The sequence below is a fragment of the Strix uralensis genome, chromosome 3 (assembly GCF_047716275.1).
Source record: "Strix uralensis isolate ZFMK-TIS-50842 chromosome 3, bStrUra1, whole genome shotgun sequence".
NCBI classification, from domain to species: domain Eukaryota; kingdom Metazoa; phylum Chordata; class Aves; order Strigiformes; family Strigidae; genus Strix; species Strix uralensis.
This window is the reverse complement of record NC_133974.1, coordinates 50700186-50844364: the sequence shown is the minus strand read 5'-3', so window position 1 is coordinate 50844364 and position 144179 is coordinate 50700186. Positions and strand designations below refer to the sequence as shown.

General features: G+C 40.3%; 3 protein-coding genes across 7 annotated transcripts; 1 reads left to right on the top strand and 2 right to left on the bottom strand.

Annotated features, from left to right (window-relative positions):
• Positions 1-51633: 51633 nt before the first annotated feature.
• Positions 51634-66945, bottom strand: QRSL1 (glutaminyl-tRNA amidotransferase subunit QRSL1). The gene is made up of 11 exons (XM_074862216.1): positions 66768-66945; positions 66310-66469; positions 65038-65136; positions 63536-63632; positions 60196-60372; positions 57764-57939; positions 57531-57643; positions 55822-56014; positions 55311-55428; positions 53031-53236; positions 51634-52550 (listed from the first exon to the last, which is right to left on the bottom strand). The coding sequence occupies exons 1-11, from the start codon at positions 66789-66791 to the stop codon at positions 52339-52341; spliced, it is 1575 nt and encodes a 524-aa protein (XP_074718317.1). The 5' UTR covers positions 66792-66945; the 3' UTR covers positions 51634-52338.
• On the top strand, positions 52004-92587 carry RTN4IP1 (reticulon 4 interacting protein 1). Of its 5 annotated transcripts, XR_012628103.1 has the most exons (10): positions 67073-67343; positions 68974-69125; positions 69925-69993; positions 70238-70362; positions 76501-76549; positions 78076-78212; positions 80381-80564; positions 81913-82005; positions 91368-91524; positions 92448-92587. XR_012628103.1 is itself a non-coding variant. In XM_074862223.1 (9 exons), exons 2-9 carry the CDS (start codon positions 69000-69002, stop codon positions 92562-92564), a joined length of 900 nt encoding a protein of 299 aa, XP_074718324.1. In that variant the 5' UTR covers positions 52004-52021; positions 68974-68999; the 3' UTR covers positions 92565-92587. The 5 variants fall into 5 exon arrangements, 4 of the variants coding, with proteins under 4 accessions (XP_074718324.1, XP_074718322.1, XP_074718321.1 ...); XM_074862223.1 differs by lacking the exons at positions 67073-67343; positions 91368-91524 and adding an exon at positions 52004-52021; XM_074862224.1 differs by lacking the exon at positions 91368-91524 and having other exon boundaries at positions 67103-67343.
• Positions 92588-93663: 1076 nt separating this feature from the next.
• On the bottom strand, positions 93664-137373 carry CRYBG1 (crystallin beta-gamma domain containing 1). Its single transcript, XM_074862215.1, has 22 exons — positions 136238-137373; positions 130476-130526; positions 128593-130054; positions 128332-128508; positions 125779-125826; positions 125552-125670; positions 124022-124184; positions 122917-123056; positions 119237-119363; positions 118902-118937; positions 118369-118511; positions 117984-118110; positions 117751-117896; positions 111342-111468; positions 111136-111168; positions 109277-109386; positions 108878-109007; positions 105053-105192; positions 102623-102746; positions 101274-101432; positions 98247-98409; positions 93664-95383 (listed from the first exon to the last, which is right to left on the bottom strand). Exons 1-22 carry the CDS (start codon positions 136987-136989, stop codon positions 95295-95297), a joined length of 4566 nt encoding a protein of 1521 aa, XP_074718316.1. The 5' UTR covers positions 136990-137373; the 3' UTR covers positions 93664-95294.
• Between the last annotated feature and the right edge of the window lie 6806 nt (positions 137374-144179).

The following is a 144179-nucleotide window of genomic DNA, read 5'->3' as shown; positions in this document are numbered from 1 at the left end:
TGACAGTCTCTCTCCCCATCTGACAGTGACTCATCAATAACCCCTGAGCTAAAAGCAGGTTTTCAACTCCTTGTGCCCATACCTAAGGCTGGTTACAACTAGGCTGTGTTGCTAAAGCTTGTTTATGAGGATGTTGTGTGAGGTGATTGTAAATCATGTACATAGCTTCCCCCTTAGTCCACAAAATTGGTTACCTTGTCAGAAAAGGACACCAGATTCATCTGGCATAAGTTTTTGACAAAACCAAACTATCCGGGCTGTTGACTTAATCCCTTTGTCATCTTTTGGGTACATGTGGATTGATTGTTCCCTGGTTTACCTGGGGCCCTGGTCAGTCTGTTCTGTAATTCTCACATCCTTCTTCATATCAAATTTGCCTTCTGCAGACCTCTCCCCTCTTCCACATAGTATAGAAAATAATTGGTAGTGATTTGAAGTTTTTGTTGGCATGGTATGTTATAATGAAATACACTCATGCACACCCACACACCTGGGGAAGGGCTGGGTGATGTCTCAGGCAGAGTCTCATGAGAGTTTCAACAATTGCCAGGTCTTCCCCAGCTCTGGGAGGGTCAGTGACTGCTTAGAGCAAATGCAGTTGTAGATGAGAAATAACCTCAGGCAGATGGATGTGAGAAATGGGCAGGGGACAATTAGGCCTCTTAATGACAGCAGTGCTTTTGACGAGCTGACTGTAGCACAGTATATAGGAAAATTGTTTAAGAAACCTGCTGTTGTGAGAAGGTGCATCTTTCTGATGGTCTTCCTTTTTGCTAACTGCTGTTTGCAGGCACAAAATGAGAAGCATGACTTAAACCTTCTTATCCAGAGAGTTTTCATTTCGGAGGATCCTGAATCTCTCTGTTCTTCATGGGGTTATTTTCTCAGTCCTGGTTACAGATAATGTCCAGAAATTCATCAAAGTCAGGGAAATTGATGGCATTTCTGTTCCCTCTGGGCCTCTGATTCCTCCCAGACCTAGGGATTCAGCTCAGGGCAGACAGGACTGCAAGAGTATTAGGAGGGAAGATTGTAATATACTTAAAATATTTAAAGAGACTGAAGTAATAAGCAAGTTTGACGGTAGCTAGCTCTCCTATGCTTCTGAAGATCTTTTCTTAATCCAAAGTGCTCTAATATATATATCCTATGTATTTTCAGAAAAAGCAGAAAATAGATGTCACCTAATATGTGTATCTGAACATCACCTTGAAAAGTCTAAGCTAGTCACCCTAAGCTTTATTTACAGCAGTGGAGAGAAGAAGGCCCCTCTAGAAGGTAATTCATCACACCCACTTTATTTACATCTCTTTATGAGTCATTCTCTTGAGGTACCTGTAGCTCTGTATTGAGTGTAAGTGGAGCCCAGGATGACATGGATAACTTCAAGATGTCCATGTTAGATGATAAAACAACTGTTACTCAAGTATGTCTGAACTTGTTTTAAGAAATTCTAAGAGGTTTGGGGTTATTTTAGTCTTCGAATTAGGAAAAAACAGTACCAGCACTAACAGAAGAACCATAGAAAGCAAGTTAATACGCTTTAGCTGGAGGCTGTTGAGCCCAGGAGGATTCAGGAATATTCAAATTTCATTCTTCTGAAAGGCAAGCTAATTACCATTGTCAATTTTAATGTTACAAAGCTTCAAGCAAATGCAAAAGCATTCAAAGATCAGCCATTTATGCTTTGCATTCAGTACAGAAGTAGCTGAACATTTGTTTTCCTAATCTTTTATGCCTACTTTATTGTCATATGTTGTTTGACATTCAGGAAGTAACACAATGTTTTAATCAACAGTGTAAGATTGCATTAAAACTTGATGGCCCATGGCTTAATGGCAAAACTGAGTAATTAAAGCTGTGGCGTAAGTAATGGTTGGAGGCAAGTTCTGGTAAGATTTCTTCTGCAAACAAGGGAACTTCCAGGACTTACCCACCCACGTCCAGGGACACAGAGGTAGAGGAGAAGCCACTTGTATTGCTTTCCTCTGTCTTGGGCTGTGTAGTGAGCCCACCAGTAACTAGACCTCCAAATAGTCATGCATAATGTAGTACAGCACTCTTTCTGAGGTGCAGCCCACGGCGATGATGGTAGTGAGACCATTGCCTAGCTTGCCAGACACACTACCCGTTGGGCTGGTAGTCCTGTAATTGGAATAAACAACAGAGAGAATACCGTTATTGCTAAATATCAAAGCTGCTTCTGGTGCAAGCAGAGGAGGAAAACTCTGCTCTGACCACCCCCACACAGATATCATGTGTCTCTGACAAGTTAATGGGAGGATTTTCATTACAACTGAGAAGAAAATCCATACTGAAACAGACTGGTATGTGATAGGTTTCCTATTGTGTCCTGGAGCCCTCTTCCTCCTCTCTCACTGTCACAGGTCACCTAATACGTCAGGTGTGAAAGATGCCTTAATCTTCAGCTTTGCTGTCATGTCAATATAAAGCATGTTTTAAAACTCATGTCTAGGGTGTCTCATTTGTAACATCTTCCAGCTGTATGTAATAAAGTAAAAACCAGTTCTGGCACCTTAGAAGAACATTGCCTTCCCAGAAATGTTTTTCATCCACACGCTTGCACTGTGCGGGTCTCTCGGGTTTGCCTATGGTACGTAGCAGTTAGAAAAGAGAGTGTTGTGGGAAGGAAGAGTCACACCATTTTCTCTCTGCCGTCTCTGCTTTTTATAACACTATCATCTCATAGGTATGGAAGCATTTGAAAATGAAAGCTTTGAAACAAATGCCCATGTGGCCTTCGAAGGAGTCAGGGAGTGAAATGACATAAACATGGCTCTCTGAGGACAGTGTGTCACAGAGCCCTGGAATCTGGCCAGATCTTAAGAAGAACTGGGAGAAGTGAGGCTACACCGGTGGTGAGCTGAACAATGCCTCACACATTGCTGGGGCTGCCTTTCCACCAGCAAACTGAACAGAGCGCTTAGAGTAATATGTAATCATATTACTTAACAGAAAAGCTCTCTCTGTAACATTCTTAATCCCCCTACAGAATTCAATGTACATTCATTCTGCTTCTGAAAAACAGCTTTTTAAAATCTTGAAGGTAAGACAGGCTTATGGTTTGTAGCACAGTGTCTGTAGCATCCTGTAGGTTCTGTCCCTCTTCCATAGGGCATTTCCTCAGTATTTTCTGAAGGAGTTCACTCATTTTAGTTAATTTTCAAAGTGATTTGGACTTGGGTATGGATCTTAGGGATCATTAAGGAAAAAAATAAAATCCTGAGCAAAGCGCGCTCTTGTTCATACAGTCCTTACTTCCAGTTGTACCTCCTCATATAGACTGAATTAAGTTTTTGGTTTTCCAAAAGGAATAAAGTGATTGCAGTAGTGGTACTATGGCACGCAAAAGGAAACGTGCAATCCATATCCCTTTTGTTGTTCACTGTAGAATGATTAGGAGCAGAGGAGCAGATATTTACCACTGCACCCAAACCTGACCCTATGGTACTTGCTTTGGGAATTAGAAAAACTTTCTTAAAGTCTTCTTTAAGATATTCTTCTTGGTCCTACATGGTACTTCTCAGCTGTCTTTTAAAAATAGTATTTTTCTGTTATAGCATAGTAACTATTCTAAGTAGTAAAAATAATGTAGTCCCTCTTCTTACCACTTCTTTTTTTCTTTGTGGGATGTAGCTTTGCCCTCTGCCTGTCTGGCTATTTTAGCTGGTTAATAAATAGGGAAGGAAGAATCACACCTCTGATCTTTGAGGTTTTTCTCTTAGAGGCTCAGCCCTGAATGTGGGGTCCTAGTATCCCTTAGAAAAGGAGCTTAATTGTTGCTCTCTTTGCATAGGCACTAGAGATACTCCACAGTACATCTTCAATTTCTGTATTTCATATGAGATGGACAGAAGAGATAAAGTAATTATGCACTGAAATTTAAAGCACAGTTTAAACCTCATCAGTCTGTGGCAGCAGAGATGAGCCCACACTTACCTGAATAAAAGGTTGCCCTTGCTGTGATAGCATTCATTTGTTCATTCTTGTTGCTCCTTCTACAGAAGATTATCCAGGAAAGAAAAAACTGATTTAGAAGATAAAAATAAATACATTTACCTAGCAACTAACTGGATTTATTCCAGTACATGCTGAACCCCCTGTGGAGCAATTCTTATTGATTTGTAATGGAACCTATCAAAAGACCTTTTTCAACTGTAGATGTGCTGTCTGTGAGACTGAAACTGGTGAACCATATCATGTTCTGTTCCTGGAAACCGTTCTGCTCCTGAGATCAAAAGAAAATTTAAAGAGTTTTATTATTTTCCTGTCCTTTTCATATGCTGGTATGTCTTAGCTCAAATAATTTAGATGCTTCTCAAGTGAAGTTGGCAAAGGCTTCAGAGTGGAAGAAATAATTTACTTGTGTGTGCAGGTTTGCTACCAGGCGGTATTCCAAAAAAATAACTATGCTAATTATGGGCTGAGATAAGGTCTGCATAGTCTGGTTTAAGTTAATCGTAAACTGAGTTCTAATGGGTTGATTTCTGCCTTTCACAATACCATTAAAAAAACTGAAACAAACAGCAAAAAATCCCATTCTCTTTTGTAATTCAGACCAAAGTTTTAACAGGAAAGAATTAAAGGTCCTCATACTGCGAATGGCTGTACCAATGACTACTTCTGTGCATGCAGAGCTGTGGTCAGGTTTTGCCTAATGATGTCAGAGGGCTGTCTTGTAATGGCCTGATAGCATCAATTTTTGCTCTGAGACCATTTAGATGTCCATACTGATAAGTAAGCAGGTTCCAGGAAAGGCAACCCCTCCTCCCCCACCACAGTAGTATTTGGAGAGTTATTCCACCAAGAATGGGAAAAACACACTGAGAGCATTGCTAGAAGAATACTGAATGATCTAATTGAGAGAGAGAGAGTGAGCGGTAAAGCTGATGTAACAGAAATGATGGGAATAGACATGGCTGAAAATACTTGAAATTTATGGTGTTCTCACATTTTTTTTTTTATACTCTAGAGTATCACAATTTACATTCAAACAGCCTGGTAGGTTTAAATTTTAAATGAAGCTGGCTTAGAATTATGAATAAGGCCATTAAGTATTGCCTTAATAACCTTTTATTGCATGGAACAACTTCCATAATTGCAGAGGGGAAAAGAACTTCAAGCATTTGCATTTGAGTAATTGACGGGCAATTTACGATGTTTGTTTTCTATTTTCTGTGGAGAAGTTAAAGGGCCCTAATACTGTTGTTGACATTTGTTTTTCTCTAATGGGATTTTCAGAATCCAGGCACATTGATGTGGAGTAGTGTGCAGAGTTTATAAAAGTAGCTAGCCAGTTTGAATCTTGGAAGATGGAGATCACAGAATTTCATGGCGTAAGAAGTGTGGCTCTAATTTGGGCAAAGTAGTTTGTGTACACTTATTGCTGCTCTGTAGGATTGTCAGCTCCACCAGCCTTACTAGAGTTGCATCTTTCACTTGATTCTAAGGTTGCAACAATGCAGCCACAAACCCTGAATACCAAATATTCCCCGGATATTAGGAAATGAGAAATAGGACTGAGAAAGAGTTCTTTAGAAAACCATGCTGCACTATCTGTCCTTTACATGGGGAAATACACAGTCCCACTGGTAAGTATGACTGCTGAACCAGAGGAAGTACTACACAGAATAGGAAGGTCAGATTGATTGGCATCATCCTGGCATTGCAAAGTGGCATTCAAACGCAGCAACAAAGATTAAAAGATTGCAGTGAATCAGAACCTTTGTTGACCTGAGCTATGCTAGAAATTTGACTTGAACCTTATAATGCTGGCTTTAAAAATCTCTTGATGGATGTCCCATTCCACTCCAGGTTCCTTCAGGTCAAGGCAAAGTTGTGTTTTACTGGTGCTGCCCATGCAGTCTTTGTTTGTGGATAAATATTATGAGTGTTCTTAGCCTGGCAGTTTTCACAAGCACTGAATAGTTCTTAATGTTTTAACTGATTTTAACCAACAAACAAGGAAAGTGGAAAAGAAACTAGAAGCATGAAACAGTGCAAGACAGAAGTACCAGTATTCAGATTCCCCTAATTCAGATTAATTTCTTAGAAAAAATACTCTGGTCAAATAAGAGCTAGAAATAATCCAATGTGGAAGTGGGAGAAGGTGAAGAGCACCTAATGAAAGGTACAGTGATAGAAATGATATTTGGTAAGGCACAAAAAAGAAATGTCAAATTGCTACAAAATGTCCAAGTGTCAGAATCTTGAGAGCTTACTTTTAGTAATAACATATTGTGTTTTCTAAAGGAACTCAGAAATGAATTAACTGTGATGCATGACCTCTTTTTATATATTTAAAGAACTGCAGGTTTTAACTATGACACCTTTTTGAAGGTGTTGCAGAGAAGATCTGGGAAACTATGGATAAATACATCACCTGTGTCTGTACCAGGCAAATCACTAGGAACTGCGCTAAAGAAAGCAGTTGGTTTACACATGGGTAAATATGAGATATAGGCGAAAAGCAAACACCGCAAAAGCTTATTCCTCAGAAACGTATCAGAGTTTTGGTTTTTTTCTGAAGAGGTCAACAGGGACATTGATATAGGAGATACAGCTGCTTAGACTACTAAAAGGCATGCAACAAGTCTTTAAACCAGGCTTCTGTGGACATTCATCTTTGCAGAAATATAACTAGCTAAATGAAGAGGGAAGAGAAGTTAGGAGTCTTCAATAGTTTTCACACTGAATGCCAACCAGTGGAGGTTTATATAGCTTTATGTTGGGGTGGAGTGGGGTTCAAGGTCAGTGAAGAGTCTGAACAGGCAAAGTGACCAAACTAGCAGTAAGATATTCAGGATAGTAAAGGTAAGGGCTAAATGTGAAGGATCTCTCAACTGTGTGATAAAACGGCAAGTGAAATTTGACGTGGATAAATATAAAGGGAGGGCAAAAGCCACGTCTAATTTTATAGTGTTGGAATCTGATCTGCCCTTTTTCATGCAGAAATGAGACATTGGGTTTATTGCAGACATAGCTAGGAAACTTTATAAGGGGGAACTAAACAGATTTTTTTTTTTGTCATTATGTTGTTGCATACTCTTGCTGTGCTCCAGCAACCATGTTCCAGCCCCCAGAAGAAGTATACTAGAACTGGGAAAGGCAGAGAAGAGGGAATGAAGGGCTAAAAGCAAAAAAGGAATGACTAAATAGCCATGGACTTTTCAGTCTGGAAGCTAGATGACTGAGGGAGGGTCTGGCAGATATCTATAATATTGCTAGTGGGTATGAGGAAAAAGGCTGAGGAAAAACTACTAATTGTATATTGCAACACAATAGCTAGGAGTCCTCAAACAAAACTTGTATGTGGCATGTTCCAAACAAACCAAACAAGTAATTTTTAGGAAACATGCAAATAAACTGGGGAACTTATGACACTGGACATTGTGGAAGTCAGAGGTTATATTTGTTCAAAATGCAACTGGATAAATTCTGTCAAAAAAATACGCAAAGATGCCAGCTTTGACCCCAGAGGCCCTCGAGTGGGGGACTGGGGCATGTACCAAAGAAACATCCAGGTATAAATACAGCTGCTCTTGGGCATCAGTGTGGGCCAGTGATGGAGAAGGAGCAATGGGGAATATGAACCTGTGAGCTCCCCGAGTATGCCTGTGCTTCTGCTCCTATATCAACATTCTTCTGCTCTTCAGATAATGAAAAAATGCAAAAACAATGAATGCTTTTTGTCTCTGGTTCTCACTGGAGGTTAGACCTGATGGAAAACAAACTTTGGACACAAGAGTGCATCCAGACCATGTGACCTCTAGTTATGACTTGCTGGGACTGGAGTCACCCAAGCAGACTTTATACAGTACACTATTAAAAAGATAATTTCCCCATGATTGCCATGGCCTTCTATTTGGCAAGTACTGTGTAGCATATGTCTGGCACTGAAATTTTAATATATTCACTTTAAATATCTATCAGTTTTCACAGGCTGAGCCTGAGAAAGCTCAGCACTTTTGTTTTTCTTCCTGCTAAAGCTAAGAGGTTATTGCCTATAAATTCAGATGATAAGTACCTTCTGGGAAAGTGTACAAGAAGGTAAGATGCGAAGCTGAATAAGAAAACAGAGTTTTAAATGGCTTTTGTTTTTCCTCTTACAACTCCTGTGGTGAGTTGCCTGTTCATACCTTCAGGTGTGGAAGAACAAAAAATTCAGTCCTTTAAAAATATAACCTCAGACCTGTGTTTTACACTAAACCAATTTTGAACTACCTCAACCAATACTTGAGCTAGACTTATTATTTACGTGCCACTATATTACATGTCTGAGTGCTTCCTGCAGAGCAGCCTGCTACAGCTGAGGTAATCGTTTCCAAGTTTCAGTCCTAAACGTGCATTTCCTTCACAGCAGATGCTATCTGAATGCAGCAGCGTGAAGTTCAGCCTGCACTGATTGTAGCCTGTGCTTGCCGGGGACTCCCTGTACACACAAGCTACACCAAGTTGAACTCTATACCCATAGTACTTCTGATATGTAAACCAGCTCATATAAAGTTTCCTTGGGCATCTCTGTTTCTTAGAAGCCTTAAACATAGGTGTAATGTCAACTGAAAAAAACATAACTGGAAAAAAAAAAACATAACCTGGGGAAAACTGCAGACTTTCTCCTTTAGTGTCCTCATACACAGCCAAGCTTTGTTGCAGGAATTGCAGCCTGGGATTAAAATCCTGGTTCATGGGTAGGGCCACAATTTTCAGTGGCTGTGACAGATGGATCAGATGTGTTATATAGACCATTGCTGCAGAGGGAAAGAGAAGGATGCTACGTGCTGTATGGCACGAGCGGGGATTGAAAAGGTGCTCATCTTCCTGTTGGAGTGACAAAAAACAAGGTAGCCCTGGCTAGGCATTAAGCCTGGTTTTCCTTGTAAAAGCAAAAGGGTTTTCACTACGAATGTTTCCATAACTTCTAGCAATCCAGGAAGATTGCAGAAAACAGCTGAGAATGGGGGTTTTGAAGCTTGATACAGAGCTGTCATCTGCAAATGATAGTCGTAGGCTGTGCTGGAACAGCAGCTTGTGTTACAGATCCACTTCTGACATATTTTTGCCCTTTTTCCTGTGCTGCTTTCTTCTTTTTCAGTGTTTTATATGATATTGTTGTTACCCTGAGACTCCTATATAGATCTCATTCTTTTACATAAGGGAAGATTCTTTGGTTGGTGGTTTTCTCCTCCCCCCCATGCCCCCCTTTTTATATTAAAAAAAAAAAAAAAGAAGCTGTGGCACAAAGGTTGATGAACTTGCACACAGCAAGAAATAGGAACAGGTCCAGTTTTACCCACTTCCCCCTACCTTGGCACCTTATCTGCTGATTTGCATTCACTCTCATACAATAAACAGCATAGCTAATGCCAAATTTAGCTCTGCGCATCAAGGCTTACCATGGACTGCTGTGCTCTTCATACCCGCTAGCCTCTTCAATAAAAGCTCTTACCCATCTGTCATTTTCTAGAGGTCAGTTCTTGTGTTTGCCATACAAAGGCTGACATATTCGCTTTGTTATTTACTTTCACAATTGGATATTCGTGGTTTATTCCAGTCACTTTCTAGATACCTGTTCAGATAGAGTGAAGAAGTCTTCTTCATTGCCATTGCCATCTTCAGGACCAGCAAGGACACCAGACAGGGACAGGGCAGGAGATACTGTGGGACTGTGTCTTTTTCCTTAACGGTGCCAAAACACTTATAGTATTTTTTTGCTCCATGTTGGAAAATTCCTATCAAGAAATCTCTTTGGAGTAACAGTAAATGCTCACTTAGGAAGCATGACCCATGCTGCAGTTGGTCAGAAGGATGGCTTGGTGTGCAGCGTGCATCACTGAAAATCCCTTCTGATGCCTCCTCTCCCTTTATTCCCCTACCCATTCTAGTGAAAAATAAGTCACAAACTGAGCACAGAAATATTTTCCTATGATTTGACTCCCTTCTGTTCATAAAACTGTGCTCTACACGCCTCACTCTACGCCCTCCCATGGCTGCAGAAGGCTTTTTTCAATAAAATATGCTCAAGCTAAACCTGAAAAAGTCAATACATCATGGGTCTTAAAAAAATTATTAGTAATATTAGTGGAAGCAAATTGCTTCCACCACTTACCATCACTTCCTACATTCTAAATCGCATCCTAAGAACACATCACTGATGCTGCTCTTTCTTCAGTTCAGCAATGGCAGATGTCACTGGCATAAATGTCTTGACAAGCAGTTGTCATAACTTTTTTTCCTCCTCGTTTAGATAGTAACTGACTACAGAAAAGCCAGCTTTCCCACACACTGTGTAATATGTTTAGATGCATTATGTATTAAATTACTTTGAAATAGTTGGTGCTAGCTGGCATCTCTCTGGTAACTCCTGAGGAAGCCAAACATAATATAAAAGCACTTTTAAATTATCTATAAGCAGTTCTGTTTGGTTTTCAAGGCTGAATGCTCAGCTGTGTTTCACTTCCAATGTATTTTTGTTTAAAGCTCGTATTTAAATGTGAATGTAGTAGCACATGGGGAAAAAAAAAAAGGAAACTAACGTATATTGCTAGTGTTTCCACAAATTTGAATAGTTTCAGGTTTTATACTTCACGTAAGAGAGTGGAGCATAGATCTAATTAAAATAACAGCAACAAATTTTGAAGTAATTTTAAAGTACGATGTAAAACTATAGAGTTTAAAAACTATATTCTCTTGAAAGTGAATGTGAATTCTAACTTTTAATGGCATTTTGCCACTTTGCCTTTAAGCACTGCTTTTTCTCTATCAAAACCCAAAAGAGTTTGGTAAGAAAGAAGAAATGGAGAAACTGTCTCTGCAATCAGAGCTCTGCTTTCTAATCATGAACTGCCCCTGGGTCCATGGATAAAAGTTGATAAGACTTTCTTGAATTTGAAAATGACACTACTTACTAAGTTGTTTTTTTTATTAAAACAAGACTTTAAAAAGACCTAGATGAATAGCTATGATAAAGCTTATAGTGAGGTTGGGGAAATACTTTTACATGAAAGAACATCCTAACATGACCACATAGGCCAAAGAAAAATATGAATAAGGGATCCAAAGCATGGCCCTGCAGAAATGGTCCCCACTGATGCAAGGAGACCAGCTGTTGCGCTTATCCAAACATCTGTCAATAGAGACATTGCAGAGTAAGTGGTTAGGAAACTATCCAGTAAAGATGTCCCCCGGTATGACTGTCACAATATGTCTTAATAAAGGCTGTAGATGGCTGTTTCTTTGATTGTCATCCAGGCAAGAGTTGGGACATACATTATCAAAGCCACCCCTTGAATAAACTGCAGATTAGTATGATTCAAGAGCAAGGGGAAGATTTGTGAATAGAATTTCAAGGGAACTCCAAGAAGGGACATGGAAAGTGAAAAGAAAAGAAATAACACGCTCGAGAAGTTGAGACTCTCTCCTGAGCTCGTACCTTGAAGGATGCAGGAAAATGACAAATACTTGGGTACATTTGGTCTGATAGATACACAGGGATTAGTTAAGCAGGTTAGACATGTGCTTCTTTCATTTCTGTCCTTAAAAAGCCTTTGAACTGCCTTATTGCTTTTGGTTTATGCAAAAAAACTTAAAAGCAAATGAAAGTATTTATCCTGCCTTGTGCGAAGAGTGATTCAGGGATATTAGTTAACATCAAGTTATTCCATGGTTATCGTGATAATCTCTGAACCACAGAAGGACCCTGGCACTTCAGTGCTTTTTCCCAAAGCAGGGAAACTGAAATGGGGTGCATTCACTGAAGATGTTGCCAAGCCTGTTTGAAATTTTGCTGCATGGAGTTTTAGTAAAAGGTGTCTCTTCAGATGGCAACGTGAGACAAAGACAACCTCCTGAACCCCAGTTAAATCTGTAATCAGGACTTGTATTGAAAATTATAATCAATACGTTGTAAATAAATGTTTGGGAAATTCCATCTTGGAGAAAGTAATAACCTGTTACCTCAGTACTTGCTCTAAATCAAAATGTTTGTTATCATGACCTGATTATGGTAATTTAATTTCCATTGTACACAGAATAAAACAGACAAGTGATTTGCTAATGCGTCTTGGGCACAAAGAAAAATCCCAGTCTAAATAACTAGCGTAACACCTTAGTGTACTTAGACCTAACTCCAAAGATATCTCACAATCTATATAATATGGGAGACAATCTGGAGGATGCTTCACATTAGCTCCGTCTGAGGACTACTTCCCCTACAGTGTTCAGTCTCCATTTATAGAAGGCAAGAGGATTTCCCTCTGCAGCCCAGACCTTTGTCAGTCGCTTGTGTTCAAGGCTTTTTCCTCTCCTCACTTCCACTTTACCACTCACTGGCCCATAAAAGAAGTGCCCCAGACCCTCGCCTCACCCATTGTTGATTGCTGCCATACAGCTCTAGGAGGGCCTGGTGTCCTTAAGCATCACCCAAATTCTAGGTGGAAATATATATATATTTTCTTCTTTATTGTTCCTGTATATTTGTGCCTACAAACTGTTCACCTCTATTGTTTGTTTGGATTTTGTAAACAGATGCTTTTATTTGCTTTTCATTTAACCTTGCTTGCCTTAAAGTGGTTTTAAAGTAATTATCTGATCTCTTATAATCCCTCTGGCAATCTTAAAAAATAAGACACTGGCTGCTTTTCAGGTTCAAAAGCTCTGTACTATATTCCACAGGTTATCTAAATTCAAAGAGGCTGTGTCTTTACCTGTCTATGGGACATAGTTTGAGAGTTGGTTAGAAAGGGTTTAGGAAGAAGAAATGTTTCCCACTTACCACTGTCAGCCAGGAAAGGTCTCTTGCATGTAGCAAACAAGGAGAAACACACTTCATCTCCAAGGGCACTTTGAATTTCTCCTTACTAGATTGATTTCTCTCCTAAAGGGAACATCATGTGTGTTTTGAATATAGGACAACAGATCCTCAATAATTATTGACCATGATTTAAAAGTGCACGAACAGTTCCATTCTTTTAGTTATTTTTTTTCTTCATTTAATCCATTTAAACTAGAAAAGAAAAAGAGATGAGAAGGCTCTGATATGAAAGCAGAAATGAGTTAAACAAATGAGATAAATTAGGCTAGCTAATTGGGCACAGCTGATAGTATAACTGTGGCAGCATGGTATTGAAGTAAGAGCATTTACCCCTGGTCTAAGGAGGGTTTGCAGCCTGTGCTGTGCTCAGTTTGATTTCAGGTACTTTACATGTAGCACCTGAGCCAGGCAGCTTAGGCACATCTACTCAAGCTGCACTGTAGCAACTCACATAGTCGTAGCACTCATTTAATGGGTAGAGTTTTGAATATTCATATGAAGCTAATTCTGCTTCCTGGGAAATAAATGGAGTGTGACTCTCAGCTCCAGTGACAAACAGTCACTCACCCTTCTTTGAATATTCAGTAAGATAGTATGGCTTGGAGTACTGTATATGACAATTTTAATATAATATTTGGAGGGGGTGTGAATTTTTAACTGGTAGCAAGGTGATCAAAAAAGCTGTGGTAGGGCACTAAAGACTAAGTAAAAATACAGTTGGCAAGCTTAATTGTCATTCACAGCGAAACTACATGCCTTCAGTAGTATGACAGAATTGAAATATACTTATTACTGTGAATCAGCCCCCTGACTGGTCCATGGAAAATGAATAGGTACAAAGTTTATAGTTAGAAACCATTCAATCTCACAGCTGCATATCCTGTAATCAGACACTGTGGAAGGAGGGGCAGCCAGTGCTCCCCCCATACATTATGTTGAATCCCATCATTTAATCAACTGTGGCTGGGAAAGGATGAATATTAAAAAAATTTCTTTCTAAGTATCTACTGAGAAGCCCTGATCATAGTGTTGTAGATGGCTCTTTTCAGCTAAGAAATTAAGTATAATATGTAAGAAGTAGGTATTATATATGCAGCTGTTGACTAAACCCTAGTAAAGAGTAGAAGAACAGTTTTACAATTCCGAGAAGCTGGACTATTTGCTTTGAAACATTCCCCAAAGGTGACTTTATGAAATGTAGCCACTCCTGGTAGTGGTTATCTTCTAGTTTCCTTCCTCTGGTTCTTGTGAGGTGGGAGAAATGAGATCCCAGGCCAGATGCTCATATGCTATAAATTGCCACAGCTCTGCTGAGTCTCAGCCTTGCTAGGCCAGTCTTTGCCATCCAACCAGCAGACCTAAATTAATTTTGTAATTATTACAAACATTTAATTAGACTGGATTCTCCTGTTTCATAGATGGATTCAATTCTGAAGTGGAGATAATAAAAAAAAAAAATCCTTAGAATAGATACAAGAAATCCCATGTTATGTTATACCCTTGAAAGCCCTTTTCTTGAAGCTATAAATCATAATGCCATAAAGGCAGCATGTATGGAAATTTGCTGATTATTCAAGATCCTGATCTTGCATGTTAGTAAGCAAATTTAAAAGATTTATCTGACTAAATGTAGATGTCTACATCTGAGCTACTCACCTTCAGCTGTCTTCATAGTGACAGAGATATAGTTGAAGATGGAAGAGACTCATAATGAATAAGATTCATGTCATCAGAGAGTAGATTTCTAAATTTAACTCAGAATTGCTCCTTCGAAGTACCTTATTTCTCTCCAGTTTCAGAGTGTCTAGACATCTGCAGTATAAATATCTACATCTGACCCAAAGTGCAATGTCCTCCATCATCACTGACTTCAAGTTTTTGCCTGCAATCACAGTAACAAAAATTATTGGGAATCCATATGGGTGCAAATACCAAAACTACCTAAACTGTGCTACTGATGAGGTGCCCTGTGATACTGTCTATATTTACATTGCAAACTCAAGAGAAGCAAAACCCGTTTGTGAAACCCTGCAACATCCCTTTTCCCTCAAACACCAAGTCAACATCAATCATATGTAAACAAAGGAGACCCCTCTAGTAGGCAGCTGTGTTGCGTTTTGTTTGTTGGACATCCATTTTCCTTGACAGAAAACCTAAGTTATTTTCCAAGAAGCCTCATTTGGAGCATGGCTTTTGTGAGGGGTCTCTGACTATGTTAATGTTAGTATTGGGTCTGAGTTTTTTAAATAAGAAATACCAAATACTCAGCTTAATTGCTAACCCAAAACTCCCTGGCCTATTGCTGAAGGTGATGCTGAGACAGGATCACAGATCTATGCTTTGTTTTGGTGCAGGTTGGAATCTGCTGACTTCCATCATCTAGTTTATAGCATCTTCATAATCCAAAGATACTGTCAGTCTATGGCTCTGGATGTCTGGGACGGAATAGTTTGCTTCTACTGGTAGACTTCGTGACGCTTACAGTGATACATCTAGGGTTGGTACTCGGAGGCAACAGATATTAAAAACTCTTCCGAAAACATTAGCATTCACTGAGTTTTATTTCGTGTCAGGGTTAGAACTGAGAGAAGGATCTGGATTTGGAAGATGAGTGCTGAAGGGGTAATTTTATCATTATCTGTCCAGATACTCATGTTTAGAACTGAGGAAGGGTGCCTGAAAAGTCAGATTAATAATGTAGAGTGCTCTGTAGGGTAGAGTTCACTTGGGATCTAGTTAAGGCTATGCTTTGGCTTGCTTTACCGTTCAGATGAGTCAGAGGTACAAATGTTGGATATTTCTGGATGACAAAAATTACTTTTGGAGGGAGGCTGGGGTGAGGCTCCAACAGCACTTTCTGGGGTTATAGTTAAGTTTGGGTCAGTGCTTGGCCTCTCCTTAAGGTGATGGACAGCTGGGTTGGACAATTAGGCTTTTATCTGTAGAAGGAATATCACTCTGGACTAGACTATGGGCTTCATAAGTGTAGTGGTTTAGCCTCTGCCGGGGTCTGAGACCACGCGGCCGCTGCCCCTCCCCCACAAAGGGAGTGAAATACAAAGCCCCAAGACTGAAATAAGGAAAGGTTTAATACAACAACGCAATAGCAACACAACCAACAACAACAATAACAATAACAGTAATAGTGATAGCAATGAACAGAGCAAAATAGCTACCAAATACAGCAGTTTGAAGCACGATGTACAAAACCACGAGTGCACCGCGCTCCGCGCCAGGAAAATGTGACCTGCCAGGATGTGACATCCACATGGTATCTGAATAACCCGGCTAGAGCTTCCCCTCCCACTGCTGGGGAAACTTAACCCTATCCTGGTTAAACCAGGACAATAAGAGAAGACTATTTTGTGTCTTTCTGTGGCCTGCAGCTAACGTAGAGGTTATGGTTAGCAGGGCCTGATGGAAAGTAGGTATCTATGTGGCAGTTTAGGGTCAGGACTGGTAGCCAGAGGGGAAGAGCTCATTCTTTTTTCAAGCTCTGATAAGCATCTTGGGACCCTAACTATGTGCAGACATCAGGTTAGTGTAACAGACGGCAGGGCCAGAAGAGCGATTTAAAGGTGCAATACAGAAGGCATCGTGGACTAAGATACGGGCTTGTGCCAGAAGGCAAGAATATTTTGTGCTTCTCTACAGCTTGCATAAGCGTTTCAAAGATACAATCAATTTTAAGATTGGAATCAGCAGAGCCTGAAATACTAGTTTAACTATTTGGATCCTTAAAGGTGCCATGTCTAAGAATCAGGCAGGTGTAAATTCCATAGCTATACCAACTGGGGTTTGGATTTTTGAGTACCAGGTCCTCACAAGTTCGGCTTAATCCAAGAACATGCAGACTCTGTCTAGGATGAAGGGCTGTGCAAGAGGTGGAGAATGGTCTTCATATTACTTCAGCCTCCTCCAGAAGGCTATACATACTTACAAAAATGATGCATGTGTGTGTGTGTACTTAATTGATTTATTTTATGTGTTTGGGTAAAGGGCCTTGTGCTAGGACTGGTAGAGTTATTAACAGCAGCACCTGAAGACATATATTCATGGCTATGGACTTCAAGGCTTGATCTCTTACAATGAGGACCATTGCTAGAAGGGAAGAATAGCTTACAGTTTGGTCTTTTCCAGCTAGGCCTCTCTTGTATTGAGACTGAAGCCTAACTTTATGGGTGGGAATAAAGTTAAAGTTTCAGTATGTAGAACTACTATATACATTTATTTATATAGGACTATTCTAAGCTAAAGTCTTGTCAATGAGTCTTGTAAGACACTCAGACTTAGAATAAACAGTAGAGAGGAATTGTTACCCCACTGCTGTTGTCCAGTAGCCACATGCTAACCACACTCCTAATGCTAGTTGTACCAAGAGACGTGTCCCAGTAGCAGATGTATTCTCTACGGGGGTCTACAGGAAAGATGGGGAGGGACTCTATATCAGGGGGTGTAGTGATAGGACAAGGGGTAACGGTTTTAAACTGAAAGAGGGTAGATTTAGGTGAGATATAAGGAAGAAATTCTTTCCTGTGAGGGTGGCGAGACACTGGAACAGGTTGCCCAGAGAAGCTGTGGATGCCTTCTCAATGGAAATGTGTTCAAGGACAGGTTGGACGGGGCTTTGAGCAACCTAATCTAGTGGAAGGTGTCCCTGCCCATGGGAGGGGAGTTGGAACTAGATGATCTTTAAGGTCCCTTCCAATGCAAACCATTCTGATTCTACCCAAGTCCTTCAGTCTCTGCTCTCTATAACCCAACCTTAACCATAAACATAACCACAACCCTAGCCACAGGCTTAATAATAATAAACAACTTACCCAAACAAGAAGAAGAATCATACTTTCCTATTGGTAGCAGTTCAGTCCACAGGCATTTCAGCACCTGTAATTCAAACTAGATCTTCAGCTGAATCTTGGCTTAATTATATAGCCCAGGGCTGCTGCTTCTCTTCAGTTCTCCCTTGAACTTACAGTAACCAAAGAAACCATTCTCACACATGGCCCCACATCGCATCCTCTGTCCTTGAACCTTGCACCACTAAATTGAGAACTTCAGCCCCTTTTCATAACTGTCATCCCTTCTCCAGTCTTTATCTTAGGTATAAATAATTGCTCAAGAGACATAAAAATCAGTTTAGCTACTGAGATGGACTTGTCATGACTAACTTTAAGTCAGTTTCTCTTTTCAGCATGAATCTTCATCCCACTCCTCTGGAGTGGGAGTACCATAAGGACTACCCTAACCTTTCTTCACAGTGTTCCAGAAGTCTGAAACTAAAGGAAAAACAATCAGGACCCGGAAAATGTCCTAGCAATTTGATCCTTCCAGTCCAGACTCTCACATCTAAGCCCATCCTGAATTTAGACTTGCCTCAGGCTGGGGAGATCCCTGTTACAGCAAGAACAATTTAATTTCAGCATTGGTCATTATTCTGGCTCAGAGTGCCTTGTATTTTACTTTGACCTTCAGTTGCCTGCTCTTTGCAACCCTATCTCCAGCACCAGTTCTAGCTGTAAACCTAAAAATAGCCTGGAAATATCTACCTGGACAAGAATTAAAAAAAAAAAAAAAAAAAAAGTATAAGCTATTCTGTCCTTCTCTTAACCATATTTGCTTTCCATATCAGTGGATCATGCAGAAATGAGCCTTGCTTCCACTCCTGCATATGTTCATGCCTTATCTCTGTTCCAGCTCATTCTTTTCCTGCCCTACAAGTGACACCACAGTTACTGTCCTGCCTTTGAGTTTGGTCTTTGGTCAAAGACACTGGGAGAATGGTGGGCTTGATCTTACAAATACAGCAGCTGTTCCAGGAAAACACCCCAGGTTAACTGCTTGCAGACCTCCTGGTCATCCTTTTGTTTAGGAAGAGGACATGGACAATAAGTTCTTGGGAATCTTTCTGTTAAAGATCTCTAAAGCTGTTTTCCAAACTCTCTACTTCTGGGTAATGAGAATGGGAAATTAGCATGAACTCATCCAAGTGTTTGCTTTCCTTGAGTTCTTGGAAAATACTGGTGTTTTTCATGGGATCCAGTCCAACCAGTGCCTGGCTAGGGGCAGGCAGAGCTGCATCAGCCTCCATGTGTGCTGCAGCCTCCGTGGCTGACCAGATGGGCCAGCCAGATGAGGAGAGAGCTGCCAGCTCTTCGGGGAGGGGACAAGTGAATGCCTACAGTGGAGGAATAGCTGTTGTGATCTACCATCACACTTCAAAGTGCAAATACAGTGACACACAGTCATCAGTCAGCTAGGGTGTAACTTTATATGGGACATGTTAGATTAACTTTGCATCTGTTACAAATAAGCAAAACTCGTGAAATGAGAGCTGATCAGATTTTACACATCGCCATAGAACAACCCAGGTTCTTTTTTTTCTCAGGTCCTGGCAATGCTCCTTGATGTTGGATCCTAATCTTCCCTCTTCGGTTTTCTTTTCCACTCATCTGTCCTCATCAGTCACTCTTTACAAGCTCCTGTGTGCTATGCAAAACTGTTTCTTACATCCAGTCAGAGGTTTCATCACATCTACTATGGATATCTGACTTGACATTTCTTTTACCTTCCTACAGTATCCGAACTGCCTCTATCCAGTTTATGTTCTTTACTGAGCTTGGTTAAATACAGGCAAGACCTTTTCTGTTACAAGGTCAGCTTTTTCTCAGGTCCTTGCATAGCAGTTTATCTGGCCAGCTTGTTTTGGGACCCACAATACTATCTGAATAACCATGCCTCCCATTGCAGCTTGTGATGTCCTGCTAAAATCTGTTTAGGAATCTCTAAGAACAGACTGTCCTGCAGACTGATGCATTAGCAAAGCAGAATTACAGACCCACATGTCTGCTTTAAGGGTGGGAGTGCTTGGAGGAGGCCTTTCAGGTTTGTTTTGTCTGCAAGGAATCTAATTTACAGGCACCAAAGCTGCATGTGGTACAGCCCAGCGCATAGTAAGTGGGAATGATTAGAGGATTAGCATGTTGTAGCTCTGATTTATACAGCTACTGTAGACTCACGCAGTAATATCTATAGACCTACTCCAGTAAGCCCTACCTGGACCAACACAAATATAAGTCATTCTCCATGCTGATAATGCTGCTCCTTTCAGGCAGCAGGCAATACACCTACCTCCTCCGTCTTCCACACACTACATTTTGAACCTTCCCTAATGCATTAGCAAGAGGGGAGCAGCAGCCATCTCCTCATCCCTCCTGTGAACAGCAACAGTTTTCTCCTGGTTCTCATCCTGTCTGTGTCCCTGCTGTCCAGCTCCTGTTACCTCACACCAACTCAGGCAAAAGAGCCAGCCTCACACCTGACCTCAGATTTAATCCTCACACACAGGTTTTACTCTAATCCTTGCAATTTTCAGATCTGGCTGCAAACTTTAGACCCTACTCTCAGTAACCCTAAACCCTGCTCAACCTAAAAGCTAAAGTTAAACCTTCCACTCCATACACTATTCATATCGCTTTCTCCTTACCATAAGTCAAACTCTTCACTCTCTGCTTTCCTAAATACTAAATCTTAACCTAGCCCTAATCCCACTGCAAGCAGTAATCCTTTTACCCCAGCAGGATCTGGTGCTAGCTTTACACCAAATGACTGTGAATCTTTTTGGAGCCTGGTGCTTAATTTTTTCTGAAAGTGCACTGTAGGTCATTGTGTTCAGGGCCATTTCTTTTCTTGTTTGTTGGCAATTCTCTTGTAGATGCTAACGAGCAAATAAAAAGCACATGTAGTCTGGGCTAGCAGTCAGGTTAAGGTCATGGCAGGGACTAACGGTTGGGGTGTTTTGTCATTAAAGGCCAACAGAACTAGAACTTGGGGGTGGAATTAGGTGTCAAAGTAGGGTGGAAAGTTTTTTCTTTAACACTGGTTGTACAGGTGTCTCTGGGCAGTGCTGAGGGTATCGGGAAGTTCAGATTTGGAGTTTGGCTGTTATGTGATGAAGAGATTAGTTTGCTGCTGGATCCCACAGAGCCTGCATGGGTGGTCCAGAAATGCCTCCCCCTGTATAGCTACTGCCCACACCAGCACCCAGTGCTCTCCTGTGAGTAATGAAAGGACCTTGTGTTTCCTTCCTTTGGTCTAGCTTAGGGGGCAGTTTGGTCAGAGACCTGCTGTGCCTGGCATACCCCGGGACACTGGGGTGGGCTGTTGGGACTGGTGGCAGTGAGCAGCATATGGATTGAGAATCCACCTCAAATCCCACTGCAGTGTTTTTATTGCAGAAGTTTGTCTGGGAGCAGATAAGGTGAATACCTCCTTCAAGAGACAGGGTAACCAAGATTTTAACTCACAGAGAATTAATGTTTATGCCATGGTAGTGTCACCAGCAAAATGCAGGCTCTAATAGTCTTATTCCCACAAGGGCTGGAGAGAGTTAAGGTACAAGTGCTTGCTTCATCATCCCTGTTAATTTAAGTGAGTATCTGAAACTTGCATACCATGCCTGCAGACCTGAGCCAGCATAACAGGTTCTACTTAGAGTTGCTGTAGCATCTTGTTTAACCTAAAACACAACCGAACCTGAAATTTTCTTGATGTGGCAAGAGGCTAATTCTGCTGAGCCAAAGGGCCTATGGATAATCAGGGGTCCCGTGACAAAGATAAAGTGTCATTTGCAATGACAAAGGTCCTTAAAAATGGTCCCTGTCTCTGCTGGAGTTTGTATAAGAAAAAAAAATATACAAACATATTAACATGATACCATTAAAAACTGAATGTAAGTCTTGTTGAAACATGTCATATTGGAAAGACTAGAAAATGAATTCACCAGTTATGTAGGGATAGCAGCAATTTATTTACCACAATTTACAATGCAGGCCTGTGTGAAGGCTGAATTCATCAGGGTGGGCTTAAAGGGAGACTGCATACATCTCATGAGCTGTTGGATTTTTCTGAGTGATGACGAAATCAAGATTTAAAAGGCAACTTCCATTCATTTTTTTTTTTTTTTTTAATATTTGTATTTCCGAATCTCTCAGCTGCTGATGGAGAGAGGGTAGAAGGGCTGTGCTGTGTAGCTGGGTTTCAGCCATGCACGGGTGTGTGGCTGTGTCTCAGCCTGAGACATTACATACAGTGTCTAATCCCGTAAACCATAAAATCTCACGTGAATAGTGCCATTGATGAAGCTTGCAGGTAAGGGCTGCTTGTGTGAATGACTGCTTCAAGGACCCAGCCCTCTAATTTCAGTCTGTAGGAAAGTTTCCTAGCTGTGTTTTGTGTAAAAACACCTAAAAATCAGATCCTAGTAACATTCCTGGCAGACTTGCTGTTGTGGTGTAGAAGATATTGCTGATATTTGGCTGACTGCTATGACCATGAAAAACAATGAATGGATTAAGGCCCTGGCCAGGCTCCTGGTGGAGCAGATGGTTTGCACCAGGAGTAGAAGCAGCTCCCAAATGTCAGCAAGGCTAAACCCTAGGACTGGGGACAGAAGACAGAGATAATCCCTGAAAGCACTGTGAAACAGGAGGAAGCTGACCTTCCAGCCTTAGTCCTATGCCCAAAGGAGAAGGTGGGAGGTGGGGAAGGGGGAAAGACTGTAGTTCATAAACCTGTGTTAATGATGTGAGTCATTCCTCCAGTGTCTCCAAAGAAGCTGTTAATTTATCTGCCAGGAATAAATTAACACTGTAACTACTTTGCCAGTCTAATTACCTTGCAAGCTGAAAGGAAATGAGGGCTTGTTGTTCCTTAATAGCTTTTTCTTCAGTGAACTTCTTCAAACATTTGCACTAAAAGTAATGGACATGAGGAGGTGTGCGTGGAGTGAGATTTGTGTTTCGCTCTAAGTACCAGGGTTTGTTCATTCTTACAGAAACTGGAGGGAGGAAAGTTTTATGCCCTAAGCTAAACATACATTAGATATATGTGACCAACGTCTCAGGGTAAGATACGTGGAGAAAGAGAATATTCTTCTTTGCCAAAGCTGCTCTGTTCCATACATGGAAGATTTAATTCTCCTAAATATTTTACATGAATGTGAACTATTGATCATTCAAGCCATCAGATATACAGTCTTTTTTTTTTTTTTTTTTTTTTTTTTTTTAGCATTCAATATCCTCTTCTGTGCAAGGCATAAGTGGAGAGGTAATTCACTTCACATAATCATTTGGACTCATATTCCAACTCAGTACTAAGTTTTTTGTCATTAAACACTTTTTCTAGTGCACCTAAGGAAGGGAATATTAAAACAAATATATTCCTGGGAAAGTGAATTTGAATGTTTCAGAGATCCAAAACTCAAATTCTGTGTCTATTTGCTCTTCTCAGGAAGTTTCAAATGATGTCACAAGTGTAGTTACGGACACTAGCTGTGAAATATGTCCCTGGTTATAGCATAGGCAACTTGATTTGAGGGAAGTTGACAGGTAGTCATTTATCACACAATAACCATATTCTAGATGTTTCTCTGGGCAGAATCAAACACTTCAGTATGATTATAAAGACCTATGAATGATGAATGATTATAAAAACCTCTGCAGGCAAGTATTGTGGGATTTAATATTTTAGGCTGAAAACCTCACAGGATGAAAATGTCACAGAACTAAAATGTTGCATTGTACGTAAAGAAGAGATGAACTTATTTGGAGGCTATAGTTGAAGAAGAATTAAACAACTCGCACTGGGAATATTTGTACCTGCAACTTCCCACTCAAAACCAGTATTTACTGTGAACAGACTTTCAGAGACTGTCTAATGTGACAGTTGGTTGGATTAAGTGCCAATTATTCATTACTTAGTCACCGAAATGTCTGACAGTGCATAAGTTTCTCAGCAGTTGTACAGCTGGTCAGGAAAAAAAAAAATCAATAGAACACCTACTCAGCAGAATTTATTGATTTTTGTAAAAATTAAAATGTTATGTGGAGATGGTTCTGATTCAATGGAAGACACAAACAGATATTTTCTCCCAGGACTGCAGTGCTTGATGAAGGCGGTTGTTGCAGCTCCTCTGACATAGGCTGCCTCCCTGGGTGAGCTCCTGACCAAGGGCTCCCTAATATCCGTCCTGCAAAATCAATCCTGGCAAATCAAAGGGGTGGATGGAGAATAATGAACTTGATTGTTTAAATTTGGTTTGAATGAATGAGTGAGTGCTCAGGTAGGAAAATCCTGGGAAACAGTAACCTCTTCCACTTGCATGGCTTGGTTTGGAGAGAACACCAAGAAGCCTGAGTGCCTGTGACACTTGAGTCCCCATGAACTAGGTTTCCTCTTGTCCCTCTTTTGACTCCAGAGAGCTTGTTTTCCTGGTTCCTGGCAGGTGCCTAGTGGTAGGGCTTGGGGGCTTCAAAGTCCCACAGCTCTGGGGCACTTGGCCAAGCAGAAGCTCTTTGGTGGTGTTTGGTGGAGGCATTAAGTATTTTTATACTGACAGAATTTTGAATTCCACTGGAGACAAAACTGTTTTGAAAGGCTGAAGTCTTCTGCACAGAAGAGTTTCATCTCTTAAGATGTCTCTGCTTTAGAATTAAAATGATCTTTTGACTGAAAGTACATGAGAAGGCAGGCTCAAAAAGTGCTGAGGACTGAGATGTAAAGGTGGTTCCTGTGCAAAATGGGCAGTTCTACTAGCTGACATGGGGTTACAGGAAACTGAAAAGATGGTGAAATGAGTTTGGTAACTCTCCTCAGGGAGAAATAATTTCAGCAGGGTTTTGAAAATTTTATGGACATTTAGAGTAGCCTCTATCACCCCCTTTCTTCCCTTGTTATGTCTCTGAAGTAGAAATAGTAGGATAGCAGAACTTTCAATATGCAGTAGTCTTCACAAAACCTGCATGAAGAATGTACTTTGTAGCAAAGAATTGAATGGAAGCAATAGAAAACTAGTTTGCCACAAAATGGCTGGAAATATAATTATGTTACTTCTCTGAATTGCTTTCTTACTGAAGAGTCAGCTTAAAATACAGAGCCTTCCTGTATTATGACAGTAAGTCAATGAGTCTCCCACACTGTGGTCATATAGGGTGGAGATGCTGCTCAGGAAAGCTGCCCAGTTTCTTGTATGTCTGTGAAGCATATGGTTTCTATATGAAGACAACAGTATATCACAAAATAGGTATTTTGTAGGTCTTAAACTTTTCTCAGAAAAGCAACAAGGCCAACAGAAAATTATTTTATCCTCAAGACTTTTATCGATGGTACTAATTCAAAAGATTAAATATTCAAATTCTGAAATTCAGATTTAACTGATTGGAAAATTTATGAGTTTTGGGGTAAAATTATTTGGATCTTGTAAAGAATTGCAGAAAGAACTTTGCAACTGAGTCTTTACTTAAGACTGTGTTTTCAATCTGTGTTTAAAACCATTAAATGCTGTCACCTAAGAAAACGCATTAGTCTCATGATTGTATATTTTCAGTAAAATAGTGGTCTTATTTAATATGTTTTGCTTTCATTAAATTCTCTTTCCAATTCTTGATTTATGTTCCTATTAAAAAGGTTTTTATATACTTTCTAAAACAATGTCTGTTGATTTCAAATCAGTTGGCCAGGGAGAGTAAGGAATCACAAGAAAAGTAATGTTTTTTTAATGGAGAAGAAATTTGTCTGCTGGATTATGCAGGGGACTTTGCTTTGTGATTAGAATTTCAACAACAGTGTTCCTTTACATTGGTTTTTGTTTCCTGGCAAATCCTACATAGAGATACAACCCAAAGTATCTCCTGTTGATTTTGAATTTGCTAGAGATTTTTATAATCATCCCTACACTGGGGGAGAGGGGGAGAAGAAGATGGAGTGCTAGAGAATTAAATATAACTGAGTATGATTGATTATATCTGTATTTTTTTCTCTTTGTTTATAATGTATTTTTCTCTTAGAATAGTTTGTCTTATGTGTCAAGATGTCAGGGAGATGTTTGTATAGTAGTTATAAATCTTATTTTAAGCCTAGAAAAGGAGATGAATAAGTAATACCAAATCTTAACTTTTTTATATACCTTCTCAGTAACTGAGGACTTCCATAGAAGCTTAGGTCTTTTCATACGTCCAGGATACATTGGTGTGTTATACTTTTAACTTTGTTATTTGTCCCTAGTATAGGAGTAGGTGTTCAGTAGTTCACATGCACAAACATTTTGAAGATTGCTCTGCAAGTATTAGACCATTCTACTCATCTGTGGACCTGCTTTTTGTGTATATTCAGTACCTTGTTTCTCAAAAGACAGGAATAGTCACAAACTTCAGTGTGTAACAGGAGAACCACTGAATTGACTGCTTAGTGTCACCGAAATCCAGGGTTTCTTGGTCAAAAGTTTTAAGGAATAAAGATACATCTACATGTGTGCGTGGGTTTTGTTGGGTTTTTTTAATTACTAGAATCTGAAGATCTCTGGATAGATATACTGGGTTTATAAAGTGGTATATTTATGGGGTGCATCGTTAAATTTTGGGTGCCAGAAGAAAAATTCTTTCCTCAGCTGCAGCTTCACATAAGTTAAAATTAATATATGAGCTTGAATGAGAGGAAAGATTGATATGTAGGTCTCTTATTAGGCATGACATAGAAGCCAAAAGCCCAGAGTCAGTTTCTATGACTCCCTTGTGATGACCTCCAAGGGCTATCGCTGTTGTGTGCAGGCAGAATTCTGCCACCAAGAGACACTTGCTACTAAACCAGGACAAGGAAGCTCTGGAGAACCTCATCTGGGTGTTGTGCTGGAAACTGAGCAGTATCTCCTCATCCTTCTTGGAAGAGGAGGTTGTCCTTCAGGCAACAACAAGAGATCTCCATGGGGTCTTCTGCAGTAGCTCCCTTCATCAGGAGATACTGCGTGGGGACACTTTTGCATCCATTCTAACACAAAGGCCAAGGTGTGCATCAACTGATCAGTACTCTTGGGACGAGGGGGGGGAAGTCAAAGAAAAATTGAATGAAACAAGAAGATAATTTTAATAAATTTAGTCAAAACAGTAATTCATTACTACCGCCTACAGTATTGGTGGCATTGCACCTGGCACACTGGTTTTAACAAGTGTGCTGTCTAGAAACTTCCATTACTTTGTGGAGAAAAGGGTTGTTATAATAGAGTTCATCAGCCTAGAAGGTGGTCATAAGAAAGTTTAGTGCTGAAACTAGAAGAATTATACCAGAAATAAAATGCATAAGGTCATTAAAAATGCTTACATAAGCGTGAATGGTTATTCAGTTATAAAAAACCTTTAATTTAGTAAAGTATCTGCTGTTTAGGAAAGGCTGGAATTCATATGAAGATTGCTCTGGGATTTGAAATCTATTAAAAATACTTGTGAATAATTACTTGCAGTAAATGTTACTGACCTCAACTCATAAGGCCTGATGTATATTGGCTTAATGTTCCTAATAACAGGTCTTAAAATCCAGATTCTTCTACTTCCAAATGTCCATAATATCCTGAGAAATTAAGTTTTAGATTAAGACTTTGTTGGATTAAAGTAATCCAATACATGCTTTAGAATCTGTGTGACTTATAAGAGGTCAGCTATGTTCTTCCAGAAAAGTACTAAAGAAATAATTTTAAAATGTTGAAAATTAATGATGCATTTTGGAAGACAGAAATAATCTGGAGTTTCACTTTCTCATGACCTCTGAAAAACAGATTAGTTTCTCTTCTTTTGGCTTTTCCTTTCTTCTTGTATCATCATTCCCTCTTTGCTCTCAGAATCAATGATGCTGATGGGTGCAGGGTATTTATGTGTCTTTAGCTCAGGACATTGACAGCAGTTGCAGTGCATGGGCAGCAGAGCAGAGCAGGAGAACCTGGCTGGAAGGGCTGATACTGCCAGCCAGGCTTTTTGAGTACATGGCTCTTCCTCTGTAGCACAGAGAGAGTGAAAGACAAACCTCATACAAAAAGAGATTGTGGTGCTGTCATGGTTTAACCTCAGCCAGCAACTAAGTGCCACACAGCCGCTCTCTCACTCCCCCCGCAGTGGGGTGGGGAAGAGAATCGGAAGAGTGAAAGTGAAAAAACTGATGGGTTGAGATAAAGACAGTTTAATAGGTAAAGCAAAAGCCACACACACAAATAAAGCAAACCAAAGAATTCATACACTACTTCCCATTGGCAGGCAGGTGTTCAGACATCTCCAGGAAAGCTGGGCTCCATCACATGTAAATTACTTGGGAAGGCAAACACCATCACTCCAAACCTCCCCCGCTTCCTCCTTCTTCCCACAGATTCATATGCTGAGCATGATGTCACATGGTATGGAATATCCCTTTGGGCAGTTGGGGTCAGCTGTCCCAGCTGTGTCCCCTCCCAACTTCTTGTGCACCCCCAGCCTACTCGCTGGTGGGGTGAGGTGAGAAGCAGCAAAGACCTTGACTCTGTGCAAGCACTGCTCAGCAATAACGAAAACATCCCTGTCTTATCAACACTGTTTTCAGCACAAGTCAAAAGCATAGCCCCATACTAGCTACTGTGAAGAAAATTAACACATTCCCAGCCAAAACCAGCACAGGTGCTAACTGCCAATGTGATTGTCCTGCATAATGAATCACAGCAGACCCTCAGCACAGTAAGCATGGGGAAGGTCCCTCACACATGGATGGCAGGTGACTGATCAACAAAGAGGCTATATTTGCACCTCATAGGCAAGCGGGTAGACCAACACACATACACACAGCTGAACAAAAGACAGTGCTGCATGACAGGAAGTCTTGCCGAGTCTTCTAGGGCTGATCTGAACTCAGTGGGAGACAGTATGCCCACATACTGAGGGTGTGTGATCAGTCACTGCTTATTTTCAGGAGCACCCCTTGCTTCACTTCCTTGTGGTGTGAGAGTGGTAGTTATGGGTTAAGTGTCTGTCTTCAGTGTTATCTGTCATCTCTGAAGGCACTTGCCTTTAGTGTGAGGAGCCCCAATCTTTGGATAAAACCAAGAAAACCTGTCTTCTAAAGACAAAGCTATTAAATCATAGCTGAGGATGACAGAATTTTTTACCCATGAAATTACTATATTACACTATGCATTAAGTGTTGTACCTGTACCCCAAGTAAAGAAATTTGCGAGGAGGAGAACTTCTGAAAAGTTCATGTTAATGACTATGTAAATATAATATGCTTTATTGCAAAAGTCAATTCAACATTTCACGAAGTGTGTTGCGCTAGAGTGTGATGGTATGCCAAATCACTCGGGTATGGCATGGAAACTTCTGTGCAGAAGTCATAACAAGACCCTCTGGAAATGTTCATCTCGCAGCCTATAAATAGGTGAGGCCCCCAGCCTGTAAAGAGTTACTACATTACTGGCACTTTCTGAGCAGGGAGGGAAGTTGTAAAATTAGGGTTTCATGGCTTGGTCATGGAACTGGAAAGAGAAAAATATTGCTTTCAGAGCTGGGGAGAACTGAGTGAGAGTTCAGGAAAGACATGAGGAGGACGATGTCTTCAGAAGACCTGGAGTGGAGGCTCCAGGGTTGTTGTCCAAAGGCTTGTGCTTGAAGGCTGAAGATCCTGACTGAGTGAAAGACAGAGAAGGGTTTTACTTCTTCAGAAAGGTTCTCTGACTTTCTGTCACAGACAGTGCCCACTACTTGTTGAGACACCAAGTCTTTTGAATTTGATCAAACAACAGTTTACATTGCAGAGGATCTGAGACGTCATTAATTCCACAGTGAAATATGCTTTAAATTTACTTTCATCTCTAAAATAGCTATAACCAACATGAAAGACTAGAACCTGTGATTATGCTTAAATGCTCAAGCTTCTGGGATCTAGGGGGACTTTAATCCCATTTTTCATGACTTATATATTGACTAAATAAAGTACATCCATGGACTGCAGACTGATTGTGAAGCAAGACCAGTTTGAAATACTAGATATGTGTCATTGGTTTGACTGGTCTCCATGTATCATGAGCATGAGTTCAACTGTAGTGCTTCCCCCAACATGTCCACTCCTGCCTGTGTTGGAAGAAATGCTCTGCATTGCCTTCCTGAGTGGAGGAATCACTTTGCACGGATCAATTTAGGTGCATGGACATAAAGCTTATCAGCACATGCAGAAAATATTTCTTTATGACTGATGGGGTGCTGTCAGATGTAAGAGAGCAGGAAAATGGAATAGATTAGAAAAAATAATTCTAATATAGCATCTACAATAAAAACTCAATAGGTTTTTAGAGAGAACAACAAAAATTAACATTGTAAAAGCAGCAAACAGCAATCGTACTCTCTGCAGTCATTCACATAAATCTCTTGACTATGACAGCAAATTCAATAACATTTTCTACCCATTTCTGAAGCAGCCTAGCTTTTTAGAGTGAGAGCTTCATTTACTGTGAATAACACATCCTCCATCAATTTAGAAAACAATTAAAGATTGTAGCTACTGATGCCTCAAAACCCTGGAAATATCCAAATGTTTCCAACGTTTATTGTTGGGTAGGTAGAAAAGAATAGTGTGCTCTCTAAATAAGTATTTTTGAGACCTCAATGAAACAGCATTATGAATATGTAAAAATTTATCAAATGCACTACAAACAGATGATTTGGGCTTTGCTGATGTACCTCTGTTTGTGGCTGTTACAGCTAATGTTACTTTTTAGAAAACGCTGTTTTGTCTGCAAATTAGTAGACCATAAGAAGCCACACTTGCTTCCAGCTAGTCTTCTAGATCATAGGCAGCTTAAGTCAGGGGACAAATGTATTCCTGAAGTTGATATGGCAAAACCTTTTGATTGCTTTTCTGCGGATCCTAAGAAAAAATTTGGGAATCATTCTGTCAGCTCTTAAAGCATGGAAACATTGAGGTACACCTTAGTAAGATGTTTATCTCTCTAACCTACAGTGAGCAGGATCTTGAAATATTTTACAGCTCTTGTAATTTATTTCTGCACATTAGGTAAGGCTACAATAATTAAACTTTGTTTATTAAGGATGATGAAGAGACTCTTTCAGTAATCGCATAATGCTTCTCTTTAACAGCATACCAAATGTTTTCTGATAGCCTTAAAATCAAAACAGTCACATCTTGACTGTGATATGTTAGAAGAACTGCTATAAATACATTAGACCATGAAAAAACAGATTATAAATATTTTGGTTATAAGTGTAGCCATGCAAAAACACATCATTGCTCAGTAAGATACAAGCACGTTTTATGTGATAGTCTGTACTAGCTCTGAAGTACCTGACTTCCTTCTGATTTCAGAAAACAATTGTCTTAGTTTAATTCAACCACTTTCTCTGGAAAAATAGTGTAGCGTTCAGGCAATTCTTCTGTTTACTAGTGCTTACAGCCTTGACAGATGTTTGGACACTCTGTTTGTGTGAGGGGTATTATGTACTGAGACACCACAGAGCACGTATTTACATGCTGTGAGAGTATTGATTTCGGAAATGGTATAATTTTCTATCAGTCTGTAAAAGCTCATTTTCTTGGTTACTCAATAAAGTCTATAAATACTACATTCATATCTACTCCTGATGTAATAGCTGAAATAATATTTCCTTTGGGTAAACTAACTTGCACATACTGTGGAAAACTGATAAATAATGATTGTACTGAGGCTAACTTTGAACTAATTTATATTGCATATATAAGAAATAGATTTTTTTTAAATCTAAAATGGATAAATGTTACTTCAAGTAATAGATAATTGTATTTGAGTGCATAAAATGTGCACTTGCCAGAAAAGTACCTGACCTGTTGAGAAATACTTTCCTAAAATCCCTCTTAAATTAAACTTTGTCAATGAAAAAGACTTTTGCAAAGATGAATGAATAATTTATTCTGTCTGGGGGTGGATATGACAGGAAAGACATCTCACCTTACAGCAAGGTTAGGCAATGGGAAAAGCTTTCCAATGGTAAAACTCGTGAAGTAGTGGAGCAGATTACCTGAGAAGCCCATCAAAGTTTCTAGACTTTCAGCTGTGTAGAGCAGATTAGAGAAGTATCACAAATTAAATGCATGTACGGAGTTTAACTCTGATGGAGAGCTGGCAAATTATTTCCTAGGATCCTTTTAGCTTTCTTTTCTTTTTTGTCCTTTCCTCTCTCTGCCCGCTCCTCCCCCCCCCCCCCCCCCCGCCTTTAATGACCGTCTGGATTAGAGATGGGCCAGACTAACCAAAATGAATTCATCTACTTCTTAAACATCGACAGAAATACATGTGCCACAGAGTTATGTGGAGTCTGACATGCTTTTCTTAAAACAACTTGTCTTCGCCTGGTTTTCACTTCAGGCAGAGAAGTGCTCATGTTGAGATGTTCACCATCTTTGGCAAGATGTCATTCTTAGTCATAGCCTTCTGCCTTAGGATCAGGTTTTAATACATTTGTTTCTTTTTCAAAGAGCATGCAAAAAAGATGGGGTAAACAGGGTAAGCACATTCATTTTAAAATACATTCTAAAACATTTTTATGTTGTTCATTAGTAAGAGGTCCTGTGCTCCACCCACATTTCACCAGGTGGTATCTGGCTTTACTAACAGTGTTCTGTCAAATTCTAGTTATCTTGTGATTGGCTGGGCACTTCGGATTTTGAAATTATGCTGAGTGGCCTCTAATTTTCTCAGGTCATCCTCAGTAACTTTCTCTGGCAATCAGGTAATTCACTTGCTTACTACGTGTTTTCTAAAGGTTTTGAGATTGCATTGTTCTTTTTAAAACAATGATATCTTGATGTTCCTCAGACTTTGTTTTACTGCTTGGTGCAATTTATGTTGCGTTTAACCAGTGAAAACTGCAAGGTTGTCTTTGTTCCTTTACAGTGTAAGTTAATTCCCAATAATACTGCTTACTTATAATAATAGCTAGCTTGCAAAGACAGAAAAAGAACACCCTTTGGAAACACCAGAATAAGTGAAAATGAATGGAAGTTTACTGATTGATTTACAAATGGGGAAATTAAAGTTAATTTATACTGGTTTATTTAATCTCTAACTGAATGTAGGCAGTAACCTTCTAATGAGAACAAATATGCATATTAATATAAAATGTTAAAAATTTAGTACAAATGTTTAGGAATTTGTTGGATCGAACAGTCTAGCTTTTTTAACCAGTGGCTCAAAACTAATAACAAAATAAGAATGTTACACAATGTTACAGCTGTAGGACTTTTAATGCCTGCAGGGGAGTGCTTAAAGAGATGAAGAAAGAAGTTGCTTTTGCCTTCAGACTGGCTGCAGGCTGTAGTGTGGGTAACACAAGGACTTCAGCAACAGCTGCCAGTGCCGTCTTAATGGGAGGCTATGCTGAAGCAGAAATTCAATTCAGTTTGGATTTATATTGTATTTTCTCTCCCTCCTGAACATTCATACTGGAATCTGGCACTGTGTCTGAGAGGACAGACTCTGTCTGAAGGACTCAAGGTACCTATAGGGATCAATCAGATAAAATACAGGATGCAGAAACAATTCACTGAAAATTAGTTATTTGAACCACAGCCACATCAAGACTTTCCCTTTCTTATAGGCAACCATAAATCTATAAAGATTAAACTATCCTTCTCGAGTTTTGCCAAGAAGTTACATAAAACTTCCTGATCAGCATTTTTTGCAATGCTTTTCACAAAGCTTGGTGTTATAATTCATCTTTATTTAAGCCTGGAATAGTGCCAGAAAAATTGTACCGCGGTCATTTCAGGAGGCAATGTCTGACTCTTGCCCAGTGCAAAAGATAAATGTCCAAAAAAATTTTTTTGCCATGACGGGATAGCTTCTTGTGACTGCAGCCCTTGCACTGGAGAGCATGGAGCCTGCTTCCTCCTGGTGCCTCCAGGAGGGCACACCATTCCAAAGGTGCAGGGAGGAGGTGGAGCTGAGGTGGCATTGTCTCCCTCAGCATTAATGCAGAGTGTTGGCTGGCCTTCAAGGGAGGGAATAAAGTATTACTGAAGCAGATGGCAAAGCCCAGCTTCTCCTGCAGGTGTACCTGCATCCTTTGATATCCTCAAAATCAAAGAGAACTGCTGAAAAGCCTGCCTAGGACTTTCTAAAATCCTCATCAGCAGTCCTTGCAGGTCAGGTAAGATTGATAGCTGGGTATGCCCCTGGTTTCATCTTTTTTTGATCAATACAATTGCATCAGAGGCTGCTGGTGCCTGGAGGTAGGGAGCTGGGTGTAGTACAGCACACACTCAAGCATCTAAATGAGCTGTGTGACCAGAATACAACAGCACGGTGTGTTTGGGATATACAAACCCTTAGAAACAAAGACTAATAGTGTTGAAAAGCATCTAACTGTTGATTTAGCTCTGCAGCTTTTTGGAGGTTACGTTTTCAAGCCCGTTTTATGAGCGATGCTTAGGCACGGTAGAAGTGGCCAGGATGTGAAAAGAACAAACAGTTCAATGTCAAAAGCAAATCATGTGGCTGCAAGTCAGCCTGCTTGCTCGCCGCACTAAAAGTGCAGCCAAGTTAGGGCTGGAAATTCCCACTCGGGACATTAAACTGGAAACTCTTTTGCACTGAAAACAGCAGGGCGTGGGGGGATACAGCCATCCACTACAGCAGGGAAACTCCCATGCTCTCAAGAGGGTTTCAAGAAGGTGGAAAATCAGATTTTGGGATGAAGGTGAAGCAGCAAATGTACCTTGAGACTTCACTGCAGTCCACAGAAAACCTTGAGTTGAAGCCAGCTATTGACAGTGTTACTCTGCCACGCTGCCTGTGCCTGCCTCCAGGCTCCCCCAGGCAGCAGCTGCTCTCCCTTTATTGCACCCCAGTCCCACCAGCTGTGCCCACTGCCCTGCCACCTCCAGGCAGCCACCGGCACGCAGGGGACAGTGGCAGCAGCACTGTGTCAGACAAAATCAGTGGGGGCTTGCTGCTGAAGCCCAATTCACACAGGCACGTGGCGACAGAAGAAAGCCAAAGAGGCCTGGGGAGGGTTTTTTCCTGCAGAAGCACTCTCACCCTTCTTGCTTATTTTTGGCAAAGATAGGCCCTACGCTCACTGTAGCAGAGGCCTGATGATATGTAGCAATCCCTTTTTGATGTTACGCTGTTTTCTGGGCAGCAGTACTTGCTTCTGCTTTCTCTCCCTGTTTAACAGTTAATGATCTGGAAAAAGAAACAAGGGGTAAGGTGACATTGGCAGCGCTGCAGAGCCGGCAGAGACAGGCTCTCTGCGGGAGCTTGTGCCCTGTCTGGACATTGGTGGCTGTGTGTGCCACACAGTGCACGTGCCGGGGAGGCACCTCTCTTCCCGGGGCCACCTAACTTAGGGTCTGCGCTGGCTCCACAGTGCCCTGGCAGCTTGGCTGGGACAGCTAAGGGGTGGTGGGGTGCTGGTGCAAGCCAGCTGGCAGGGCACAGGCTGGCCATGCTGGACAAAATGGGTTGCAGCCAGAGAAGACTGCAGAGGGACATCTACAAGTGGGTAGCAAATTGGGAACAGAGTGCAGGTAGTGGCCAGTGTGGGGAGAGGTGCAAAAGAAATTTGAACTATGTTGCAAATGTAAGCCTGTAAGAACAGCCATAGTGAGAGGTCAGCATTGCCCCAGGCGGCCCCAAACCAAGGTCACCACCTTTGTATCAGTCATGGCTGAATTTGCCTTCCAGGAACATGTCCCATTGCAATAATGGGCTGGTAAAACTGCAGTGCACCGTTAGGAGCTCTTGTAAGCCTGCATTGCATGCTCAGAGAAGACAAAGGCTATTAAGATGTCATGGCTGCAGTCTAGGCAAGGACTGAAAACACTCCAACCAGCAAGGTATAGTCTTGTTGGCAGCACAACACGCGTTTGACATAGTCCAGCCTGACAGCCTATTTAGAGGCAGTGCTCACAAGACCAATGTATATATGCTCCTCCTTTCACGTGGGTCACAAACGCGCTTTTTGCCACAGCAACTAGTTTAAGTGGAAGTCAAAATATTTTCAACCCTCTAAGCATGCTGGGATCTCATGGTAGGGACAGCAACAGCTAACGGTTGTGTCTCCTGACAAATGTACACACATCTGTGACACATTGCCTGTGTACATATCTGTGGGTGTGTGTGGGCATCACGTTGCAAGGAAGGGGCTGGTAACCCAGGGTGCCATGGGGGTGTTTGTCCTTCAGCAGGGCTCTGAGTGCAGAGATTGTTCAGGAGTCCTCTGGGAGGAAGCTCCAGCCCAAAGAGGGCTCAGTCCTGGCATTTTTTGCCTTCATAAGAAATGACAGTAACAGCAGTGAGGAAGAAACGGGGCTACACAAGCTGCTTTCAGCGGTAGGTACCTCTGCACATTTCCAGCCTTTGCTGTGGGAGCTTTATCATGTCTCATCTTGCAGAGCAGCCCCGTTGTTCACTGTGGAGGTATGGCTTCCCACGAATAGCACATCTGTGTGCGCCAGCCTGGACTCAAGGCACTAGACAGGCAGGCAAAGATTTTGAAGGTTTAAACAGTAGAGGCTGGTGATGGAGAGAGCAGCCTGCATGCGGGACACAGGCAGAGGCAGTGCTCCCATGAAAACAGCCCCTCTCTGCCAGTGGTACAGTGACAATGTGACAATGAGCATGTGGAGGAATGCAAGAAAGCAGCAAATGGTGACTGTTGAACTTGCTGCAGCAGCTAATAATTACCAACAATGTGCTAATTCAAATGAAATTAAGATCTGCTTGACAGTTGCTTGGTGAACAGTTGCTATCCAGTCAAAGTTGCTTCAACACCTGCAGGAAGAGCTGTCAGAAGCTCTCTGGGTCGTGCAGTGAAACCCAAATCTGGACAGGTCTTGGGATGTGAGAGGAAAGTCTTACAGTGCAGTAATGGGTTCAAGACAGCATCTCTCTTGCCCAAAACAAATGTCAAAACTTTCAGTTCAGGAGCCTAAACCTGAGGTCCTAAATCCAAGCTTTAACATGTGAAAAGGAACCTGGCTGAATTTTTAGGTAACGTTGAGCAGTTAGTAGGTCCTAATGAATTTATTTAATTACTCATTTCTCACTTTTCTGTATCTATGCTGTCACCTTAAAGTACTTGCTAGTGTTCCCAAAAAGGAGTCAGTTTTCATTACATCTCTTATCCTTGAGATTGGGATGGGAAGGCAGTACTAGGAACTGCAGAATATCTTCTTTGAAAACCATTGCCGGACCAGGATTGACTTTATTGACTATCCTGGACTTTCAGAAGATGCATTTTCAGAGAGAAAACTACATATGATCGTGAGATATAAACATCCAGCTGCTGTTTTAAAATTAGCAACTTGTCACAGCTACTCAGGTATCAAAACTGTCAACAATACAGTAGGGCGATGGGAGCAAGGGACTTTATCACCTGCCCTGGATAAAAATACCATAACCATAGTCATAATATTCTGATTCTTCAGTTTATAGCTGAAAACAGAATCAGAGGTGGCAAGAAAGCATATTTCAGTTTTACACTCTCAAAAATATTTCCAGTATATTTATATTTTTTAGTTGGGTGAACTGCTGGAAGATTAAAGGCTTTATTTCTTCCCTGAACCCAGGTAAACGTGAAGCATTGATTTAAGAATAAATAAACATTAATCCCTTTAGTCATTGTCACTTTAAAGCTCATAGTGGCAGTGCTACTCAGAGAATGATGTATTTCGTTGGCTTTTCAGTTTCACAGCAGAGAAGACAAAGCTCTTCCTGATCAAATTCTTGATGGTGCACTGCAAAATGATATGATAGTTACATTACATCAAGTGCATGTTCACAAAGTCAGCAGCTCAGTTTTGCTTAGCTTGCAGCATGCAGTGGGCGCTTAGGGATGCTTTTCCATTCGCTCGTGGGATGGGATGGGATGTTTGGCACTGCAGTGTGGCTTTGGGACTTTAGTCTGGAGATAATCAGAAGATATCTGCATGGTATTTTCAGTCACACATTCTCCTTCTGTTCCTTCAGCCAAATCATACGTGTATGCTCTCAATATTTCTAATATTTCTGTTTTGGTGTCAGCCTTTTTTGTTTGCAGTTTGTTTCTGTGAAGAACAGTTCTACTGCATTTTTGCAGAGGGATAATCAAAAAATGCAGGTCCCCAGGCTTCAGAAGCATAAAAATGTCGTTGGTTCAGGTGTTTCACTTTAGAAAGATGAAACCACAGCAATTCAGACTTCTCAATTTCCCTGTGTCCCATCATGTGAGACACCTTAGGTCAGGTTATTTGATCTGTAAGGGCAAAATGCTTGCAAAACCGATCACCTGTGGGAGAATGTGATGAGGACTGCCCAGGCACAAGGACAAACGGGTTGGTATGTCTGTACCCCTGTGCCCCCAGGGAAGGACCTGGGGCTCAGTGATTAGTGATGCTGCAGTGGGGCAAAGAGAGACTGTGATGCTACTTCTGGGGTACTGGCAGCACTGGAAGAGGAGTACAGAGCTGCAGCCATCGGGCAGGTCTTATCTCTGAACATGGAGCTGAGCAGGCCTGGGGTATTTGGTGTCAGATTTGGGGAAAAAACTTCCTTACAACACATGTGGTACTTGCTAAGTGGTGAGGTCTTTGTTTGCCAAATGGAGTAGTTCATTCCAAGTAACCACAATCCCAGTTCAGGAATGGTGTCCATGGGGGCTGCCAGGCACTAGCTGCATCCTCACTACCTGCATCCTCACTACCTGTGCCAGCAGGTTTCCTCATGTGAGTGGTCCCTGGTAGCTTTGGTAAAGGATGAGGGTAAGGCAAGCTGATCAGAACAGCTCTCTGGAAACCATTAAAAGCCTTAGGAAAGAAATTGCCCTGTCTGTGAGCTGGCCATGGAGGAGGCAGGGAGTAACTGTCATTTAAAATGCAGCTCCAAAAGGCAGGAACTGGTTCTAGTTTCACCTTTCATGCTCCTTAGGACATGCCTACAGAGCATGGCTTATCTTGCTATAGCCTTCCAGGGTAGATAAAGTGGTATGAGCTCATGAAAGTGGGTACAGTATAAAGCAAGCAAGGTCTGCAAAGAAAAGTAATAGCAGTTGTTAGAGCAAACAATGCACTGGAAAAAACAGAGAAGATTTCAGGTACTTGGGCCTTTTTCCAGATTGTCTGCTCCTTACACAACCCCAGATACCGACATGGTTACTACAACACTATATAGGTGCTCTGTAATACATAGCTGTTCCCATGCGGAAAAGAAAATACACACAAACTTACATACAACAGGTAACAAGCTCTGCAGTGGGGTTTTGTATTAAAAAAAAAAAAAAAAGACACTAAGAAAAACAATAGAACCCTTCCCAACTCAGTTTAGCTTTAAATCAGGCGTTAAAACCTTTAAGTTCATCCTCCTAGGTATTACCAACATGTGACTTTGCAAACAATTCCAGGTTCTCCATCTCCACTCCTGCAGAGCAGACAAAAGCATAAGCTTTTTCATTGAAATGTAAAGCTGATCATTTATTTTGCTGACAGATCAATTTACACAAGGCAGGTACACCTGGATGCTTGGTGACAAGCAGGCTCGGAAGGTTGCTTCAAGGCTCCCAGCTGCTGTGACACGAGGTCAGGGCAGGCTGGAAAGTCCAAGCCGCCACTCTGAAAACTGATGAGTTTCTGCACAGTCATGAACAATATGTTCATACATTTGCTTTCCTGATGCTCCTTGTGTTCTCAGTGTTTTATGCCATGTCTGGGTTTCATGCTATCTGAAAGGTGCATATTGCCAATTCATTGACATAGGAATTGCGAAGGAAGAATCTGGAGGGTTTTGAACACTGACTAGAAAGCAACTGGCATATGGAGAGGAATATGTTTTCTTTCCAGGTTTTGGTAGCACAGTCAATGATGAAACAGCTAAAAAACTCATTATCCAAATGGTTGTCCTCAGCTTGGTGACCAGGCAACCATTGAAACACGTGAGGCAATTCACGCTTTCTGAACACCATTGATTTAGTCTGGCTGCCAACTTTGGGAATTAAGGCTGTAGCTATTTGCACTTGTTTCATGTTTTCATAGCCATAGATCTGGAGACATAGATCCAAAAACAAAACCAAGCCCTTAAATTTTGAAGGACTGGGGGATCCTGAGCTCCATGGAGTATTGATGAAAGAGTATAAAATCCTGGATGTCATTCAGGCATGCTTGTTAACGCAGCCTGTACCTTTGTTCTTGGTGCTTTCTTTCTAGATTGTTTTTTTAATTTATTTCTTTTTCTTTCTTCCAACAGACTCACAAGGAAATCTTTTAGACCTACAATAGCCTTGCAGTGGTATTGGCTTTGAATTGAATCAAGTTTCTCTAGGCATTTGAAATAATAAGGAGGTCATTAAATGTGAGTTTTATATTGGGCTAAGCAAACTGAGTAAGAAGTGGTTACAGAGAATGCAATAAACATCTAAGTAAGAAAACACGTTAGATGTGGGAGGAAAAAAAGTCCTGGCTTTTAAAGTGGCTGTATAGACAATAGTTCCTTTAGGACACTCAACTGAAAAGTTGCTTATTTGATCTCCCAAGAAGATGTAAGATCTCTCAGCACAAAATGCTGAGCCATTAGGAGATTTGGATTAGGAAGGAATCATTTCTGTTCTGAAAGTAAGGGAATACTGCAGCTGAGATTTTTATTCCACAAAGACATATAAAGGGCTAGCAGCAGAACATCGTGCTGCTGTATTGGCAAGATGACAAGATTTGAAAGTAGCAAACATTAAATAAATAGGTGGAAGTGCAATTACTTTGAATAAATTGCTTTTTCTCTCCTTTTCTTTCACTATTTTTTCTCACTTTCATTACTGCTGTTAAGCACTAATTACACTACTATTTGTATTACAGTCTGTAAGAATAATTGGTCCTGTTTTAAAGCACATCCTGTAAAAGGACCATTTTACAAGGCATTGACAGGAGATTGCTAAAGTCATTCTCATTCAGCATCCAATACATCTCTGATATGATGCAGCACTGATTTCAAGAATGGGTTTCTGCAGTTTCGATTATTCGTGCAGGATAACCATCCTGATGAAATCTTGTATCATACTAGAAATCAAAGGACAGGACCACATCATTAATGCCTGAGTTTATGCACAATAAAACAACTTCAACCTTTAACTGACCTCTGATATTTTTAATGCCACATTTCCTATAAAATAATGAAAGCTAAGAGCAAGGATATGGATACACACAAAGAATGATTTTTGCTTTAAAGGTTCATTCCTGTCTAGCCTCCTCTGAGGTGCAAAACTACTCATGGGGCAATGTTTTGGGGTTTTTTTAAGCAGGAAGGGAGAGGCAAAACAACACATGGTCAATTATTAACTGGAGTAATGACAGAAACTGCTTGTGCATGCCGAAGGAAGGCTGCAGGCATAAATTTGTTTAATGTCTCCTGCCTTTGGCTGCAGGGGAGAAGGGACACTCATCTTCTTGGAAGACTTCTGGTGAGCGGGCATCCCCTGAGAGGACTGGGGGAAACTTCACTGCTTTTGCCCCTTTGTGAGAAAGGAACCAACAGCAGAGAGCATGTCAAGAGGAAAAAGTGAAAAGGGGAAACAAATGAGTACCCATTTAACCCCAAGCCAGGCCATGGTGAATAAAACCAACCCAAATGCTCAAGGACACGATAAAGAGAAATTATTTAGCTGCTTAAACCAATGCGAGGGTCCTAGATAATAAACAGAGGAACTGGAATTGCTCATTTATGAGCATAAATTCAATAGAGATGGCATTGCTGGAACTTGATGGGAAACTTCTGGTGACTGAAATCTTTAAATCACTGGTTATAATCTCTTAAGAAAGGTTTAGTGGACAGAAGGGGATGAGAAATGGCACACTATGACCAAAATAAAAAAAAAGGGCATGATTTATTTACTAGTGACAAATTACAAAGAAATGATCTCCTGGATTGATTTCCCATCATGAAAAGTGCAAAACGGAGTATGAGTTGCTGTCAGTGAGAGAGCAACTGTTTTTATGGAGGAACAGATGACTGGCTCCTTCAGTTACTACCTATAATGTATAGGAGTAAAAAGAAAGCTGCATTTTTGTGGGAGAGGTTGATCCAAATGACATATGCTGGCAGTCTCATGCTGCATTTTCAGAATCACTAAATAACATTCTTAATTTTCTTGCTTAAAAAGGATTGTGCCAGACACAAAGGAAACTCTAAAGTAGACTTTTAACTCAGCAGAGGGGAGGCACCACAGTACTAAAAATTAGTGGTACAATAAATAAATAAAAATGTTCATAACTTGATTACATCTGTTGAAGACAAACAAAATGCAAATCAGTTGCTTTAGCTGATGCAATTTCACAAAGTGAAAAACAATTCTGAACTAAGTCAGTTGGGGGGAAAAATGTAAATGATAATTGCAAAACGTCTAAGAATATTTTACAGGTTGCCTAATAAGCCGTAACTGGGGAAAAATAAGGGTACGTTAGTTTCAAGAAAAACAACAACATCCTGGCTGAGAGGGAGTTGTTAAAACAATAATCCTCCTCTCCATGAATATATAATAAGTAGAACAGGGAAGCTGAGAGTAACAAATATAAGACAGAAACTTCTAACTGGAAAAGCTGATACAGCTCTTTCCATGGGATAAGATACTAAACACTTGAGATAAGGTAAGATATTAAATACTTGATCCCTAATGTTTCTTAAGAATAAAAATCAACCTTCCCTTCTCAGCCCAGCTGTGCTCCTGGTCACCTACTGGTGCCATTGGCAAAACAAAAGTTTTGTCACTAACAGCAGAGAAAGGACTTAAAGATACTTATGAATACAAACCAGGGATGTTATAGCCATGTCACATGACTGTATGATATCTTCCCCTCCAGTAATAATTTGGGAGAATGCTAAATTGCAGCTAAACATTTGAAAATGCGTAACTTCCCTCCAGGAAATCTGAGGGGGCTGAGAGGCTGTCTTGAGTATTGGTGCGGCCACCGGGGAAGCCCCAAGGAAGCAGAGGAGGAAGCTAATGTGTAAGAGCTGCTAAGCATTTCAGTGGACACAACCGATCCTAACTCTGTTGGGTCTTAGTCACAGGAAAAATAATAGAAACCATGATGAAGGGACTGGACTGATAATGCTTTGAAAACGCTATAATGAGTGTCAACAGACTGATAGAAAAATGCTTCCTGTCAAACTAACCTGAGAGCTTTGTAATGTTGTTATAAGAGGTGGCTGATAAAAAAAAATGTTGCTGTCATATATCTAGAGTTGTAGAGTGATTTTTTTCCTTGGATGGTACTTGACACTTGTGGAGAAAGTGTGAGTGATACAAAATCAGCATAGCATACTAAAGTAAAATGTCCTGCTTCAGCAGAATAGTAAGAAAAATTATTTATTGCAAAGAGATACAAGCTCAGTCTCTGAGTATTGGCCTTGTCCTTGTAAAGTTTCATCGGGCTCCTGGAAGACAACCTGAAGTGTGACAGTTGATCAAACTTTCAGAAGGGGTGCTATGAGTACAGAGCTAAGTCACTTCTGGAAAAGATTAGTTTGAAAATGGTATTTTCGGTTTCTCTTTGCAGCTGCTCTTCTTCAGTAGAGAAAACCAGTGCTTCCTACCTATTGGTAAAGATTTATATATTGAAAAATAGAAAAATATAACAGATGCTATAAAAGTGGCATATGGGTAGGGACCTGACGATGTCAGCCTTATAGAAACAGATATCTGCAAAGGCTATTAATGAATAATGAAACTAATTTTCAGATTTCATCTTCATGTTCAGAGAGTTCATAATTTTTCAGGACCATTTCTTGACAATGTTCTTTAATGGTAATTACAGATAAAGGTTAGTGCTTGCAGCAGGTCCTACAAAAAAGACTTTAAAATGGAATAGATCAACAGAATAATTAAGTGGTATTTAGCCTTCCTGTCCCCCACTCATCCAGTATGCTAACTGATACTTAAGGCAATGACAGCAATTTCTGACTGTAAGAACTGGAGTTTAAGATGAGTTAAATTCTTTTATCTTAAATAAGATTGAAATATATTCTGAAATGGCTTCAAAATGCTGTTAATTCAATAGCACATGCACTCTGGTAATACTAGACTGCATGGAAATGTGACATTTGTTTAGTCAGTTTGCTCAGTAAAGCTACGGGCAATGGTTTAGGGAATGTCTGTGCTTTCAGAGTGAAGAATGGCAGGAGAAGGAAGTTTTGGACACTGTTGTTAGGCAAGCATGCACATTACTATGTTTACTGATGTCTCTTCTCGACAACAGCACATCCATTCCATTTACAGCAAGTAGAAGCAGTTTTCTCACTTTTGAAAGGTTTCCTCCACCATCTCCAGTCTTTCCATGTTTATTGGACAAATTCATTAGAAAATCTTGTTTTTAAATGGAATAAATTTAGTGGCAATGAAGTGTCAGACTGAAAGAGCAGGAATTGGAGATGCTTTACATGAAAAGCACAAAAGTTGCACAGAGAAGAGCAGTAGTTTGCTAAAGTTCCTCTATGCCATAACTTGTCTTAGGGTCTCACTTTTAAAGAAGAAAGAGAAATAATTATCTTCTTTATTTTCAGTCAGGGTGCTAGTTCAGTGCAGGTTCAGATGAAGTCTGTTTTTCACCAGGTTCAAAGCATGTTAGGTCAAGTCTTAATCCTTCAGCACTCCAATTCGGTCTCACTGAGATGCTGGAACTGGAGCAACACAGCTCCCTTTCATCAGGCTGTTTGCAAACATAACTGTGCTTGAAGAGCAAATGTGTTAGAATATTTTGCTGACTTGCTTGCAAAAATAATTTTCTCCTTTGGTTTTCTATTTCATCTCCCCTCATTTTTTAAGGCATGCTACAAGTTGCCCACCACCATCCTTTTGTCTTATAGCATGTACTAGAAAAGGGGAATTTGATTTTCAGGAAAAACATGATCGGTGGAAGAAATACATTTGGTACCTTCAATGTCTCAGTATGTATTCTGGGGACAAAACAAAAAGTATTTTTTTCTAAGAATAGTGTGTTTCACTGAGTTCCTCCCCTGGGAGTGACACCAGGACGTGTAATCTCCTCTCCCTTTGGCTGAAGATCAGTATGGCCTGTTTGTTTGCTGGTGTGAGGAAGTCCCTCCTGCCAGGATGTGCTGCGGTCCTGCTAGGCTGCCCTCAAGTGAGAAGGTCTTGTAGCAAAGGTGTGCAGCAGTGTTGGCTACAACACAGAGTGAATGTTTTTTAGTTTTCAGGGTGATTTTGTCAACTAGATGCTTTAAGTTCCAAATCAAGCAGGCATGAGCAGAACTGGGTCCTTGTTCCTCCCTGAGGATGTTTAGGCATGTTCTGCAGGGCAGACCTCATGCCTTGGGATGTATTATCACCTTGACTGCACAGTCAGTGTTTCACATAGCCCTCATGGCTTTTATATGTTTCTCACACTCACCATGTGCATGCTACTATAGGTGCTTTGAAACTTGTGGTTGATTCAAGACTGGGATGGGAAATGAAGAAACACAAATTTATCATTGAGTCCTTGGAAGCTAAGAAGCCTAATAATTATTATCATCACTATGCCTGAAAACTTTAAGTATAGATCTATTAAAAAACAGTCCTGAGAAATGAACCTCTCCTAAGTTTGATATAGGCTTTCCTATGGGCTTCTGGAGAGGCACCAGGTCTGCCCTCATGTCTCCCCAAAGACAGCCTTTGCCCTAGTGTAGTGGGCAGCCCTCTCAGGGACAGCTTTTCCTCCTAAATATGTTCTCTGACTTTGTGTGATCAGGCTGATGGAGCCCCCAACATCTTCTCACCACTGCTCATCTGCACAGCAGGCAAGCTGGTGTCTCTGGGTGCAGGCAGATGGACTCAGAGACAATGCCTCTCTCTGAAAGTCTTTTTGAGGTATTTCATGCTCTCCCTGAGCTAGGCTGTGTTGGCAAAGTCTACATTGTCAGAGTGGTTGTGTAGCACAGGGGGCAGTCACAAATATGACTCAAAATGGAAGACCCAGAATAAAGTGTAGCTTACAGCTCAGTTCAACATGGACATCCCCCTGCCTGTTGCATTCCTGACCAGGGCTGCAATAGAGGATTTTGTTGCTTGTCTGTTTAAATACTGTGAAGTTAGATGTTTTCTTCTATTAAGGAAATTGTATTGTTTTACATGCTGTATGAAAAAAGCACAGCACAAATTTTGTAGCACAATTGTGCTTTTCCCTGTTTTTTGAGTTAGTAACTGCCAAAGTGCTATGACTACAGTATTTTTTAAAAGTAGTAACATCTTCCCTGTTTAAGTGATGCCATTTTCCTTTATGGTTTATCCTGTCCACTCCTCTGGGAATAAGTCTTAATTTTAAGCATTAAACAAAATTCTGCACTTTGTGTATGAACAAGAAAGCAACATAATGGCCCCTCCTTCTAGCCCCAGTTGCAGTGACCATCTGGAGACTTCCCTGTTCAACTTTGGATGAACTTCAGCTGAAGTACGAGAGCCAGTTTGGCTCCATACAAGCTGTTCCAAGCCTCATGGTTGCTATTAGCCGTTTGTCTTAGTGACAAGGCTGCATTTTGCCTATTGAAGGTTTGGTTTTAGTGATTCAGCGTGTTTCCATTGTTCGCAATTGAGAGTAGATCATTCAGGCTCTTATGTTTCCAGTGCTGTGGATACAAAGCAAAAAGGCAGCTCTTGTTCACAATGGCTTATTATCCTGGGGTGGGTTTTTTTGTTATTGTTTTTAAGGGGGGTTTTGGATAGATGCACAATAGATGCAAGCTCTTTTGAGGGGCAGGTTCTTTTCTTGATGTCCTTGCACTGTGTTTATCACAACAGGGCTCTGTTTGCTTGTAGCCTTCAAAGCAAGCCAGTTATGGAATAGAGTGAGGACCAAACCCCCAAGTTTTTGTTAAGGGTGGCTGCAGCACCTCTCAGTAGGCGGTGCATCGTCACGATTCATCAGGGCAGAGGTGAGACTTACAGAGGCCACATAGGAGAAGATGGATTTTATTGTCCTTTAAGTCCATTGGCAACACAGCTTGGAAAAACTTGCAATGAGGGTAAGGTTATGGCGATAAGTAAAGTTACTCAAAGGACACATTCTTTGTTTCTGATGACATGAAGCTGGGAATTACTGTCAAAACAGCAGAAAGTGGGACTCTACCGGAAAAACTGGAAAACACCGATAATTTGAATGGCAGTAATGAGAAGGACTGCAGGGTCATGAACCCAGAGGCTTAATAATGAGCTCTCAGCTCATACCAGAAATGTTTATCCATTGAAAGCAATGGAGACAGAGAAAGCCCTGAGTGCATTGGTTAATCATAAATTGGCTTGGAGCTACCAGTGTGGTGTAATGTAGCTGAGTAAAAGATAAGTGCGATTCCAAAGTGTTCTGGGGAGGAATTTTTCAGGAGTGGTGGGGAAATATTAATGCTGTTGCGCTTGTAAAACTGCACCTGGAATTGTCTTTACAATACTCATCACCCATGTTGGAAGACAGATGGATTCAGCTGGAGCAGGTGCAGTGAATGGCTGAAGGGATTAGCACAGGGCATTCTAATATACAGGAGTAAACTCAAAGAGGTTGACTTATTAGTCCTAGCAGAATAAATGCTAAGGAAGAATGCAACTGTGCTCTATAAATACGAGAGTGAATTAAACACAAGGAGTGAGAAGGCATATTTAAACAAAAGAACAATATTGCCTTGAGCAAATAGGTGTGTGTGGCTCGGCTGTGATTAAAGTTTCTAACAAAGGTTCTGGAATACTAATAGAAGAAAGAAACCAAAATACTCTTTAGATAGATTTTAATAAATTTATGGAGATGACTGTATGAAATAGTTACCTATGAAGAGAAATCAAGCCCACAAGGTCCCTTTTGCAGTGTTCCTAGGCTTCCTGAAGTATATTGTTAATAACATGCTTTCCTTTTGATCTTTGTTAAGCACATACTATGTGTATCTGTGCCAAGCACTGTGTGTGCCTGAATAGCACTCACTTTGGGACTAAAAGCTTGCAAATGCAAGTCTTAAACAAGTGCAAGTCTAAATGAAGCAGACTCTCTAATTCAGAGAGGTACAATTCACAAAGGTAACCACAAGATTTCAATTTAGGAACATGAAGTTGGGGTGCCTCCTTCACCAGAATACTTCTGCTTCCTCATCTCCATGTCCTTTATCTCTTCAATCTTCCTCTCCTAAGTCTCTGGCTTCTCAAATGAGTTACCAGCTTCTATGACACTTAATCCTTCCCCCTCTTCCGTGTGTTTTCTACCTCCTGGTGTTTCACAGCCTGCCTAGACAACCTTTCTGTGCTTCTCTGTGTCTCTTCCCAAGCTGAAATGTCCCCTCTTGGGTGGCACAGTGAAGTGCCTAGTGCTTTCACTCCATACACTGCAGTGCAGGAGCTTGTCTCCCCATTGAGATTAGCGTTGGCAAACAGCAGTTGCAATCCAGCAGCTGTTCCATTTCACAGTACAGCGCAGGCAGGTGCCCAGTTGCTGCCAGCCATTACTGATCACCTACCACCTCTGCTCCTGCTCCCTTATTGCTGCATTTTTTACACTCGCCTGCAGCAGCCTTTCAGCCAGTCCTTCCTCTGCCCTGTAACTCCAGGCCCTTTTCCTCTCCCACACCATGCACCCTCCCCTGAAAAGGGGCACCTAACCCCGGGGTCTCCGTGGCTGCCCCAAGTGGCTGAGGCGGCACGCACGACAGCAACCTGTCCACCACAAGTCATGATCAGTGCGGCAAGGCAGGCCACACAAATCTCTTCACCAACCAACACAGCAACATACAAGAACATCCCCTCTAGCTAAAAAAAATTCAGTTCCCAGCGCTTTGAAGTTCATTTCATCACATATTGTGCCACGGCATTTTCTTGCGACTCTCAACAGCACTTACACCCTTATTGTACAGGTATTGGACCGTAGCCAGGCTGTGAAACTGCACGCAGGACCAGGTAAAGCTGCCTGGCTGGGTCCTGCTACTTTCCCTGATTGCCTAGACCCACTGAGCTAAAAACACCTTTTACTATAGTTCAACGGCAAGCATGGGAGGATGCTCATGTTGGGAGGGAAAAACCTTTCTTCTGTTTACAAAAAAAAGTTAGCTTGGAATCCCTTAATTGCATCTGGTCAAGCAAAGGTGTGGAAGCTAATTAAGATGATGGTGTTTTTCATTTCCTGCCTCTTTCTAACCTTCCTGTAATTGGATACCTTCTTTGACAGACATACTGAAAAATAACAAACTTAGATAAACCTTTTTTGCTCCTCTGACTTTATTATTTCCTTGCCCTCCCTGGTGGCATTATGGGCACCAGTTTAACATGATGTATGACTGCCATATAACCTTACCAGTGATTTTTAGACAGGCTGTGCATACCTCTTCACCCTTTTTCAGTTGCCCATCTCCTGTATCCGAGTCCAGTGGTATTGCTTTCAGTATTCTGGGGGGGGCAGAGCTGAAGGGGGGCAGCCCTGGGCTACAAAGTCATTCCCCGATGCAGCTTTCCAGACAGATTAGTTCCTAGGTGAATCATAAAAGCGATGGTGAATAGCACTATGTGAGGGGAAGCTAAAGTGAAGTCGCAATAACTATTAAATACCTGATGCCTGAAAACTGAGAAATGAAGGAATAGGAGAAGCAGCAGTCAACTTAAAGTTTGCTTTGAATTTCAACTTACTGTGAGTCTGTTAAGGAAGGTGAGGGAAAAACATATATATATGGAAACTACATAAACTGCAACATCAGATTAGAGTTGTAGTTAACAACACCTTACAGCAAAAGCTGTTAAAAACTTTATTCTCAAAAATAACTTTTCTGCTATACAATGTCCTTACAATTTCTCTTTACCTGAAGGAAATATTTTGCACCCCTGAACATTTAGGCAGATTGCTTATTTGCTAAAGCTCTAGCTTTTGTTTCCTTCAGGAAACACCAAAATTATCTGGGCTCTGTGCTAAGGTTACACCTACCCCCTGCTGTGGCTGTGCTGCAATGCCATAAAACTTTCAACTGTATCATTTCAGCAAATTGCTTCTCAAGGCAGCCGTACAAAATGTTTGTATAGGCAGGGTTTTTTTATTTTTTTTTTTAACCCCCAGCCGTTCCTGATCCCTGGAATTCCTCTGCTTCTGTAACAGGGGGTTTTCAGAGTCTAATCATCCACTATAGAAACTTTACTGTTTGTAACTCTGAGGCCATGACTTGGCACTGGTAGCAGCTGCACAAAGTGCTGCTCGGAGATACCCCTCACAACCGCTGTACCTATAAGTAAGCCGGGGTGTTAGAAGTTACTTCAGGAACTGCTGAGAGGCCCAGAGTCAACTACTTCAAAATGGTTTTCTAATATGAAGACAGCAAAAGTCTCTTAGATATCCTCTTGCAAAACCTGAGAAACTCTTGCTTACGTCCTGAAGCTGCTCAACCACGCTGGTTCCCAAGCTCTCACCTCCAGCATGGTGAAATTCAGCCTTAGATGGGGGAAGGCAGAAATAGCATCAGGTATATGGTCCCCAAAAATGCAAAAGAGTGGGGAGCAGGAGCAGGGCAGAACCTTTGTTGGGGCTGCCTTGAATCTAATAGCCCAGAAATTTAAGTATCTACCCAGGAGTTTTGTTTTCAAGTCTTTACAACCTTTAATTCAAAGATGGGTCTCAACTACTAACATAAAGTTATAAAAGCCATGCTATTCAGTTGCAGAATGGATGCCTGACTGTCTGGTTTTTGCCCTCTCTGCTGTGTATTTCACTGCATAGTTATTCTACACTCAGAAATCTACCAAAAGAATAAACTCTAAAGGACCTGTGTCAGAACACCCAATGTCTCTGATCATCTGAATGCTTGTTTAGAGGATGATGGAGACTAGAGTCAGAGCCCTGCTTTAAAAAAAAAAAAATAGCACAGGTATAAGAACAGTTCCCCTTCGCTTACCCCTCCTCTAGCTGCTTGGGAAACATGGAGTGGGGATCTTTGCCTTGATATAGTTTTTCCATCAGATTTCTCTTAACCTCAGGGGAAGTTTTAAGAAAAAGATTGCCAGGCACAAGCAGGGATTTTCCTGTGGGCCAGAAGTCAGTCCACAATTAATTTCCAAGGGAGAGCACAATTCTCTGCTTGTTCTTTTCTGTGAGTAACAATGTCCCTCCAGGAATGCTCTCCACAGTTTGGATTTTATCTCAAACGCTGGGCAAAAGACACTGACCTTTACTTTTAGAAACAGCAAGTGGTAAGTCTGGGTTTGGGATGCGACTGTGAATCAAAGAGCAGGTATTCCAAGTATATATCCAGGTATTCCAACCTGGATAATGGATAGCCTCACTGAGAGCTCTGGTCAGCAAGCTGCTATAAGACAAGATGGGCACAGTGATGGTATGATTAGAGCATACCTAAATCATGGACAAGAAAACAGCAAAAATAGTCTGTTGGGATTCCCACTTCGTCATTGCCCACAAACAGAAAAAGCAAGTTCCCTGAAGACTGTTCTATGAAAGGAAGCAAGATAGCATCAGACTAGAAACAAGGTATACCTTGTTTTTTAATATTAAAAAATTTAATTTCACTTTTAAAATTTTAATCATGTCGGACTTTTAATCATGTACCATTTTAATCGTGTCAGAAAGGTATTGGAATAGCTCACTTTAGGGTGTGGAAAATTCACCAATTAATTTGCAATTTTTAGAAACAAGGTGATTCTTTCATATATGTGACAGTACGGTCTAAGACACGATGTAATTCCAGAAGATTACCATATCAGAATGTTACCATATCAGACTAAATAGTTTTCCCCACCCTGCACTTTTGACATCTGTGCAAGCTGTAAACTATGACTGAAAGTATATCTGATGCAAAAGCATCTACCAACTTATTCTTCATACTTTTTCAACTTTCAAAAAATGGCAACTACAACATTCATAACACGTTGTTAGTTGTTTACTAGGTCTTCCAGTCTACCAACATTATGGTTTGGAAATTTGTTTCAAATTACCCTTGTGCTGAATGGCCATCCATGTATTACTCTTACAAAGAGTTACACTGAAGAAGATAATGTCTTTCTTAGTAAGTATTTATTTTAAGTGCTGATTACAAAGAACACTGATGAAGGAAGAAGAAAATAATTACTAAAGGCCTAGTAGGCATCCTTCCCCTGAAGAAAACTGGAATTCATTACTCTTACAATGAATGTAACCAGAGTAGTCTGCACCATTTGTAAATCTGAAAGTTATTTCACCTCTTGCAAGAGTGTGCTAGAAAAGATTTATTTTTTTTTAAATGAACTATCTATATGTTATTGTCTTGTTTCCTTTTGTATTTATGTGTTGGTGAATGAATCCTTTGTTCCATTAGAGCGTGTCTGGTTCTTTCATTACGAAAGTCTACGGTCCAGAAGGAAACCAACCCTTTGGCAACAATGCAGTTTTCACAGGAAAGTTCAGGTTAGTTCTTTAATGGGCCGGATACCTTACACATCCTCTGAGGATGGAAAAAAGCAGTTCCACAGGCGTAAGATACATAATTTCAACCTGGTGTTTTTAATATCAGTTAGAAATGGTTCTTAATATCACACACATTTACTTAGTGATTCACTTTGCCTTAATTACATAGTAACAAGCTGTGATGATTCCATCCTGCATTACTGTATATGGTGGTCTTAAAATGGATTATTATTTCTGCAAAAGAGAATTAACTGCACTGATACATTTTTAGATGATCCTCACAGCCTTCTTGCTTTAGCTGACTATCAAGTCCTGTGTTACAAAAAAGAAGCAGATTTCTGATGCTGAAAGACACCACGGTCATGCCTTTTCACTTCTTCTAGCTGGATCGTTGGGAATTTTACTTGTTTTTCAAACCATTTGGCTACAGTGAGAAGCTGCTTCTCCTGGAATGAACGTCCAATGAACTGAAGCCCAACTGGCAAGCCTCTCTCTGAAAGAGCTGTAGGAACATTTATGGCTGGCAGTCCTGAAAGAAAAAAAACAAACCACAAAACCCCACAGGCAAACACTTACTATTAAACAAATCCAGTTGAAGTAATTTTTGTAACAATTCTACTCTTAGAATTGTTATTATGGAGCAGAAAAAGACTAGTTAAAATAATTTCAGTCAATGAACTAAGGATGCTGCTAAGTGGTCACAAGAAATGAATTAAGAGTGATTTAAGGAATCAGCATCCTCTGAAAAGAGAATAAACTCTCCTAAGAAAGAGGTTTTGGTCTCTGGAACTTGAATGGATTCATCTTAACTGCAGCCCCTACCCAGCTCCAAGGTGCCTCCTTTTAAAATCTAGTCTTATGTTTTAAAGCATTTAATAAATAAGCTATCCTTATAACTGGTTACAGCACAGAGGTGAAATATCTTGATTCTGTAGAGGTTAAATAGCTGAAGGGAAATTAAAAATGACTAGGCAGGGGAAAACATAGTTGAATTCCTGTCCCTACTCACCAGCCATGTTTGCAGCCTGTGTTAGGATGTCATCTTGTGCACTGCGGGTTCTGTTATCTTCTTTGATGAATTCCGTATATGGTACTGCATCACTCAGAGTGGTAGGAGTGAGTAAAATATCAACACCACTCCCAAAAACCTTCACAAAGTCATTGGCAATGAGACGTCTGACTTTCTGTGCCTTGATAAAGTAATTCTCATAGTTCCTAGAAAGAAATATGGACATGAGGGCCTGACACCTAATTCCAAAAATACAGAATTTAATTTTTTAGTGTAAAAAAGATAACTACTAACACTAGTACTTGAGTTTTTTATATACCAGAAGCTTAGTCATCAAACATGGTGTTTATGTGCTCATAGCAATGAAGCTGTCAGAAAAGGAAGAGATGAGGGCACACTGCTGAAGAAAGGTGAAGGGAAAACAAAACCCTAGTTTACAATAATTAACTAAAAATCAAAACAACACTTTATGACCTTTCTGAAACTAAACCTTGTATTGAATTTCACTGCAGTGCAGCACAGCAAAGCCTAGAAACAATACAGAACCAAGCAGGCCTGGAAAATAGGCACTAATCATTTAGGATTAAATCCAGTAAGATACTAAAAGATACTTAAAGCATGTGAAAAAGTCCCATCATCTATGGAGGACTCTATGTGGTCTGTGGATTTCTAAACTGTCTCTACACAATTCTGAAGCAAAAACAAATTAGTCAGCTTTATGTCTACTGTTCCTTTTAACTTCATATGCAGAACTGGTAAATGTGGAATCCTTAAATTCAGAGAAGTTCAGTTTCAAAAGCAATTGCCATCCAAAACCACTGCTATTCTTAAAAAAAAAAAAGGGGGAGGGAAGGGTATTAAGAACTGCTACATGCCAGAGTGTTTGTAGATAAAATAACTGAAACTGCTCCAAAGCTACTTTGTTAATCTAAAGTTTTATATTTCTGAAAAACTGCAATGAAAATCCAAGTCCAATAGACAGCAGATTAAAGAAGTTATGTCATGAGAATTAGCCCTTTTTCTACAATAATTTCTGAAATCATCCTAGCTATTAACTTCAGAAAAGCTGTAAAAGAAACAAAAAGGACCTCAAACAGTATTTTAACCTAGAAAGACTATTTCGGGTTTTAAAAAAAAAGAGTGAAAAAATACTGTTAAATCAAACACATACTCTGTTATTTTACAGATTTCAAAAGCAAGATAAAAATAACGTGTAAAATGCAATATTTGCAGGGGACAGAGACGTTGTTTCTCTACTCTTTATTCTAAGAATGCTTTCTGAACCCTGGGTTCCGTTCTTCAAAAGTAATTTACTGTGGACTGCAACAGGACTCTCCTGTTCAATCTTGATGGAAGCCAACTGTATATTTCTTCACACAAGAGCGAACTACATGAATTTTAAAGCAGCCTTAGGAAAGCTGATCTGGACAGTTGTAACCAGAAGGAGCACACTCGGCAGGAATGTCAAGATTCCATAAAAGCTGCTTGTTACATACTGACTGACAACATTTCTGTCTCTGAGAACAACTAGAAGCCACATCTGATTAATACTCTTGCTGACAGAGCTCTTTCTGTAGTGCACTTGCTTTGGGACTGATTACACAACTAATATTTCTGTTAGTATCTGAACAAATTAAGACAGAGAAAAACAGCAGTTTTACTAACATAAATTGGGACTGTTGGATAGAGTGAAAACTAAGAAGAGTCGTCAAATTGATCAATGCACCAGCTTCTCTACACGAGCTGGGTAAAAACCTGTCTTCTGTAAAGACGTCAGTTCAGTACTTTTGCCAGTGCCTTCATTTCTGTGTATACTGAGGTGAAGATCTATAGTTAATTTAATTGACTTTCTCTAGAAGATCTCACTAAAATGTACCAGCAGTTTGTCTATGAAGTTTTAATGAGATTAACAGCTACAGAATGTTTAACACTACATCAGTAATGGCTTCAGTATGATTTCAATGTGATGCCATAGGACAGATTTTGCTTAATTTAACTAATAGGTGCCAATAATATTCTGATAGTGATCTTCATTTTTTTTTCCCCTAAGTTGTTTTACTTATTTAATTCAGGAGGCTCACTGGTAAGACTAAGGGAAAACATTTTCATTCATTTCATTCATTTTCATTCACTAGGTATTACAAAGCTAAGGCAGTAATAATACAATTAGGTCCTAGTATAAGGATGAATTTTTTTTTCATGTCTTGACGAACAATTAATCACCATTTGCTTAAAGAAATGTTATCTTGGTAAATTTGAGTTTCAAGATGTTCCACTTACTGTTTCAACATGAAATAGTTTCCTGATAGAATTCTTCCTCTTACAACATCATTAAAGCCTTCTCGTCGTGTTGCAGCATACATACTTTCTGTGGACTTGTTCATGTCAGAACGGTGTCCTGAAAAGAAAAAGCAATTTGGAAATTAATACTTTTTGTAATCCTTAAGATTTAGCAACATAAAGTAATGCTACACATAGTAATACAATAGGCCACTGTTTACTGCAGTCTGACACGCTACTATTCTGGAAAAACAACAAAGCATATTCCTGGCTTATTACAGAAATATTTAACAGATTTTAAGCCCAGACACTTACATGTCTAGAAGTGAAATATATTAAAATATTTATTTACGCATGTTTATTTGGACAGGTTTTTTTTCTCTACTCCATCTTGGAGAAATAACACCAAACATTCAATCACGAAAAGCGTATCTATTAAAATTAATATTTTTTAATGGCATCCAGCTATGTTTCTACTGTCTGAGAAAAAAATTTTTTTCAAAGACCTTACCATATTCCAGTCCATCAAATCTGGCCATATTTGATGCCACTTCTGCTGTGCACAGTACATGATAGCAGACAATAGAGTAACGAGTGTGTGGTAGACTCACTTCAATTACTTTAGCACCTGCATTCTTAAAGAGGTCAGCAGCCTTTGACCAGAGAGCCAGAATTTCACTAGAAAGCCCTGGTGCATGATATTCCTTAGAGAAAAACAAGAAGGGGAGTGATTTTACATACTGGTTTACTTCTAATGGCAACCAAAATGCAAATATTCCTTGCTAAAAATACATTGAAACTACCACCTCAGCATTATATGATTTAAAGTACTTATTAAAGCTTCTTGCATCTACTAAATATTAGACAATCAAGAAGTATTAAATTAACAGGATTCAGTCTTCTTAAGAATATTATGTTCATCTCGGTAGGACCAACCCACATACCACAGACCATGGAATTTCAGCAGTTTCTTCGGAGAGAGAAATTGCACAGTTAACCACTTATTTGTCTATTCATGGAGACTATACTGCACTGCGCTGCAATTTGTGGGTAGAAACTCTTCAGGTTTAAACCCTAATACTAGGGCTACTGTAAGCAGGAAAGATAAAAAGAAATTATGGCCACAGTGTATCAGTGGCAACTGTCATGAAACAAACAGGAACAACCCACCAAAGTAGAACTACAATAAAGGGGTTGGGAGAAGACCTAGAAAAGCTATGTTCCTGTTTAAGAGTCAAGTTAAAGATATTCTATTAAAATTCGCTATTTTTGAAGATACTTGCTTTAGTTCTAACCCACAATGTTAGGGTCATAATACTGTCTGATTTCTGAGTAGCTGTGACCCATGTTTAATATATGCATGTATCTGTTTAGGATAATCTGTAGCAGTAGAAAACAACTGTCCAAAGGATATGAATAATTAACCAATACCACTATTTTAGATTTATCAAAATTTAAACAGTATGCAGCTAATTAATTTTCAAGACATATATTTTTTGCATTTCACGGATCCTGAATAATTAATTGGTCAGTGTACATCTCTGTTTACCAAATTAAATCTTTCGGTGTACCTGTTCTAGCATAGGTTCAAATACTGAGAATCAAACAAATAAATGTTATTTGTCTCTTCGAAGGCAGAGCCTTTACTAAATTATAATAGGCAGTTAAAAATAGGCTGAAGTTTCAAATGTTGTGCCTAAATTACAAGTATCCTTATAGTTACAAACACAACTGAATTACATGCATGAGAAGCCAGATTACAGTTGTCTTTCAACCCCTATTACAGCACTGCAAATCACAGCTCCTTGTGCCACTCAATTGCCTTTAAAATTCTGCTTCATATTAACTCAGTGCCAGTTAGACAAGTATCTCAAAGCACAAACCAGTGCTAACCTCACTGTATAATAAGGCACTAAGAGCAACTTGTTTGAGGCTATACAGGTGACTGATGAAAGAGCAACAGAGGGAACCAAGAATTGAAGTTCCCCGTTTCCCTTGGAATTTCCCAACAGTGCCTCCCACAGCAATGACAAAATGTTTTAGCATTAGCATATGCTCATTCCAAATTGCCGGCACAGGCAACAGAGCACATACTACTCTTTTCCAGAAGCTGCTTGTACTGTCTTCACTGTTTTCATCCATGAGAGACTGGGAGGTGATGGGCTAGACACAAATATTTTGTTGTTAGGTCCACAACTGTTGACAGGATTTAAATGTTACCTTTGGAATTCCTATTGAGAGCTTGCTGACATCAGTCAAATTGGATAGTTCAAATGGCTTAAAGTTGTCCTGAATTGTGGTAGAGTCTTTAGGATCATGTCCAGCAAGTGAACCTGAAATATGACATACGAAGAACAGGAAAATGTACATTGGGTAGCCAGAATTCAATTTGTTTTGAGACAATGTTGTAAACAAAGATATGTTGTATACAAAGACATATGAAGCAGTAATACCTAACACAATTGCAGCATCATCCACACATCTGGTTAGGATTCCTGGCACATCCATGGAGTTCACTAGAGGAATGAGACCATGGCGAGAGATCAGTCCATATGTTGGCTTTAAACCTACTACACCACAGTGAGCAGCAGGGTTTCGGGTTGATCCTCCTGTGTCTGACCCTAAAGCTCTATAGTTTCAAAAGAATTATAATTAGTAAAATAATTCAGAACATTTTCAAATAATAAAAATGTATGGTTTTGAGATGCATGGATTTAAAAATGTGTGAATTCTTCCAGGTTAGAAGTCATAATCACACAGCCTAAATTTTGGTCTGCTCCCTGTGTGTGCTGTTTTTTATGTGTTTGCTTATTTTTCTTAGGGCCTCTGAATTAGCCATCAGGAGAGCCCCGTTCTCTCCACAAAGCAGGGACAGATAGGTAGAATTTAGGCCCTCCGAAAATAGCACTGAATATCTACTTCCACCCTCCTCTGTTACTCTGTTCCATATCCAAAAGATATGTCTCATGTGATTCAGAGTACAATTTTCAGACATTGATATCTTATTTATTCAGTAGACAATACACTATGAAGAAGCATTTTCCAGTATACAAATAAATAGCAACACAGTACATTTTTTTTGCCCCTAACATCAGGGCATACTTTTCAAAATCCAGGATGTTTTTTCTGTTTCCAAACCTACAAAGTGTAACATAAGAACTCCCAGTTTAGTGTAGCTGAGGTTCATCTTCAGAACGCAGTAATGTTTTTTTTATTTTTTTTTTATTCTTTCACAGGTGAAACCTTGTTCTTTCTAAACTGAAATTTTTATTTCAAAAATTGTAATGGAATTGGAAATTCATATTGAAATGAAACTTGCTCTTCTCTTGTTTTTAATAACTTTAACTCAAGCACCATTTAAAAAATAAGACAGCTTTCATCCAAATCTTTGTCAAAAATAAATTAAACTTCAGAAGGAGGTACAATTTTTATTGAAGCGGGTGTGACTTTTCCATAAGCATGTGTTTCTGAGATGGCTGAACCAATTCAATTGACTTTGCTGAAGTGGAATTTTTTCAAAGCTTTTGTGTTGACATAAAACATCCTCAATTTTGTAGCATTTCTGTATGTCCAAATCTCAAACTGAACAAAGACTGGCATCATTCCTGATGCTTGAAAGAAACTAACAGAGTGGATATACAATAGGTTATAGGCAATAAAATAGCTCAACAAAAAATCTCCCTGATCTGACAAAGTGCTGAGTAGTGCAAAATGGGTGTCCAGCACACCCAGAAACATAAGAGAAGGTGCCAGACCATAACAGGATCAGGCCATTCTGGCTCAGGACAAGGACCAGCAGCCTTTAGGAATGGTTGCACTGAGTTCAGTTTCAACAGTATTAAAATGTTGAGCATACCACATCCTAGCAAAGGACAATGAGATGAAGAGAGGTATCATTTTAAAAAAAATCATAAAATAAATCGGGCTTTGTAGATAAAACCGTAATATTTTTTTTAAAAAGCTGTAATCAACATTAGCAAAAAATACTTTAACAATAAAACAGACACTTATGATATAGTCTATGGGTAAACAAGGACACAATAACTTACACAGCTTCCAGTTAAGAGCACAACTGAAATCATCTTCTACAAAGTGTGCTCCACTACGCAGCAATAAAAACTGCATAAAATGAAAGGTGCAAAGTTTCAAGGATCAGATTTCTTTTAACAGTTGGATAGGGAAGATAGTACAGACAACTGATTTGTTAAACAGCATGTTGCTATTCCATGCAGATAATAACTGTTGTAAAAAAAAAAAGTCTGGCTTGTTTAAATTCCTTTTTTTAAAAAAACAAAAACCAAACCAAAACCCAAAAACCTAAAACTGCCTTCTTTTTAAACCAGACAAGATTGTAAGTATCTATGTATTCTTTTGTTAAATCAGGGATTTGAAAACTTTTAGATCCCAAATCTCATGTGTTATTACATAACCCTGCTATAAAAACAAAGGAGGGGAGAAAAGATTACTATACTGTTACAAATTAAGGGATCTCCTCATCTGCTGAATTGTATTTTCAGCATGTGTTTGTGTAATGCATTTACTGAGGAAGAGGATGTGTCACGAACCCCATTTTAAGAGAGTAGGTGGAAATAACAATAAAACTGCTGCTCCTTTACTGCCATTATCATTTTATTTCACACAGTGCAAAGTGGTCATATCAGTATGCTGAATAACACTCAGAATGAATAAGCCTAAATTTGCCCACATGGATTCATTTTGGCTTCATGATATGCCACAAGTAAGCAAGGGATGCTGAAATAAATTCTTGCATGCCAGTGCAAACAACCCTCCCATTTCAAACTAAATTATGAGAAAATTATAAAATTAAAATCTTGCAACATATTTTGAGACATTTAATAAAAAACAATTTTAAAAGGCCTCTTACGCAAAACATGTGAAAGATGACACAGCAGCCGCACTGCCTCCTGAGCTCCCTCCTGTTATTACCCAGTTCGAGTCTTTGTCCTCAGAATGGGATTTTGGGACATATTTTTCCTTGTACTGTCTTGAGTAACTCCAGGGGTTTCTGACTGGTCCAAATACCCCATCTGTACTCCCAGATCTAAGACAGTCAGACAGAACAAATATAGACAGAAGTGACAGATGACACACTGCATTCACCAATTTTTTTTCTTTATCCAATTCTTCATCCTAGCAAACTCAGTTTCAACACAAAAAGACTGGTGTACATAAATCCTTGCGCAGTCAACTTCAATGTTACACAGAATTGTAAAGTTTATAGATCTTCGTCCCTTTCTGACACAGAACCTGAACTCATACCACTAACTTCTGCTAATGCCACTGAAAGGAACGTAATCACAAAAATGTAAAACTGATTTAAGCTACATAACAGTAAAGCTGCACATCTGCTTCAAAACAAAGGTCTTCTGGTTTCCTAACCCTGCATTTGGAAAAGGCAAAAGACCACAGCCTTGTGGAAAAGTATGCTGCTAGACAGGGGGAGAAAGCCCCGCAATAGCAGGAACAAGCATTTCTCTGTAAATAACATGCTATTACTCACCCTGTAGCCCTCTCCTGAGGCCACTGTTCGCTGGTTCAGAGTGCCAGAATGGCTTCTCAGAAACTGGTTTCAGTCATCTTGTGGTCACCTAAGTGTGAGCTGCCATAGAAGCAGGGGCAGGGGGTACTTTCCTCCTTCCTCACAACCTCCACCCCGTGTTCCCCCTGATGCCAGGGTGCCAGTGTTATTAGCAAAATCACCAGAGTAGGCAGGTGACACAGCAGTTGAAAACTAACATTACTGAGACATCATTATTTTAGAGCTGGATTTGCTCCCCGATCAAGCTCATGTGCAGCCGTGCTGATGCTGGTGTAAGAGACCATGCAAACACACAGACCAGAGATGAGAGGTCAGTGGTGGGATAAGCTTTTTTAGGAGAATCTTGTGCTTTAATAAGCTCAGATCAGTTGCAACACTGCATAATCAGTTTTTTCCATGCTTTTTTCCTGCTATTCCTCTGAAAAGCATCTCTTTGACACAGAAATTCAGTTCCCACTGACTGGAAAAGGGGAAACATAACCCCCATTTTTAAAAAGGGGAAAAGGAAGACCTGGAGAACTACAGGCCAGTCAGTCTCACCTCTATGCCTGGCAAGATCATGGAGTGAATTTTCCTGGAAATAATGCTAGGGCACATGGAAAATAAGGAGGTGATTGGTGACAGCCAACATGGCTTCACTAAGTGCAAATCGTGCCTGACAAATCTGGTAGCCTTCTATGATGGGGTTACAGCAGTGGTGGATAAGGGAAGAGCAAGTGATGTCATCTACCTCGAGTGTACAAAGCATTCGACACTGTACCGCATGACATCCTTGTCTCTAAATTGGAGACATGGATTTGACAGATGGACCACTTGGTTCATAAGGAATTGGTTGGATGGTCCCACTCAAAGAGCTGCGGTCAACAGCTCAAAGTCCAAGTGGAGAGCAGTGACGAGTGGCGTCAATGTTGGGACTGGTGCTGTTTAACATCTTTGGTGGTGACATGGACAGTGGGATTGAGTGCACCCTCAGCAAGTTTGCCAGCAACACCAAGCTGTGTGGTGCGGTCAACATGCTGGAGGGAAGGGAGATGCCATCCAGAGGGACCTTGACAGGCTGGAGAGGTGGGCCCGTGCAAACCTCATGAAGTTCAACAAGGGCAAGTACAAGGTCCTGCATATCGGTTGGGACAATCCCAAGCACAAATACAGGCTGGGCAATGAGTGGATTGAGAGCAGCCCTGAGGAGAAGGACTTGGGGATATATTAGTGGATGGAAGACTGACTATGAGCCAGCAATGTGCACTCACAGCCCAGAAAGCCAACTGTATGCTGGGCTGCATCAAGAGAAGTGTGGCCAGCAAGTCGAGGGAGGTGATTCTCCGCTCTCTTGAGACCCCACCTGGAGTCTTGTGTCCAGCTCTGGGGACCACAACATAAGAAGGTCATGGACCTGCTCGAGCAGGGTCCAGAGGCCACAAAGATGATCAGGGGGCTGGAGCACCTCCCCTATGAGGACAGGCTGAGAGAGTTGGGGTTGTTCAGCCTGGAGAAGAGAAGGCTCCGGGGAGACCTTATAGCAGCCTTCCAGTACTTCAGGGGGGCCCACAGGAAAGATGGGGAGGGACCCTTCATCAGGGAGTGTAGTGATAGGACAAGGAGTAATGGTTTTAAACTGAAATAGGGTAGATTTAGATTACATATAAGGAATAAATTCTTCACTGTGAGGGTGGTGAGACACCAGAACAGGTTGCCCAGAGAAGTGGTGGATGCCCCCTCCCTGGAAGTGTTCAAGGCCAGGTTGGATGGGGCTTTGAGCAACCTGGTCTAGTGGAAGGTGACCCTGCCCATGGCAGGGGGTTGGAACTAGATGATCTTTAAGGTCCCTTCCAACCCAAACCATTCTATGAGTCTATGAAATTATCCAAAACAATACAGTCAAAGTATTTCCATCCATGTGAATTCCCAATCAAACCTCTGTCTTCAGTTTAGGTAAAATAAAAACAAAACCAAAGCACAACACTTGTTTCTCACAAGTAACTAAAGTCCCAGACACTCCTTTCCAGATCCAGCAGCTGCGGTGACGGAGACTCCCATCCCTAATGGCCCAGTGCTGTTCCCTGCTATAGCCTGGCTGCCTTCACTGATTTGCTGGAGAACCAATTTGTGAGAGCATTTTCCAACATGCTCCTGACAAAAAGTCACCAACATTATCTTAGACAATTTAAAGTGTTACTCTAGATTAGCTTGTTTGCAGCAAAAATTCACATAAAAATTCATGCAAATTACTCCAGTGGCTGACTGGCAGAGGCAGTGATTGCCAGTGATGGCATGACAATAATTAGCTAAGGGCAAAAACCACCTGTAAGGAGAAAGAAAAAGGCAGCAATTAACTGGTGTTGTAACCAATTCTACTAACACACTACTGGATCTGGAAGAAGTCTGCTCATCCTTGGCCTTCTGCGAAGGCTGTACCCCTTCTGTTCCCTCAAACACATCTGTGGTTGAAGACTATGTTCATAAAACTCAGCATTTATATCATTTACACAACAGTATAAATGCTCAGGGAGAAATTCATGCAACTCTATATAGTCTTCATGGGTAAGTAGTCATTATTTTCTAACCTCACAGAAAGAGGAGTTAAGGATTACAGGTAGATCGGAACAGATGGTGTGTACTCTATTTAATGTGCAATCACACATTAAAAATAATAAACATCACTCACCCCATTGCAAATTCATCTAGGTTTGTTTTTCCTAAAAGCACAGCTCCCTGATCCAGTAATTTCTGAACTACTGTAGCATTGTAAGGGGAAATATAACCTGAAAACAATCAGAACAATTAAGAGTGATTGGTGAGTTACAGCTGGTTTTTAGAAGTAGCTACTCTGAACACTTCAAAGTTATCATTATTTGTGTATAAGAATTCTCAGTTCACAGTGCCAAAATTTTGCTTCAAGATGAGTAATTTCCAAAACTTAGGAAAGGTAAACCAAATGTCATTTTGTCTGCAATGTCTTTTTTTTTAATCCACAACTTACAACCCAGTAATTCTGGATAATACTTATTTCTAGAGTGTGGAGCTGACACTTCACATAAACAAATTACCACAAGGGTAGCAAATTACTGCATTCAACCAATTTGCAGGAACTGTCTAAAATTAGAAGAAATGAGAAACAGCCCTTTACAGAAAACTGCTAAGCTATCTTGAATTATCTCCCATTACCATGAGATAAAGGAGCATATGGTTAACCACAAGCTGAAATACTAACTAGCCGTCCTGTGATCAAACATCCACCCTTGACCACTTAGACCTTACATAAACTAGGATGAGAACCATGACACTTACATGACATCCTAGGTAGCAACCACTTCATTTTGTAAATACTGGCAGGGGTTTCTCCACCCCCACCCTTCAGCGTGAACAACAAGGACAACATAACTCCTAATACCCTCAGCCATGACACTGCAATCAATCACAATAGGCCCGAGAATGCGCTTTAAGCAAAAGCATCTCAGGTAACATATGACTTTTTAAAATGGCAAGTCATACTTTGCTTCTTCTGCTATTAAAAACCACCATAATCAGACTAGGGTTCTGCTAAGTGACTTGAGCTATCTTCCACAAAACTCTTCAGTTTTACTTTGTGCAGAATAAAACAGATATAAGAAATATATATCTTGAAAATGTTCATGGCATGTTAACAGAAACAATGAGCTTAGGAAAGTTCAAAAAATTAAAAAAGTCTTATAGAATGTGTTTTTATATCAGGAATATAGAGAAAAGAATTGTTAATGCCTACTCTTCCCATACGAAAAACCTACTTAAGCCAACAATTATCAACAGAACAACCACAAAAAAGACCATCTTTGGATTTTGCTACAGAACAGCACTGACTGCTCTCCTACAGACCTAAAGTAATGTGAAGCAAAATGCGAACTATAGAACAATTCTATTTTAGTATATAGGCTATAATAAACATTGCATTGTTAAAAGCATGTAACAATATGAATAAAGGAGATAATCTGCTTAGACAAGAAAAAGATGCATATGTAATACCAGATGAGCTTGGTAGAAGAAATTAGATAAACATATTTTCTCAAATTAGTTCAGCTAATTTTTTGAAAATATTTAGATTTCTGGAAGACTCCACTCCATAGACCCTCTAAGGAGATGAGCAAGGGCTCTGAAATGAGATCTGATGTTATTTGAAAAGCTTTACTGTACCTTTTAGCATGTTTGATGCACATGTTGTCTCAATGCCAGCTGTATTAAAGTTGTCTTTTACTGCAATAGGAATACCATCTAAAACACCCAGCGGCTGACCTGCATTAGGTATTATTGCAAAAACAACAGAGATTAAAGCAAAGCTTGCTATATGGATAGTCTTCTTATCAGTTGCAGTTTATTTTACATTTCCCTTTGGGTGTTTTTTGGAAGCAAGAACACTAGCCATTTAGCATTTGATGGCCGTCTGCTACATTTTCAAGAACCATCTTCCATTCTAACTCTAGCACTGAGCATTCTGCCCAGACCAGACTTGACCCTGCAGAGCATAGCTCTGCAAATGTGTCTAAGCTCACAAGACAGGCAGCTGCTTTCATAGAGGTTAGCCATCCCAAAGGAGCGCTTACCTCTTCAAATGTGACCATGTAATGCTTATTTCAGGCACAGGTGCTGCCTAAATTTACTCTACCTAGGCTAGGAGCCATAAATTCTGCCTACCTAATATACACAGCAGATATGATCTAAAAAAATTACTGAAACGGAGAAAGTCTTCCCTATGTGATTGATTATCCGCCATCCAGCAAAAAATGTAATTTAAAATGCCTATGTCAAGAAGCAAAACACTCTGGCTGGCAATTTTCTTGAGGTGTCAGAGGACAGCAAATGTCACCCAGGAAGGAAAAAAAGTACCCTAGTAGGTAAAAATTTCCCTTTTTTTGTCTTCGAGGAAATGCAAAGGAAAGTGAGGATGGGTCATCCTCTAAATGCTGCAAATGGCACGATTTAATGTTGTTCTGTTCACCAACTCATAGCTCCAATTAACAAGTGGTTTTATTTTCACTTGCTTTCTTAATTTAAAACCTGATAAGGCTGAGCTGGATGTTCGTCTGCCTCAGTCAACAGGCCTGCAGAAGACCACTGCATCTTCCTGATCTCGGTAACTGTTGGCTACCAATTTAAAATCAACCGCTGAGGGAAGGAAGAAGCAACCAGTAGCAGTGCTGTTCAAGATGCACAGCGCCTATTCAATCTGCAGTGACTGCCTGGTTTGGTCCAGGTTTTGCTTGTGACTTTTGAATTGAATACGCTACCGAGTGCCAGGCACATACCCAAGAGCACACACCCACTGAAGCCTCAACCACAGCCTTCATCCCCTAATAGTCAAACGCGTACAGGTGCTTAAAAAAAAAAAAAAAAAATTGCTTCGTCTAACGCAAAAAGCTCTTCCACAACAGCTTTTTAAAGACTAATATCAAGTGGGAGCAAACATACCTCTTCTGTATCTTTTCTCTGATTCTTCAGCCTGCTTCAAAGCGGTTTCTTCCGCTACAGTAATGTAAGCATTAAGAAACTTGGTGCTTTTGATGAGGGAAAGGCACCTCTGGCAGAGCTCCGTCGGAGCGACACGTCCTTCCTTCAACGCTGCCGAAACCTGGAAGCGCAATCCCCCTTCAGCGCAGCCCGGTGACAGCCCGCTTCGGGGCGTTAAGGGGCTAAAGCGCCATCCCCGCTGCCGCTTCGGGAAGGACCCGCGGGAAGGCCTCCCCCGCGCCCCGCTGTGGCTGGTCCCCTCGGGCTCCGGGGAGGGGGGGTCGCGAGGGGACACGGCGGCGGGGCCCGCTCGCCACGGTCACCTTGCGAACCAGCCCCGCCGCCGCCGCCACCCGCCCGCTCCTGGGCGCTCCCTCCCCGCGGCGCGGCGGCTCGCCGGGCGGGCTGGCGCCACTCACCTCGCGGAGAGAGGCACGCAGCATGGCGGCCCGCTTCCCGCCGCCGCCGCCTCACCTCACACCCGCCGGCCCAGCCGCCACCGTTCTCCTCGCGCGGCGGCTGGGCGCCGCCATCTTGCCGCAACACCGAGAGGCATCATTGGCAGCGGTGCCAAGAAGGCGGCCGCCCATTGGCCGCTGGTGCCGGCGGGGTGAGGGAGGAGGGCAGGTCGCGCCGGGCCTGCGGGGCTGAGCGCGGAGGCGAGCGGGCAGCGCCGCGTCCCAGCCCGACCCCGCGGGGCGCCGGCTGCGCGGCCTGGCCTGGCCCGGCTGCCCCGGCCATGCTGGCGCGGGGGGCGGCGAGCGGGCGGGCGCTGCACGGGGCGGCGCGGGCGGGCGGGCGGCCGCCGGTGCGCGGCCTCCGCGCTTCTCCGCGGGCGCGGTCCGTCATGCCCTCCTGGGTCATAGACCGGTACGGCCGCAACGACGTGCTGCGCTTCACCAGGGACATGGTGTTCCCCATCATACACTTCCCGAACGAGGTCATCATTAAGGTTCACGCCGCAAGCTTAAACCCCATCGACCTTAGCATGAGAAGTAAGTGCCGAGCCCCAGCGGCCGGGGCCAGGCTGGCGCGATGGCAGAGGGTGCGCTCGGGTTGCGCCTTCTACATGTCCCCCGGCGTCCAAAACCGTACAGACACTGTCACCTGCCGGCCCCGGTGGACGCCGGTCTCGGCAGTGTCAAGAGGCCGGCCCGAAAGCACGTTCTGCCCTGAACCCTGTGGGAAACCGCCTCTTCAAAACTCAAGTTCTTAGGGAAGAACGGTACAAAAAGCCATTGCCTTTCTGAAGACAAGTGTGTGTGTTGGGGGGGTGAGCTTTTAATCTAAGTGACTCGTTACTGTCCTCCGCAGGCTTGCAGCTCCCGCATCAGCTTCCCTTTGTTAGTAGCATAACTATGGTGGGGTGTATTTCCTGGCCTTCTCCCCGCATCCCCACCATCTGGATGGTGGCACTATCTTGACCAAGAGACTGGCCCTTCCAAGGAGCAGCATTTCCCCTGAGAGGTGCTGGATTTTCCTGTCCCTTTGAGGTGAATGGGGCTGAAGGTCAGAGTTGCTGCAAAGTTGGCACATGCCACCTAATCCAAAGCATGTTGTCTGTTGTCATGCCTTTTCTTCCTGAATTGGCATCTGGGTACCTGCTGTCACCTTGCCCAGGAAATCTGTATCTGTCACTGACCAACTCTTTATATTTGATGCATTTAATCAATTTTTTTCCTCAGTCTCAAGGTTTGAAACACAAGAAGGAAGTTACAGTAGTAATAGTCCTTACATTTCATGTTGAGAAGTGATCTTGCATATCAAATCAGATTCAGTAGCACCTGCAGAGATATCTGCAGGAAGTGTGCCTACAGAGCTGTAATTCGTGGTTTGGGTCTCTAATAAATGAATTTTTAAAAATCTTTGTATAAAGTCACGGGTTTGATTATGGGATGTTTGCTGTCAGAGGATTCCTGTTGAATGACCCACTTGAACTGCTGGGGTGCAACTAGTATTCTGAGTCAGTGTAAAAGTATTTCGAAAAAACTACATTTTCATCCTGCTTTTGAGGCGCCTGCTTTTGTGTCTGTTTCTTTTCAGTATTAAAACACTTTCTAGCATAATAGGGTACCTAAGCAGACTTGTCCAAACACTTGAAAGGGCGTACATTCCCGAACGCAGACTCTTTTTTAGGCTGAGCAGTTATTAGATGGGTAATTCTGAGAGTTCACGGCATTTAGCTATTGCTTAGTGAATAGAAGTTCAGGTTACTCATCTTAGGATATGTGCATTAATATTTTTTACAATGATATTCATGTTGCTTTTTACAATACTTTATTTGAAAAGACAAATGGAAAGCTTGGAGTTCTTTTGGATTTGTAGCTACATGATGCACTTGGAAAATGGAGCATTTCCAGCAGACTTATTAGAATTTCTGTCAGTGTTATCACACACTAAATATTTTTATAATGGAGAGCCATTTCATGGACTAATAAGCAAGAATGATATTTGCTTTTTATTTATAAAATCTGTAAAAGTATAAAATACTGCAGATTTTTTTCATGCTTAAGTTATAACACATATGAGGCACATGAGGTACAGACAATGCTTTCTAATTGGAATTGTCCAGTTAATAAATGAAAACTCAGTACAGTATGTCATGGTCAATTTCATGTTTTGCAGGTGGTTATGGTGCAACTGCATTAAATATGAAGCGGGATCCCCTGAAACTCAAAAGCATGGACACTGAATTTCCACTAACACTTGGTCGAGATGTCTCTGGTATTATTATGGAATGTGGACTGAGTGTGTCTTATTTCAAACCTGGAGATGAGGTGATACCACCAATCTCTTTTTTCTTCTGAAATATATAGTTAAGATATAACATGAGATGTTCAGCTTTTGTTTTCCTCTTGAGAAAATGTTTTTCTTTATGTTGTTGCACTCTGAATGAGGACTGTGTGGCAGTAAATTCCTAGAATGCTTTGTTCTCTACCTTTTTTCTCTGAAAAACATGGTCTTTCCCAGACTTACTTCTGCAAGTTAATTTCCCTTCTGTTCTTTAATTTTTGGTCCATTTCAGTGGTAGCAAGAGAGCAGTTTATTTAATTATAAGTGCACACTCAAGATACTGCTTCATTTTTGACCAAAGATAGAATTCTGACAGAAAGGGATTAGCTGTTTTTTTCCTTGAGTAACATAGTTAGCATAGGAACTCTGGCATAACCCAAGAACCATTTCGTGAGTCCCCACATGAATACTGGTATTGTTTGCTTTCACCTTCACCAGTTGCTTTCACATTTCACCAGTTCTAGGGTAGCAAATTCTGATTCCTCCTTGCCCCATCCCCTCCAATCTGGGCTTTTTCTGGCATGGAAGTAGTTTGGGTTTTTTTGAAAAATTATGTCTTATACACTGTATAGTAAAATTTGTTTACATAGCTCTGCCATCCTTCATTTACTTGGTCTTTGGCGGGTTTTTTTGTGAAAAGAGTAAGCTAAACTGGTTTCTGATAAGCAATAGTGAAGATATTCTTCAAATTGAAGAGAAGACTAATGAAGAAAACTCCTCTGTTGTAGGTACAATCATGTGCAAAGTCACAAAAATTGATAGTTGTTTTCTGTTTGGTTTTAGGTGTGGGCAGCAATTCCTCCGTGGAAACAGGGCACTCTGTCAGAGTTTGTGGTAGCTAGTGGAAATGAGGTAAACCTTCAAAAATGTGGCTAACAAGCAAAACTCCAAAATTGTAGACTGGCTTTTTTTTCCTTCGGTATCTTAAGTAACTGTCTATTTCTTGATGCTTGGATTGATTTAGACTCCAGCTAGTTACAAAGTTAGTTGACAATGTGGAATACACAATCTGCCATTCAGCAAAGCTTGTTGAACTTGAATTTCAGTGTTGCATAGGATCTGCTGTGTAACTTAGACACGATTGATTTTCTTTCAGGTGTCTTTTAAGCCAAAGTGTCTCAGTCACACAGAAGCTGCCTCTTTACCGTATGTAGGTCTCACAGCCTGGTCTGCGGTTAACCAAGTTGGAGGACTGAACAGAAGTAATTGCAGTGGGAAAAGGTAAGTAAATAGTTCTGGTGCTAAAACTTAGTGTTCCATTTTTATACTGATTAGCTGCTTCTAAGCCATGTCCAACAGTGATGAAGACTGTTCTACCATGACATTTGCAAAGACCAGCTGGCCTGAGGATGCTAGGTTCAATTACACAACTGCTGAGAGGCTTCTTTAGAGGGAGACAAGGACCCTGCCTGAAGTGTACCTAGTCACTTGCTGCTTGCTTCCTTTATACAGTGACTGTAGTCACCAGTCACCAGACAGGTAGTCCAATGTGTATCTTATGTGTAGGACTATATAGAGAATTTAAGGATGGCGTCTCTAGGAATTTATAGAGACTGTCTTTCTGTCTGCTTAGGACAGCTATCCAAATGTAATATCCGTTCTCTCAGTTATTTTGGCAACTCACAAAAAGCCCTCTCAACCACAGAGGTGTGGTCCACTCATTTTCTGCATGCATGGGCCATTTGGAACAGGCTAGTTTTCCAACTCTTTAGAAAAAAATGAGCAGATGACTGGGTCTCCTTTGACCTATAGGCCAGAACTTTGATCAGGTCAGGAACGCAGAAGAGAACAGGAAAACGTGCAAGACAAGCAGCCAAATTAAATAGAAAAATTGGCTTTGTTTATCAACCTGTTAATCTGACAATGGCAGATGGAGGACAGAAGAGGAAAAAATGCATTGTAAGATTGGAGCAGATAACATTTTTCTCCTGATAATTGGAATTTGCAGTTATTTTGGCCTTTGGATGTTCGTGTAAATAGATAGCAAAATGTTCAGAATGGAAAGAAGGGCAAAAGTAAAAATACTGGAATTGAAAAATAATCATTAAAATTACTATACTGCACCAAAAATTTAGGTCATAAAGTAATTACTGGGCAGTAGGAGTCTAGATGCCTGACCTCCTCTTATCTTGGATGCTACTGTAGCAGTGCAACACATTGCTAAAGACACTAGATTTATTGAAATTATTCACCCACAACTTTAGAAGATAATTGAGTGAGTCGTCGTTCATATGTCATGGTAAATTTCATCATGAAAATATCAAGTAATTGTTTGTTCTAAAGATAATGTTTTGAGAAAATGAAATTGCAAAATTTAAAGCAACTTCAGAAATGTCATTGAAATTAACTTCCAGCTAGTGATAAAATTCTAGATATATTGCTTTCCTTCAGTATTTAAACTTTTTTTATTATCTTAACTTTAACATGTAAATGGAATTAACCTAGAGCTATGTTGATAGGTTGGCCTTGTTTAATGTATCTTTCCAATCTTCAGGTAAGTGTTTATATTGTTAAAAGTGAAATTCAACCTGAATTTATATTGTGTCTTTACCATTTACTTTTATGTTCCAAATAAATACTTGATTACTCTGTCAGCAAAAAACATTTTATTGTACTTATAAAATTATTATATTTCCCATCTAGAAGTTTTGAGTTATAAAAACAGCAGAGAATGACTTCTGTGATGATAGCTTTTTTCCCCTGAAAAACTTCTTGTAGGAAAATACATAAAATGTATTGAAGGGGCTGTGCAAAAGTATATTCCATGAACTTCACATTACTTTCTCAAGGCAATAGTTTCAAAAGACAAGAATTTACATAATGTTTCTTAATTTCTTGAGATAATTTAGTATGCTTGGTAAGAAGTTACCTACATATGTGTTTTTATGTTGGTCTTTTTGTCTCCCGTAGGTGTATGTAAATAGCTATGTAGAAGGGTGTATATGTACATAAGAGTATGTCTTATTTTGAAAGAGCAGCTGTAGTCCTTGATGAAAGCTACTTCACTGATACTTTATTGCAGTGTTAAGACTTCTTAGAAACAGCGATATTTTTCTATTGGTGTGTGTTGTTTTCTTTGCCTCTTTAAGGTAGAAGGGTGGGCTAACCAGAAATACTCGCTAACAGTCCGACATCTGACTGTATGTTGATCTTACAGGAGTATCTGCTGCATCTGCACACACTTTCACAAATTTTGTTTTTAGAAGTTACCTGAAGTGTGATCACATTGTTCGTGATGTCTCCTGCTTCACTGTAACTCCAGTCATTTTATCCTTTTATCCTATATCACTGTAATTCATGTCAGTATTCTTGCACAAGCTAAAAGTGAATGTTCCTGTTATCCAAAATGTTCAGAATGGCTGTTGTTTTGAAGTTCTCTCTGGATAATACATGGAGAGCTTCTCATATGTGCCAGTGTCCTGTTTCAGTAGAAAGGGGATATGCTTGTTCAACAATAGCTGATAAATATCTTGCTTGCTGTATTCACAAAAAGCATGATAAAACCAAACCTGACAATTTGAGAAGTTCTTGAAAACATTTACGTTAATATTAAGTAAAGGTCTTTTATATAAATACAGAGTCAATATTTTATACGTTTAAATATGCTGGGGAGAGATGCTGGATTCTGTTACTGTAAGCTACTAAATGTACGCTCCTGGTTTATATTGTTACAATGAAAATTTGAATGATACAATAGAATCACAGAATGGTTTGGGTTGGAGGGGACCTTAAAGATCATCTAGTTCCAACCCCCTGCCAGAGGCAGGGACACCTTCCACTAGACCAGGTTGCTCAAAGCCCCATCCAGCCTGGCCTTGAACACTTCCAGGGAGGGGGCATCCCCAGCTTCTCTGGGCAACCTGTTCTGGTGTCTCACCACCCTCACAGTGAAGAATTTATTCCTTATATCTAATCTAAATCTACCCTCTTTCAGTTTAAAACCATTACTCCTTGTCCTATCACTACACTCCCTGATGAAGGGTCCCTCCCCATCTTTCCTGTGGGCCCCCTTGAAGTACTGAAAGGCTGCTATAAGGTCTCCCCGGAGCCTTCTCTTCTCCAGGCTGAACAACCCCAGCTATCTCAGCCTGTCCTCATAGGGGAGGTGCTCCAGCCCCCTGATCATCTTTGTGGCCTCTGGACCCTGCTCGAGCAGGTCCATGTCCTCCTTATGTTGTGGTCCCCAGAGCTGGACACAGGACTCCAGGTGGGGTCTCACAAGAGCAGAGTAGAGAGGGAGAATCACCTCCCTTGACCTGCTGGCCACACTTCTCGATGCAGCTCAGGATACAGTTGGCTTTCTGGGCTGCAAATGCACATTGTTGGCTCATAGTTTTCCATCTGCTAATACCCCCAAGTCCTTCTCCTCAGGGCAGCTCTCAATCCACTCATTGCCCAGCCTGTATTTGTACTTGGGATTGCCTTGACCTGTGTGCAGGACCTTGCACTTGGCCTTGTTCAACTTCATGAGGTTTGCACAGGCCCACCTCTCCAGCCTGTCAAGGTCCCTCTGGATGGCATCTCCCTTCCCTCCAGTGTGTCGACCACACCACCCAGCTTGGCGTTGTTGGCAGACTTGCTGAGGGTGCACTCAATCCCACTGTCCATGTCTCCCATATAATACCCCAAGAAAATATTTTTTCAAAGTCTGTGTGATATTTCATCATTTTATTTGTTGAGAAGTAGAAAGTGAGTGTAAGTTGTAAAACTTCTTGATAGTGTACATGCTTCTTGATACAGGAATAAATCTCTTGGGGATATTTTGTTGGCATAATCAAATGGAATTTGTTTTTTTACATGTATCTAAAATCTATATATTTATTCAATAAATATAATATTTTTTTATTTGGCATGTAGCTGAGTCACTGAAAATTGTTAGTTGTTTATAATCTGGAGAAAATGTTAGTCTTTGATCTGTATACCCACTGCCCACACCCTGTGTCTTTTTGGGGGGGCAGACAGCTGAAACAGGTCCTGGCTCTCTGATGCTTGTTTTTGACCACACCATAGTTCCAAGCAGGGCCCAGGGAGAAGGACTAAACTCCCAAATCCCATGGTATGCTCATCTGCAGAGATCTGCTGACTCTTTGATCATTTGAACTGCTAGAGCCTCATATGGGGCTTGGTGAATGCTGGCTTGAATTATGTGCCTCTGTCAGAAGGGACCAAAGCCTAGAGTATGAATGTTTGTTTTGTTCTTTGAGAGATTTGGTTCTCTTGGATCTCTGTTCAGGTCAAATAATTCATTAGTGTGTTCCCTCGTGCACATGCTTGTATGCTTGTTTAGTCCTGAGCTCACCTTTGCACGAAACAGGTAGTTTCTCTGATACGTTTTCTCCCGGCTGTGTTTTCCTGAGGCAATGCAAACAAAGCTGTGCCTGCTTTGGCACTTTCTATGATCTGTAGTCCTTCAGTACTGTCCTAACAGGTCCTGCACCTTCAAACGCTTCCCCGCTTTCTTGTGTTGTGCCAAACAACGTGTCTTGCTGTCCTCAGTGCTGTAAAAATGCTGATCTGTTGAGCTGTGGCACATGGATCTCTTGTGCAGACATAGTTTGTCTCTGAAGTGAAGATCGTTCTTGAAGTCACAATGCACAGAGAGAGTTTTAATAAATAGAAGGTTTGGTAGAAATAGACTACATAACACAAGAACAAACCAAATCTGGGAAGTATTTCTCCCTGAAGAATCTCAAGGGCTTTTATTGAAGGGGAAAATTAAAAAAAGTCCTAGCCAAGCAGCTCCCCAAAACTGAAAACTGAAAACGTTACCCAAATCCTTGAGAAAAATGTACATTTTAAAATGACAGCTTTCTCCAAAATAAGTAGTGGAAGAAATGCCCTTTAAGCAAGGAGTAAAATTGGAAAGGCAGGGTTTTTTTGAAAGGATTTAATTGTGACTGTCTTTTGTAAGGATAAGGATGGGTTTAACCCAGTATGTTGACTATAGCATCACTGAGCCCTTTCAAGTATAATCTGAATATGAATGTTGCTTCAGGCATTTGTTGTTAGAAGCATGGTTCTGAGCATGGTACTTTTTGGCAGATATAAATGCTGCAGGCATTGTGGTTTTGAATTCTTAATCTGAATTTTGCAGCTTGGTTCAGTGCAATAGGAGGGAATGGAATCTGATCAGTTTCAAAAGAGGAAGCATTTTAAAATGGATACTGTGACCAAAGCCAAGTCTCTTTGGTTACTTCAAAGAATTTTTGTAAACTGAGACTCCAGATTGTGTTGTACAACTTTGCACTGTAAAAAGCAATTCCCTTCAACATCCAGCACAGTGAGATTTAAAACAGGAATGTCACCAGCTTCTGAAATTTTTCTGGCAAACAGAAGTTCTGAGAAACATGATGTTCCCCAATCCTGTGCCAAGACTTCATCTTGGATCTTCCTTTTGTCCTAGCATTAGCAAATGGGTCCAAAGTCCAAGCACTATTTGTAACTTCAGCAGCAAGGCTTTCTTACTAATTCACTTTCTGAAGTTTAGCTATTTAATAAAATATCTGGATGAAATTTTTGAACAGTGATTAGGCTGCTAGCAGTAAGGTTCTGACACAACTAAACTTTTATTCATTTTTATAAAATTTGGGGTAGTGTATTCAGTTAAAATTAACTCTCACTTGCTAATAATTTGGTAATATACTCTTTCATTTTCTTGCTTGTGTGCCAGTTTCTACAACCTGGCATTTACAGGGTCTTGTTGAGATGTACTGAACTAGAAAAATTCCATTGCCTTTTTTCTAAAGAAAAAGGCAGATATTTTAATTTAAAAGGACTTAAACTTCTTTATGGTGAGACTACTTCATTGTATTTTTGTCTTTCTTTTAGATAAATATTATGCAATACGGGAAAATTATGTTTCATATATTCTGAAGTTCCCAGTCTCCCTAAATAATGTGATCCTAAACTACTTTTAGATAACAGCAGTTTGTGTAAAATGTTGGTGAATCAGATTGTATTCTTCAGGAGATACGACAGTGGAATCTGGGAGACAGAAAGACTCTTAACTGATTTTGTCCCAAACAAAGCAACTATGTGAAAGTGAGGACAGGGACGGGGTTTTGGGGTGTAAATGTTACTGCCTGACAGCTCCACTGCCTGGATTTAGTGGAAAGCACATATGAGGAAGTCTCTTCGGCTGTGCTGGGTTAATGCTCTTGGCACAGGAAACATGATCAGCAGTGTTAAGTCACATTATCGGCTATCTGAAGAGTTAATCACTACGTAACATTGAATGACAAATACCATCTTTTGCTTAAAACAATTTGGTGTCAGAGATGTATAAGAAGCATTAGAATACATAGTTACTATAGAGCTTATTTAAAGAACTATTTAATATATTTTAATTTTCTCTTACAGAGTATTAATATTAGGAGCTTCAGGAGGAGTTGGTACATTTGCTGTACAGGTAATATAAACCAGCATGCCCAGGATGCATCTTCAAACTATTCAATATGAAAAAAAAAATAATGGAAGGGAATTGAGGGAAGGAATAATGAAATAACAAGCTATTGATTGATCTGATTGATATTTCCAAAAATGAAGTATTTTCAGATTTATTGCTTTCCACTTGTTACGTTGTATTAGTTTAAAGTAGGAAGCAGGAACTTTCAAAGAAAGGAGTTGTGAGTGTAGGTAGTGAAAGATGGCATTTCACAGTTTGGGTGCAGGAAATCTCTAATTGGTGTAACTTGAAATAGGTAGCTGTTTTCATTACCTTTAAGTCAGCTCTGCTCCATAAATATGAAAAGAACTCGGTGTATGAGTAGAAAAACTGAAGAAGAATGTATCATCTACCATAACTGTTGCAAGTGGTCAAATGATAAGAGAGGCACCAGGCTTTTATGTGCAGTGTATGTAAGGCACAGTGGCTTAGATCAGCTTTCCCTCACTTTCTTACCCTGCTGCCCTTTTGTCTGTCTTCATTCCAGTAGCTCTAAACTTTGGAGAGTGAACGTGCTCTTTTATTGATCCATTAATTGTGGAACATCATGCTCTCATTTAATTGGGGGATTTTGATTCTAATTGGTGTCATGCTGAAACATCCTTATGTTGAGAATATGAAAAAAATATAGAAGTTGGGTGATTGCATCACTGCATTCCGTGTTACTAGACCATAAACAGTGGTTTTAAAGAGGCTTACAGGAGAATTCTTAGTGGTATGCTATTTGCCCAATCTATGATAAAGCAGGTGGCTAAATTAGATCAATACAAAAGGCTGACCAGCCACTGATTAGTTGCAATTTCTACCTGATTAATCCTGAGTAAACTACATTAATTAATCTGGAATAAATGTAAAAAAGATGACTGTGAATGAAAAATTAGATTACAAAAGAGATAAATAACTAGCAAAAATCCTTTACTTTGCTATACCTTTTGGAGTAGAAGGTAGCCTGACATCTTCCCTGTGGTAAATCAGAGATGACTTCTTTCTTTTTCTCGTTATTAATATTTAAGCTATTTACAGTGAGATAGATATATGAAATACTTAATGAGCGGGTAGGAATATAAAATATTTTAATTTTAAATACTTAAAAACATTTAATGGTTGATCTGGTGACAGTTTTGTAGATTGGTAACTTGGAGAGTACCTCTTGGTATACATTTAGCTGGCAGATTCAGATGGCAAACTGAGGATTTTGTTTGAAGCCTTGTTTATCCTGAGACCTGATATCCATCAGTGACATTAAGAAACCACCCTCCTTCCTCCACACCAACTCCTCCCTTCCCAAAACTTCCTTAAATATTGATAAATTCTAACCATTGTTTGTGGGATATGTGACAGGTTATCCTGTGTTGGAACACAGTGTCCCCACTCCCCACTAAAGGTGCTCATTTATTATATAAATATAATGAGACTTTGGCTTTTTAAGTTGTTCTCAATGTTTCACTGAATTTTAAACTTTGGACTTCTTTTTTTATACTTGTTTTTAGCTAGTGAAGGCCTGGGGTGCTCACGTGACAGCAGTCTGTTCTCATGATGCCAGCACACTGATGAAAAAGCTTGGAGCAGATGATGTGATTGATTACAGATCTGGAAATCTGGAAGAGCAACTTAAAACATTACCCTTGTATGTGTTTGTGTTGCTTAATACTGAGATGAAGGAGCTGGCGGTCAGACCTTCTGCCTTTTGATTGCTTGACTCCAGTCTATCAGAACTCCCTCTTTTTTTTTTTTCCTCCCCATTTCTAAAGTGCTACTTTGTATAGCAAATTCATTGCGGCCCTTTTTGAATGCAGTTTGCCAAGGGAGTATCCAAAGCACAGATTTCATTGTAGGACTAAGCCAGTTAATTGGGCTTGTGGAGGCAAGCTCACTTTCACATGCTTCTCTTCAATGACTGTGATTTGAACAGTTTTGTCAGCTTCCATCCAAGGATCTTGGACCATTTACAAAGCATGAATAAATTAAAATAAGCCTCAGAAATCCTGTGTGAGGTTAGTAAATAGAAAAATTGATCTAGAGGAAAGAACTATGTCATGAAGCAGTTAAGTGACTTGCCTGAAGGTCTTTAGCCACTGTGCAACTCAGCTGGGAGTAAATTTCTCTTCTGTAACATTGGGTACAGCTGCCTCTGATAAACAATCACACTTATCTTGTCACAGCAGTTATGTTTAAATGAGCTTGGGGGTTTTCTCTAGAACTGAAGTCTTTTTTGCTTTTGTAATCTTCCCATCTGTTTAGACTTAGCCTACTGTGACTTGTATTTGAATATGGTATTTACATTGTTCTTTTTAGCTAGATTGAGTTAACTTTCTGGGAAAGGAAATAGAAGCTGTTCAATCTATGACAGAATCTTACCGATAAATGTGCTAAGAAGGCACAGTTATCTGTGCCTTTTAACTATGGTGTTATTGACAGCAGACCTGAGGTCAACTGTGAAGGTGCTGGCACTGTCTGTATAAGCAGGATGTGCAGCAACTAACTTTGCAGTTTGCAAGCAGTGATAAATTTGCCTTGTGCAATTCAGCATCTTAAATGCTAAACACCCATTCTAGCAAGTGACCGTTTTTAGGAGGTATCAATGGCACTGTCCTAGGGTGCAGTTTTATGATATAGCTAAGCTCATCAGTCAAGTATACTGAGAGGGATGTTCCTGCTTCCCTCCCCTGTTCAGTTGTACTGACTCTTCAGACCCCATAGTGAGCTAGTTTCTCCTGGAGCATTAGCTCTCATGATTTTAATTTCTCTTGTTGGCAGCTAACTGTTAGGTTGATTGAACTTTAACATGAAATCACATCCTTGAATACAGACAGGAAAACTGCCTTTCCAGAGTTAAGAACTTTTCTATTTAATTTGCATAAAGTATTTTCCCTCTTATTTGTAGGTTATTTAGATTAGATATATGTATATATACATATCTATTGCAATCTGGAGATTGCCAGAAATTTACAGATGAAAATGAGAATCTAACAGAATAGGTGCATAGTGCTTTGTTGCCCTATTCAGCCTTTACAGGCTCACATGCTGAGATACTGAGAAGGAACGCTGAAATTGTGGCTTGTTGCCAGAGGCTGCATGTACTTATTCCATGAGGGAAGGTTTTGGACCCTTTGCATTGTTGGGTTCTACATCAAATAGGTAGATGCGAAGAAAATAGCTGCCAGTAGAGGTAAAATGGCACCCAAATAAATAAGGAGGTCAAAAAATACTTTTAGAAGTGAAACAGAGAATTGGGTCACAGAAAAGATGTGAGAAGATACAAGTTAGTATAGTAATTTTGTTTACATAACTTTGGCCACTGGTATTGACTTTCACATAAGTACAGCATGTACAGGAGATGTTCCTAGTCAGGGCATGAATCCAGACTAGTTTTTACATGCACATACCATATTGTTCAGTGCAACAACCAGACCTCAAGACTGTTCCAGTAGTCTTGTTGGGAGGACTGAAGAGCTAGAGCTCTAGAAGGCTTTAAGAAAGTAAAGAATGTAGTTGTGCATCTAAGAGCCTGCTTTTTTGGAGTCCAAGTGCAGTGTAAGTTATCTAAATAGCCTGTGTCTGCTTTGCAGTGAATGGGCAATAACTTGTAAATTTAACTCCCATTGTACAGTAAAGCTGGGATTAGCTGAAGTCTTGGGACTTTCTTGCCACTATCTTGCAGGCAGATTATTTTATTGCATTGCAGTGACTTATAAAAATGTAAACTATAGCCAATTTCTGATAGGAATTAGCTTAATTATGATGAAATTATTTTTTCCATATCGTATTTTAAACCTGTTCTTTACATGTCTGCAGATTTGATTTCATCCTAGATAATGTTGGTGGATCAACTGAGAAGTGGGCTTTAGACCTCCTGAAGAAATGGTCAGGAGCAACATACGTTACCTTAGTGACACCTTTCCTGATCAATATGGACAAACTTGGAGTGGCTGATGGCATGTTACAAACAGGAGTCACTGTTGGTTCCAAAACTTTAAAGGTATTTGACAAAATCCTGTATTATGTCGTACTGTAGTGGCTTCCTTTGTGGCTTGGATGCTAGTCATGGCTCATCTAGAGGCATCTGTTCCTCACTTAACATTAGGTGTACTTCAGATGCATTTTTATTCTTTCCTTCCTTCTTGCACTGAAAAAAATAAAATGTATTGGGGTGGTGCTGATTGGTGTATGTGGTAGTTTTGGGTGCTTTGAAGTTTTGATTCATTATTGTGCTTGTCATTGTGGCCTCTTCCATATGGCCTCCCTAGTGAGTCCTGCTGACAGCTAGTGTTTCATAGTAAACAGAGCAAATCCCTGCCTCATTGAAGTGAGGGTAATTTTGCTACTTGCTTTAGGCTGGTCAGGCTTTCTCTCAAAACATTGTTCCATGACTGATTTTCTTCATCCTATTCCAGCACCAGAGAGTAATAAAAGTGGTGGAGGGTGGCTAGAAAGTCTTTCATCTCTTTCATGTTCATGTGTCTGGATGGTGATACTGATTTTTCTGGTTTTCATGAGTGAATCTTAAAACATTCTGCCAGTGGCCAGATCAGTGAGGCTTTTTAGAACTTTTCTCTTTCTTCTCTCAACATGTGTACTTGCTCTCCAAATGAATGCTTTTCAAGCAGTTGCTATGGTATTCCTGTGATGGCATGGTTGAATGAGATTGTAAGTCCTGCACCAATACTTTCAAAGGAAAGTTCAAAAACAAAATAAAAAGGCTGGGATGAAATAATGTAGTATTATTTCTCAGTGTGCATGTTTCCATGATGAGGAGCATTGTACACCATGTATTAAAAATCATCTCCCTTTGGCAGATGATGGCTCTTATTCCTGTAATGACTTACTCAGAGGAGGTGCTCTTGACTTGTGCTTGTGAGATCTTCCCAAAGTGCTTTTCATGTGAACTGCCATCTGTCACTGGATAGTGATGACTTTGGCAGATGTGATGATGGAAAATATAATCACTGACACTGAGGTGGAAGGTTCTAAATGTGACATTGCTGGGTTTATTTCACCCCCATTGTGAATCTGTGTAAACATATAGCACCATTTCTCTCTTACATAACAAATAATGCTGTTTCTAGCTGCAGAGACAAGGTGGTTGTTTTTCTGAACTAGCTGACTTGTGCAATTGGTCACAAAATTCACCCTGATCCTATTGTGGTAATACAACATCCCTGTCTGAACATTTAATCCACATGCTTAGGTGACATTTTTTTCAGACACTAGCATATAATTTCCATGTCTTTTCCTTAAGTTACTTCTCTAGTGCTTCTGTCATTAATTTTAGTTCATCTTTCAGTTTCCTCTCATGACTTTTTAATATATTTGTGATTTTCTTGCAGCATCTCTTTAAAGGAGTCCATTATCGGTGGGCATTTTTTATGCCAAGTGGCACAAGTTTGGATGAAATAGCAGAACTAGTTGATTCTGGAAAGGTATGTCAGTAATGGTTATTTGGGTATTTGTGCTGAAACAGGTGCTGCTTTGACTCAAAAATGGTGTAGCTCACAATTAGGGAATAAAATGTTATGAGAGTCACAGTGAGGAAAACTAGTTAAGAATTAACTTGCTCCAATTTCTAACTTCTTCCCTTTGCATGGAATTTAGGAGTTTGTAATCCTTAAGACTGTTCTGCTATCTCCCTCTCCATGCTACCTGTTCTTAAAAACACAAAGCTTACTAAGTTTTGGAAGGAAAGAATGTCTAGTGGTTGTTTATTTTTGCCACTGAGAGTCATTTAGCATGAACTCTGGTGTTGAAAACTGTATGTTTTAAGAGGCCTCATTTGGTTCAGTTGGTCAGAATTAACATGACTGTGTGGATCTGCATATGCAAAATTGCTTAGCCTGGATGAACAGGAGTCCTGCCCCTAATGTGCACAGAACTAGAATATTCAGGTTATTGCAGGGCATAGACGATCTGCATTGGCAGAGTGGTGACGAGAATCTTGTGTGTTATTTCAGTGCTTCAGAGTATAATGTTTGTGCACATTATGTGCACAATGTAATGTCCAGCACAGTGACTTGGAATATTGTAAGCATTCATAAGCTTTTGGGGAGTCTCTTAGTGGACTTGAAGGAAAGGTGTCAAGTGGCAGATAGATTTCTGCTTTTCTGATCTTTTCGGGTTTATGAGCTTGTTACAAAATGTGTGTGAGAGTGGGCAGTTGATTGCCTCCTTATTGGACTGCATGGTGCTGTAGGTCCTGGCAATGTCCTCTTTTGCATAATTTCATGTTGCCAGAATTCTCAGGGTAGAGAATATGGACAACTGCTGATAATCTTTCTATGTGGTACCTAAGCAGAAGAGGAAGGAGAGCCTGTGATGACTGCTGGTAATTCCAGTATTTCAGCTGTCACGCCATCTTGTGCTCATAATTTGTGCATATTAGTAAAATTTAGATCTCTCAGAGTTTGAGTGTTGATCTCCTTTTTCGCTGTGCGTTGTGTTCCAGACTTCAGAGAAGAGTAAATAAATTGCTGTCGTACTTAAGGCCTGATTGCTTCTATTTGCCACCTCAGTGCTGTTGATCAGAATAAAAATCTTCCTGAATTCAGCCACTCCTATTCCTCTGTCATGACCAGTGTGCTGCTGACACAACCAGTTGAAAGGCTGTGTTTCCAAAAAGTTACCTGCTCGTAATCAGACACTGCAGCAGCAAATAAGCTGTGGTGAAATGTGTTCCTGGCTACAGCTTTGCACCACTCAGCTTTGTGTAATGTCCAGTGCTGTAGACATTATCCCATGGTCAAGAAAGAAACCCTAGAAGATGCTCCTCATCCTGTGATTGCATCCAATCACAATACTAAATGATAATTGTCTAAGAAACAGAAATGCCCTTGTCTTTGTTTTTACCATTTGTCCTGATTCTTAGCCAGTCACAAATTGTTTTGTGTTCTGCTCCTACCTTGTATGCAAAACAAATGCAGAATGTCCATGAAAGCCTCTTGGGAAACACCTGTTTATGCAATAGAGATAGGGCTTAACCGCTGTTCTCTGCCTAATAATCTGGACAGGTGAATTGTAATGCCATTTAAAATGTACATCATACATATATGAATGTCCTGATGTACTTTTTGTTGTAAGGTGATCATGGGGACAAAGATGTTTGCTTGGTCTTTTATTCTCTGTGCAAAAACAGGTCGTAATGTCAGACTGTTTATCTGCATAGTCATTATTCTAGCAGCATTTAACTCTATTTTGTAAAATGATGTATACACCCATGCTATCATCAGTATTTTATAAGACCCAGATGTGTTCCATTTAGGCAGATGTTAATAAGACTGTGACCTTTATTGTCTAGACACAAGAGTTCTCTTAAATGGACAGATCATCCATTCAGAAGGGTAGGTGTTTGGAAAAGGGCAGGAGAGAACTACTGGAGGAAGTGTACCATGGTTTCCCATAACAAAGTGAAAAGAAGTGTTTATGTTTGAATAGGAGAGAATAAATGAGAATTTAAAAGAAACAACCACAAAGCAATAGAAGTGTAGCAAGAAGACTTGGGGAAGACAGCAAAGTGAGCTCATGTAGTTGAACTTCTTAGTTTTGAGTGAATACATTTTTGAGTAATGCAAATGTAGTTATTTTGAAATTTCAGTGAATCATCTTTTCTGTTACAGACATCTTAATTTTGAGATTGTATGAAGTGTGAATAGGAGAGCAATTGGAGAGGTCCTGAAAATGAGAGGTTTTTTTCAGGAAAGTATAAATCATGAGCGGGGATTTAAACGAAGGAAATTAAAAAGAGCTGATGGTTTAAAGAGATGTACAGTAAGTGAAGCTTTGAAGAGCATACCCCTGAAGCAGTTACATCATACTGATTTGTCGGTGTTTTTTCTTTTAGTCCTTTTGCACCAACACAGATTTTTAGTTCTGATGAGTTCGTCATCTTCCTTTGTGAAATCAAAAGGATTCTCAATCCTTCACTTTATGAAGAATAAGCAAAAAGGGCATTTCGTTTAAAGTTATCTGGTTTTCACACAGATGATTTTTGCAGCAAGGAATAGAGATTTGCAAAATGTCAGCTATGAGGAATTCTTTTAACAGCCTTTTTTAATGGGAAGGAGAAGATTTGATGAGCTGGTAGTGCAAGGAAGGAGAATGATTTTCCTTTTGCAATTTACCTGCACATCAGCTCAGTTCTGGGGATTGTAAAATTATTTTCAGTTTATGAGCTGTTTTCTCTGCCTTGCAGCTGGACATCTTGCAAAGAGACTATTGTGAGACTGAGGGGCTGGGAGGCTGTTGCAACAGTGGTGGGCACAGAGAATATTGAGTATTCACTTGTCAAATTTTAGAGATACTGGCTACTTTCTAAACTGCTGGGAAGTCCCTGTTGTGGGTTGAACTCTGCTAGTTAATTACGAGCCAGTAAGGACTGGCTTAACGTGGGCTTCACCAAATGAGTTGATGAAGCACATGCCAGAGCCTGGGGATCTCTTTCCATGGCAGAACGTTCCTGGTGAATTACAAGGTTCTCATCCAAAGACAACTGAAATCCACAGAGCCTGTAGTTCAGGACACAGATCTGCTGGAACACTGTTTGCTGAAGCATCATCACTGGTCTCTGCTGCCAGCATCGTCACTGAAAGGCTTGTTAGGAATTAGTTTGATGTACTTGTGGTCAGTGTTGTGGATTTAACATTCACAGTCTTGGTTTTTGCTGCTTGCTTAACTTTTTCCTCCTTTCTAAGGATGTGCCATTCAGTCCTTGGTGAAAATATAGCAAAGTCATATAACCACGTAAGTTTGTAGAAAGCCTCTAACTTATAATTGAGCACTTAGTTTGCCTTTTGTAAAGCCTGATGGAGGAAGGCAGGCTCAAAAGACTCATTAGTGTCATAAGGGGGAGCACTAAGTATGTTGTATGTTCCTGGTGGACCATGATAGGATGTGGGTTAACATGCAGCCCTACAGGAATTTTAAATTTTAATTCAGTGCCGTTTAAATGCAGTGCAGGTGTGTGTGCGGTATTTCCGGTGGCTTAATACTCTTTCTTCCAAAGCAGAGTAGCATCAGATGGGCTGTTGGGTGAAAGTTGATTTTGCAGAAGGAAGGCTAAAGGACAAGTAGAGTCTCCGATCATGAATAGATCATTCTCTGTGTTGTTGCCTTTCTAGATAAATGTTACGGCACAGGCACACATAAGAAAAACAACTGCATGCCTATATTGATGTAATTTGTGTGTGGTGTTGATTATACATGTTGCTGAAGACACTAGATGCTCTGGACTTAGCACCTGCTGTTGTGGTTTGGGGGACGGGATGTTGACTGTTCTTTGGCCCTGCTGCTGTCTTCCTGTGCAGTGCTGTACAGATCACATAACCTTTTGCTACCGTAATTTCTCATATCTACTAATGAGGGCTAATGCCCTTTATCCACCTTTGGTGATTTTCTCTGAGATACCCTGTTAAAATGTGGAATTCAATTGTTTTCTATTGCTAGTCTTTGCTATTCAGGAAGTAAATAACATAAATTAATATGGTTATCCACTTTGACATTACTTGGGTTTTGAGTTGTTTGGATGGCCATGATTTAAGATGGTTTACATTCCTCCTGCTGGCATAGGTTATCACAGCTTCTTGACTCTGTGTTCTAACCCATGTGTATTGATTTGCTTCCAATTCATCTTGTTACAGTTCTGCAAGTAACTTTTTCTCTGGCCCCTGTTGCACAATTGCTGCATATTTCTCTCATCTGCATGAATATCAAACACCCAATGTAACATATTGAGTCCTTGAACGTTTTCCAAATCTGGCATCTCTAGATGTCGCCTTCTCTGCAGTAATTCCGGTCTTTGTCTTTATGGCTGCGCTAAGATATCTTAAGGTACCTGAGGTGACTCGCCCTTGGGTGGTGCCTGCTTTACTCTCCCTATATGAAAAAGGACAGTAGGGTAGTGATTCTAAGTTGACTAGAGATCAGTCCTCCTACCCACTCACACTCATTTTGACAACCACCTTTCTCCATGCTAAATAGCAAAGCCTGCACTTCTTTTTTTTTTTTCCTTTTTTTTTTTTTTTTCAATTCTACGTTTTTTTGTTGCAGTGCTTTTGCTTGCCAGGTTGGTTGGCTAGAGCCTAGAGATGTTGATCAAGGAGAGGATGCCAAAAGCTCTGTTCAGTCCTTTCTCTTCCAAAAGAAACCTCTATCTGCATTTTGTCATGGCCACCAAAAAAACCGCTGTGATTTTTATTAAAACGCATCTGCTCCTCTTCTTCCAGGACATGGTAGCTTGCTTATGCTCTTTATGAAAGTGCTGTGTGATTACATCATAAAATGTCCGTGAAGAAGACAAATGGAAATTTTGCATACTGTGGAGAGATAGGGCTTGAGTATGTAAATTCACATGAACCACAATGAGGTCTGGAAAAATTTCATCATATTCCATGTATTTCATCAAGTGTGTTGCCTCAGCCTGATGTAATTGCATATTCTGTAGAAAGTCAGTCCTCGTGTTCTGAGCTCTAGTCCCCTAGTGTAAGAGGGAATTATGTCCAGCACAGCAGTGAAATGTGGGCTCAGCAAGACAGCTCTTGTCTGTTGTGCGTTTAATTTGCTGAGACCTGGGGAGATGCAGGTCATGCAGGACTATTCTTCTAATATATATATATAAAATATATATTATGCTTTCATATATAAATATATATATACGTATATATAAAACTGTACTAAATTTTGTTCTGTCTTAATTATATGGTAGCATTGCCCCAGATTGCTTTAATTACAAGCATAAATGTCAAGCAGCTACCATGAACGTGACTGCTAGGGGAATCCAGAAGAGAGACTTGCTCTTTCCTTTAGTTAATAGTTTTTCAGCATGGTTCAGTAGGTAACTAACCCAGGATCTTCCTCATTCAGATTGATTAAAGCTTGGGCTAGGCTGGCTCACTACAATTCTCAGCCTGTTGCAGTTTCTTACTGCTCTTCATTGTGTTCTGTAGAAGCTGTTCTGCGAGAGCCAATTAATGAACTAGAGATTTTTTAAGCTTCTTCTACACTCTGAACAATATCCTGATAGCCTGCTTAACTGGGATTTATCTTCTAGCATTTTAATAACTGTAGCTGATACTCAAGTTCCTGTGGGCTGCTGTTAGTGGCTTGATACAAAAAATGTATCTTGGCTGGAAAAACAAACAAACAAAACCTGGTAATACAGTTGTTGGCAAGATGACTGTGGGAGTAGACCCCTAGGACACACGCCTTCCATTCCTCTTAACCACTGCACCACCATTCTTCTTAGGGGTGTATGAGACTGGATCATTGGATCATTTTTACTTCTGTTAGGCATTTGGGACAGAAGTATCATGTACCTGATGTCCTTTAATGTGCTAATGGATGAAAGCGCTTATTCTCTGAAATACAAGTTAATCTGAAACATAGTACTGTATAGTCACAAAGCTACCCATACAACATGTGACCAGAGCCAGCTGTTCCAGAAGGTAAGAACTTCAATCTTTGTCTTCAGTGAGGGTTGACCCTAGAACCTAATGTTGGCAAGCAATGTGAAGCTCAGCATACATTGTTGCATGCCATTTTAAGGGGAAGGAAGGATGAAGAAAGGGGTGGGATTAAGACCCAAAGAACATGGAACTTGAGTACAGCAGAAAAGGAGGTGTTCAGCTAAAGGGTAGAAATGACACAAACAGCAGTGTCCCAAACCAGCATTTTTTCCATGAGATGACAGTAAATTACTGAACAGATAACTAAATGTTTAGCTATAGGACAGGGAGTGTTCTTTGTAAAGATTTCAAGTCTCTTGTTGACATTGAAGGGAGACTCAGTGAAGGCCAAAGAAGAGTATCGAGCTCTCGAGCTCTGCATTTGTGCTCAAAAACCGCATTTGGGTATGGTGCTAATTTCTGGAGGAAGACGGCCGTTATCTTCTAACTCAGCTAGTCAAAATGGCAAGCAGATCTTCGCCATTTTGGCAAGCCCTCAAGAGGATTTTGTCTGGTGGAGCACATCACAGCTCTTGTTCTGTGCATATGCAAGTATCTTTTCCAAAGTGTGTCCACAAGCTGTGAGCAGACTCACAGCTACTCACCGAGGTGTACATAGAGTGTGTGCCCTGGGAGGCAGCAGCTGGGAGGGAGGCACTCTGCAAAGCAAGGCTGCCCTGCAGTTTTGACACGGCCATCCTTTACAGACCTGGGGGAGAGCCAATGCACTGTCATTGCCCTTGGAGTGAGGGGACTTTTTTTCTTTTGGGCTTTGAACTAGCCTTGCTCTGAGGGCCTCTGAGGTTCGGCCTGAGCCTTTCAAGGCTCTAGCTCTCCCTCCAGCGGCAGGAAGCAGCTCCACGCTCACTGGAGCAACTTGTAGCTAACAGGAGGGTCAAAGCCGCCTTCACTCTCTTCATCTTTTTCTCGCTTGTCCCCTCCTGGTAAATTCAGGCTGTGTCCTTGCTACCACAGAAATGGGGCCTCCAAGGGTGGGCTTGACTTTGCCATTAGCAGGAGCGTGTTCCTGCTGACCAGTCAACTCCTGCCAGTGCCTGTTCACTGCCTGCTGCGTTCAGAGCTGGATTGGCTGGGATACTACTTCTGTGCTCTATGTAGGATAGCCTTAATCAGCATCAGCAATTACTCTTTTTATTTTTCCAAACACATGAGTTCATTTCAAGAGACCTGAGATTCATTTCTATAGTATGTCCTGCATTGGAGAGAATGAAGAGGAAGAAAATACCTTTCAGGCCCAATCTGTTTTCAGATAAACATTTCAATGCGGGTGTGTGTAATCCTTTCTCTCCCAGACTTTAGTTTAATCCCTTTTCCCTGAACAAATAGGTGTCCTCTGGCAAGGAACTGATGCGTGGCTGTAAATAGGCAGTGTTTTTATTATCCAGTTAATCTCCATTTATTATCACACATTCAACAAACAGCAGACGCTCCCCTACTTGTTTGTCTGTTCACAGGAAGAAATTTTATCTTAGTCAGTGGATTATGGTAAAGGCTGAGTGAATCACTGTGCTGCCACACGGTCAGCCCTTTCAGGGTTATTCAAACAATGGGACTGACCAGCCAGCCAGATAAAATGTTTAATGCTCTAGATTGTCAGGGTCATCAATTTAGTATTCATCTCTCTCTATAGCACTGCCTAAAGCCAGTGTTTAAATGGAGCTAGAGGTTACATCAATGTAGCAGATGGGCTTTGAGTGTGTGGTGGCTGCAATACACACTGTGTTTTGAACTGTGAGGCTGCATTCAGGGTTCCTCTGAATCCCTGTGTCACCACTTTTCAAATGCGATGCTTTGAACTTTACCTAATAGGCTGAGGATGTAACATATCTTGTTCTGTCAGGGTTACAACCTGCAGCCTATAATAAATGACCGTAGGTAGCAGAACATTGAAGTATTGTGTTCATTTTTTCTGAGTTGCTGCATGTGTCTGAAATTTAAGTTCTGCCTTTCTCTGGAAGCCCCTGTGCTTCACATCCCCTGTGCTGCTGCACTCTTTCTTTCCTGAGTACCTTTCCCCTCCTCCCAGCCTCTTGCCCTGCTAGGGTCATCTGTGTCCATGCTCCAGCAGGCTGAGTTGTTGTATTCTTTTTTTTCTTAACTGAAGCACAGCTTTGTATGTAACTGCCGTTAGCAATCAGTACTTGAACAAGTGCTGCACTTGTGCTTGGCTCAACAAGGTTACTGAATTGTTTTTTTCTCAAGCTTCTGCTATGAAAGCAAGGGTAGGTCTTCCCCAAAACAGTCCCTATTGATCATCATCAGCATGTTCCTCCTGCTGATAGTCATAGCAGCTGCAGTTTACTCACATGCTCAGTTTACCCAAAGCCATTGTCTCATTCAATGTTTTTGCTGCTCTGGGTCCATGCCCCTGACTTTGCTGATGCCCGAGACATTTCCATTCTATGCTGGATGCTGACCAAACATGATTTTGTCTTGGATCATTTGTGTCCCACATTTCTTCCCCAGTTGAACTGCAGAAAGTGTTACACAGTATCTTTGTGGCTCCTCTACTGTGTTACTACTCAGTTTGCTAGAGGTTTGTTTACAGTGATTGTCCTGGCCGAATAAGGGGAAGAAATTACCCAGCCTTGTGCCCTGCAGTATTGGCAAGTTTGAGGCACTGGGTGAACGTATTTATTTACACAATTGCACTTATAGTGACTTGGCTCCTAATTCTGACTTTTTGTTTGGAGGGGTTCCACTCATTCCTGCTTTTCTGCCATGTAAAGTTTCATGCTACTGCTAAGCTTACCTTGACAAAATAAAAAGGGAAATCTAGTGACAAGATTAGGAGATACTGCAGTGTAATAGATTATTGATGTCTTGGATTACTGTTACCATATAAGCAAAACCAGTAGTTATTTTAGTGCAACAAACGGACTTCAAGGTAAGGCACTGTGTATAAATAAAGAGAAAATTAAGGGAGTTGAGAAAAGGACCTACATAAGTACAACTACCAGATTGCATCTGCTGTGCTGTTGGGGAGGGTGCTGGGTGGTCAGTGCTGCCGCTTGGGAGCCCTGTGCATATGAAAACCTTTCCTTGGTAGCGCTGCACGTTCACCATCTAAGCTGCATGTCTGAATACACACCCCCTTGCCTTCTGGTACACGTAAGCAAGCCCTTTGACAGACATCACTGTTCTGATGCCACAGACTGTGTCCATATTGCTGTTGTATGCCGTTTCTCTTTAGCAAGATGCATGTCCTATCAGGAGAGGGCAGTTACCAGTTCTGGAGTATTCAACAAGATAGCTGCATGCTAGTAGCTGTGAGGAAAAAGCCTGAATATATTTTTTCACTGACAGAAGTAACAAGGGTCTTTTTCTAGCAGAGTAAATAGGGTGTTTGGATCTTTGTGACTTCAAATCTCCATCACTGCACAAGCTAGCGGAAGACTCATCTACTGTTAATGTTTCCCACTGGTAAGAGGATTAGGATCAGTTCCTCAATGCAAGAACATGCATTGGGCTGGCGTTAGGGGATGCAAGGTAAGAGACCTCAGGGTAGATCTTTGGGAGGAGGTGTGGGAGGTACTTTTGTACACAGATCTTATTTTGGCCTTTGGAAGGCTGACTCAGAACTTGATGACAGAAAAAGTCTCTTCCCTTGGACTAGCAGTGACAGTATTTTTCAGAAGCAGCTGGGATTTCTTCTGCCTCTGTTAGTACACTATGATGTCTAAAGAAAATGCTCGTAGGGCTTTTGGGCTCCTTAGTTAAGAATGGGGACAGGGAATAGGCTAGTTTCACCTTCATTATTAGAAATGAGTCTAAAACAATCCAGAAGGCTACTCTACAAAATTTATGCTAAAATAGCAGTCAATGCAAGCTTAATGATGTATGTCTAGTGGAATACACTGCGGCTGGGTTTTCAAGTGTATCTAAATGATTCAGCAACAAACGTTTGTGGACTTTTTTTTGTACTTCAATTGTGGCCAAGTCTTTTAAGGGTACTGAGGGACGTACTGATGTAGGTAGGCACTAGGTTCACAGATATCTTTAAAGCATCTGACCTTTTTAAAATTCCTGGGTTTCACAAGAAAAACAGTAGAGAAGTATGAGAAAAAAAATGTTCTTCCTTTTCCTTAGTGTATCACTGTGGACAATGAAAAGTTGAACCACAGTGTCAGCTTTGAAAGGGACTTAAAAGTTAGAGCCTTGCATGGTGTTCTTTACTGTTAAGAGCCTCAGGCGAGGGCTCCACACTGTGCTAGTAGAGATGTTTCAAAACTCGGGCCAAGAGCAACAGAAAGCCTTCTCCTGCAAGTTAAAAGCTAGTGACTACATCATTTGGCAACTTCTGCCCTAAATACTATAAAGAAACCTCCCCCCTTTCTTCATACAGTTTTGAAGTGTGAAGGTGATACATTATCTTATTCCTAATATAGTGACACTTTCTCTTTATTCTGTAGATTCAACCAGTTATTGATCAAGTCTTCCCTTTTTCTGAAGTTCCAAAGGCCTTTCTGAAATTGGAAGGAGGACACGCCCGTGGAAAAACAGTGATTGATGTAATTAGTAAAAAATAAAGTATCTCTAACTTAAACATGAATTGGTGTGTAGCAACTGTTTCTTCTTTAAAAGCTCACAGATGATACATAATTTAAAAAAAAAAAGTAATTTTAGAAAAGCCTCCCATCCTTCATACTCTGTTAATATGCAGACAAGAAATACTAATGTCCTTTAGGTATTTCTACATGAAAACCGTGTTAAGAATGTAGTTGTGACTTTTGCAGAACAGCCCTCACTCTTGGGAGGAACAGCTGGCAACATTTTCATTTTGTAGATCTTAGAGCTTTTATTTTCCATATGTTTTAGCAATGTCCTCATGATTTTTATCCAGTTGTCCATATGAAACTTGTGCTGTCCTTTTCTCCTCAGCCTTTTCTAGTTCTGTTCACCTTTATTAATGTATTATTACTCAATCTAGTTCATTCTCAGAACCTGTAAACTTTTCCTGTATTAAGTGGGTCACACTGCTGTCTCAAAACTGTTACTTTAATCTTGATATGGCAAATTTCTTCATGGCATAACTAATCTGAGTAGAAGCATGGAACAAAATCAATCTGTAACTGATAATTATTCTAATTGCCTGACTCCTGGCACACATTCAGCTGACTACAGTGTTTATGCAGGTAGGCTAGACATGATTTTGTCAGTAATCAAGAGACCCTGTTCCTGCCATCCCCTCTGTCACTGATGCTGGGGTATGTGTCTGTTGGTCTGTTTTTAAACTTACCATTTTGCCAGAGATGGGCTACAAAGTAACTTCCCCTGCAATTACGCAGGTAGATCAAAGGAAAGTAGTAACCTCTTAATTGAGAGCTGCACATGTACTGTGGTGCAGCTACCGTGATGAAAAAAACATATCATGCAGTGCTTCCACCAGGGGACAGAAGCAGCAGCCATGTGAACTGTGGCCCCATGTACATGTACAAATGCACTGAACACGTGCTCGTAGAGGAGAAGCATCCATTCCCGAGAGCCTGCAGCTATTCCACACCACGTATTCACTCCCCAGGAGCTAGCTGTCACAGAGGAATTGGGGATGGAGAAGGGCAGAAGACAGAAGCAAAACTAACCATAGAAGGTCAGCCTTCTACCTTTAAAAATAATTTCAATAAAAAGTTACCTAACTTAAATTTATTTGTAAAATGCTATATTATATATAGCAAGAGCACATCAATATGACAAAGTACCACTGTTTGGAAACAATAACAACAAATTTTCTATGAAGAACTAAAAGCAGCACGTTTCAGAGCAACAAAACTTCAGTACATCTGTACAAAAGGAGGAAAATTAGTAAGGCACTTCCTCTAGGGTGGTAACAATAAAAGCACCAGTATCCTTTGAGGCAATACAATAGTAATGAAAATGTTAATTTTAAACAGACTTACTATGCAAGACAAAGGCCTGGATGCTCCTGGGAGCAGCTTGTAATAACACTGGTCTAAGCCAGAACAAAACACAGCAGCATAGTACAAGACTTTGTTTGTATTTTACCTTTTTGCCAACATTATTAAGGAAAACTAACAAAACCAGGTTAAGAGCAGGGCAACAGAAGAACCTCCTGCAGTCATTAGCATGTCTTACTTGTCACAAGCTCTTTACCAAACCAGTAACGCTTACTTTCAATGGGCACAGTCCTTGTGACCGGGCACGTATCCAGGCTTGGCTGTGCCCCTTGCTAGGGCAGTCTGACACTTCTGCCCAGCAGCAAGCGGGAGCCAGCAGCCCACCACAGACCTCACTCTCCAACATCACAGAAATACTTGGGAGTCTGGCATTCTCCACAGTGAGCCCAACAGGCAGTGGCTGACAAACTTAGTAACCACAGCGCTTAGGGGCTGTTGCAGTCATCTTTAGTGATGCTTTCCCTAAGAATTCTTGTTTTCTATATGATTGAGTTCAGGAAGACTATACTTACTGGAACTGTCTTAAAAGATAAAAATTTGACTTGGCAAAGCAGTAAAATACCTGTAACTCAACAAGTTAGGCAGCCTAGAAAATGGGCAAGTTCTTCACATTCCGATGCATCCTTTTGCTAGCCCTCTCTTTTTCTAACAAACATCTACTGATTTGTATCATGTCTACAGAAGAAAAATCTAGATGATTTTTTTCTTAATTTAGGACTTACTATATTAGCATACTAAACTATATTTGATGCCACATGTTAAAAAAAAAATCTTTGGATGTGCTGTGTGCTAGCAGTCTTTAAACTTTCAGTAAATATAAATTTGTTCCAGTGACACAAATATATTAATTTCCAGTAGTGAATATTTCTCTATACTACAGCCCATAGGTCCAAGTTGCTATACCCACATACACACTGCACTCCTGTCCTTATAAAATAAGCTTTAATTATTTTTTAGCCCTTCTCTCAGTTAAAAAAAGAACACATTTAAAAATAATTTAGAATTATGCTTATTGACTATTCTGGATTAACTACTCACTGACACAACTGTAATACCATGGGGTCTCTCCCACCTTTCGTTCTTCCACTCTAGCCCAAGGCATACTACCACTCTCTATCTCACATTGACTTGTGATGATTAAAAAAGAAAAAAAAAGGTTGAGACATACTCAAGCTTTTATAGGGATAATAATCTTAATAGAGAGGTGAAATCATTCTGTTGCTCATTCTTTTTAAAACTGCAAAGAAAAGACAAAACTCTCATTGTTGATCCTGTGTCCTTCAGAGACAGCAATGCCAATTCTAGTGTCTGGAATAGTCAGACGTCATCTTTGTTTGTTTGGGTTTATACAACTAGTGGTTCCCAACACTGTGTTAACTTTTCTTCATTGACTGTGTTGACAACAACATGGTCACGATCATATTGTGTGCCCCCTGTAAAGAAAAATTTCAGAGTATAGATTATCTTTGAAATAAGAGACATAGACTCTAGGTTTCAGGGCAACTCTAGTAAATGCTGCTGTAGACAGTTTCTCTTCTCCCCAAGGCACCAAAAAGACAAACTCATTTTCATTGCTGCCTGCTTTTAGAACTAATTTTGAAGCAAGGAAGCCTGCCTGCTCCTCTCTACCCCTTTAGCAATTCAGTACCTCGGCTTTTTCGGCCTAGGTGGGAAAGGAAGGAAACACTGCAATACAGTCAGGAGTAGCTCCTTTAAGACTGTCACTTTCCAAAAGTCAAACTTGGCTGTTCAGTTTCCCCTCAACAGTTGTCAGTCGTCACTTTGCTCTAAGATGATGTTTGCACAATGAAATAAGTCCCGCTGCTAACAGACAATATGAGTGTGACCACACCAGGGACAAGGTCTGGTATTCATTTACTCTTTGCCATTATATAATCCTGTATTTTGACCAGCTGCATCGCAAGTCTCCATACACAGGGTATCACCCAATGTTCAGCTGTTTCCACTGAACATACCTGAATGCAAAATATCACCCTTTCTTAGAGGGACTTAACTTACTGATGTGATGCAATGCCAAACATGTTCCCATGGAAGCACACCATTAGTATTCTGACTTAAGAAACTTGGAAAGAAACATTCGACTAGAGCTGAAAGTAAGAACTGACTTTTTTTCTCAGATCTAGTACATACTGCAGAAGTGTAGGACATGAGCATCCCCACGTAGCACAACACACCTGTAATAGCAGGTAGTATTCCCACTGGAAGCAGCCATCTGAGCCAACCACTTATACAGAGCAACAGGACGCTCCTACAGACGCCGTCTTTCATTCTGCGCCCCTATAGCCTCACCCTCCCCCAAGGAGCAAGAGACAAGCCTGGCAGCTGCAGGCTGAGCATGAGTGTAACAAATATGGATTCCAGCAGATCTCAGAAAGAAATATTCTAGGCAGCTGGAGTCCTGCATGGGCAGGCACATTTAAGAGCAGCTCTTCTGTACTAAGGAAATGCCATCTCAAGCACCTTAGCTGTTCTCCACTTCAGGAATTTGAGGGGAGGAGGCAGCTTTCTGGTGCCGCTGTCCCGAATCAGAAAGGTCTCTTGAGAAGATTAACACCAACATGATTTCTCTCCTTGCCATCACCAGGCAATTACTAAAAAGCTGTAGAGATACACAGCAGAAATACTTGCAAAGTTCTTCAGAAAGAGTGGAAAAAGGGAATTCCAGATCAAATACTCCCCCAGGAAAAAAAAAACAAACCTGTAACCAGCAGCTACAAAAACTAATATTAGCTACATATCTCACTGTGAACCCAAAAAATATTCTGTAAGCAGCATCTGATAGAATGTAAACATGTTATAATGGGAAAAGATGGGGTTTTTTTCAGTGGAACAAGAGACACTTTTACTTTCATAGAGCAAAGCTCTGGACAAAGCTTTGTGCTATGCCAGTATATCCACAAGGTGGCACTGGTAACTGCACAGCTCAACACTGCATTCATTTGCTGAAGAAGTCCTTAATGCTCAATTTGTGGTCAAGAATGGATCAGCAGAACTGTCAGAAACAGGTAACGTTCCTACTAGGCTTTCTCAAATAACAGCCAGATGTACCTACTCTTTCATATTCACCATATAGGTTTACTTTTTTTTTAAACTGAGAGTGCATCTATACTTCATTACCAGACCTATCCATTATGAAGTTCTTCAATTATAAATGCAGAATACATAATTGCTTTTAACATGATTAACTGAAGACAAGGCAGCATAATAGTGTTTCTGCTTGTTTGGTGCAACTCAAAGCTGACTTCATAAAATGGTATGCAGAGTCGTTGTGACTAAAGACTCTCTCTTGAACTAGAGTCTTTTCAATAAGTTTAGAATTAATCATCACTAGCTTTTTATGGTAGTAAAGAGAATCTGTGATTATTTCTGACAGTGTTGTATTACGGTCAGACATTAGATAAACCTTTTCTCACAGTTCTGATGGTCCTTGTTGTTTTCAGTTCTAAAGTGCTGACTGTTGACTCTGGTATTTTATTTTTTTGTAATTGCTGTAATTAATGTCACAGCCTCAATGCAAAATTTTCAAACAGCTAAAAAATTAACAGCTATAAGAAAATGATTACCCCCCCCCCGCCAAAAATACACTTATGTAAGAACATCTGATTATGTTAATCCTCCTATTTATTCCATTTGTTGCTTTTTCAGACCTTCAATGAAACTATGAAAACAAAGTTCAGAAACAGTATCTACATGAATCAAACTGTTGTGACAAAAGCGACTGTAAACACACGCATCAAGTGTGCACAGACCTTGGTCTGCTATGGCAGAACCTCATGTTCACAATAAAGGTATAGCCATTAATGAACAAGTGAAAAAACTTAATATTTTTGCATCTAATCACATCAGTGTACAAGCCTGCCTTTGCTTTCCTAATATCCCTTAGCTACTGCATCTACAACTACTGTATAAGAAAATTTTGTCTATACAAATTAAAGTTAATGAGAAGCTAGGTTCTTCTTGCTTCAGCATTTTAAACAATTATATTCACATCACCCAGTGCCACGTAAAATTAACTGAGGATATCTACAGCGAGTGGACACTGGGAATACAAGATAAGCAAGTACTATGAGTTACTAAACTCTATGTAGGAAAAATGAAATGAAGTCCTAGGGCCTGTGTAATTCATGAGGTCAGACTAGCCAATTGGGTCTTTTTTGATTCTAGATTAAAAGTAACTATAACACCATCCTTAATTTATAGGCACGTTTAGTGCCTAGCCCACTGTAAATACCATGTAATTAAGACACAGTGTAATGAGATAACACATTTGCTTACCTTTGATATCTAAAACCAGCTTGGGTTTCATCTTGCTATAAATCCTGCCGTCGGGACTAATATGCCAATATTGTTTGTCTTCATTCCGCTCAAATGACAGACCAAGTTTAGAGCCAGGAGTTATAAGATTTCCAACAATTGTCAAGCAGCAATCCTCTGCCATCTGTATCATCAGAAAGGCAACAGCAATTATTCAAAACAGCCTTACTTCTAGTATCCCCTGTTTTTTAATCACATAGGAGAGATGTCAGCAGGTGAGAAGAGAATCTAGGAACTACTTTCCCTAAAGGAATGTATTTTTGCCCCAAACTCAAGACTACTTATTTTTCTTTTGTTCCTGTTTCTGCTGACACTCTCCACTACATAAAAACATTAAAATAACCATGCTGTATCAGATCAGAAGTACAATTAGCACCTGTCTCTAGCAGAGGCCAATAACAGATACCATGGGAGATTACATTCACTCTGCTCTCGTATGAAGTATGTTCCTGGTAATCTCTCCCAATCTACAGCAATTTCCAGCCCAGAGACTTTTCCATGCAGAGCTAGTACCTTTAATACTCGGATGGTTTCTGTCCCATATATGAATTTGTTAGTCACTACCCACCGAGATCAGTGTAACCCTTTCAATGAATGCCCTTCTGTATCACAAGCCTTCTGGGGCAAGGAGTTCCAAATCTTAACTACTAGTAATGAAAAAAATAAAAGTAAAAAAAAGATTGATAGGCAACTACTAGTTTTATTTAATGTTCTCCTCACCCTCTCTCCCCCCCTTTATTTTAAGGGATGTCTTGTCCACACTGTTTGCAGAGACTTCAATCGTATCATCTCTCAAACTGCCCCCTTTGCAGGCTAAAAAGTCCTAGCTATTTCATCTCTTCCTTGCATAGAAGACCTCCATCTCCTCTGCGCATCCTTTTTTTGTTCTTTAATCATTTCTAGTTCTGCAATAACCTTTTGAGATAAAGGACATAACTGCACAGTGTCGAGTGTATGATTTTCAGTGTATCACAATAATATTTTCTTTGTTCTATATTTTTTTCCTAGTTACTTGTATTACTTGATTTCAAAACTCTGCAAATGTCTTTACAGTTTAAAAAAAGAACTGGCAAAAATCAAGCTTATAGAATAAGGCTGTATTAGTAGCAAATTACAGTTAATTATTCTGTGTGAACAGTGATTTTCAGTAGATCACCATAAACTGCCTTGTAACTTCTGAATGGACTTCAGTGGCAGATTAAACAAACACCCGTCTGCCATTGTTGACATGGCCCTAAATTAAATATACAGTTTTGAAAAAGTAGTACTTCTTACTATCATAACCTAGAACTGAAGTAGGTCGATTTAGTTCTGCAGTTCTGAACTTCTCATTTGTATCTAAAAATGTTCTGTAGTGGGACTTGGAAGACTCAAAGCTTACACATGAGATCCACTAGGCCACTATGTCACCTATCTCCAAGAAACTCATGAAGAGTGAGGAGACCTGACTTCCTATCTACTATTCACATCTGTTTCTGACAAGATGAACAGAATGACTTTCATATCCTGCTTATTGGTTATCCCACCTACCTAAAACAGCCCACCCTTGAAAACCTCAGGCATGTCTCAAGGTACCGTGACTCACTCAGTGAGATGACCTAAGCTTACAGGAAGAAAGGCACAAGTTCTTCCAGTGACCTATGTCTGTCTACGTGCATATACCTACCCACTCACGAGCTTAATTTTCTTTTTAAAATGTGGTGGAAAACAATTTTTTGTGCAAAATACATTTACTGCCATTCAACAGAAAGATGCAGAGCTCTGTAAGGGTTCAGTCATTTAACATCAACGTTGCCAGCTTGCACTCTGCACTAAGCTACCTGGTTGCTATACAGCACGAGCTGTGTATTTTCTGTGCACAGAAAAACTGCTTTATGAGGTACAGAGACCCATGTCTTGGGGACAAAACCCAAGAGCATTTATCCAAAGCCATATAATAGCACACTGTCTCGATACGAATAATTTCAGTGAAATGTTTGAGAGGCACTGTCAAGAGAGAAGTCTTTTGTATGTGATATTAAAGCTTTTAGCTTACTTTGCATCATTTTGCTGTCTGCATAAATCCCTTTTACTACTGCATGTGTCCCGTAAACATGTCCAAACAATGCCTTAGCTTATTAACAGTAAGATTCTTCCCTCCAGCATAGATGACATAGTTATAAATGGCTCCTTTGAAGTTATACGATCCTACAGAAAAAGTTCAGATGATTCTTTACAGTCAAGCTGTTTAACAGTATTAAAGTAACTTAATTTTCTTTGGCTGGCATCCCTACCTGAGACTGTTCATGCTTAAACATTATGAACTGTGCATACCTCTGCTCACCTCAATGACAATTCACACATGATTAGTTTTGTGGACTGTGAGAAAAGTGGGATTTCATTTGGAAATTTTTACAGAGGAATGGAAAAGGGATGAATTTGACAAATACAGGGATAACCAGAAAAAAAACAAACAAACCCCCCCCAAAACCAAGAGTAGGATTTTATCCTTAAGCTTGCCTGAATGCAGAAGAGGATATAATCTACACCACACTAATCGACCTACCACAAGATATGCATAGTTCAAAATATTATCAGGAAGGGTCTGCATTTTAAAAGGTCTCCTCTTCTTTGATACTTATGTAATATTTTTACTGTGGAGGAAGAGGACATGAACATGGAAGGAGCTCATGAAGAGCAAGACAGTGATCTGGTGTTGACTGTACTTGTGAGGCTACTATGCTTTAGGGGAAAAGTAAATCATAACTAAAATCTCTCAAAATTTCAGTTACATCAGAAAAGGTACCATACAACTAGTTTGTATCACCTAAAAAACCCAGAGTTTAATTAAAAAAACAAACAAAAACAACCCAAATCCTTACAAAAAGATTACATTACAGCTGAAATGGAATAAGCCTATAAAATAAAGATGATACAGTAGGAATTGAATTCGTAAAGCCCTACTATTGGAGAGGAAAAGAGAAGATTCACATTGAACTTGAACCTCACCTGGCACCTTATGAATCCATCCTGATAAACCCAGATTTGATCATCTGAGTCTGCATCTTCTGCAACCTGTATTCTAAGAAGATTCAGATTGTCTAAGTTTCCATCAGCTGACATGAATTTTCCTGTTTCCCTGTTTCGAAGCCTGAAGTACACACGTTTCTGCAGAAAACAACAGAACGACAGTCTCAGTGCAGATCACATCCTGCTCTGGTTAACTTCAGAGTAATTACTGTTCCATGCTGAACCCCGTGCCTCCCTCTCTCCTTTCAGAAAGCTTAACTTTCCTATTTTAGAATTTAATTCCAAAGTCCATAAATGTCTAGGACAAGCCAAGCTTTGAGAACTCGTTATTCTGCATGGAGAGTTTTAGGCTTTCCTATGCACTGAGATCAGCACACAGTGAAAAGCTAAGAATTTTTAATTCAGAGCAGCACTAACTTCTCTCTGCTAATTTCTTGTATAGACACTCTTCGCTTTCATTAGGGGTGCACTTGTGCAGTGCTGCTTCTTTCACTGGCAGCAAGTATTACGCTGCACGTTCATGCTGCAGCTTGTTACACATTAACGTTTCTGTTTAGACAAGCTCTCAGCCAGGGCGGTCAAAATGCATTATTTCTAATTTTGCTTAAGGCTATACAAAGACAATGCTATGACAGCAAGCAAATGCATTTGGTTACAGGTACAAGCAATCTGTGGATTAGAAAAAGTTGTTTCCTCAATAAACTATAGCTCGGCAAGAACCTCAAATGTTAAAACTCACAGGACTGCTGCAGCATTGGACCAAATCACACAGTCTTTATTTAGAGAACAAAATGAAAAGGACATCACAAAAATAAGTTTTGCAGTAGATTTGCAAATTATTCTGCTAAGTAATAAGCAGGGAAGGACCTTTCCCCCTAAATCAACACAAAATCACTACTAATTGAAATATCCGATTTTGTTGACCAATTTTCTTGTTCCAAAAATAACGCAGGTAGTACAGACAGTACGCCAGTTTGGGCGCTAATTATAAAACAACTTAAATTAATTTATATATAGTAGTTATGGCCATTATTTGTTAAAGTAATTTGGCCAATCCTTATATGCTGTCTTCTATACTCTGGTTTACAGTATGCTTAATGAAGAGTTTAAGCAGTAGAACAGCAAAGCCATGTAGCGTGATCAAATGGCTTTTATTCCCAGCAAAACTGTAGAATGATTTCTTTACACAGTGGCCTTTCCTGAAGCTTGTGACATGCATCAAGACTGTCTGCTTTTGGATGTGTAATATCCCCCAACCTCATTATAAAATATAAACATAAAAAAAATACAAATTAGTACTCGACAATCTCATGTCAGAGCCTTCTCACCTGCAGTAAAGGTCTCAGAGAGCCTATCTGACAGTAGCCACTCACTTTATACCAATCTGGAATTTCAGTCGGTGATAACAACATCTGACGCCCCCTGTAATTACTATGCTCATAAATTATCCATCTACAAGGAAAAAAAAAAAAAAAAAAAAAAAAAAGAATGCTTTTACTGCCAAATCCTGCTTTGGAATCAATAAATGGGTTTAACATAAATCTGTCCCACAAAGTAGTAGCGTTTAGCTTTGGAAAGCCAATGACTTTCTTTTTAACAGGTCTTCAAAAATAACAAAATCATGTCCTGATTTAGATCAACCACATTAAGATGAGTATGCTGGAGTTCACATTTTAAATTCCTATTATTTAAAAATTACAAGCTGAATGAAACAAAGCATTTTCTTGCCTTAAAGGGAGAACTGCACTTTTAAATATCTGTTTTCAGAAGGTACTGTGACTCCTCAAGGAGCAGGTATGTATATGCTACATACGTTGTATATGCTAGATTGCTGCATGTGGAGAACCAGTACTTCTATGTACCTTAATCTGGACAGGCCTGACCCACATGGGAAAGAACTACTACGGATGCAGATTGCAACAAGCAAATACTGCAACAGGGTGAAGTTCTCTAGGGTGTTTTGATAAGAGCTTTTATTTCAGAACATCTTTCTTCTTTTCAAATACTGGGGGGTGGGGGAGAGAAAAAAAAAAGGGAGAGAGAAAGCATATAGAAGAATTTTCTTTAGCATTCCCTAGCAGGCATCCAATCACACTGAGTGCAACCTGTCAGAACCTTACTTCTGCTTCTCTACTCCTGGCACAGGCAGTGAGTTACAACTAGACTTTGAAATAGGCTGCAAAACAGTGCAATTTGTGAGGTTTTTCATACGGATTTGCTGGGACTGTCCAATAGCCACAGTTAAAATTTTAAGTACACGAACACTTAATAAACACATTTTCCTGTTACCTCCTCTACTCTGACTGGTTTCTCAGTAAACGTCTATATCCAGTAGCACACTCACCTTAATTTTGATGCTTTTTCACAGCTTATCCCCAGGTATTGAAATTAAGAGAATTATAAACGGATGTCTCTTAGCAAAGGAAGAGAAGACAAAAAGCCCTTCAATAAGGAAGGCAGTAGGGCTAAGAACACTGAAACCTGTATTTTGACACATTTCAGCAGCTGACACTGCTAGAACAAAATCAGAACTTTCCTATCATACTCTATATGTTTCTAGTGATCAACCAGAAAAAGCATATATATTCACTGGACAGGAAACATTCTCAATTCACGACTCCGTTACCTGGAATCATGGTAACCACATTCTTGGCAAAGAAGTAACTTTATGTTTGACTTCATGTTATTTCATGTTATGGAAAGTGAGAATCAACTATTCTGTGGTTATGGTTGAAGATACCGAAATCTCAGGAGACTTAAGAATACAGAACATGTACCTTTTCTTATGACCTTTATGTTTCAAATTTTCAGTTCAGTGTGCTAAGGAAACCCTTTGACCAGATGGGGAAAATGGCTTGCTCTACAGACCTTGTATTAGCTATCCACTTGAGGGCAGTCTTAAGCTATCCAACAGGATCTCTCTGGCACACACCTTGGAAATTGACCTCTTTGAAAGAACGTGTTTAAATGCAAAGCAACAGTAACATGGATGTATAGTTAAAAAAAGTCAGTCACATTCTTCAAGTTAGAAAAAAACCTGAACATATACTTGGGTCAAGTATCTTGGAGGTAGAAGTTAACAACAGGAAAAACACAAAAAGAGAAATTCAACAGATCTGCTGGAACACTAGAAGAAGTTTTCAAAATGCTTCCAGACAGTTTTTAAACTTCATCACAGACTATTTTTTTACATCATATTCAAAAGTAAATTTAGAGAACACAACTGCTTAAAAATAGCTAACAACTTTAACGGCTAGATTTACAACCAAGAGCCTGACCCAATTCATGAAGTAAAAGGGATTATTACCAATGTCAAGAGGGAATAGATCATGATCTGATCATACCACTGTGTCTGTGGTAAGGCAAAAGGATGAACATGAAAACTTATTAAAAAATTTTGAACTTACAACACGTGACACAGATCACAAACTGAGTGATTTTTTTATGACTGAGACCTAAACCAAGAGCACAGAAGTTGGTTCCAAGGATGCTATGCAAGCTGGCTTTTATAATATGGCATGAGAAGACATCAGTTTCCTTGTGAGCTTTATTCAAATTCATTTCACCTTCTAGCACAGGACACCAGTCAGTGATAACATGTTGAAACAGAATGTGAAAAGGTTCTGTAAGAAGAAACTGCATTAATGTACTGCACATGTTATGATATTCTAATTTTACAGTCCTTGGTTTCTAGCACCTGTAATTTCTCTGTTGAATAAGTACATCATTCTAAAGAATCAAAGTGATTTTAAACTTACATGCCACCAAGGACTTGAACTGAAGCTATTCGAGGACTGTATCCCAGGAACTGGAGATTTAAGACTTCTGTACTGAATTCGATTTTCTTTCCTTGGAAACCCACCTTTTCAAAAAGAGCTATGCATGGCTCAGACAGCTCCTGCAGAAGGAAGATGAGCACTTTTATAGGATATTAGAACTCCAGATGGTGACTGTGAACATCATTACTCCACACAGCCCTTTTATTTGACAGGTTTCTTCTTGATTAAGATCAAAGACCCTGAATAATGTTTTTGCTCTGCAACAGGTTACTTAAAAGACATAAAAAGACATTAAAAAAAGTAAGAAAGAGCCCTTAGACAAAACACACAAGGGATCTTCTTGCATGGAACATAAAACTTCCCTATCTCAAGGCACACATAAGTGCCTTTGTGGTTGATTCCTGAATAATACCTTAGGTATGTTTTAAAATACATTTTAATTAATGCCATATCCCTCTTCCATTGCACTAAACCCCACTCATTGTAGGAATTTTCATCTTCAGATCTGAATACACAGAAGATAATATTGATTTCCACAGCTTCAAATGACGACAGCCTTGTCAGCACTGTTTATCACTGCTCTCATTTTTAACTCTAATAGTAGGTTATGGCAACATCAATCTCTGACTAGACAAAAGCTTCAGGATTCATATTTCTGAGGTGAAATTCATGACTCAAGCAAAATCTGTAACATCTGAATTCTCCAAACTGCTGTGGGGAGACGATTCTTCTCTCTCTGTTGAAACGTTTCTGATGTCAAAGGGATTCTGCCCACATGAAGCTCCCTGCATCACTGAATCCATTTTAAACGTCTTCTAGGTAACGAACTTTGGACTCTTTTCCATGTGGCAAGGTATCTGTAGTGGACTGGAAATAACTTCTCATAATTAAGGCCCTCCCCTGGAAGCTGGGAGGTAAGGGTTTGAAATTCCTCAGGGTAAAGTTAATTAGGCCCAAGTGTCCTGGTGTTACAGTTTATGCTCATCGACAGAAATGACCCTGCCACTCCCTGTCTTGCGAGTCTTCCCGTAACGACTGCATAAAACCAACGCCATAGCCAGAAGAGCTCATTCCTGCTGGCATGTGTTCGGCATGCTTGAAATACATCAACTGGATCAGGAACGCCCGACACGACGCAAAGTCTCGACAGACTCTCATCTGGCCTCAGGCATGGAAACAGGCCCTCCAAGGCAGAGGTGGCTCTGTACGCACATGGCAGTGGATATCCGTGCGACTTTGTTAGGCAAGACATCATGTCTACCAGTTTCTAGACAGTGCTTATAATTCCTCTTTAATCTTCTTTTAGATGTTTAGGGGCCCAGATGACAATGTTGCACAAGTGTCACCATTATCTCCGTAGCAGTCCGGGTTATCGCACAGCAGTTGAGCTATGCTTCCTGACTGCACACATGCTGCTACTCTGTGGAAAATGCTGGGAGAGGCCTTTCAGCTTACTCCAAAATTGGAGTATACTCATCCCCACCATGAAAGGTTAACACCAGTTAGACTATCATGTGTCATCGCGGGTAAAGAGCCCAACAGGACCAGTCGCACCATGATGATGTCCCAGTGTCTCCGACTCCTCCGCCCTTTCACAGACCTGCACTCTGAGACACGCAACTGGTCAGGCAGCAGCCCTTGAGCCATATGTAATGCTTCAGAAATAATCTACTTACAAAAAAGCCACACTGACAGAAAAGGAAATCCTCCAGGATTCTGCCACACCTTCCACTCTGTGCATTTTTTAGATTCAGCAGCAACACTGTTATATAAAATGTTCCTCACAGACAGAAGCACAAGGTCAGCTCAAAAGTTTTCTTTCAGTACTTCCCATGTACTGCACTGTACAAAGGTATGCTCCTGTGTATCTACATTTGGTTATTTCACAGAGTTGCTCATTAAGAAGTATTTTCAGCATGACTATTCAAACATAAACCACATTCACAGTCGTTTTTACAGTACGTTCAGGAAAAAAACCAAGTAGCAAATTCAAGAAGGAAAAATGCTATCTTCTATCTGTAGCACAACCATGTGGAGCATGCAAAGCAAGCACAATCAAGCAAAGATACAGTGGTATAAAAAAAAGCAAAAATCTTGAGCTTATGAACAAAAGCCCTTTTAACTTTCACTTCCAAGTTTATCAAACATCCCTTTCATTTCCTTTTTTTATGGTCCCTTAGAAATGGTTCCCTGCAAAGGGGAGTTAAACTAGATAAGTATAGGAATGTGACATATTAAAATAGCAAAGGTGTTTCTTCTATAGAAATATCACAGAAAAATCATGAGGAAAGTTATGGGAACAGCAGACGGTGGGGAGAAATTAAGATTAGCACTGCCAAAACACAGTCCCAAAATAAATGTGACAGGTGAAAGCAGTTATCTAGAATAAGGTTCATGAAAAATGAACAATAAAATAGGATCATTTCCATCTAACTTCTTATTCTCTGTATTCTGGTTTGCTAATAAACTGCTGAGCAAAGCAACCCATTCTCCTCTTCTCGTCAGGTAGGAAGCCTCTGAAGAAGGAAGCAACAGCACATGACTTGCCCACAGATGCAGCTTCATGCTTAAGTGTGATAAATGGTAGGGCTAGAACAAGTTTCAGAAGTTATAGAACTTAAGGAGGCACAGAACTGGCATTTAGCCGTTTTAACACAACAGTGTCTGTAACAAATAGTAAATGTTCCAAAAGCAAGCTGATCCTTCCAGCTTGAAACCCTTGTTTTAAACCCAAAAACTTGATACTGACATGTACAAAAGAGCCTATTTTAACTCATGGTGATCACCCACCAAGCTTGGCTTGAAACACTTCTATTGTTTTTCATAGGATCTGTCTACTGGACAGCCAAAGAGTTCAGAAGGCAGACATACTTGCTGCAGATGTTTGTTTACACTGAACATCAAAATGCTCCAGAGACATGAAAGAGGATGACACATTTTAGTTCTCCTGCTACATCACTGATGGGTCACCAAAATTACAGTGGAGTGCAATAAAGTTGCCAAATTCAAAGAAGAGAGTCAATACCGTACTCCTCCTTTTTTAAAATTAGTACCATCTCTTCATATTGCCATAAGTTCGTGGATTCTTGACCACATTTTGCTAGTAATTACTTTGATCTTACGAGATACTTGCAGATTCCATAAGTGATCCATCATAAAGATTGGTTATAGGCTTGAGCAAACTCATTCCTTGCCACTGATGAATTACAAAATATGTAAATGTTGTTTAGTTTGTATCCACCACACATAACAACACTGCCTGATTTTGCCAAATGGCATTGGGTGTTGCTTTACTTTATCTAGAAGGGTGCATTATTTCGTGATTAACTCAAATTGCATTTCCCTGATGATAGCAATAGTGTTTTATAATTACATGTATTTCATGTAAAGTTGCTTCGTTAAGTCTGCTTTTTTAATATGCATAAAAAACAAGGTCTGCAGTACAGTCATTTCTTCACACTGTCCTACTGACACTTCTCAACTCACTCTAAGTGGTCTCTCCTACTGGGAAATAAAGAGTTTATCCTTGACTCTTTTTATGGAAGTTCTTTTATAAGCTGTTATTAAGAACAGCAATTCCAGGCAGCTGCTTCTATGGTGTCCTCTCCTTTGCAAAAACAGCACAGAGGTCAAAAAAACCTGACTGCAGCTTGGACATTTAACTGCTACTGCATAGAACAAAAAAGAAAATACTCCTCTGTTGTCTGTGCGTCCCTAGCATTTTTACTGTTGTAAAAAATGGGGAGGTCAGAGTCATCAGTGTACTTATCTTTACTCTACAATATTTCTAATAGCTTTACTTACAATATTTATAATCCGTAAAGATTTTAGAACTGCTTGCGGTGAACAACCCATTGCCGTCAGATCAGGATAGATTCCTTCTTCTAACACATACTGGTTACCAGTGAATTCTTCCTGGTCATACACTATGCAGCTGCAGGAAGAAGGGGAAGAAATTGCCTCTTAAGAATTCTGTGCAAGTAAAATGATGCTCACGTTTCTCAGTCTTTACCAAGAGCTACTGACAGAAACATTATGTACAATGTTTTGTCCTGTCAAGCTAAAGATTGACGTGTGAACTGCAAAGCATTGTTCTCTGTAAGTCCTCATATGTGAAACCACTTCAGGAGTTAGAAAGCTCCTTGTTTTTTTAAAAACTGTTACCATTTTATGATTTTGCAATATTCATTCAATATAACTTACCTGCCATCTAAAATTTTTGAAGACTTCACAGCAAATGAATCAATACATCTTGTGTTTTTTTCAAATATTTGGCAGTTACCCTTGAATTCAGGCTCTGAAAATAACTGGACCTTAAAAAAATTATAAACATATTTAAAACCAATTAATTCTTCAACCTTCAGCAACACGTCTCTACCATTACTTCTATAATTAGATTAAAACATACTTAAAACACACAGACTTCCTCAGTTACATGTTTTTTGTTACCTCTTCAGTGTTGCAATCCTTGTTCAAGACAGCAAGGTGACAATACCAAAAATTACTTCTGGCTGTAAATCACTCAGTAACATACAAAATAATTAAAATAACACTAACAAAGATAGCTCCAGCTCTGCTGGAGAAGATTTTAAAATTCCCACAGAATCACCAGATTAGGCATATCTTTAGCAAAGCGCCATAAACAGTTTTGGCTTAGGTTATTAATCCATTTCATCTCCAAAATACATACTCTTCCCACTAAATGAAAACTATCTGTCTCTTAGAACATAAATGGTGCATAATCTTGGCAAAGTACTCAGACAGCATACCAACAGGCATGGTAGGTATTCCCAGGGTAGATGGGCTTTATGTGCCTGTTACAGCTCTAGTTACAGTCATGTCAGTTGTTCTTTCTCTGCTTGGAGCATAGGAGCGGATACGTCACCCAGAGTCTTTTGTCCTCGTTAAAAAGAAAAAAATTTCTAAGCAACAAACCTGCTAATTTGGTTAGAGGATAATTAACCCTGATCACACAGAAGTCATTCACATTATCACATGCCTACCAGCTTTATTCACTCTTAACAGAGATACGAGTGTGGGCATGTACAGCGTTCTCCAAAGAGGAACATGCTGACGAGGGATGCAGTCTGTTGACTACAAGCCATTACTTCTTTGTTTCCTTAGGATAAGGTCTTAAAAGGCACATAATATACAGATGCAAATAATTTTTCATGCACATAGCTGAAAATAAGCAGCCTTGTGATTTTTATTCCCCATAGTTTATACATTATCCCTATGCAGGAGATTCTAGCGAGGCATGCTACTAATCAAGAATGCAAAACGAGACAACTAAGACTTTTCTCCCTAGTTTTTAGTTCCATGACATACTCACCGTTTTGACTGAAATGAAAATAAAAGTTTGTACAGGGAGAAACATGAAAAGGTTCAGAATTATAAAAGGATGAAAAAAGCTGCCCATTAGCCTCACTGTCAAAACTACATATTAGTACTTGCACGAAAGAGACAGTCCAACTTAAAAATATGTTAACTCACTGAACAGACAAGTTCTCCCTGTCATTTCCTTCTCTTAGTTATTGACAAAGATGGCATTAACTTTTAAGCACAACTCAGCAGTATTTGTGAGTGAACAAGATTCCCTTAAAGTGCAACCACCATTAACAGAACTGTTAACCAAAGAACTAGGTTCAAAAGGAATTAAGCCACAACTGTACCATGAACAACAACATCTAATTTGTAGAGCCCCCGCCTCAGCAACAGAATCCAGGTACCTGCACCTCTGCATAGAGGGCTGCAGGTTCCAGCTCCTCCAAACAATCACCGATAGCCCAGAACAGCTCATTTGCTGAACCAAAACATTGCCTGTGCCCTGATAAAGTTCTGATGACAGCTATGTATTAAATCCCACCTTCCTTGGGCCTTAATGTGACTTGTTTAAGAGGTCTGGAAAGCAGCCTTCCTTCACCTGCAGTTCTCGCTCTTTGTCTGACTAGCAAACCATCTATGCAAATACCTGGGTGCTACACTAGACAAAAAGCCATTTCTTTCTTTATACATGTTGCAGACACTACACAGTGTTTCATGCACTTAGAGAAGTATCTTACCTTGACTTTTCCCCTTTCGCTTCCAACAATATCCTACAAAAGTTTGGGAGAAGAAAAAAAAAAAAGGAGAAAATATATTTTAAACATACAAAAGTTTACTATTGATTATTGTTTAAAGAATATAAATAAACTCAATTTGATTGAAAAAGTATAGTTCCAAATACTTCAGAAAAACTTGCAAAACAAGTATAGAATGAACTCCTTACCATAATGATGGGTTGAACTGAAGATATTTTGCAATTCTTCCCCCCCCATGCCTCGATGCTGGGATATAGCCCTTTAGCCAGTATATACTGCTCCCCCGTGAACTCAGGATTCTCATAAGCCACCCACCTAAGAGAGACAGAAGAAGGCGGTGATGGGTAGAAGTCACACTACTTTTCCAAAATAGAGATGCATATATTCATTACTGTCATAAGGTAAGAACAAATAAAAAAGTTTCTCCCCTCAAGTGCCAAACTGTGATGCTGTTAAAACACTAAACAAATTCGTTTATCTGATACTCCAAAACCCATGCAAATTTCACTTCTGTTCACCCTATGTCGATATGAGTCAGACTGAATTAGCTAAAGCAGAACACAAGTTCAAATACATCATCTGCTAGATATCCTAAAAGCTGTCTCCAGTAAGAACATTTCAAGATGTTTCAATTCTATTATTTTATTGAGATCAAACTCCTCTCTAGAAAACCAGACAGATATCAGAATACAATTGTTTGGATATATCTAACTTTCAGAGTCATCTGGGCAGTAAAGATAGAAATAATGATCTTTAATGTTGCCTGTATCTACAGTTCAGGTGTGTTTAAGCAAACACACACCCCAACAGAAAGCTGAGTTGCAACCACAGGCATATATGCTAATGAGAGAAGGCTGTTCCCTGCTAGGAATCACAGACATCAGCAGAACGAATATCCTTGAAAGTTAAGCATTAACACCATCACAAGTTTGACCAGATTAGTATTTTTAAATTCAAAGCTATTATCATAATTAGTCAGATCTCATGCCTGACACAGGCCACAAACTCAGATTTCTGCATCAAGCCCGTAATTTCCGTCTCAGTCAGAATACGCCTTCTTGAAAGACACTGAACTTTTGAGATACACACTTGGAAAAGCAACAAAATCCTACATATATCTCTCCAACGTTCAATTACCCCTGCAGCGCTTTATTTCTAGTCTTAGGTATCTGCTATCAACTCGTCTTGCTATGCATACTCTACTACATTCAATAAACCTTCTATTATGGCGTTCTCCTAACTCTGGCTCCATACTGAAAGCCCAGATAAAGCATTCCCACATCAGCACTACCTTTGGTTTTGTGATAACCTGCATAAATTCTGGTGCCTTTAACTGATAAACTTCCCCATCATTACATTCTGGTTCTTTGTTAAACTCATCTCTTTTTTTAAATTTCTGTTTCTTTGACTGTCAATGATAGAACTGGCCACAGTAACAGCTGAGCTTCATTCATTATATTTATGCAGGGATCAGGACATCTTGCTGGTTCCTAGTTCTACAAGATCATCTTCTACTCACAGGTCAACCAGCTTTTAATTTTAGCCAACGCATTGCATAACGAGTGTATGCTAGGTTATGCCAAAACCCACTTTTAGTGCCGTCTTCTTACAGTTTCAACATTAACAAAAAATTTCACATCATAAAGCAGTAAAACGATATGGAACTTATAAATTTGCAGTGGAGGCTAACTCTCACCATCTAAAATCACCATATAGTGATCTAGGTGTGTCGAGCAACTGGATTCTATTTAAGCTGCAATTTTATTCCAAGAACAAATGCCAGAGTCTCTGCAGATATAAAAAGTGGGATAACTTCAAACTGAAATAAAGCTGCATCAACACGTATGTGCTAAGTATGAACTTGGTAGTATTTGTCCATGGCAAACCCTCATATAGTGATTCACATTTATCACTACTCACATCTCTCGGTTTGCCTCAGATATAATCAATTATTCTAACTTGTTATGCACTAATTATTTAAGGCACATCTCAAGGCACATTTCAAAATCACCTCACAGCAAGTAATCAAAGAGACATCGGTATGTACAATAAATTGAGCAGGCAGTTCAAATGTCTCAGGTGTGTCTATACCTGTATGCCACATATACCAAAAGCTGTGAAAATACGGTTCCCTTAACCAGTTTCTTCCGCAGACGGTCATTAGATTTTTCAATGCAGAAATGCCAGGGTACAGCTACAGTGCACGACAGTTTAACTTGATTAACATCTACACAAACAAGTGCTTCTGATATTAAATGAATGATAAAACATGACAGATGCCTCCTAAGAATCTCTCAAAAGCAGTTATTTCATTTTCCCCATCTAGAAAGAAACCTGAATACAGAAGTAATCAATGTATCTCACTTACATGTGTTTATGTTGAAATCAATACAATTTAAGTAAGTACCACCCTCCCATGCAAGTCAGCCCGCGTGGTTAGAGAGTTTTTAGAGCCAGGGCTTACTGGTGAAATACTTGTGCTTTTCCACTTCATTCAGAAGCCCATACAAGCTGCTGAGAGAAGTAATAACAACATCAAGGACAGGCAACTGAATTTAGTACCAGCTAAACCTGTCAGACCTCAAGACTATCCCTAGGAAGGAGCACTGCCTTAATCCAACTTCTGACTTCACAGAAAGGCCTGGAGAGCAAGACATTGCCTCCATATCTGAGCAAGAGAGTCACATCCCAGCTGCCGGGCACCATAAAAACTGAAGAACTGCTCTGCAGCTTGGCAACAACAACCCTGCCCCACAGGGAGCGAGTTCCCCTAACACAACAGTTTTTGTGACCCCCAGCCCTCAAACTGCCTTAGTTAGGCTGAGCAACAGCCTCATCCCAGGTTGCTGGTGGCGTAGTGCTGGAGACCTTCACTCCCCTGCACCATCCATGCCCCTAGAACCAGAGACATAGAGAAAAGTGTCATTTCTATATTGTTAGTACTATTACACACACAGTATCTTTCCCCAAGCCTTCTATATATGATGTCTAATAAGCACAGCTCCAAACAGTCTGGAAGAACAGCCAAGAAAAGAACCCAGACACAGATAACTTGCCAAAAATCAGTTTTGCCCATAGTCAGCCCAGGACTCATCTTACCTAACTTTATCTTTTAAAACATTGGCCATTTCTCATCACCTGTGCTCTAATACTAGCAGAGAGGAGTAATCCCCCTTTCTGCATTGCCCAGACTCGTTTTAGGATAGGACAGATTACCTAAATCCTGGAAGGACCTTCTCTCTCAGGTACAGAAGAAATGGCAACACCTTCATTAAACTAAGTGCCACTGTTGTAAAAAGCAAGCTTTCAGGCACAGAAGCACTCCTTCAGGACTGAAACAGAATTCACAATCTTTAAAGTTTAAATACTACATGGAGACAATGGGTTTAAATTGGCCTATACATGCTAATCAGATAGACCACAGGAGGGGCCTGGAAGTTAACTGGCACTTGCAGATTTATATAGCACGATTAACAGAGAAGATGAGGTAATAAAATTCTGTTTATAGGAAAGAAAGAGAACAGGTTCTTTATCATGCCCCTTCATGGTTGTGATTCCCAGCAAAAGACCTGCAAACTTAAATTTCGTAACTCCTTGAAAGAGGGTTTTTTGTCAGTTCAGCTCAGTTCAGAGATGGAGAGACGTAGAAGCTTTGAAATGCTCTCCCACAAGGTACCCAAGGGCTCTTACCCTTTTCAGCCTCCAGTGGAGGTTCATTCTTGTACCTCATGTCTCTTTAGTTTTACCCATGTTACCTTCCTGAGTGCATCTAGATTAAATTTACTACATTCTGGCTCCTATCTATGAACTACTCATCGCCTAATGATTTCCTTAATATCACTATCCATATGTACACTAGAAGCAGCCAAGTCTGCACTATGAACTAATTACTTGAAAATTAGGGGAAAACCAGGCTGATTACATGACCACAGTAAAACAAACGCCTACGTAAAAAAACGAATCTGGAAAAGTTCTTCCACCAGGTTCAAAACGGATCAACTAGAAGACAGGGGCTTTTTCAGTATTTTTGGCAAAAGTTCGGTGTGTTTATGGATAAAGAAAAGGCACATTTCAAACATGCAATTCCTGTGATTTTGATCATTACTAAATATACGCTTGAAGAGTTTTTAAGCAGAGAGGAAGTAAAAATTGTACAACAGTTGATTTTAGTACTTGCTTAAACTTGTAAAGGGTGTTACCCGTTGCTAGTAAATACTTCCATTTTCCATCACTTAAAATTTTGCCAGTTTGGAAGTAAAGATCAAACCCTACTTAAAAGAAGAAAGGCCTCTCCTATTTTCAGGCACTCTGGATTGCTTTCTCCCACCCTAATGGTGAAAGAATAAAATATCTTGGGTTTTATGCTTGGCCAGTTTCTAAAGAATGCTCAAGACCATTTCATTTTTAAAGAAGTCAATCCTCATCACCTTAGGATATTTTTGGGGGGATGTCTTTACAATGGATTTAGCAAAGAAGTTAAAATATTGCTTGGAAAGATTCTTCAGAAACACAATAGCTGAAAATCTTAACGCAGCTAGCACTCAATTACCCCAAAACGTAATTTTCACTCCCCAAATGCAGAGCTGGGCTGTCCTCAGCATACAGTTTAGAGATGCAGTTTAGCTTAGAACTTGTTCAGTAGTATCTGTGCACTGCAGCGTAAGGCTTTCTTTTCTTTGATATACCCTTTAAATTACAGGGCAATCAAATTAATTATGTGGGAAATACAGATCATTTGTTATCTGTTCCTGCTGTAACTGCTTACCCCAGACACCTGTAGTTAAAAAATCGCTAGGAAAGGCTCAGGTCTTCTTACTTTTTTTACTTTTATTTTTTTTAATAAATTATTTTCAACATGATACCAGGAAAGTTACTTCAAAATATTACGACAAGCCTTACTGAATCTGTCACAGTTCACTATGACATCATCTATATTACAGTCGGAACAGCTCAGGAAATTTCTCAACAGATTATTCACCATTCTGTAACTGATTTCTTGGAAGGATAGATATAAAAATTTTTTACCTGAACAGTTACTTAACACTTTAAAATAAAGCATTTTATTACCAAGCATGACATAGTGAACCATTCTACCTTTCTGACACATATTCTATTATTAGCATTTAGCAAGAACACCACCACAAAACCCCCAAACACTCACAACCTCTTTAGAAACAAAAGGGTCATACAAGACTGTTACGAATTGCGTGATAGTCACCTGTTATAAACAATGCACGTAAACTTTTAAAAAGCTTATTGCTACAAATTAGCTCTTAAGAGACTACAAGGTGAGATTACAGGAGCCATAGCAGAGTCTGTGGGACTAGAGTTTTGTTTGTAAGGACTTCTAGCTGCCTTTACCATCACAGTATTGGAGTAACTCTTAATTACTAGAATACTCAAACTCAAGTATGATTCTTATCTCAGCTGTAACAGATATTTACTAAAACTACACAAAAGGCATGATAGGTAACCCACAATTTGTTTCAAAGCTTCAGAGGTGACTCTTTCCCATGAATCTCCATTGCATATTACAGAAAACAGAAGGGCACAGTGGCTTCAAAGGTCATCAGGCAGAAAAAACTCTGCTGTCACACCATATTCATATACAAATGAAAAGCATTCCTCTGGAATGCACTGAGCTTGATTCTGCAATCTTTATCCAGACAAACTTGCAGAGATATTGCACAGATAACACACAGAAAGATTTAGGGTGTGGCTGGGTAAGGCAGACCTTTCAGCAAGTCACCTCCATACCAGGCAGGGAGAGAGACTGCACGTCTCGCACTCTTTCGGTTCTACTACTTTAAGCAATTTTGTGTATTTGGAGACATGATTGCTCGTACTTGTCTGTATTTCCAAAATACTTTGATGCAGTCTGCAAGGCTGTGAAACTCAATCTGCAATCGATGTACTGAACAAATCAAACAGCAAAGTCTATCAACTTATCAATTGCATATGACAACACCCATGGCACAAAAGTAAGAGTTGTATAATGGCCATGCCAATGCAAAGTTTTGGGAACCACTGTGCTAGAAAAAAAACCCAATAGAAACCACCACCACAGTACTAAAACACTATTAACCTGTAGGATTCACTGCAAAAGCAATGTTACTTTTCAGTTAAAGTCTCCTTAATATCAGAATGCATTAGTGAGCATGGCAAGAGTTATCTCCATTTTACACACAAATGAGAGAAAGAGCAACGAATTTGCCTCTGGTGAAACACAAGACAACTGGAAATCAGTTCCATAACAATTTTGCTGTTGAAACGCTTTAAAAAAAAAAAAGAAAACCATACAGTCATGAGCACAAACTATTTCTAAGCTCTCTGATGAAATACTTTCATACTTCGTGTATCAGTAAGTCAACGTTTCCTGGGAGCACCCCTCATCTTATTATGAGAAGAAAACCAATTTATTGTACAGATTCACAAAAACTTTCCCTTTCACATTCTGCTGTCAAGGGCAGAAAATTTTACCTGAAGACCTCACATAGACATTAGAAGTCAGAGTGCTGAAAAACATCTGCAAATACTATAAAATTCTAAAAAGAATAGCACATTTAAAATTAAACAGTGATTAAAAATATCACTTACACTCCACTTAGCACATTTATAGATTGTGTCCTCAGCCCATATCCAGTGTCTTTCAAATTGGCAATAATTCCTAACACATTAATATTGGAACCCTTTGATCCAAACTCTTTTTCGCTGTACATTATCATATGGGAGCTCGTGAAGTCCTGTTAAAGCAAAGAGAAGCATCATAAGGAAAACGCAACATGATGTCTCAGTGCAGGAGATGCCCACTACACGTTCCTGGAACTTACGCCAACAATTGGTCGCAGCGATTGCAACTCTTCATCATAGCCACCCCAGTCTGTCCAATCCCGATACGCTCCTTCTTCCAGCAAGTACTGATGGCCTTCAAACCCAGGCTTCTCATAAGCAACCCAACTGAACAACAACAACAAAACAGTCTGCATGTGAAAATGGACAACTGCCACTCCGTGTTGTTATGGAGCAGATACAGTTTATTAAATTTGTTCTTTTGCTGTCAATATTTACAAATTTAACGTGGGCACATATCTAAACCCAAAAAACTGTGAAAACAGAGAAAATAAACAGGTACTGAATTTGTCCACTGAAATTTCCAGCCTATAAAGTTATGCTTCAGCTGAAGAGGAAATATTGTTGGTGTATTCCCATACTTACAGTCCTCCCAGTACTTTCATGGATCCCACTGATGTAAGTGGAAGTCTTGTCTTTTCTTCCAATTCCTTGTCATCAAGCATAAAGACCTCTGACTCTATTTCCACATGTCTCCCTTCAAAGAAAGGCTTCTCATAAATTATTACCTGTAGCGGAAATGAAGAAAAGTTGCAGAGTGCATGATAAATTCTGACAGTTTCTTTTGCATGGATACATAGAGGGGGAGGCAAGACTATGAAAGTACTAGTGGATTTCTTTATTCTCTTCAAGAGGTCTTTCCTTTTGAGATGCAACATGATGGCTTGCATGTTCATTACCCATCTGCATTATCCACATAGCTGTTAATACTGTCATATAAGTATGTGATGGACGCATAAATGTGACAGAGATTGCATTTTCTTGGTGTGGTCACATACAGTTGGACCAGCCACTAAACCATCAGTAGTTGGTACACGATCAAGATATATTTATCTACCCATGTGTAGTTCATGTGTTATAAAATACCTCTGGACAATCAAATAAACGTTGACTTTTACCTTTGGCTCTCCACTGAATTCAACTTTGCGACCACCCTGTCAAAAAAAAAAAAATAGTTAGACAACTTATAGGCAATTATAAGTCATCAACTCTTCACAAACAGACAGAATTAAGATGAGACCTTCCTTGAAGAACACAAGTGAAAATAAGAAGGCAGATTAAAGGCAGAAATGGATGCAATCAAACGTTGAAAGTTCAAGAATTTTAGACACTAAAAATTTTGGATTTTAAACAGTTACATTTTGTGAGTCTTGAAGAATCTAGCCACCTTAACACATTATTTATAACACATAAACATAGGTCATGTAACTTGCAAGTAATAACAGTACTTTACCATTTTCAAGGGCCTCATGGACCTAATGTAGGCTTCCTTCTTCTCCCAGAACGCTAAATTAGGATATTCACCAGGCTCCAACATTAAAGGGACTCCCTGGAAACCAGGTTCTTCATAAATTAGCCATCTAAAAGTGGGAGGGTGGGGGGAGGAAAGCAAAAGATAAAAACGCCAGAACGTTTCTGAACAGTAAAGAATGAGACAATATGCTTACTTTAGAAATGACATCACTGTACCCTTAATAAAACTTTGTTTCTTTACCATCAAAATTGCCAGCTACAAGCTGGCATGCTGGCAAACTTCTGTGCCTGTGCAGGAACCACCAATAATGCATGTGTTTTTTTTGAACAGACTAAAAAAAAAAAAATCAGTACAATGAACAAAGAGTTAAGAATTTGACTCTGTCTTATCTAAGGCAACCCAAGTTTTAGACTAAAGTTTCAAGACTTAAGCTTACTCTGTATTATTTTTAGAATAGTTTTAAAATATACAGAACCAATTTTCAAGAAGTTGAAAGATCTCTACTAACCTAGACTTGGATTTGTTGCAAAATCTGTTCAACAGAAAATTCTAAACTTGCATTATTTACTAATACATAGAGAAACTTGACAACTCCTTAGAAGTCTACTTTCTCATGGCTTCTATCTGCTAATAAATCTGCTTTGAAAGACTTTCAAAATTCCTGATTGGGACAGCAACAGCAGTTTTTCAAAGTTTTTTTCAAGAAAATCTTAGGCAGTAATCACTTACTGGAAACAACGAAACATACTGCTGATTTCTGCATAAGGATGGCAATGTATTTCTTCCAGTTAAATTTACTGATCCTCAGAAGTGCAGCACGGAGCAGTATAAAACACATATTAAACAGAAATACTTTATGCAGCCAACCATTTAATCATGTAAGTATCATAATGTATAAATCTCGTGACATCAGAAAGATATTAAAATAATCCATCACTATCATGCTTAAAAGGTAGATTCCAAGCTGATGTAAACTGGCAGAAGTTGGTATAGTTTCACTGCAGACATATGGTTCCAAGAAACAAACAAGGAACTTTAGCTTTATTGCTGTCTATAGCCAAATGTTAGATATTCCGTGTCCTGTAGTCACACCGCCCAGTAAGCCCTCAATTTATAGCCAGTCACAAGTGGTGTTCCCCTGGGATCAAGTACTGGGGCCAGTTCTGTTTAATATCTTTATCAACAATCTGGATGAGGAGATCGAGTGCACCCTCGGTAAGTTTGCAGATGACACCAACTTGGGCAGGAGTGTTCATCTGCTTGAGGGTAGGAAGGCTCTACAGAGGGATCTGGACAAGCTGGATCGATGGCCCAAGGCCCATTGTATGAGTTTCAGTAAGGCTCAGTGCCGGGTCCTGAACTTGGGTCACAACAACCCCCAGCAGCGCTACAGGCTTGGGGAAGAGTGGCTGGAGAGCTGCCAGGACATGGGGGCATTGGTCGACAGCCTGCTGAATATGAGCCAGCAGTGTGCCCAGGTGGCCAAGGCGGCCAATAGCATCCTGGCTTGTATCAGAAATAGCGTGGCCAGAAGGACTAGGGAAGTGTCTGTAGTGAGGCTGTAGTGGCTGTAGTGAGGTGGGTGCTGGTCTTGTCTCTCAAGTAACAAGTGATAGGACAAGAAGAAACGGCCTCGGGTTGTGCCGGTGGAGGTTTAGATTGGGTATTAGGAAAAATTTCTTCACCAAAAGGGTTGTCAAGCATTGGAACAGGCTGCCCAGGGAAGCGGTTGGAGTCACCATCCCCAAGAGGTATTTAAAAGATGTGGAGATATGGTGCTTAGGGACATGGTTTAGTGGTGAACTTGGGTTAGGTTAACGGTTGGACTCGATCTTAAAGGTCTTTCCAACCTAAATGATTTTACGATTCTATGATTCTAACTTCACTGCAAGAATTTAAACATATGGAAGACCAAGGAGGTGATACAATCAGAAGATAAAAGGTGCATTGACTCATTTTTGTTGGCAGCTTTTAGTAAACAACAATTAAGCACAAACACTGGGAAACTTTAAGAAGATACAACCACACCCACATGGCAAGGTGACTCAGAATCAGAGCCTCCCTCCACTGCCAATACAGTGAACTATGCCATGCCTGTAAACTAAACGAAAGCAAAAACCTGCAATGTGCAAAAAAGCAGCAATTTACTGAATTTCTCATGCAAGCAATCAGCAGAAGCAACTTCTTTCTACACTGAACTAATAAACTGACATCTGAGAAAGATTATTTTTCAATTGTCTATTCTACTTCCGGGTGCAAACATTAGTCTGCCTTCCCTCAAGGGATTCAAATGCAACAGAGAGAAATTAAGACTGTACACAGATTTAGTGCAAAACCACTGTCACACAGATGCAAAATAAGGACCAGTCTGAGAGATGTGCACAGGCTCTGCTTCCCTTCAAAAATTTTAGTAATTTCACTATTCACAGAATGCTTTTAAGTGAGAGACAGAAATAAAGTGGAGAGGGTAGATGAAGTCAATTATTAATCAACCTCCAAATAACATACCTGATTTAACTGCTCTTGGCAGACATGTAATTTGGATTAAGCTTGCAGTTCAACAGAAATAACTTCCTGTCAGAGAACCTACTACTTGGACATCTTAACATTTCCCTATATACCCGAGTGCTTCATTTTGTTTCCCAAATCAAGGTGTAAAAATTTAATCATATAAAATACCCTTTATGTAATAACTAAAATGCCCCATGTATCATGTTGCATATTTGAATACATCTTTGCAGTGGCATGCAACACTTCTCTTTTGGTGGACAGTTTTTTGATAGTTAAATAGACCATTTCCATCAAGGCAAATGCTATCAGTGCCCAAACACAACATGGCCAACAGGTACCAACCAAGGTCTGTGCATCCTGGAAAATGATCAGCAGGACCCAACACCACTGAAAGTGGTTCCACTCTCTCACTTTTTCTGAAAGCAGACTCCCTCTTCTGCATACTTTTCCCAGTACCACTTTGAGGCACATTTTCAGTGCTGATTTACAGGTTTGTTTATTAAATTATTAAAACTACCATTGGTACAGTATTCTAGATTGTTCCTTAGAGGTCACCCTTCTCATAAAAGCTTACTTACTTTATGACATACTTTATACCTAGATTACATCTAGACAGCTAGATATTTTCAGGTGACATAACATACATGTCCTAAACATCACCATAAAACCACTGATTAAAATGCACTGTGAAATACAAGAATGCTTTCCAGAGTCTACACATGACAGTGTCTTGTTTTGTAACACAAGGGCTTGAAAATTTTCTTCTTTTAGTACAATGATTTCAAGTTTAGAGGAAAGCAAATAGGAAATGTGGTCTTAACATAACAGTTCATCCCCCCACTCTCACTTACGATGTTTGCCTGAATGAGAAAGAACAGGAGAGGCGAACTCACTCTATTGCTACAAATACACAAGGGTTACTCTGTCTTTACTACATGCAAGAAGAAAAACTGGCTCTAACAAAACATTTGAAGAGGTCAGCCCCTCCAAGGGTGAAGCATTACAATGATGTACTAATGCCACTGTCAACAAATAGTACCAAAATATAGGACTAGAACAGTCTGCTTGCATGTCTGATACGTGTAACCAATAGTTTAAAACAAATTCCTTTCATAGCAGTACATGTTCATACAGAACTACACACTTACATGCCCCAGTGTACTTTGATAGAACAAGTCTTCTGAGTAGTGCCGAACACCCCTGTTTCTTCAGTGTCGTCAAAAAAGGAAGTCACGATTCCTAACCCTTCAGGTTCCGTATACAAATCAATTCGGCAAACCCTGTAATCCTAAAAAATGAAGATTGTCATAATCACATAATCGGTGCTGTGAGTTCTGTAATTAATATGCATAACTAAATTAGTTTTGAAACACCTCTTTATTTTAAATTGTTTCCCCCCTTGTCAATTACTACTGTTATTAGATGCCTATAATAAAAGTATAACTAGGCCAGTTTGCCTGTCTGTCTGGACCAAGACAGTCAGTCAATCTCTAAGCAGCATTTATGTTGTTTACTTTCTGCCATCTAGGCAGGAATGCATCTTCTTTCATCAGTTAAGATCTCCTCTAGCAAATTAAATCCTTAAACAACACCAAGCAAGCCATTCTTGAAGAGAACTGGAATTTAAACAAGAATTCTAGTTACAAGCAATATATATTCCTCCTTTTTCCTTTCCTAGTCAAATAACTTTATAGCTCATGCTTGTTTTGGCAACCTGCACAGGTAACTACTTAATGGTAGGTTAAAAGTGCATGGAGGAAGGCTGTTTCACCACGTGTGAAACTCCCTGGTAAGTCTGTGCATACAGAGCTATTTTTTGAGTATCAAACAAGGTTTGGTGTTTGACACTGAAATTTGTGTTGAGCGTAAATTTGGTTTATATTTAAAAAAGAAGAAAAAGGCACACACATCTTTGGAAATTATGAGTCTGTGGAATGTTTTTTTGAGATGTTTTCCCTGAGAGTCTGACCAGGCTAAAAAGCATACGCTGTACATAGCATTTTGGAGGCTATTCTAATAAAAACCACGAAGTTTTCTTCCTGCCCTATCCTTCCAGTGGATGTTACTATAATCCCCAGTGTGCAAAAGCCCCCATGTTTATTTTGTGATTAAACAAGAAATTCAACGTGGAAGACTGTTTCATGCATTTACAACTCATGTTACGCTTGTGCCCTAATACACCAATCACACTTCGTATCAAACATCACCAAACATTAAGATCTATATAAAATTTTCTTTACTTGTATTACTTGCCTTAACAACATGTCTTATTGAACCAATCACTGCAGGCTTTAGAGATTTACATTCGTTTTGCTCTTCTGAAGTACCTGTACCCCAAATATCTGGGAGTTCCAGCTCTCCTTCTTCCAGGGGAATAGAGGGGCCTTCAAAATTTGGCTTCTCATAGAGTATCCAGCTTAAAATAAAAATTTCTCATTTTTAATGGTGCCTTATCAAGTGTGATTTGCAAAAATCACGCTCCCATTTAACAAAGTCTTTCATAAGAAGTTATTATTTCCAGACCCTTCCCGCCACCCCAATACAGCTTATTCACCCAACACTGCTGATGCAAGCCATTTCTGGTCTCTGTGATACTTTTAAAACCAATGATAAAACCAAAGATGCCTACTACTGGCTTTGTAATTTCATCAAGAACGCCTCCACCTTTTTAAAAATTGATGATTTGGGGCAGCAAGACTACTGTCTATAATACGAGACTTTTGCATGAGATACTAAGCTGAAACAATTTGTAGGTCAGAAATGTCGATGCTGCAGACTGCTGCATCATGTATAAACAGACAAGCTACTTGGATCCTGTGAACAGCAGCCTGGATCCACAAGGGCTGGTCTAGATATGCCAAAGAATGATAAGACTGTTCAGAAGACAAGCACAACTTTGTTTTTAATGGCAGGTTTGAATATATAACTAGATAAAAACTATATCCATCTGCAAATACAAAACCCTCCCCTGGAGCTCTCAGTTGAAGGGGGAAAAAACACCTCAGTCCCCTAGACCTTGCTGGAAAAGAAAACCTGGTTCACACAGATCAAAAGATTTTCATTCCAGTTTTCTGAAGGTAAAGAGCAATCAGTGTGCTTCCCAGTACCTCCTACTGAAGTTAGCCCTTGTTTCTGCTGCTTATATCACATCACTGCTTTCGAGAACCTGCTATTTGACTGTATTATAGCCTGGCCACAACTTGACTTGCCATGCTATCCACACTAATAATGGCTGTTCTGTTAATGCTATGAAGAATGTAGGAGATGAACTTGTTTTGTATTACTCTTAGGCAATCTAGCTTTTAGAGAAAAATTCCCTCTGAACTTGTTAGAGAAACAGTCAATTACCTCTACAGCACTACCTTAATACATTTGGACATGGGATTTGGACAGGAAAAATCTTCTGCATCAAAACCCATGTCAGACCTGGCTTTAAGATCATTTGTTTGTCTTTTAGCCCAATGCAAATACTATGTAAGAACCCATAAAGTGGAGAGGAGTCAAAGGGCAGCATAGCTGGACAGAATCTGTCATTTCATCCCATGCCTATGCCTGGTGAAACGTTGCACCCCTCCCGATGGTAACACTCACTCAATCTGTCAGCAAAGTAAGTTTCCCAACCCAGAACTTCCTATTGCTGAGGTAAAATGCCACGTTTCTCGCTCACGGGTGTCTATGTTACATTGTCATTTGCAAGGCAGACCTACTGTGCATTACATGCTGGTTCTGTTTCAAAAGATTTTTGGATAGGCCAATGATAAAGAGTAAAAATTAATCTCTTACCATCCTCTGATGACTTTAACTAAAATTGTTGGGGACAAAACCCAAGAACTGCAATCCAGAACATCATGGAAAACTTCAATACCATTTTTTTGATAGTCTGATTCACAGTGTATCACCAGCTGTGTTGAAACAAAACAAAAAACCCACAAATAGCAACAACATATAATTCAATCTTGCTATGCTTTAAATATAGAGAGGAACAGTAAAGATAATAAAATTGATCTTACCTTGCCAGGTCTGGGATTGATTTTACTTTGTCCATTTCTTGAGAGTGCCTAATAGACAGTGAGGAGAGAAAAGTCACCAAAAAAAACCCCAAGCCAGAAATGTATTCATTAAGCTAATAAAATAAAAATTAATCTGAACAGTAAAATGGTTAGAACACTTCAACTACACCTACTTACTGCTTCAATTCCTTCTTCCTCCTGAAGAGCAGTATCTTGCCACAAATGTACAAATTTACACACCTTTTTTTATTTATAAAAACTCTGAATTATCATCTCACTGAAGCCAACTAACATCAACCAGTCTTGAAATACTTTAAAATCTTTCTGACCAGCTTCCTATATATTCCAGTAGTTTCATACTTAAAAAACTGGCATTAATAAAGTACATGCTCTACAATGCTAAAGAAATTAATGAAAGTTTAAATGTCTGGTAACCATAAAGCATGAAATAATTTTGAAGGAATATAGGAAGAGACTGAAGAGGCATGATGGCATATGCATGTATGAACTAGCTAACATAATAAATTTTGTGATGAACACCTTGTAACAAGATAGATTTCTTCAAAAGTCTTGAGACTCTGTGCGTAAGTGATAGACTAAAAACGCTGAAAAAACCCCCCCACATTGAGGTATACAAAATCTAAACAATGTTGAATTCAGTGGCAAATTAGATGATATAGAATATATGGGAAAGTTGTGGTTGCATCACGTCATCTTAAAACAAATAAAGGAAGTGTTGCAATTATGCATCTGGTTTCCTAGTAAGGAAAGGAGCGCTCCTTCTGGGACAGGGTCTCATTCTTCTAGGAACTATTCATACAAACAAAAAAACTCAAATCGATCCTACCCCTAAATAGGCTGCAGCCTAAGATAACCAGCAACACGTGCAAGGAACTAATGAGAACATATTAGTCAGCATGCAAGGAAGGCAGTGGTCTCAGGACAGAGTTCCTAACCACCATCAGATTTTTGTAGGCATTATCAAGACACGTTGAAGCATGACTGGTTTTTTTAGCCAGTGCTTCAATTCCAGTTAGAACTTGCTCTGTGTTTTAAGGAATGCCAGAGTCATTGTTTTGGGCTGCCCTTACTCTTTTCCTTCACATTACCCATTAGCCATTGCATCATCATTTTCTTAGTCGGTGGAAGATGCACAGTAGGTACATATCATAGAAACATTTTCAGTTCCTAACTTAAGCAAGACAATTCACAGTCAGCAATAGTGCTGCAGAAGTCCTAGAACCCTTTGGAGCCTAACAGGCTTCTCTCAAGAGCAGTTTTACGCATGTACATACCTCCTTGCCATATCAGGCCTCCACGCTCTACTGAAAAATTGAAACCCCCTCAGAAACAACAGTTTAACTAGCAAAAAAACAATCCGTACTAGCCATTTTGCTTTAAACTCAGGTTTTGAAATCCAAGCAGGACCATCCAGAGTAATACAGCCTTTTTAACTGGCAGCGTAAGTCTACATCACTGCAAATAACCCCCCTAATTTTCATCCCTGCAGTAATTAAAAAACTTCCCATATGAGAAAAATCTACATCCTCAAAATTGCAAGGTACCATGGATGATTTCCTTCTGCAAGGTGAAGAAGAACGAGTTACTTCTACTACTCCCCCACTCCTTTTAGTAGAACTGTAACAGCAAATAACCAGTAGCTTTGAAACAGTATTTCTCAAACTTCTTACATGCTGCTTCAATTCCACAGGTCACATTAATGCAGCTATTAAACTCTGGAGAACATACTTCTTCCCACGATTCTTAGATCTCCTGATTATAGTTTTCCTCTCAGGTAACAGTAAGAGCCCACATCAACAGAAATAGCAGATACTATAGGACATTGGTTCAGCATTTTGAAAACAGAAATTACAAAGTTCTCCCACATTAGGATAAAGTTGCCTCAATGGGAAAACTAAGTCTGTCTTCACTCATGATGAATAGATGCTCACAATCAAACGGACAGCCCTCCACTGTAGCAGCACTTTCAATAATCACTACTATCCAGTTCTTAAAGTATTCTTAAAGAATATATATTTTCTATCAAATGCATGGGAATACTGGGAACAAAAAAAGAGGGCTAAAAAAAGTTTGCCCTGTTACTCATTTAACAGTGCAATGGCTGAATGTCTTGCTGGAAGAGGAGAGCAATTACTGTCAACAGAAGAAGCACGCACAAGTTTTCTGAAGTTCACAGAAAACATTTACTAATTTACAACAAAAAATTAAAGTTAGCATGAGATTTGTTTCAAAATAATACAAAATCAAGTATGAAGACATATTCAAACATATACTTTCAATTCATATTTGTGAAAGGTCTCAAAATAAGAGCACCATGAAGAAATATAATCGTATTAATAGATGCTATCTCATTTTCATGCGTAGCCAACATCAGATGAAACTGGTACCATACCTATGTTCACCTCTATGTATTTGTAATCTATGTATGTCCTTAGGAGGGGAAACAAAACAAAACAATGTATGCACATCATCTACAGAAAATATAAAAGCTGGACAACTTTTCAGGCAGATTTTAAACACCACAATACTTACATCCACATCTAATAAACCAGTGGGGACATTTGATTCATATCTGCTTGTTCCTAACCAGCTGGAAAAACTTTTCTCAGGATTCCCATAGTGGGGCATTTGTAAACTTAGTTCTTTTTTTGCACTATCTGCTTGCATGTACTTCTCCACAAAACTTGGAAACTTCATATCTGAAAGAGACTGAATTGCAAATTCAAAATTAACACTCATTCAGCAGGTAGACAAAATTTTACATGGTTGCATTTCACGAACCATTTTTATTACCTCAGATTTTTGAGGCGTGCCGAATGGCTCAGAAGCATCCTGTTGTAAAGGAGGCATCCCTGAGGAGTCAGTTGTAAAAGTTGTGGTGTTATTTACTGAGGTAACAGAAGGATTAAAAAACTTTTCTTTAGATGTAGAAGATAGCAAGCTTGAGAAGAGGGAACTTTTTTCAAGCCTGGATCTCTTAATTTCACCATCTGTACCATCAATATTCTCTTTTCCATTTATTTCCTGATTAAAGGCGGGTTCCTCTCTATTGCATGATTGCAGGGCTTTGAATATGATACTTTGCTCTGTTGATGCACGCTTAGGCCTGACTCTTGCTATCGTTTCCAGGCTCTGCATTTTAATTTGTTGGGCTGGTAACAGATCTTGTGTTTTTTCTCTCCTCAGTCCCAAACCAAAAGTAAATACAGTAGGATCAAATACCTTCTCTAAGTTGTCTTCATGAATGGGAGGCATTGCGAAGTGGGGTGCTGGGGACTTGGGAAGCTTTGACCTCTTCTTTTTCTGGGGTAAACAAACCAAGCTGTCCAAGTTTTTTATTGTTTCAGCAAACTTCTTCATGTCTGATGGGGAATCAAAAATGCTATCGTCTTCAGCAGATCCATTACAGGTTTTGCCTGGGCTCTTTTGTGTATCGATGCTGTGCTCTGATATCAGTATACTATCTTGACTGCTGTCATCATACTGCAGTGCTGCAAAGCTCAAATCTCCCGGTTTTGCCTTTTTATCTCCATTTTCTGTATTCTTCAATTCTAATCTAGAAAACTGATGAGATGGTAGAGGATATTTATCATCATTGCAAGGTGATAAAACCTCAGTGTTTGGCAGCATCTCTTCTTCACTTCTGTGGAATTCTGAGTTTGTGTTATTTCTCTGGTAGGAAGTATCTTGAACATTTTCACTTTTACTGGGCGAGTGCAAGGACAGTTTAAAAGGTGAACTTTCTTTTTTAGCTGTGGTTAATTCTGGATCGGGTTGCTTCAGAGAGTTACTACTAGCATCAATTTTGCTGCTTTGGTTAAAAAGAGATATTGCAGCTTTTACTTTAAGTTCTGTTGTCTTCCCAATATCCTCATAAGAGGCAGAGCCTTCTTCATTTTTGCCTTTCAATTCTGCAGTGCTTTCTTTCTCTGGTGTGCCATTCTCAAGTAACTTCTGACGACTGCTTTGCTTATTTAGCGTCTTATCAGGCTGTTCGCTTTCCTTGGGTAGTTTTCCAAATTTCAGCTTTGCTCTGCCAACAAATGTGCTTGGTACAGTACTATTTTTTGAAGCAGGGATGTCAGGAGGCCTCTGGCTCTGGTTAGCGCATTTATTTTCAAACAAGGAAATTTTGTTGGCGATGTTGCTGTTAGTTTTATTAACTGGTTTTTCAAGAGTATCCTGCTCGCTTTCTAAACTGTCTTGATTCGTAGGTGCTTTAAAATTCAGCTCTACATTCTTCGGTTTGGCTGGACTACAGGAGGCAAAGTGATACAGAGTTACATCTTTGATTAATCTTGAAAAGACTTGTAACAATTTTCAAAACAATAAAATGTAGCATTATAATGAAATTTTCCATAGTCATATTCAGTTTAAATTTTGGTATCTCAGAAGGAATTAACTAAAACAGCAGTAACTATACAAACAAAAAAATTAGACACTAAGAATGCATTTTAAACATGTATGTAGTTCTTTAATGCTCAGTAAAACAAAAAACACAGCAGCCTACAGCATCTGCAATTGAGGCAGAAAATTTAACTACTTATGACTGACAGACATGAAAATTTAATAGCGAAAAGGCAGAATAAATTACACGCATGCAATCCCCTACAGAGTTTAGGAAACAAATCCCAATTCATTAAGGTGATAATGAGTTGGTTAACATTTGAATATACCTCTCCAGCAAGTTTTGAAGACATCTGCCCAGGTTCTTTGCAGCCCTTACACTGCAGAAGCAACCTTAAATCGAGTGAAAGACCTCTTCTGGCCTTATTATTGCCAGTGGAAAAGGTAACTGTCCCTAATCACTGCATCACCACTTGGCTAAGCGAACACCACATGTGAGGACTCTCCCATTAGTTAGCTAACAATTTAAATTGTGTAAACTAACCACGCTGATTTTACAAGAATTGAATTAGGAAACACAGAAACTTCTCCAGGGTGGATAGAGAAGTGTGTACAAGTACATAACACAACAGTACTCATGTACTACAGCAGAAGGCTGATGACATGCAGCTGAGGGTTTTAAGCCTCCTTCCTCTCAATACCTACATCCAGCAGAAGTTATCTGTGCATGTCACTTGCTACTGCAGGAATAGTATGAACAGCTGTGAAGATGCAGGGCACATGTCTCCAAAATTTATCAGTCAGATGTAAGGAGTGTCAAGGAGCCCACCATCGCCTCAAAGGCAGGAATCTGGAGACAATCAGCGGTGGGAGAACAGGCACTACATGAAAACCGACAATGATGGGAGATAAAACAAACTAGCTTGCAGCAACAATCTCCGGGGCCTCAAATGCTCCATCGGTCAATGGATAATTTTGGTATTTAAGAGCTTTCTTCTTTTTTACCTACACAAACTGTGTTCACTGAGCTCTCAGACAGCTCTTTAGCCCAAGAAACAAGCATGTGGTACAAGTGAGTTAACATGAACCACCCAAAAACTGAGATCACTCCTTTCTCCTCTTCCTCAAGAAATCCATCCCAAGCAGGGAAGTAAACCCTACTAAAGCAAGACTTGCCATTGTACAAGTTTCTTTTCTTGGGAAAACCATAAGGAACAAACTTACTGAAATAACAGAAGGAACCCAAAATCAGCTGCCTGAGAATCTATACAGAAAGCAACTGTTAAAAATCACCATGTCTTTTTGGAGAAGACTTCCCAACAGTGCTCACTGTAACTACTGGCCTGCTCACATTGGTTCACAACTGGAAGGTTCTTATGAAGAACACATGATCAATAAAAAAGGAAATATTAAACTTAAAAATGACTGGCCATACTTCAGATAGGTGTTAATAAAACACACTTGGAAAATTTAAGTCTAGAAACAGAAAAAAATTATTCCTGAAAGGGGGAAGGCAGGGAGGCAACTATCACACAGCATAAAATTAAATCTATTTAGTCACTCCTCATTTGCAGTATGACTGCTTTCCCTAAGCTTTTCAAAGTTAAATTATTCTATGATTTTTCTTTTTGGAAGAAGAATGTAAGTCACAAGGGACCTCTAAAGGTCAGCTAGTCCAACTTCCTGCTTCCCCAACAGGGACAGCTTCAAAGTTAGATCAAATTGCTGAAGGCTTTGTCTGACCAAGTTCTGAGTATCTCCAAGGGTTGAGATTTCACAGCCTTACCAGGGAAGCATTGTAGCAGATCAGCCACTGTCACTGGGAATCATTTTGGCCTTATATCCCACTGAAACGTCACTGTTGCAACTTGCAATCATGGCCATTGTCTCTTCACTGCACACCTCAAGGATGAATGTAGCTCTGCCTTCTCTATACTATCTCTCTAGGTAGTGAGAGATGACTGAGGTCTACCCAAATCCTTCTCTTCTTTCAGTTGAACAAATCAAGCTCTTCAGCTTCTCCTCATTCATAGTATGCTCCAGTGTCATCACCTTCTTAATGGCTCGCCACTGGATTCACTCCAACTTGTGAAGATCTCTCTTGTACCAGGAGAAGAGAACTGGAAGAGGAGGGAGGGGTACAACTCGATACAACGCCACAAATGCAGCCGCATGAGCACCAAGTATCTTCTCCTTTGACCTGCGGGCTACGTTCCTGCCAACATAGCCCAGTACAGGCTTAGCCTTCATCTGCTACAAGGATGCACTACTGACACATGCTGAATTTGCTGTTCACCAGGACCCTTCATGTCCTTTTCTGATCAGAAAAATGTACTTAATCTCTCCTTCTACCTGTATTTTCAAGAGGTATCACTAACAGCCCAGTTTTCTTAACAGACTCATTTCCATAGCATGCTGTCAGCCTGTCACTTGCACTACTAAGTGCATTTCAGCATAACAACAGGTAACTCCCTAATAAAATCCATCTCTCCTTGTATGCCTTGACACAAGCAAGTTTAATGGTTAACACTGATAGTTATCAGCCATGCCTAAAATCTGTTTTAAATGAACAGGTAACACCTCAAAGGTATAGTTTCAAGCTTTGCAAATTTATACAGAAACAATCACTTCAGCACTTTGTATCTTACATTCTGCAGTATTTCTGTATAGTAGCTGCAGTAGCAAAACAGCTGAGACTGAAGAGCAATATAAAGCTCAGCCCTGGAGCTCCATCCATTACATTTGGTTGTCCTGCTTTTGGCTGGGATAGAGTTAATTTTCTTCCTAGTAGCTGGTACAGTGCTGTGTTTTGGATTCAGTGTGAGAATAATGTTGATAACAACACACTGATGTTTTAGTTGTTGCTAAGTAGCACTTACCCAAAATTAAGTTTCCCATGCTCTGCCAGCAAGCAGGTGCACAAGAAGCTGGGAGGGAGCACGGCCAGGACACCTGACCCAAACTAGCCAAAGGGATATTCCATACCACAGAATGTCACATTCAGTATATAAACTGGGGGAACCTGGCCAGGAGGGGCACATCGCTGCTTGGGCATTGGTCAGTGGGTGGTGAGAAAGTGCATTATGCATCACTTGTCTTTTCTTGGGTTTTATTTCTCTCTCTTTTTGTTATATTCCTTTTCATTATATTATTATTATTTTAATATCATTGTTATTAATATATTTTATCTTAGTTCTTAAAACTCTTCTTATCTCAACCCATGAGTTTTACTTTTTTTCCCATTCTCCCCATCCCACTGAGAGGGGGGAGGAGTGAGCGAGTGGCTGTGTGGTGCTTAATTGCTGGCTAGGGTTAAACGACAACACCGGCCTCCTCCAACTCATCTTTTCATTACACCTTTTTCCACACTAAGAAATACTGATTTTAAATACAGCCAGAAGATGGGCCTTATTGCAAGAACTGAGTTTCTAAGCTTGTTTAAATGAAGGAGATGTTGTTTGAGTATCCTTTAAGCCCCCCCTCTAGTAAGGGGGAAGAGCACTGAAAGATGGATTCACTTCACGCGCAAACGCTTTCTTACAAACAGCCAGTGTGGCTGATCCCTACTACCTGTTGCTGATCTGCAATGCCAGGAACAAGCAGGCACAAGAAAAATACTGATGTCCTTCTCTTCAGCTAGCTACACCTTGCAGCTAACCTGTGGGAGCAAGCAGTTAAACCTCTCCCAATATAGTCATAAACGGAAGGTGAGTCACATAGTTGAAGCATACTGTCCAAACGACCATGTCAAGCACGTAACTGATGCCAAAAAACACTGATGCCAAAACATCGGATTGAAGTGAGCAAAGAAAAATGGCATGTTAACAGAGCAGAATAATTCAACGAGTGGCATAAATGCAAAGGCAACTACAAAACCATGTCTGAACATCAAATATGACAACTGAAGCCAAGTTTTCTGCTAAGCACATCAACATAACTACTGCCTAAGGTTTTATTTGCTGATTAAGATGTACCACCAACCTCAGTTTAGTCTCAAATCTGTATGTTTCCCTTGCAAAAGCTAGGAAAAAAGTATCCTGTGACTTCCAAGTTGCCCAGTACACAGACGTAAAAGGAGAGAAGACAGAAAATGTTATCATTACTTGCAGGGAACCAGCAAAATGTTTTAAAAATTCTTTTAGAATTGTTTCTAAAGAAACATGATTCCCAGAATTGGCACGATGTCATTAGTAAGAGACATTATGAATTTTTAAGTGAAAACTACTTCAATTATACAAAATCCATCTTATAGGAGGCAAATGAGTCTGTAGATTAGTATTTCTCAATGTGAAAGGGATTCATGTGAAGTATCTAACCGTAATTTTTTAACCTTTGAAAATGGAAAAGTTATCTGTTGTTCTCTAGTTCAAAGCCATAACAAGAGAACAAAACCACACCTGTTTCTAGTAATAGCATCATCTTTTCCTTTCCCATTTTACAGTAGCACATCCAGTTTATAGTTCATGTGTTCTGATGAATGACTACAAACTATATCAGGCAATAGCGTTCCAATCTGTCTGGCTAGAGAAGCTGTGTGGTACTGTGCAATGACAGCTATCAGATGCATCAGGAACCCTGCATGCAACACAGCAGTCCCCACCCAGGACTAAAGTTCCAATAGCAGCAGATAAGCCCAAGACACAGTGTCACACACCCCACAAAGTCAGGTGAAATAGAACAGGCTGTTTATTGATTAAAATTAAATCTGTCAGAAAGGATAGTTGAATATTACTTTATGAGTACAGCAGAAGATAATTCACCGTACAACAAGCCAAGGAGATACCCAGGAAAATGAAATCCAGCTACGCAAGCATTTATAACTTCATCATCACTAATGACAGTGACACAAAGAGAAAAATATGAGAGCTACCTTTCCTTTGAAGTTGTGAAAATACAAAACTTCAGTTTAAAATCTGTGATCTATACTGCCAAATGACAAAGCATCACCATGTACAAAAATACCACAATTTAACTTTCAGTGGTAGCTGTTTTTAACTCAGTTACAAATCAGATGTAGAGGATTACAAATCATGCAAAGGAAATTGTTTCAATTGCTCCCATGCTTTTCAGGAAGCATAACTGGAAACACATGTGTTTCTTAAACCGTAATGTTGAACCTTCACATCCCTCTAACACAACTGAACAATTCTGAACGCTCAGTGTACCTCGGGTGGACCTACAGAATTCAATGTACTCTGACACCTATAAATGAATGTACCAGAATGAGGAAAGCAATAGCACATAGCTGTGACAATCAAACAACAGAAATGATGGATGTAATAAAATGATTCACTGTAGAAGAGAATGTAAAAGAATGCAGGAAATCAATTGCTGGACTCATATTAGTGATTACAGTGAAAGTCAGAAATACATCCACTTCTTTATAATCCTAAGGAAAACACTGATCACCTCTGTTGACATGACAATTTCTTTGAGTGTAAAACCAAACCCTGCACACTAATATATGCATAATTCTGCAAATGCCTGATGTTATTCACACGCATAAAAATGTACATGATTCATCCTGCACACACTTACGAAAGCAACTATACATATTCAAATTTCTGGAGTGTGATTTATCATATAATTTGAAGGATCAAGTTCTACATTGCATCCTACATTTCTTCATAAAATAACAGCAGAACTTGAGTTGTTTCAAAGAACAACTTGAACACATTCCTTATTCAACGATTTCAAAGATTTTCATATACGAAATCTTCAACCACATCCTCAGTTGGTTACAGATGGCAAAACTACATTAAGGTTAATAACAGCTGAATCTGAGCAACAATGGGGGCACTGACAATGACAACAGAGCAGCTTCTACATATATTATTTCATATAATGGAATTGAAATACAAAGAAATTCCCTATCCATAAGAAAAATGGAAAAAAGAATTCTAACAAGCACTGTAGTTTACATGTGTTAAGTGGCAACTGTAACTATGATAAATTAAAAAAAAAAAAGGCAGTTCTTAATTGACAATAATCTAGACAGATAACAGAAACATAGCTAGTGTTCCTATGGAATCCTAAATACAGTTACAGGCAAAGGGTACAGGGATAAGGTAAACTAGTTTATGTTACTTACAGGCTAATCTTTGTCATGACTGTTCTGGAAGCATCCAAACTCTTCAGCTTTGAGATGTCTAAATCAGAATTTGTCTGTCTCTCAGCTGACACACACAGGTCTCCATTTTTAATCCCATCAGTACGCAAGAAAGCTCTTCCATCTGAACCATTACCATGCTTTACTACCTTGGTCTCATTTCTGCCTTCAGCAAAAACCAAGGCAGTGTCTTCTGTCTTATCGGCCAAAGAAACTTTGGGAGATTCCAAGCTGTCTTCCCCAAAAGCCACAGGTATACTTCCCTTTTCCACTGAAGTTCTTTTAGTCATTGGGTTACTCTCTGATGATGGTATAGGTTGCCTTTTTGAGGAGTAATCTTTTACCTGGCCCTTCAAACCCGTAGGGGAGATGGGGACACCATCCGACTGATTCTTTTTATATGATCTTCTCCTTGCAGGGGTTGTGTTTGAGATCTGCTGCTTGCCTTTGTCAGCCTCAGTTTTAGAAGCCCCTTTGTGAGCCGATCCAACTTTTAAGTCCTGATTATTACCCGGGGAAGAGGAATTCCTTTCAGGAGTCTGTTGAGGAGACTTCGCTTTTCTTTCCGAGTTTATTATCTTGTCTGAAAACACCTCAGAAGGGACATCATCCTCAAAAACAGATTCTTCTCTTGCAGTAGTCTCAGTCTGGTTTCTCTCTCCATTTGGAATGTCACTAGACGACTGAGATTTTCTCCTTTTTCCAGATCTTTTATTAGCAGATTTTTTATCCATTGTGTCCAAGTAACTACAATCTTCTTCTGATGTAACAGTCACGGGTTCATTAAGGAGTTCGTCTGTTTTTCTTAGATAGATATCAACTGTTAACACTCTAGCAGAATGTGTGTGTTCACTCACCGCAGATTCCAACTCGTATGGCAAATCCTTTCGTTTTGCATGCCCAGGCTCCTCAGACACCCACGTGTTCACAAGCTGCTTGTGGCTTAAGATACTCTTTTCTAAGTCTTCACTAGACAAATTTCTCAAGCTTTTTATGAAATCTGGAGTTGTGGAATTATTTATATCTGTGATGGATTCCTTCTCCAGTTCCAGGGTTTCCACATTCACGCTACTCTCAAAGAAAGAGTTTTTAATGGTTTCACTGCTGCTGCTCCAATCTGCTGACCACTCACTGTCAGAAGACACTCCCCTACTACTCCATTCTGAAATGGTATCGCGATACGGTGGTCCTACCTCACCACTGAAATTATATTCCTGCGTCGCAGAAACGGCACCTATGTTTCTTGCTTGCTTCTGTACTTGGGGAGCTTCGTGTCCTTCCTTTATGTGCCTACAGTATACTGGTTGCACTCTGTGAGGAGAAACTGACCTCTCGCCTTTCCGATGTGAAGTGTGTTCTAGTGAACTTTTGACATTTTTCCTTTTTCCTGTACCAAACAAATTTCCAAGTCTTTCCAATACTGGTTTCTTTTTATTTTCTTCTCTGGAAGAATCTGGAAATTGTGAGGTGGACTATAAAAACAAACAAACAAACATTTGGTTAATGTCAAAATTGTTTCTGTAATACATTTGTTTGTATTAGCACCACCTATAAATTAAAAGGACACAGTGCATTTAACAAACCAGCTTTACTGAACAATACTAGCTCTCAAAAACGAACAAGAAAAACAAAACCCTCAAAAAAATCCCAAGATCCTTCTCTATGTTTTTGCCTGTATTTGTTTACAAGTATGTTCATCTCACCTTACAATACCAGCATTGTATGTCCCAAATCTCAAAGTTTTGCACAATTAGTTACCATCACCCAAAATAATGCTGGAAAGCATTGTGGTCTCTGCAAGACTGGGGACAAACCACTTGGTCAAGATTTTCCTTACAAAAACAAGAGTGGGGAGTTTAACTTTCCATTGTGGCTGAGTTAGTTTTGACACACTTGCACAGGTATAGTTCCAAAGGTGTAAGCTGTAATACAATTCACACAGTCCTCATTCATTAAGTCCAATCAATACTTGGCTTGTGTTTTGGGCTAGAAAACCCAGAACTACAAAAGCCACTGCATCACTCAATGAGCATTACTGGGTCAAATACTGCCCTGGATTACTCTTGGTGAAGTTTTCCCTTACAACTTCTAATTAACATGGTAAACAGGAAACACGCAACAGCATTGCTGAGTATACATCCATATTTGCATTTTAATATATTAGCCCTTTTTACATGCCGGCACGATGAATACTTGTTTTGAGATGTCTATTTCAAAACACCGCCAGTATTTCCTACTTCGGCAGACCAGCGCTCTCGAGGGCGGCGGGTCACTCTCGGCAGCTCGAGGCTGCTTCCCCGCATTTTAAACTTGCTTTTCGCTGCAGCCGCCGCCACCGCCTGCCCTCCTCCGGGCCTCTTTTCCACCGCCGAGCGCTGAAACACCCGCGCCCTCCGCGGAGCCCCGCGGTCGCCCTCACACCCCCCGCGGGGCCGGCCCGGTCCCCCCCTAGCCGCCGCTGCCTTCCCCGGGGGGACGGCTCCGGGGTGCGGGGCCGGTACCGCCTCAGCGCCCGCCGCCCCCGGTCCGCGCTTTACCGGGAGGAAGAAGACTCCCCCCACCACCCGAGGTTGCCGCCGTCCCTCCCCGTCCCACACCGGGACGGGCGGGAGGAAGGAAGGAGCCGCGGCGGACTTTACCCGCCCCCGGCCGCGCCGCATCCTCGCCCGGCTCCGCAGGTGCGGGCGCCTCGCCTCGCCGAGCGAGGGGCCCCGCCAACGGCCCCGACACTCACCGCCCGGCCCGGCCCGGCCCGGCCCGGCGCGGCTCGGCGGCCCCTGCGCTGAGCTGCCCCACGCACCGCGCCGCTACACGGGCGGCTGCCCCGGCGCCAGCTGTCTGGGCGCTCCGCCCCGGCCCGCCCCCGCAGCGCGCCCCGGCCCGCCCCGAACCACCGCCCCGGCCGCGGGCAGCGGCTCTACCTGGCCGGGCCGAGGGAGGGAGGGAGGGAAGGAAGGAGGGGCGGCGGCGCACCGGCCCCCAGCGAGGGCCGAGGGTGAGGGGCAGCGGAAAGCGCGGGAAAGCGAGCGCCCTCGGCCACGGGCCAGGCCTTCGAGGGGGCGGCGAGGCGGGAGTAAGCGCCGCATCCCGAGCGTGCCCCAGCAGCCCGCGCTGCGGCGGCTGCCTTGTTATTGAGGGCAAAACGCCGCCGCGGGCGAAACCGGCGAACTTTTGATGTCGGGGGAAGAGCGCCAAGGGTTGAACGCGGGCAGCTCCCGCCGCCGCCGCGGCTGGCTGCAGCCAGGGCTGCCCGGCGTCCGCCAGCGCCCGGGCCAGGCGCGGGGGCCAGCGCTCTCCCTCGGCAGGGCGAGGGGAAGGGGCACCGCTTTGTCTCCGCCCGCCTCGACACGAGTGCCGCGGGCGCACCGGCTGCCACGGCGGCGGGGCGGAGGCGCGTGTGGGGGGCGGCGGCCCGGCCTCCCTCCCCGCTCCCGGCCCAGCAAAGGCCCGGAATAGGCGTCGCTCGCTCCCCGCAGCCCCGCGGCAGGACCTGCCCGGGTAGGCATGCCGGGGCCGGCCCCGCCCGGCGGCTGGGGCCCGTGTGGGAGATCTCGGTTCAAAGCCCTCCGGGGAGATGAACCCGCATTTTCCACCTCGCAACCGCGGGGCGGCGGGGCCGGCGGGCGCGGCCGTCTGCCGCCTCGGCCTCGGTCTGCCCCTGGCGCGCCGCCCGCCGGCCGGGGCCCCGGCTGCAGGAGGCCGGGGCGGCGGGCAGTCCCGTCCCGTCCCGTCCCCGGCCGGGACGGTGCGAGAATGACTCCGCGGCCTAATGGTGCCAGCGCTCTCCCCGGGCGCTCAATTAGTATTTAATGCTTAATGAATGCTAAACTAGTCCTCTTCTAATTAACGCTTAATGACTTATATGAAGTGGAACAGCTTCAACAGGAAGGACCACGCAAGTCTCGCCTCGGCGCTTCTGAGGGCCCTGCGCGGAGGCGGGAGAGACACCAGGTCAACCCGCCTGCAGCGTGGCTGGCCCTCTGGCTATTGAAGAAAATAAGGGCCTTTTTTACACGGTCGCTTCCTCCTCCGGGCAAAAATGTATGAAGTTAGTTATTTTTGCATCATCAACAGACTAATATTTGGCGTCTGTTTTAAAAGTCCCCCAAACATGAGTTGTGAAACATTGTCTCTGCTCCAGGAGAGCCCTGCAGAGCCGCCTTGCTGCCAGTGAAATGCTGTACAGCAGCGAGGCTTGCCGAAACACATGAAAAACACAGAAAACCTAACCTGGGGAATATGGAGAGTTAGCTTATCATACCGCAACCAAAGCAAGCCATGGGAACCCTTGTCCTCTACCTTTCTTACGTGTGTTACACAACTGATAAGCAACTGTACCACCAACAAAGTACCGTCTCTGCACACCTAGTGACCTTCCTGCAGCGGCTTTCAAACAGGCAGTCTATGATCATGACCTTGAGTTTGCTTAAGTTTTTGAGGTGTTTGGGTTTTTTCTGAGATAGTGAACCTGCAAATGAGAAAATTTGATGTCTGTTGTTTCCCTCCCTTGACTTCTTTCAACCAGTAGAACCAAAACAATTAAATAATAACACTGAGGGCTGCGTTGGGTTCATACAGCTCAGACAGTTAAGTGCTTTTGCGATAACAAAAACTATAAATTTCCCTATCAGATGCAACAATCATGAGTAATGCAGCCCAATTACTATCTAATTTCTTGATTCTACATATGTATTGCCAGTACTAACTAATTATACAGAAGGGATAAGGAGACACTAATGAACGCTGCTAGATAAAAAAAAGTAAGAATACGAAATTTTCAGGAACACTTAAAGCAAGCCAATAAGCAATGAGTGACACTTAATTCCTCTGAAAATTCATAATAACTACAAGTGTGAGGAGGATGCTTATATTATATTAAAAACCAGTGAAACGCCAAAATAGGGGAAATTTAATTTCTTTATGGTGACAATCTGCGTATTAATATTTGGATGCATAATAGCCGTCCTCTAAATTAGTTGGGATTACATTATCAACATGACGGTCATTATTACACTTGCAGTCCAGCTTTGGGTTTGCAAGATTACACTTGGAAAAAATTAGTTATTTGAACTGTGGATCTGGATTTCTCTCTTCCCAGCAGCTGATTTTCATAAAGTCCATGGGAACTTAATTATCTTTGAGATGTCTCCCCCTTTAAAATGTAGTTTAAACTGTCCAAGTTCAAAAGGTGTTGGATAGAAGGGAGGAGGGACAGCCAGCCAGTCCAGTCACATAAGCCTTGTTTCCTCGGGGAACGAGGCTAAAGATTTTTTCTTGATCTTGAAATAGCTGCCCTATGTAAACTGTTTTGAAGTAATTTCTTCATACAAAGTACCTTAATTATATAGAGCTCTTTCAAAACACATAAAAGGCCAGGTACTTGCCCTGAAGAGCTTGTATTTTAACTCAGATAAATGTAGGTGAGCCAGTATTGCCAGTGCAAGAGGGCACAGAGACCAAGCTTCTTGAGAGGCTCCGACATGGGGCCCAGCCTGACAAGAGCACAGCACAGGAATGCTTGATTTCCAGAGCACAGCACTGAAATGTTTGATGTTCAGAAGGCAAGAAGTATCCTTGCTCTGCAGATCAGGCTTCTTCAACGTGTTTCTGTTCAAGCATTCTTACCCTTGAGACATTAGCCGTTTCAGAAATCCTGATCAAAGGCGTTGGCAACTGAAAAAAACAGAGGACTTGCCCATCTATTCCTCGGACAGCATGGAGGAAGCCATTTCAAGTACACTGCATGAATCTTTAAAGCGATGTTCTCATCTGAAAGCAAAATGCCGCCTTCTTAACCAAGAAATGTAAATCTTGATGTTTATATTCATACCTGTTTATGTTAGCATTAAAGTATTTCCTCTGTTTTTGGCTGGGTTTTTTTTTCTCATTAGCTAATGTAAGTTGCCACAGCCAAACCCCTAATTTCACAACTTAATTAAACATGTGCTTTGCTGGTCTCCAGTGGAGAGAAAGCATAAGCCACTGTGATTTGTTGAATGAGAACTTCAGGCTGTGTCTCAAGGGATCAATTGGATGTTATTTTCTTAGATTAGTTCATCTGAGTCAGTTGAACATGACTGAAGACACTTCTTAGAGCACACATTATACAAAAAAGTAGTATTTTTACTAGTCATTAGTAACTTTGTGGTAACTAATAGGTGGTAATACTAGTGTGGACAGTTCTGTAATTTAAACATTTATTTGCTAGCATATGTTCACCTTCAGAGGGGAAAAAAGCAACAAATGATATTTAGTGAAGAGTAAGTTTAAGCTTTATCATTCACTAGAAGGTCATAACTGGATTTCAAGTAACATGAAAACCTCTGAGACCCTTCTATCTTGAGCAATTCTAATAATGTAGAAGAACCCTTCTAAGGTCATACTGGACGCCAGTAACTGGGTATCTTTAAATCACAGTATCGTAATTCTCACAACCATGAGAAAGCCTTGGCATTCTAGAAGTCATGTGATATCGCAAAAAGTGCATTAGCCAAAACCATTTAAATAAAGAAACTGCTACTCTTCAGACTCTAGCATTCTGCAGCGACTAAGACTCAAATATTCAACACCAGCAGTGCCAGGCTTCGTTAGGCTGAAAATCCATCTAGAGTATTGCTGGCACAATGTGCTGTAAAAATATTAGTAGGAAAACTAGAAGGAAGGATGTACAAATCACAGCTAAGAGAGAAGAAGTCTGAGAAGCACAAGACCCACTCGAGTCCCTGTTTGAAGTCCTACAGAGAGAAGATTTCATTCCGCTCTCCTACAGGTGAGTGCCCTAACTACTGGCAGAGAGAGAGAGTGAGTTGTAGCAGAAATAAAGGCTTGCAGCTTTTGCTTGTGTTCTTATTTAAAAAGCATGGGAAAAAAATTATACTTAACAAAACAGTTGACCTGAAACAATTTTTTTTGGTGATTCACTGAGGGAAAAAAAGCAATTATATTTCAAGTTAACCTAAACAATTTCTAAACTTAAGCAGTTACCTTGGTGTCAGTCAACTAGATTTGAATTACTTCAATTCACTATAATAATTTTTCCTTGTTTATGCTGACCCTTCAGAAAGCCACAAAAGAGGGGTTACTATTATGAAAAGTACGACTTAGGTTATTTTAACCCACACACTGCCTTCTTCCGAATACCAAGAATTCGGCATATACACATTAAACTTTTTTATCATTTCTCTTAAATAAGCAGATTCCAGGTTGACAGTCTTCAGAGGCAGAGAAATAAACTTTAAATTTAACAAGTCCACTCTAGCATGGAATTTACTGCCTGCCTCTTCCAGCTCTTTGCCTGCTACACTTACAGAGGATATAAAGAGCAATAGCCAGATTTTAAACAACTGCAGCTTTACCTGAACTCTGTATACAGGGAATGTACAGGGAATCTAGGGTGGTGAACCTACCTGAATAACCATGGAGCTATAAATGTGAGACTGTTGAGCAGAGTGAAATGAACCAAACATATGTTTTCTTAATAGTCCTATTTTTCCACAAACTGTTTATATTTTCTATTTTCTACTAAGACAGGATATTTTAGCAAAGCAGTTCATGTCTTCAAGCGAACAGGACCTATCTGCTTCCAATTTAGTTTTTCACCGTAAAACTAAATTTTTAGTTCAAATGTACACTGAACACTGACCATTTTGCAGCAGCATATAGACTAATGAGAATACTGAGCCTGTATGTTTAACTGATTTTTTGAAAGGAAATAATCAGTTTAAGAAGCATAGATGTAAGCATAAATCCCATGTTTCTTAGATGCCCAACAGAAATTTAGATATTGGACGTATCAAAAAACCCCAGCAAAACTGAAAGCAGCAAATCATGCAAAATCAAATAAATAGAAATCTTTCAAACAAGCTCAGGGAAGACAAAGAAACATAATTGAACAGATCCTTACATGAGTATCTAGGAAAGGAGG

Coding starts and splice junctions, on each gene's coding strand:
- CRYBG1 (XM_074862215.1), bottom strand. CDS start 136,989: ATGGATAAAAAATCTGCTAATAAAAGATCTGGAAAAAGGAGAAAATCT. Junction 119,364..122,916: donor ATCAAAGTACACTGGGGCAT/GTAAGTGTGTAG, acceptor TCCCACTTTTAG/ATGGCTAATTTATGAAGAAC. Junction 98,410..101,273: donor ATGGATTCATAAGGTGCCAG/GTGAGGTTCAAG, acceptor CTGATGATACAG/ATGGCAGAGGATTGCTGCTT.
- QRSL1 (XM_074862216.1), bottom strand. CDS start 66,791: ATGCTGCGTGCCTCTCTCCGCGAG. Junction 55,429..55,821: donor ATTTGATGGACTGGAATATG/GTAAGGTCTTTG, acceptor TTTTCTTTTCAG/GACACCGTTCTGACATGAAC. Junction 52,551..53,030: donor ACAGGCTGCAAACATGGCTG/GTGAGTAGGGAC, acceptor TTTTTCTTTCAG/GACTGCCAGCCATAAATGTT.
- RTN4IP1 (XM_074862224.1), top strand. CDS start 67,196: ATGCCCTCCTGGGTCATAGACCGGTACGGCCGCAACGACGTGCTGCGC. Junction 76,550..78,075: donor TTGGTACATTTGCTGTACAG/GTAATATAAACC, acceptor ACTTGTTTTTAG/CTAGTGAAGGCCTGGGGTGC. Junction 78,213..80,380: donor CAACTTAAAACATTACCCTT/GTATGTGTTTGT, acceptor ACATGTCTGCAG/ATTTGATTTCATCCTAGATA.